This window comes from Lygodium microphyllum, chromosome 4, assembly GCF_053477565.2.
Source record: "Lygodium microphyllum isolate KBCC chromosome 4, Lygodium_microphyllum_v1.1.10, whole genome shotgun sequence".
NCBI lineage: Eukaryota > Viridiplantae > Streptophyta > Polypodiopsida > Schizaeales > Lygodiaceae > Lygodium > Lygodium microphyllum.
Window position 1 is genome coordinate 21,619,016 of NC_141138.1, and position 144,179 is coordinate 21,763,194.

Here is a 144,179-nt window from a genome sequence, read left to right on the forward strand (position 1 = left end):
GATCAGGCAGTCCGTGTTCAAGCACTTGGACTATGTCATCCGCCCAATATGGCGTTAGATCAACCTTGAATAAATCTCTCTCGCTGGACAGGTAAAATAGATGGGAGTCGGGTAATTCGTCAACAATGCCTTGTTTAGCGGCTTCTCCCATGGGAATGCGTGACATATGGTCAGCCATGTAGTGCTGTTTTCCTTTTCGTACAACCATGGAGAAGTCGAATTCTAAGAGCAGAAGGAGCCACCGAGCTATGTGTCCTGTAGCGCAAGGTTTGTTTACTAGATAGAGCAAAGCTTGATGGTCCACAAAAAAGGTAAAAGGTGTGGCCAATAGATAGTGCCGGAATTTCTTCACAGCAAACACCATGGCTAATCCTTCTCTTTTGGTCGTCGAGTAGTTCATTTCCATCTCAGTGAGTTGTTTGCTAGCAAAGCTCACTGGATAGTCTAAGTTGTGTACCCCACGGTAAACTTAGAAGCATCGATATGCATGTGGAAAGTAATGGTCCAATCTGGGGCTCATGGAATTGATGCTATGGTTAGAGCCTTTTTCAACTCTTCCTATGCTCATTGGCATGCCTCAGTCCATTCGAAGACGATCAACAGCTTGTAAAAGGTCTGGCGATCAATACATAGTTCAGTACAAACCACCGATAGTACCCCGTATGGCTTAGGAAGCATTGAACTCCCTTGTAGTTGACTAGGGGTGGAAGGTCAACAATAACGTGACTTTCGAGAAGTTAGTGGCAATGCCATTCTTTGACACCACGTGCCCTAAGATGCATCCATGCTTTACCCAAAACTAGTACTTTAAGGGATTCAAGGAGAGACGATATAAGTGACACCGCTCAAAGATTGCGCGGAGTTTATCTAAGTGTTCGATCCAGGTCGAGTGGACACAGAGGTCGTTGACAAAGACTTCCAACTCCTTGCAAAGCATGTCTTTAAAGATGGTGCACATGAGGCGTTGGAAGGTGGCAGGGGCATTAGTCAACCCGAAGGGCATGACTATGTAAGCAAAGATGCCCCACTCAGTGGTGAAGGCAGTCTTGTGCTTGTCCGTAGGATGCACTTGCACCTGGTTGTACCTTGAGAAGCCGTCCAGAAAACTGTAGGCTTCCTTGCCTGCCACTCTCTCAAGCATGTGCTTGGTGTACGGCAATGGATAGTTGTCCCTCTTGGTAGCAGCGTTCACCTTCTTGTAATTGACGCACACTCGGATTTTTCCATTCTTCTTCATCACGATGACTATGGGCAATACCCAGTCTGTGTGTTCAATTTCGTAAATGAATCCTGCTCTCATCAGCTTATCAATCTCCTCTTTGACAGTATGAGCGTGTTTTGGATTCATAGGGTACGGTCGCTGCTTGATCGGCGTTGCATCTAGCGTCATGGGTATGTTGTGAGTCACGACACTCAGATCTACCCCCTTAAGCTCTTCTAAGGACCACGCGAGCACGTCTATGTACTCTCGCAAGAGAGCGACAAGACTCGTTTCTTATTCCTCAGTGAAGTCATCGGCAATGAAGACTGGTCGGGATGTTTCCCCTTCTTGGGCTAGGTTCACCTCCTTGACCTTGTCTAGTCCCTCGATCGGTTCGCTCGTTTGCCCTTGACGCTTGCCACCTAATAGAACTACTACCCTATCCCCTTTTTCGAATTTCATAAATCGTTTAGGGAGGTCATGCAGTTTTCATTGTTCTTTCATTCGTGTATCCCTGGGTTGTTTTGCCTTTTTTTGCCTTAATCGTCTGGGCCGTAGGTGGACGGGTAGGTCCCCCTTGGTGCGTCTGGCCGTGGGCGGCCTACGAATTTCTGGATCACTATCCGAACTAACCTCCGACTCAGAGTCGAACTCCCCATCCTCGCTAGAAGAGGTGGTCTTCCCTGGTGGGCGCAATTCGGGACGGCGACTCTGTCCTAAGCACTGATGTCGTTCCTGGCTGGGCTAGGCCTGCTTGCTCAAGGTCTATGGTTCCTACGTGTTCCAACTAGGCACGATCACATTCCATGCGCATGACTCCTCGCTCTATCCTAAAGATACTCTTTTTCCGCGGCTTGGAGTCTGCTCGTATTTGCTCTATTTCTTGTCCTTCAGTGTCGTATTCCACGGTATCTACCTCACCCTCACTTTCGTCACTGAAGGATTGGCAATCTTTGTATTCGTCGTTAGAATCCCCTTCATCAGACTGCTCGTCGTCTCCTAGGTCTTGGTATATCTCTTGTCCTTGGTCAGAAACTAGGGCCCAGTTATACATGAGGTTTAAGTCATGCACTCTGGTCCATTGCCACTTGGATTCATCTAAGAGATTCTGGAGTGATTTGAAGTTTGCAACTGGATTGCCAGCTAGCTTGTCCGTTAAGTATTCCAGTATCTCCTGGAGTTCCCTTTTGTTGGTTGGGACTCGGAAGTTGACAGGCTTAGGTTTCCCATAAAGGGTTCCTGCCATTATGTAGACTGGTATGGAGGGTGTGTCGTTAGACTTGCCAATTGTTTTGATGGCTTGCTCATATGCCTCATGATCTGAGAACGGCAAGTCGATTGTAGCAAGGACGTGCATCCAATCCCGCTCGTCCTTTGGGCATGGGATATACTTGGTCAAGGGCCCATAGGACTTCTTGACCTGGGTGTTACCCTTGAGCATAGCAGAGATGGCATCTAAGTCAACTGGTGAGGTCTTCCAAGTGTCCATCTCTATTCTCACGACATCCGTTCTATTGCCAAGGAAGATCAAGCCGTTACCCCAATCTTCGATGACTCTAGCGTTGCGCATCCAGGGTCGGCCTAATAGGATATCGTAGTCCACTCCCTTCATGATTATAAAGTCCACAGAGAATTGGACACCTGCGAACTTCACTGGCCAATTCTTAAGCACCCCGAATGGCTTGACTCTCATATCGTTTGCTAATGTGACATTAAACCTAGCAGTTTCGACAGGCGGGTTTTCCCAAGTCTGAAGCACCATGTGGCTAAGCACACTAACCCCAGCTCCCATGTCCACGATTCCCTTTCTCATTGTATCGCCTAGGGCTAGAACCAGTAAGACCGCATGCATCTCGAAACCTTTCCAGAAGGCATTGACGTGTAAGGATTTAGGCATAGAGTGCAACGTCAAACTCAGTATTTGCGTCTCTGCATCATGGTCATGAGGATCTACTGTGACCTGCTCTCGTGACCCTTCAATCCACTGCTTAAGATCTTGCCATAGGGTGGGATGCTGCCTAAGCAGATCTCCCAGGCTAAGTGTTACAGGGGTAGTCACCAACATGGTCAGGAGATCATTGGGTGCTCATCTTTCTCCTGACCATGATTGTCCTGGCCAATGGCTGTGACTGATCTGCGGCCTTGTAGAATCAAGGCTTGGCCTTAGCGGCACTGCTTGTGGTGCAGTTGCTTCTCCCAACCTTGGTTGAGGAGGTAAGATTGGCGTGCTTATGCTGGAAAGATCATTGATCCCGTCCTCTATGATGGGCTTAGCGTCTTTTAGATGCTCTTGAGCCTCCTTCACCCATTCCTTCACTTTTTCTATGGCCTCTAACTGTCACTTCGGATGCGGGTATTCCCCTACTTAGCACTTCCCTTTTCGACCGTCTTAGGGACTGAAGTCTCTGCCTCTGCATCAGAGACCTTCTTTCCAGTAGGCAGAGTTGTAGCACTCTCCGTTTTTTGTGCGATTTTAGCTTCCGACCTCTTCTTCTTCTACATGCGACTTTTCTTCCCTATCGAAGCTGCATCAAGGTTGCTAAGGTCTTGGCAGTGATATGCCGGCCTGCTTTGTCTGGGCACGGGTCATGACCCGCAATGGGATAGGTGTAGCCTCCCCATCGAGGTTCTCGACACCAAACAGCCCCAATGGGACAGATGGCACATTGGTTGAGCTAGAAAACGGCTTTCGCTTTGGACAATTGACGAAGAGATGAGTGATTCCGCACTCAGCACACCTTTGGTTAGCCTTGTCTCTGTTTTGCTGCTCCCTTTCAGGGCAGCGTGATGAGACATGACCTGGGTGACCACAAGTCCAACAGGTGATTGGATCCTGCGTCTGTCCTCCTAGGCCTCTACCTCATCCTCTTCCTAACACCATCACCGGCACGGGGTGATAATCCATGAGGACAGCGTTGCCCTCATCATCATGCGAGACGTAAGGGCATATGTAAGTTTCTTCCTCATTTGGTTCTTCCACGTAGTGGACTTGAGCATTGCTCGGTGGATGGGTCATGTAAGGACCAGGTGGTCTGGGTATGCCATTAGGGTTTATGTCCATCCTAGGAACAGTTGGCTTAATGTCGTTAGGCGCAGGAAGGGCCGATGGGGCTCCCCTTCCAAAGAATGGCTGCGGCCTGTTCTCTAGGTAAGGCTGGCCGTAGGGTTGCGAGTACGGAAGTCTTCTTGGTAATCTACAATGCGTGACGTCATGACTGAACCTACCGCAATTAGCACAAGGTCTTGACCTAGGGTCTTGACACTCGACTAACAAGTGGTTTCCGCCATAGTACATGCATTGGACGTGTAGGTGTGTTGGTCGTCTCAACATGTCTTGCAACTTGGCTAACTCCATCTTTACATCAGCGAAGTCTTGGTTCCGTCTCGATGGCCTTCCCCTTATCTTGGGATGATGGGACTGATCGCTCATTAGAGGCCGACGCTCTCTCTAAGCTTCGCGAGTTGGTCTCTTCTAGGTTCGAGCTCCTGGAGCTCCGCTCTTTCAGCTAATCATCGACTCTTATGGCTTCCTTGAAGAGACTCCTCACGTGGGTTACGTAGTCGCAAATGTCCTCCTCCTTCTGCTTGACGTTTATCAAGCGTACTAGCAGATTATCGAAGTATCCAGGCTCGGAAAATCTCTTAATGAAGAGATCCTTGAGGCCACTGAAGTTGGCTCGTTCTGTGGCATCTAGGCTTGTATACCAAGTCCTTCCCTTGTCACCTAAGCAGAGCCCGAACGCTTGAGAGCGTTGAGTCAGGTCGTTGAGGCCGTTGGCTTCGCAAACTTGCTCGAACTAGTCTATAAAGCTGTATGGATTGTCGTGGGGTTGGTATTTGTTGAGTTTCTTGGCAACAATAGGGATTTTATACTGGCTCTTTGAGCCTTAGTTCGCTCCTAATCCTGCGAGCAGCAATGTCGCTAGTGCCGCAGCACTTTGCTCTGTTGCCGTGTTATCTAGTAGTCACTTCATGAGAAGCTCGCTCAACGTCAAGTCTCCTTCTAGGGCTCTCTCATGATCTGTTCAGTTTCTACCTGCTAAGTTCAGCACTCACGATACCTCACGCAACTCCGTGCTTTGCCTTTGGTTCTTAGCCTGTTCGTCCCTATTGTATTCGACTATGCTTTGCAAAGCCTTGTGGGCTAGTTTTCTCTCTTCCTCTAGGTATGCGATGATAGCGTCTGCCACCGTGCTCGTACCGGGCGTGTGCATTGTAGCTGTTGACCAGCTCTGAATAGCCTCCAGGAAGATGTTCAAGTCGAGTTCCTCATTAGACCTATGGTCTGAGCCTCCTTCTGCCATAGTCGTGTTGTCATGCTCCACCAAGATGTCGATCAGGTTGAGTAGATTTGTCAAATCCACGTCGTTGACGCCACCTGCTTGGTCCTACTTCGCGCATTGATGGTTTGTCTACGTCTTGGGTCCTCTCCTACTGGTGGGTTCCTTGAGTGGTTTATCTGAGTGAGTTCCTTCAGTTATTGAATACAATCCTCAATTTATGGTCACTCTGTGTCTGTGTCGCTTCTCGTGCACTTGTGCTCAATCAGGCTTTCAATTCCCTTAAGTGCATTCAAGTGTAAAAATTCAAGGTGAGTGCAACAAACAATCTCGAAGCGTCTTATGCACTCTCGCTTTGTTTCGGGCCTGATAGGCTTGTTGGTCAATTTTCTGGCCGCCTTGACAGGGTTCAGGATTTTTCTAATATGTTGCCTCATTTGTTTTTGGCCAATCAAGTTTTAACTGCTCAACGCTTTGCATCTAGGTCTCTGGGTCTCGCTGCTGCCTACTTCAAGCTGCTAAGCGGTTGCTCCCTACGATTTCGTCTATTCCGTGCGCCAAAATCAAGTTCTGAGCGTCAGAAGGACTTTCGATAGTTTGCGCTATTGAGCTCTAGCCGGGTTAGGTCGAATTTTTGAGAATTTGATAAAAATGTACACTCGGCCCAGCTGGTCCGAATTGCAGGGTCTGAGTGGGTCACTCATACGGGTCGAGGGCCGAATTCGTGACTCGGACGGGCCGAGGCGCAGACTCGGACAAAGTCGCTCGGACAGGTTGGCTCAGACAGTTTGGCTCGAATGGGCCGAGGGGGCCGAGGGCCGAATTAGTCGATAGTCTGAATGGTCAACTCGGACGGGCCGAGTAGGTCGGTCGAGGGCCGATTAGGGTTTCGGGCCGACTAGGCCGAATGAAAGAGGGCCGAGGGCCGATTCTAGGACTCGGCCCAGAAGCGACCGCTCGGACGGGCCGAACGCGGCACGACGACGACAGAGAGAGGTCGATTTTGCTCGATTCTTGCGATTTAATCAATCATAGCAAGCATAAACCTCCAGATCCTATCTAGGGGGATAGGGGAAGGGATTCATATACCTGAATAGAGCAGGAGGCTCGTCTATGGTGCGATCGGATCGAATCGTGTGATGGCTCTCTCTCTCTCTCTCTCTCTCTCTCTCTCTCTCTCTCTCTCTCTCACTGAAATGGTCACAAATGAGCTCTCCCTTGGCCTCTTGGCTCTTATACCCCTTCCCAGGTATGGTGTTGATGCCCCCAATCACTCCCTCGCCGATCTTAGGCATCACAAGTGAGCTTTTTACCATTTTTTGCACGATTTTTGCCCTGTTTCGCCCTATTTTGCAACAGTAAATCCTACCCTTCTCCAATGCGATTTCCTAATCCTAACCTACGCTAAATGCAACAAGAATTGAAAGCAAAAAACTGAAATAATTTCTCCATATTTTCCAATCATCAAACAAACAAAATATCCCAAAATACTTACTTGTTTTGAAAATAAAAAACACCCAAACTTCCTACCTATCTCAAGCTCCATTTCAGGGATGAATCCCTTACTTCGATGCTCGATATGAGGCGTGCAAGTGCTCAAGCTTGAATCCGTTGGTCCCGGCAAACGGAACCAAAATGTTGTGGGAGCTCACGCTCAACCGCTAAGACCCACGGACCGCTTATCGCTTCAAGCATTTCAAGCGAGCTCTAATGGCTATCTCTCACCTAGCCGACGCGCCGTCAATCCTACGAGTGTAGTGAGCTTACCTTGATGCCGATGTGGGTAACCTCCTCCCTTGCACACCTCGGTAGCTCTACGATTATTGATGCTAGCTCAAGCATCCTCAAGCCTCCTCCATCTCCAAGCTCCATCCTCCATAGCCCCGCGCGCGAGAAAAGAGAAGAGAAGAGAAGAAGAGAAGAGGAGATGGTGAAGAGCTTCACCCTCTTGATCCCTCACACTCTCACACTCCCTCTCTCAAGAGCACACACAAGGAAGAAGATGAGGAGAAGAGGAAAAAGAGAGCTATTGTTAGCCACACACCAAAGAATGAGCTTCCATTCATTTTTTAAACTTTATATACAAGCCCTAAAATCCCATGGGCACCCATCGCTTTTTTACATGACCGGCCATTGTGACAAGGTCCTTTTTCAATTTCCCTCTTCTAGCCTTATGCCTCTACCCTACACCCGTCTAATATTTTACAATTGGCACAGGAGGGAGCCTGGCGCTCTTTTACAAGAGTTTTCCAAGTTTTTTGAGGTGCCTTTTATTTAAAATTGCGCTTTTTGCCCCGGCTTAGCTTTGGAGGTCGCCTGCGTGTCTTTGCTCTTTTTCCATGTTTTTGTCTGCTTTTTCCTTCCTTTTTTCGCCATCTTGACTTGGGATTAACACCTAGCAACTTGTTGCTAGTTGGTAAGGGAATCACCCCAAATGCTAGAAGCTTGACCAAGATACCTATAGTTGTAAAATAACTTGACAAGTATTAGACATGCAATAATCCTTATAGCTTTGTTGAGTAGTTTGAGTAGATGTGGGAGGTAAATATCCTTATGGACCATGCTTAGCATGCACAAGCTTTTGGACTTTGCCTAGGAAACAAGGGACGAACTTGGTTTACTAGCCTAGACAATGCAAAATACAACAACTTCAATATCTTGAAGGATCATTTTATTAAAGGATTTTCAAAATCACGGTACTCAAACAACCTTATCGTCAGGTTTATGAATGTCAGCCAAAAAGACAAGGAGAAAATTTGAGACAATGTCACTCACATGAGAAGTCTCGATAAGAGGATTCCAACAAAATGGAGCGACCCAATGAGGGAGTAGTCTTTATCGTGCATTGAATGTCAGAAGGTAAAGCATGATATGCAAAAGATGCCAGGTTTATTATAGCCCTTGCATATTTCAAATAGGCCTTGGCAAAGCATTGCAATGGACTTTATTTTTGAGCTTCCTAGGACACCTACAAGGAATGATGGGATATGAACTATCATTTATAGGTTTAGCAAACAAGGCCATTTCATTTTGGTGAGGAAGAAAATAAAGATTGATCATATGGCATGATTGTTTTTGTAGCACATCTTTAAGTATCATGGTATGCCAAAGTTGATTGTTAGTGATCCAGACCCTCGGATGACTAGTTTATTTTCTAAGGGGTGTTTGAGAATATGGGTACCACTTTGAAATTCTCATCATCCTTCCATCACCAAACAAATGGTAAGTCTAAGGAAGCAAATTCCACATTGTTAGATCTTTTGAGGTGTTGTGTTGCAGATCACAAGACACAATGGGAGTAGTATTTGCCCTTGGTTGAGTTTGCTTACAACAACATAGTGCATAATTCCACTGGCAAAGCTCCATTTTGGGTGGTTGAGGGTGGAAAGAAGGTATCATCTATCTTGCAAACTAAGGATAAGATCTTTAAGGCTGACCATTATGTGGAAAACTTGGGTGCAACAGCCTATGCTAAGATAAAGTATGCACTTTAGAGATCACAAGAAAAGTAGAAGAGGGTAGTTGATCATCATAGATGTGCTTTGTAAATTGTAGAGGACAATTATGTATTGCTGCATTTTGAAAAGGCAAGGCTAAAAAAGATGAAAGGAAGAGAAAGGCTGTATCTAAAGTTGAGTATGAGATACTATGGGCCCTTCCAGGTTTTGGAGCATATCAGCTGAAATTACGTCAACATTGGCAGATACACAATGCCTTTCCATGTCAGCTTGTTAAGGCCTTTTAATGGTGATGTGCTAGAGGATATGTCTATTGAAATTTAGCATGAGGTTGAGGAGCATGATGAGATTTTGGTACCCAAGCAAATTTTGGCACATAAGGAAAGAAAGTTCAAAGGTAAAGTTTCTAGGAGATACTTGGTGAAATTTTAGAATTATTGACAAGCTCTCACATGTAGTGGATCTTGAATGCATTTAGCATGCATCCAAGGTATTGTGGTGACAGTATGTTTGCCATGAGATGAGTACTTATTAGTGTACTAGTCACTGTGAGATGTATGTAGATGAGTATGAGTTTCACTTGGGCATTGGAACTATACTTTTGCATCAACTTATGATTAGTTTGGGATGAATTTTAAAAACATTTTTAGGGGCTAGTGGAGTCTATTTGAGTCATTGTGAGAGAGAAAGAGGCTGTTAGAGAGCAAGGAGAGGCTATTGATGTGATTTGTAGCTATTACAGATTAGTTCTATAGCAAGTGACAGCAATTTGGAGCTCTCCAGGAGCAAGTGACAACAACCCAAGGTATTTTCGGTGCAGGTCATAGTATACACGAGGGAAAAATAGTATTTCTGGTGGCCCTAAGCTGAAGGGTGACAACTTCCATGGCTGTTTGAGCATAGCAATAACAACAACAATATTTTAGCATTTCTTGTGATGAAACTTTGAAATTTCTCTCTCTATAGTATTCTCTCTTATTCCCCAGTCATCTCTCAAGTTATCTCAGTATTTTCTAGTAGTGTGAGCCATCAAAGGAATAGATTTTAGTCAATCTCTATTGTAAATCCTAATTTACAATAGAAATTAGGGTTTTGACAATCGCCTTGGGATGTGTGCTTTGAGAGCCTAGAACTTGAATTCTAGTAGGCGAAATTAGGGAATTTCAAGAGGGCAGTCAACCAATATTAGATTTGGGGCTAAATTTGTCTTTCAACGAGCAGGGTGAAGGCCAATCCCCAAGCAAACCAATGGGCAAATTGGTTTGGAGGCTTGTTGGTCAATTTTGATAGCAAGAGGCACTTGGATTAGTGGAGGAGATAAAAGGATCTCAGTTGTACTCCTTCCATTTGCAATATAAGATAAAGAAATACTGCAAGGAGTGCTAGTATTGGAACCAATCGGGTGTCCAATATCTAAGATTAAACTGCTTAAGTGTGTATTTTTAGTTTATGTGAATTTTATGCTCACTATAATTAGTGCTTAATCATGTTATTTACCACCCTATTTGAGGAGGAAGGCTGTTTACATGCACTGCTTTAAAACTTTCCCAAAATGTGCTCCATTTTAGGGTTTTGATTAATTAAGCATTTTTTGGGATGTTTAAGTGGCTAATTCAGCATGTAATGCTTATGTTAGCTCAGTAGAGGATAGTTGATCATGAAGGATCAATGATGGATAAATGAAAGTGGAAGGGCAAGCCATCTATATATAGGCAAAAAGTGGCAAAACCCTAAAAATGGCCAAAAGTGCCAAAAGAAATGCACTAATATGTCCTCTATCTAAAGTTTCTTAAACACATAAAACGACAAACAAATACAATGTCAGAGCTCTTAATGTCCTCGTCTGATTCAAATTGAGGCTACGAGCAGGACAAGGCCACACAAGACACATGACTACTAATAGAAGATACCTAGCTCAACTTGCTATTTGGCAAAGTGGTAATGTATGCCAATATGCCTCATCCATTGACTAATGATGGGATTACTAGTTAGTGTGATAACACTTTTTGGTTGTTGTAGAAGATGATGGTTGGTGTCGCACATGGGAAATGAATTGCTGCTAGTAAGCTCCTCAAGTCCATCAGCCCCCTCTTCCGTCCAACTCCCAACGAAATTGTTGCTACGTGGTCTATGCTGTTGCCTAGCCTCCCATTGTTCCTGGTGATTAGTTGCTATCATCTTTAACAGATCGTTTTTGTATTTTCATCACTTTTCTTCATCAACTTGTGTTATGATTGGTGCTTACTACACTCGCAATCCATCTCCGATGGACGAAACATATTGACACCTCCCTTAGCCGCTCTCAGGAGAGCCACTAGCTGTTGGACAGCTCTGCTCTTGAGCATCTTGTGCATTCTTTCCTTCATTTACAACATTCATTCATTCACTTCAAAGTTCTCTTTCTTCTTCGTTTGCGTATGTATTTTTGTGTTTTGAGTTTTGCATTTTGCATTTAGGGTTTGAGTTTTGCACGTCACCATTCAAGTCTTTGTGTTCTAGTTGTGGTTGTACTTTCTATGTTTCCTTAGTGCAAACCCAATTATATCTTCGCATGGGATTAGAGTTGGTGCTCTTGTAAAGAGTCCCTTGTAGATATTGTGGAGACTTGGTTTTGTGTGAGTTACACAAACAGCATGTAAATAATTCATAATGTCTTAAACGCCTTCTAGGGTTCATAGGATGTCTTATTAGGCTTCTTCATCATTGGAGGCCTTGAGAAGGCATTATGGACTTGGCGAGGAAGATGACACCTGATTTATTCCTACAAAGACAATTGTGAAAAGCCATGAGTTGGCTGGTCTCTTTGTTGAACATCCTTATAGAATTTATGGTCTGTGTGATGAAATAGTTAGTGATCGGGATCCTAAGTTCACTTGTCATTTTTGGCAAATAGTCTTCCAAAAACTGGAAACTCAATTGTCCATGGCATCCTTAGAAGATCCTGAGATGGACAGAGCGAATAGACAAATCAAACCATAGAGTTTGCGGTGGATAATCTAATTGGGAGCATTATCATTAAGTTTGCTTATAATAGTGCCACGCTTTCGGCAAATGGTTATAACTGGTTTATGCTCATGTATGGTTACCAACCAAAACCACTAATTGCCATAGAGCTCAAGGGAGTGAAAATGCCATTTGTAAGTAATAGTCAACTTTTTACATGATATGTAGAAGATATTGATGATTACTAGGGGAAGCATTAAAATGGCCCAAGATCATGCCATACTTTATGCTAACTAATATCATACTCCTAGAGAGCTCTTGGAGGAAGGCATGTGGATTTACCTTAAAAGTCCAAAAGGACTCCACTTCAATGACTACTGGCAAGTGCTATAAATTGTCTTTGAGGTATTGCGGTTATTTTCGGATTACCAAGAAGATAAGTAACTGTCCTATGAGTTGGACTTACCTTTGAAAATTTGAATTCATCTTGTATTCCATGTGAGTCGTTTGAAAGAACAATTGGGATAAGGTGAGTAGATTGTCATACTTGAGGAAGTCTAGTGGCTTAAGGATATTGCTCATTATGTTCCACTCGAACTCGAATTGGTTCTTGACCTTCGGACTAAATGATATTGTTAGACCATTTATCTCGAGTACTTGGTGGTGGGAAAACCGTCCGGAGGTAAAGGCTACTTCGAAGTCAATACGTTCATTGAAGAGTCATTTTTCTTACTTCGTCCTTAAGGATATTGCTGAGGACAACAATCGTTCGTAAGGGCGGAAGTGTTATGTCCTTGGACATTCGGATGGACGCTAGTAGCATTGGTCATGGTGGTCATGAAGTGACTTAGTGCGAATGCACTAAGGACACTTCGAGGTTAGGGCAGTTGAGTCCTATTTCAAGGTCCTATTTTGCACATTCATTGTGCGATCACTGCTCTTGGACTCTTGGCTCATTAGCCAATGCGTTTGTACACTGAGATGGTGTGGACTGGTGATATGGAATGCTAACCCTTGGAATGTGATCGTGACTCAGAGTGCTGTTAGCTCCTAGGCTCGGGGTGAGTCCGTGTGGCTCTATGGTTGGGAGGTGAGTCTGATGTCTAGCTCCTTTTACAGTGAGTTTGACTTGCATTGTGTGTCATGTGTAGGTTGGATCCTAGGGAGATGCTTCATTAGTATTAGAGCTTCCACTTGCAATTGAATGCAAGATCTGATGATGTGTGCAAAACCACTTTTGCTTACAAAAGTGTGATGATTCATGCTTGACAAGTACGACTTCATCTTGTTAAGGGTGGTATGGGACACTGTTGGCAGAACGGCATGCACAGGGGGTATGTGTTGTAGGTGGTGGGTCTGAAAGCAATGTATCTTTTCTGTTTCATATCGATGCTCGGGTTTTGTGTTGAGGCGATGCTTGTGTGCAACAATTTTTAGTGGTTTTGATGATTTGAGTTCAGGGAGCTACCACTCTAGGGCTATGGCAAACCATCGTTGAAGGCTGAAAATGTAATCTAGATAATCATCAAACTGTTAGCAGCACTTTCGGTCAATATAATTTTAATGTCAATGCTAATGTGACATTAAATGTCATCATTATGTTAACAGTGAATGTTAGTATTCTTTTAAATAGTAGCTTATGCTTAAATGTCACATTAGCATTGATTGTGATCGTTGGGCATTAGGGAGAGAGAGAGAGAGACTATGATTGAGGGGAGAGAAAAACTGAGTCGTGGAGAGAGATGATGACTGTGATCAAGGGGAGAGAGAAAGCGACTCTTTGTTGACAGACATGGAGAATAAGGGAGAGACAAATTACTGATCGTCTTCTCTTGCAAAGGGAGAGAATAAGAAGGAGAGTTTCGACGGCCTCTTCTCTTTCCGTGAAGGAGAGAGTGGAAGAAAGGGTGTGTCGGTGATTGAGGGGGTTGAGGAGAGAGCGGTGGTTGCGTTGTCGACAGGACTGGCAGATGGAATGTGAGTGAGGTAAGGCGGTGGTCAATTTATGAGATGCATGGCACAACGTGCATTTAAGACCCACTATTTGTTTGTTGGCGTGGTTAATTTTTAATTGGGCACGTCGAACTTTCTTTTATTCAAAAAAACGGAGGAACAGGAATCCATATCTCGTTTTTAATCTCAAAATGGCCTTCAGAACGAATCTACGTTACCATCTGAACTAAGCTGCCCGTTGTCATAGTTACTTCCCCTTTAAAAAAAAAACGGAAGGCAGACTGCTTTTACTTTCTCTGCTCTCTTTGCTCGTGATCTCCAAACTACCATCTCTCTCTCTCTCTCTCTCTCTCTCTCTCTCTCAAATTTCTTTCTTTTCTTTCCTTTTTATCCATATCATGTCTTCTCATGGAGTATCTCCCTTTGATGTGCCTGTTCTTACTGAACCTCAGTGCATGGAAGATACCCATCTTGCTTCTTCCCAACCCGAACACATGGACAGATAGTATTCCAAAGCCTTGTTTTCCTTCAAATTGGATGGAGATTCCCTCGTGGCAAGTCTCCAAGCTCAAATAAAAGAAATGCAATGGCAATTAGTCTAGCTTTGCATTCCCCATTTTCTATTTGTGGCCATAACCATAAGGATGTTCCCTTTTCAATTCCAACTCGATCCCTTTAATGGGGAGAAGAAGAAATGTGATGATGCCAAATGGATGATATATTTTGATTTATACAAGTTCCATGACACTCTAAGGCATTGGATAGATACAAATCATGTTACATAGACATTGGGTTGATTTTCAATCTATTTTTCAGAAGCGTTTCATGACCAATAATCGGATTGAAAATTTTTGAAAATTATTTGAGCTGGATGTGGGAAAGAAAAGCTTAGATATGTATTCTTAAGAATTTAAAGATTTATTGCATAAAACAAAGGCCTTGGACAATCCTCAAGTGCATTGCTCTATATGTGATATCTTTTTGGATTGCTACTAGGCTATCAAAATGAGGTGCTTTGCAATCCTCTTCACTCATTCAAGGACGCTTACATCTTAAGTCAAAGAAATCATCTACTTGTCAGCAACTCTTCAGTTGACTTCGGAGTCGCATAAAACAAAGGACAAGCGTAATGTCACTTACAGTGAGGATTGCTTGAAGGGCCATTGTTTCTCCTGTCTCATCAGACATGTCATTTTTGTAGTGATCATGAGTATTCCCAGAATAAAAAGGCAAAGTCTATTTCCAAGACTTTAATAAATACTCTTGAGACTTTTAATATTTTTTTTGAAATTTTATTTAAAGAATGCTTCATTAGTGCTAGAAATAGTAATAGTAGTTCCATTAGTAAAATTGTTTTTGGCCCTTATGATCTTTCAAAAGGTTATTAGCGAGATGGATGAAGGTTATGTAAGAGTTTGACTTTGAAATTCGCTACAGGAAGGGTGCTGCAACTAATACGACTGCTAATGCTCTTAGTCGAATTCCTAAAGTCAATGCTTTATCCTTCTTTGAAATTTCACCGGTTTTTATCTTTCTCTTGAAGGGCGTTATCAAAATGGTTTTCATTTAGTAAGATTTAGCAACTAGTTTAAGAGAGATCTAGTAGTTCGGGAAGCTTAGGTGGTTTGGACGCTCGAAGGCTAGCTACTAAGAGAAAGATGACGGAAAAGTATTTCATTCACAATGGATTACTTTTAAACAAGGCAAAGTGTGTGCTCTATGATTAGGATTTCTGCAGAAAAATTTTGTACGAGTATCACGATGTAGCAAGCGTTGAACACTCCATTGGGACTTTAGCTTAGTTGCCCATTATTTTTGTTGGCTGCATATTAAGATTATGGTTGAGTCTTATATATGTGAGTGTTTGTAGTATCAGCTTAACAAAGCTGAATGGCATAGACAGGTGGGAATGTTGCATCCTCTTCAAATCCCTTATAGAAATTGGAGTAGCATGGATTTTGTAGCAGGATTGTCTCGTACAAATCAAGGTCATAATAGAATTTGGTCATGGTCGATGGATTGATGAACATGACTAGATTCATTCCTATAAAAATGATTGTGAAAAGCCATGAGTTGGTTGGTCTCTTTGTTGAACACCTTTATACACTTTATGGTTTGTCCGCTGATAAAATAGTCAGTGTTTGGGATTGTAAGTTCACTAGCTATTTTTGATAAATGGTCTTTTAAAAAATGGAAACTCGATTGTCCATGTTGTTCTCGAAACATCCAAAAACGATGGGCAGACCGAATGGACAAATCAAACCATGGAGGATATGCTTTGTGCATATGTTTTACATCCATTATCATTGGGAGTATTATCTTCCTTAGATTGAGTTTGATTATGATAGTGCTAAGCATTCGGCTACTAGTTATAGTCCATTTATACTTATGTATGGTTATGAGCCAAAACCACGGATTGCCACAAATCTTAGGGGGACTGAAAATGTAGTCCATAGTCGACTTTTTGCACTATATGTAGAAGATGTCGATGATTGCAAAGGAAGCATTAAAATGGACCAAGATGCTACCATGTTTTATGCTAACCAATATCGTATCCCTAGAGAGCTCAAGGAGGCATGTGGGTATATCTTAGTCTAAAAGGACTCCGATTCAATGACTACCAGCAAGTGCTATAAATTGCATTCAAGGTATGGTTGCCTTTTTTAAATTACCAAGAACGACTTGCCTTTGGACATCTTAGTTCACCTTGTGTTTCATGTGAGTTGTTTGAAAGAACAACTGAGATAAGGTGAGCAGATTGTTCTGATTGAGGAAGTCTTGTGGCTTGAGGATATTGCCAGTTATGTTCCACTTGAATCCAAATTGGTTCTTGACCTTAGGACTAAACGGTCTCATTGAACCGTTTATTTATTTGGTCAAGTGGAAAACTGCTCAGAGGTGGAAGCTACTTAGGAGTTTGTATGTTCATTGAAGAGTCATTTTCCTCACCTTGTCCCTAAGGATATTATTGAGGACAACAATCATTCATAAGGGGGAAAGTGTTATGTCCTTGGACATCCGAATGGACGCTAGTACCATTGGTCATGGTGGTTATGAAGCGAGTCAGTGCAAATGCACTAAGGATACTTCGGGGTGAGGGTAGTCGAGTTCTATTTATGGGACTCAAGGCCCTATTGTAAACATTCATTGTGTGATGACCACCCTTGGACTCTTGGCTCTTCGATCAATGTATTTGTACACCGGGATAGTGTGGGCTAGTGGTACGGGACACCAATGCTTGGGATTTGGTTGTGATCTGAAGTGCTGCTAGCTCCGGGCTCTATGAGTGGGAGGCGAGTCTGATGTCTAGTCCCTTTTATGGTGAGCTTGGCTTGCATTGTGTATTGTGTGGAGATTGGATCTTAGGGGAACATTTTTGTAGCAGAGTTCTATTTTAGGACTAAGGCCCTATTATGCATATTCATTGTGTAATCACCACTCTTGGACTCTTGGCCCATTGACCGCATATCTGTACACTAGGATGGTGTGTGTTGGTGGTACAGGATGCCAATTCTTGAGATGTGGTTGTAACCTAGAGTACTACTAGCTCCTAGGCTTAGGGACGAGTTCATTTGGCTCTTTAGTTGGGAGGTGAGTCTGATGTTTAGTCCCTTTTATTGTGAGTTTGGCGAGTCTTGTGTGCATGTTGGATCCTAGGGGGACGTTTCACTACGCCTCCCGCTATTGCCCCATCAGTTTCCATTGGACATGTGGCACATGGATAGCCTCATGAGCCCATATCTTTTGCTACCCTTGAAGGATTATCTGACTAGCTTGCTAGCTCTTCTCCCATAGCACTCTTTGTATCCATTTCTAGGTCTCCCCTTGTACATCCATCTAGAACCACTTCCCCACCTTGTCATGAGTTTCGTTGGTAGAGACTTGTTGAGGGAAGAACACGATGGTGGCCATATCCTTAGGCTAGCATTTCTCTAGGTACCTTAGGATACTCTAGGCTAGTATTCTTTAGACCTCTTAGTTCCTTTGGCTAAAGCGTTGGATCCATAGGTTACCTTCTTAGGTTTTTCTTCTTTTGTCTTTCGCTACATTTACTCCATCGCTCATACATATACACTCATTGCATATCTTTCATTTAGCTTTACTCTTCTGTTTTGTTTTGTTCTGCTTTGAAGCATCTTACTATTAACCTTTGTTTTGCAGATTCTAATATCTTTTGCAGGGCTTTATATTTTAGTGTAGGGCTAACATGCATGTTTGTATCAGTCCTTCTTGGGCTAGAGACATGCGATGTGCACCATTCCTTTATCCTTTATGGTTTTATCTTCCTAGGCGATTTACTATTTTACTAGCATGGATGCTTTCCCTATCAAGGTAGATTGTGCAACATCTCTCTTGATGCTATCATGGCGGCGACTTGCACCTTGCTCTTCCAATCTCGTGTTGAGAAGGGGTTCTTGCCCTTTCTTGTTATTCTACAAGATTTAGCACTTGTCTTCGACATTTTTCTTCCCAACTTGTTGTACCTCCCCTTTGCATTGCATGATCATTATTATCTTTGTACTATTGTGTTGGGGTAAGTAAAAAGTTTCTCCACGAGGGACATTGTCCAAGTGGTACGTGCTGCATATGTAATCTCATCATGTAGCATGCTACTTTGGATCTCATTGTGTAGAGCATCCCTAAGTGGACCGTGAGCTATCTCCACCAGTGGTTCTTTCCACCACACCACCATCCTTCTTCACCACATTCCTACTTTCTCACCCTTTTCCTCATGATCAGCACCCTCGAGTGTTTGGGCTAGCTTGATTGTTTTGTGATGTGTTGGATCTACCATTCCTCTCATTCTCCCTTTAGGGCACAGTTACTTGACAGGTTGCAAACTATATCTTTTCCATTAAGGGGGAAAAAGAAAGTTCAATGTGGTTCCATTTACCTTCTCAAGTCCTAGTAGGCCATTGGGTAGTCGATGAGCACCCTTTGTGTGATGCCTTGGCCTCTTTCGAGTGGTTACTTGGATTCCCTTGGTAAGATAACCATCGCCTTTGTAGTCTTGGTAGGCCATTGGGCAGCTAATGTGCACTCTTCGTCCAATGCCCTAGGGCTTGGCTGCTTTGGGGTGGGATGTCCTGGGGTAAAAATGGGCTTGAGATTTTCTTCTAGTCCCTTATTCATTCCAATCTTGGGCGTGAGGAGGGGTGTTGAGCTAAAAATGCATTACAAACTGATTAGCTTACAGCCCCAAAACATGTAATTTAGCAAAAATTTCATTAAACGATGCATGGTCCTTGAGAGTTTCTGTGTCCCATAAGCAAAATCCTAATTCGGGAGGATCCTTCTGCATCTATATATAGACAGGCTACTCACCATTTAGCTTATCCTTTTGTGCAGGTTTCTCACTCTTCAATGTAGATTCTCCATCAGGTGATTGCTAGAGCCCTTGTGTTTTGCTGTCTAGCAGGCCACTTGCATCAACACACACCTCTTGCTTTTTTCCTACTATCCTCAGCCTTAGGTGATTAGTTCTCAGCTCTCACTGGTGGCTATAGCACTTTGGATTTGTCTTCGGTGGATGTCTACTTTCACCATTTTGCCCTTGAGCATTTTGTACACTACCATTTATTTACAATAGATTCATTCACTTTAGTGTTCTCTTCTATTTGTGCCTGTGTTTATGTTTTTACATTTTGCAGTTTGCATTTTGAATTTTTCGTTTAGGGTTTGTGTTTATTGCATTACTATTTGAGTCATTGTGTTTTAGTTTTGGCCATACATTCTATGTTTTCTTAGTGCAAACCCTAGCATATCTTCACACCCTTTAGAGAAGATATGAATCCAAGTCTAGGGGGTAGCTGTATTTGTTTGTCAATCTAGTGGAACCCCCTTGATCACGGCCCGAGTGATAGCTCTAGCTCTCCTAAGGCCTTGTAGTCTGTGCCTTTGAGTTTCTTGTGGTAGCTCTTGAAATGCAAACCAGTCCCCCACTGACATAGTGACTTGTGTAGAGAATCTCCCCCATGACAAGTATGTCGGCCATTCAATAATGTGGCTGACTTTGATATCGGATAATGATTGAAGAGAAAAGGTTGCGACCTGCCTCCTCTTCTCTTTGATAGTAGTCGGGGGGGGGGGGGGGGGGAGGGGTTGATGAAGCCCTGGACATATAGATGTCCATGCTCTAATAAGGGCAGCCTCAAATGTGACCTCAAAGGTCCTCCCTAAATCTTTGGTGCCAATCCCTTGAAAGATCCAGTGAATGCTGGGCTGCCATGGTCCTCCGTGTGTAGGTGTCATAACTTGTAGCCTCCCCATTAGGAGTTTCTTCCAAGGCTCCTCACCTAGAAGTAGACCCCTAAAGATGAGCTTGACCACTAAGGCTTTGCTCTGGCTATCCAGTTCTATGATCCTTATTCCTCCTCTAGACAAAACCAAGATCTGAGAGGGGGTATCAGTATACATGTTTTCATGTGTCTTTTCTCGTATTCATCTCCTGCTCGTGAGCCTCAGTCAGAGTCAGATATTAGGAGCTTTGACACTATCTTAGTTTGTCAGTCTGTTGTGTGACAATGGCCTTCATTACATGCACATCAGGTGGAGATTAGGGTCTTTGTGCCTTGCTCATGCAAATTTGCCCTGTCCAGCATTCACTGGCAGCTCATGTAGCACAACAGAAGTTGTTCCCCCTCTCCTACTGCTGTTTTTTGACATTCTTGCCTTGGATAGTCACTTTCCTTGCCAGGCAGACAGTTATAGACTGCTGTTATGGGGGGGCAGGACCTTTTCCTAAATGGAGAGAGTTGCAGCCAATTATCCATGTGGCACTTTACAAATTGGCCGCATGTTACACCAGTTGACCAGTTTTCAGGTCTTCTTTTACAGCAGGTTGGCCAATATACAGCACTGTAGGCTACTTAGCTATTTATAGCACCGTAGGCTATTTGGCCAGTATACAGCACTGTAGGCTATTTGGCTATTTAAAGCCTTACGTTCGCACTCTCCTGATTATTGTTTGCAGCTGATTGGTTTCTTTTCTCTACTGCACTTGCAGTCATCCTATCCATGCATCATCATCTTCTCTCATCTTCCTCAGTCAGATCTCATTCTCTCTCCCACCATCAGTCTAGCATCCTCCCTGATGTGGCATCCACATTTGCAGGGGCTGACTGTTCACAGCCTTGTATTGCATTCGAATAAGTAGAGAGTTATTCGTTCAGTTTCATATGCGTTTCATCTTCTCTCATTCTCACAAGAGCTTCTGCTATGGTATGGGACATGGTGGGGTTTCTTAGGGGCTTATATGTCTATCTTATCATTGTATATGTTGCTGTACCGATCACCCATGATCTATGAAAGGATGTTAGCAGTGCACATTTCATGGATATTAGGACACAGTGTTTATGCTTTGCCTTCTCACACTTCTCCTTTTTTTTTGCATTCTCATGATTGTTTGATAGGACTTTTGAGGAAGGCTTGTTTTGACAGGAAAAAAGGCCAGCCTGAAGTTTTGTCCTACACTCCATTATGGTGCTGGGTTTTCCTCTGAGTGAGGTGATCTTTCTCATGGTTACCACTGTTGTTATGCTAGGTCAGTTTTCTGAGCCTGCAAATAAATTTTTATGAGCTACCATTTTATTTTTGAGTTAAGGTTGCTCCTTTTTCTGTGTACAGGTCCTAAGGACCTACCTATTATTGCAAGAACAGTTGGTCGGTTGACAGGCAGGGCTGTTGGCTATATGCAAACTATCAGAGGCCAAATGGACACTTTCATGGACAAATCCCAAGCCAATCAGGTTTTTTCTTCATGTTGTCATTATATTGAGAACATCTGTGATACATTTTTTTGCTTGCTTGCTACCACATTTACATGTTCTGAAATATGATTATATGAGTAACAATTATATAGTTCAGATAATTGCAATTGTGGTTGCAAATACAGCATACAAGATAATGATGTAGAGCTTTTCATATCATAGGTCAAATGTGCACTGTCTAGCACTTAAGGGCATGGATATACCCCACCATGGGTGAAGATGATGGTTGCTTATACCTCTTGTTTGAATTAGATGCAAAAAGAATTGCGAGAGACTATGGCACAATTGGATGCCATTCGATACGAAATTCGTACAGGCATGTCAATCACACATCCACGGCCTTTTGTTAGAGAGAGTATTGGGGATAGCTTTTCACATCTTCAACAAGGTTCCATTCAAACCTCCTTTTTGTTATTTGAATATTTATGCAACATTATAGTGCATTCCAACGTGACTCATTTACACAAATACCAATCACGTTTGCAGGGCTGCCATTGAAGGGGAACTTACAATCAGGCCTACAACAAGGTCAGATTTCACTTCTGCAAGGGTCTCTATAATGAAATCGTGGGCATATTAAGACCTGGGCTTCATACTATGTGTGCAACCAAATCCATACTAGTCCTTTTACCATTATTCACCACATCTGGTTGGCTTCCTAGAAATATCATGACTTTTCTTGCTGGTGCTTTTCAAAGGGATCTAGATGTGAGACTTCTGGTCATTTCAATGAATTTGGAGGTAGTCAAAGGTGTTGAATGTTGTCATTTCATAGGTTCATGAGTGTCAAAGGTCTTCTTGATTATTGATTTGATTATTGGCTGACCTAATTTTTGTAGGTCTTTCCACCTTTGGCTATAAAAAGAGGGTTTTGGGCCACATTTGTACTTGGGTGCTTGCTAAGTCTTGGAGAGGGAGTGTGTGGAGTATGAGCGGGTGATTGATAATTATACTCGTGGTTTTTGTTATGGATTCTTGTTCCTAGTTGCTTTTGTGATTTGTATCTACAATAAGTGCATTCTCTCTTTTAGTATTCTGCTACATATTGCTCTCCTAACATAGTATTAGATTTCTAGGTTATCAACTATGTAAGATGTTAGCGTAAAGTTAATCTCAATTTTCAAATTATTGGATAATTTCTTTGGCTCTCATGCAGCCCCAAACTGAAATCTAGACATGTTACTAACAAGAAGAGAACAAGAATTTTGATAGGACAATTTGCTCAAAAAGTTGTAATAATAGGGGATCATGGCCGATGGTAATGTCATCCTGCAGTATTCCTCTTTCTGTCACCTTCATCACCAGCTTGCCATCTATTGGCTTCTCCATCATGTGTATTTGTCATCAGCCCCCATCAGTGCCTGCCCTGCATTGCCACAACGCCATCTTCCTTACATGCTAGAGTGCAAGTGACTTCTCCTGCTGCTGGTCAACATCCCTTGCTGCAGGCATAATCTCCAGCTGCTGATGTCATCAAGACTTGCGTTTTTTGGTGCTTGCTGCTGCATTTTTACTTCTTCACCGAGAAATCCTCCAGCTATCAAGCACAATCCAGATAGCTGCATTCACAGTTCTCCACTGCCATGTTTCTGGTTTCATCATTGACATCTGCTGTGTTTGTTCTTGGCGTTCCTTTGAGAGTCAATTTACACTGCTGCTCCTCAGCCTCAATGCCATTCACATCTCCAAGCATACTGGCTTTTGCTGCCACTCCGCTGCCTAGACCATGTTCTTCATCATTCTGCATGAGATGAATGGTTTGCTGTGTTTGGGGTCCCTTAGAGTACGACACACTTCTTCAGCATCCCTTGCTCCTGTGGGAGATAGTGGCTATTGGACAACCTTCTGGTCCTGGAGCATTTGTTGTATCACATACCTCACATACTCCAGTTGTTCATCGAGTCTTCATTCTATTCATTCTCTCTTCAGTTTTGAGATCTGTTTTAGTTGTGTGGTGATTTGTACACTAGGCATTTTCTCTCCAAAACTATTGTATCCTGACATGGTATCGGAGTTGCTTGCTCTTGTAAGCAGTTACCAAAGCTATCATAATCATTGGTCCATTATGATTACGGAAGACTAAATTTTAATGTCTCAGCCTACCTCTCTGAAGCAGTCTTCTTTAAAGCTTGAATCCTCTCATCTAGTTTGCAGTGCTCTTGATGTTCATAGGGGATGGCATAGTGAGCCATGGATGCTGTGATCACGTGCGTAGTGGGTGCTAATCACCTGTGCATCACATCCTGAGGAGCAATGCATCCATGCATGAAGTTTTGAATCAAGTGAATTAGTGGGAAGTTTGTAAATTACTTTCTATTAATATTATAGTTGGCACCTGTTGCTGGCTAAAGCCTTAAATGAGCTTGAAGGCTTTGTAGAATAAGGTGGCTGCTGTACAAGATGTATGCTTGCTCAAGATGGCTGATGTGCCAACATATGTTTTTCTTTTGATTCTGCTTTTGCAAGAGGGGAAAATTATCTTACACAAAAAAGGCAGAATAGTACAAGAGCACTATAGCATGGCTGGAGCTAATCAGAATAGAAAAGTCTTATCACTTCTGTTGAGTATACAAAAACAAGATACAAAGCCTTTCTAGGGGGAATGGGGCCAAGGAGCCAAGGCAAGGGGATGTACATCTCAATGATTGTGTTTTAGTGTCCTTTGTAAAGAAAATCCTTTCTAGGGGGGAATGGGTCCAAGGAGCGAAGGCAAGGGGATGTACATCTCAATGATTGTGTTTTAGCAACCTTTATAAAGAAACGGGAAGTGTATGACAAACACAGTGTATGTGGAACTCATGATGCAGAGAACTCAGATGATGAATTAGTGAATCCTGATATGCTGAATACGATATAAGGGGTCTCAAACCTCCATGTCTTAGGGACCAGGGATGAGGTGAGTTGAGAGTGGTTTGGAGACGTCAAGAATGTACTTTGAGAGTATGCCATACTCGTGATGGACCTTGAAATGCAGTAGCAATTGTCACCGGGCTGGAATGATGATGATGATGGACTAGCACATAGTTCTCTACAGTCAGATGGATTCCAGGAGTGTAGATGGCAGCAAAAGGCAAGGTACCAACTGAAAAATGCAGCAGTGATGACCTTGATGATGACACCAGCTGTCCGTACAGCAGCAGATGATGATGTCGACTGCAGGGCGGCATGTAGATCAACAAAACACAGGTGTGCAGCAGCTGGAATAGGTCACAATCAGGTCACTAGGTGCTAAGATAATGAATCGGCTTGGGAGGCCAGTAGGAGGTCTGAAACGTAGCAGGTGGCATCCAGAAATGCAGCAGATGAGGTGATGGCTGTAGGTGACAGGCTGGACAACAAGCCAAAGGTGTTCTCTAGTGATGATGATGTCCTCCACACCAGTAGCAGCAGGTAGGATGATGGCGAGAGCTGAGAGATGACCAGGAGCTGCTTTGAATGGGGTGTGGCAGCAGTGTAAGGGTAGAATGCCATTTATTTCTTGCAAGGAAGTAATGCTTTTTGGGCCTGTTGTAAGGAGAATTAAATAGGGTTTACTGTACTGTAGTGCAAACCCCAAAATAAATGTCTCAACTCCTCTTAGGCCCGAAAAGATGTGCCCAAGATGGTGAATAAGTTATGTCTCCACCCTCTTTTATATTTGAAAGGTCCCACTCCAAAGAAACTAAGGCATCAAATGAAGGGTGCTGCGATGGGCTGCACAAGGGCCTACCATGATCACCGAGGAGATGGATATCGTTTTTTCGAGTAGCCCAATTGAACGAGTCTTACATTTTTTCTTTCTTTTCTTTTCTTTGATGTGCCATAGTTGACTGCCATTATGATATTATGCTGCAAATATGGTGGATCTGAGCAGATGGCTCTTTGATGAAGTAAAAGGAGACATATTAACATAGTCCTAGGAGTTTTCTCCTTGAATGGGTACTTGCTTTAGCAAGTTTTCCCCCATCCAAAGCTCCCCATTTCACATTAACACATTGCCAATGCATGGGTGATGCAAGAAGTAATGCAAAACGTCATTCTCAAGTAGAATGCTATGCAAAGTGCAGTGGTACCACTTGAGCAGTGCTCTCATGGCCAATTGTTTACTTTCTCAAGGGCCCCTTTTACAAGTATCATCATCAAGGCACATAGAGATAATGATGCATATATATGTGAATTAATGAATGGGAATCAATATCCTATAAGTACCAAGAAAACTAGCTGCCCTCTCGCACCATAGGATGAGGGAAGGGAAAACTGTCACAAGACTGTGACAACTATTACCTTTTTGCTGATTTCTTTATTACTACTTTATTTGGTTTTTCTTTTTGGAAGGATCCCTCTTGAAATCTAAACGCCTGAGTTGCATGGCCGGTATGTGAAACGGACAGGAATGTCTAGTGAGTCAAGACTGGACAGTTAAGGTCCAGTACAAGTCTGGAAGAGACTGATGGCACTGTAGATTGACAAGCCTGGAAGAGACTTGTGAAAGTGTATATGGACAAGTGTGCTGAAGAACTAGCTTGGAAGAGACTAGTTCAAAGTGAAGATGGACAAATCTCCAAGAGATTAGGCCATGTGGGGTCATCAGTGGAAATTCACTTTCAGTTGAGCTACATTACAAATTTGGATGTAGCCATAGTCTGCAAAGATGGTCAGAAGACTAGTGGGGATGCAATGGAAGCAACTCCTAAAATTTAGGGAGTTACTATTTTTGGAGCCCAGAATCTGTTCGCGTCATTATCTTCGTTTTTGCACGAAGATTAATCCTCTGGTCTGTGCCGAGGTCAAATTTTGTACCGTTCATGGGGAATTTTAGATTGGAAGGCTAGAACGGGAAACACCTTCCATTGCTGCCATTTGGCACAAATTTGTGCACTTTCCTCTTTAAAGAGGGGTTGGCATGCAGTTTCTTGGGCTTTTGGGGGGGGCTCATTTGAAAAAGATGGACAATTGCTGATGGAGAGTTATTGAGAGCTTACCTACCTTGTCTATGATGCACAGAGGGTTGAGCTTGCTCCCTACTCTCTCTCTCTCTCTCTCTCTCTCTCTCTCCCTGACAATTATGGTTATGCCCTAGTCAAGGGCCTTTCTTCTGATTCATGTACAGTTGTGTGGGAATATACTGTTTTTGCATGAGGCAAGAGCCTCCTTTCTCTAGGAATAGGAGCAGTTGTTTGCTGCCCCCAAGCAGGAACAAGTGAGGGTGGTAACCTCACCAAGCAAGTGTCCGAAACAGCACTAAACCAGTACTGATTTTGGACTGTTCAGAGGTTATTTCAGAGCCCAATTGATGTCAGAATCAAGGGGCACTTGGCACAGATGATGGAGAACAGTATAGGGAACAATATGAGCTGAAAATAGTTTCAAAACAGGTCTGAACCAGTAATTACAGCAGGCTGAAATGGTCAATTTTGCACTCCAACCAGAAGATTAAGACTTGGGCAGAGTTTCCCCTCTTGGTCAACTTGTTTTTGGGTTAGTAATTGTATTGTTATGTTGCCAAATTTCACTTAGAATAGGTGAAAGACAGCCCATTGTACTTTCTCTCTTTTTAAAAATAAAGAAATACCGCAAGGGGCGCCTGACTTAGGGGCCAACAGGGTGTCTGTGTCGCAACAGGAGCATTCTAGCTTCCTGTATGTCTTCTTGATTCTGTGTCTTTAAGTTCAGGTAAAGTGGGCGACTGTAAATTGGGTGAAAGCATTTATATATTTTGGTTGTACACTACCGCCCTTTCCAGTGAACAGGCCGGTTACATGGTTCCATTGCCGGGATCGAATCACTTTTTCCCTAAAGAGTGAGCTAGGGTTTGTTTGGGTGTAGACACAGAATTGTTGTTTACCGCAGCACAGAGAAGCGGGAAATGGAAAAAAGGAAATAGCAAAAGGCGCAGGATAAAAGGAAGAAAAAGGCGCCTTAATCGGTAACCAGACCCTGAAAAAATTAAAAGCACGGGCACGACCTTCAGGAAGTCTCAGAGTCGCCCAAGGAAAGTAAAAGAGTAAAAAGCGCACCATTAAGTGTGAAAGCGCTCCCGAATCCTTGTAAAAGAGCGCTAGGCTTACTCCTGTGCAAATTGTATGCATTAGTTGGGAATAGGATAGATTAGAACGGTGGGAAATGAGAAATGGGCCTAGTCTAATAGCCGGCCATGTAAAAAACGGGATGATCGCCCTTGAAAAGTAGGGCATGTATATAAAGTTCAAAAAGTGAATGAGAAGATCATTCTTGTGTGTGGCCAAAGCTTCTTCTTCTTCTCTTGTTTCTTGCCTTCTTGCTTGTGCTTGAGAGAGGGATTGAGAGAGTGTGAGGGAGTGAGGGAGTGATTGTGTGAGAGTGAGGGATCTTGGAGAAGAAGCTCTCCATCTTTTCTCTTCATCTTTCCCTCCTCTCTTCTCTTCTCTCGTCTCGCGCGTGGCTATGGAGGATGAAGCTCATGGGAGAGGGATTGAGGTTGCTTGAGCTTGCCTCAAGGATCGTGGAGCTACCGGTGTGCAAGAAAGAGGAGGGTACTCGATCGAGCATCAAGGTAAGCTCACTACACCCGTAAGGTAGGCATTGCGCGTCGGCTATGTGAGAGGTAGCCATGGCCGCTTGGTTCGAAATACTTGAGTAATAAGTGGTCCGTAGGTCTTGGGGTAGAGCTTGTAGCTCCCCTTCATTTTGGTTCCGTTGCCGGGATGGACGGAATCGAGCCTTGAGCGCCGTGCGCATCAAATCGAGCATAGAAGTAGGGTTTGCAGCCCGAACCGGTACTCGAGATAGCTAGGAGATTTAGGAGGTTTTAATCCGTGAAACAAGAAAGTGTTTTGGTTTGTTGGAAGCATTAGTGTAGGACTACCATTCTGCATCTCTGTTTTCCATTTTGGTTGCACTAGATTAAGGTTAGATTAGGTTAAGAAAAGAGAAAACAGAAGGTTTTGGCTGCTGCTGGAAACAGGGAAACAGGGGACCAGATTCAAATTTCTGGGTAAAACAGGGAAAAGGGAACTGGCTTTAAGGTTTTGCAGTGCTAGGAAAAGACCTTAAGAGGCTTGGGAGGCCAGGGCAAACCTCATTTCACTCGTTAGCTTTGTGAGAGAGAGAGAGAGAGAGCTTCTAGTTGCTAGAAAGAGGGAGCGCTATCACGATTCTGGGTGCCATCGATTTGTGCTACTCCAGGTGAGTCTGGTGCTTCTTAGTAGTGCCCTAATCATATCTGGAAAGTCTCTTGTGATTGTGTATAGCAGGCATCAAGTGGGATTGAAACGCGTCGAAATCGCGCCTGCCGCCAGACGCAGTCGGACCAGGTCTCAGTGGTCCGATTCCCAGAATCGGACCACCCGAGTCCTGGAGTCGGACCGTCCGATTCCAAGAATCGGACCATCCGATTGAGGGAGTCGGACTAGCCCTGTCTGACTGCAAGAATCGGACCGTCCGACTGAGGGGGTCGGACCAGCCCTGTCCGACTGCAAGAATCGGACCGTTCGACTAAGGGAGTCGGACCAGACCCGTCCGATTCTAGGAATCGGACAGTCTTGCCAGAAGGAAAAATAAGGATCTTTAGTTGACCTTGCCACAGACTTGACCCCTAGGACACAACCCTGAATATCCCCAAGACCCAGTTTGACCATTAGAACCTCAGAGACCAATCGAACTTAGAGCAAAATAGAAAACGCAGCACAGACCTTCAGAAAGACCATAGAATAGCCGGGAACCGAGCTTAGAACTCAAATCAGGCTAAGAATGTGGAGAGAAATAGAGTGGAGTTCGCATTAAACGCTTTCTGCATCAGCACTTCACTCTTGTGTTCCACTAAGTTTGCACTGCAAGAAAAGAGAAAAGCCTGTTTTCACACCAAGCACCACGAAAGCACTAAGCATAACGTGTGAATAAGGATTGCAGCTGCTTTTAAATAACAAGGAACACATCAGGATATCTAATAACATTAAGGAATCCACTAGTAGGAGAAGACCCCAAGACTTTAGACAGGTGCCTGAGTGCCCTATTAGTAGGACCTGGAGAAGATACGAAGATACGGAAAGCAATAATATAGAGGATTGGACGCTGCCGGAGCTGCTTGGATTTATTGACAACCTCGTGGAGCTGGAAGCAGAAACAATGTCGGGATCAAGAGGCGAACTAGGAGAGGACCAATTAGACTTAGGAGAATTTCCAACCTCAGTCCAGGAACTGGTCCACAACTACGATCTACTCACTAGGACCGTGATCCAGGGCAGACCTGTAGACCTGGAAGAAGAGAGAAGAGCAATCAAGAGAGCGCTAGAAGGCATAATTGTCTACAACCATGAGCAAAGGGCTAGAAGGCTACAGCAAAACGTAGATATGTACGAGGCTAGACGAGTGCTAGACCTAGTTGGAGCGGCCAAATTTGGACCGAATGTAGAGAGGGAACGGGCAGCAGAGGGTGACATGACATTGAGTGAATTGGTAGCAAAGCGACTCTTGGACAATACGTCCGTTGAACAGAGCGCTACTGCCGTAGCCACCGCGCTACTATCGGGATTGGGAGTCACGCAAGGGGCTAAAGGGCAGGCTAGAATCCCCATCGTAGCAAAACAACCAGCTAGATACGAACCTAGCAGTGACCTGTACAGTTTCATGGAGCAGTTCGAGCAAGTATGTGAGGCAAACGGTCTTACTGACCCTGCGCAGTGAGCTTAAGCTTTCGGCCTGTGCTTAGGCGATAAGGGGAGGACCTGGTATTCTAGTCTAGATGACGCAAAACGTACGAACTTTGTTCGCCTTAAGGGCCTCTTCATCAAGAGGTTTTCGGAGGCAGGGTATTCGGATAACCTCATCGTTAGGTTGATGAATATCAGTCAAAGGGAGAAGGAAGACGTTAGGGATTACGTCACTCAGGTGCATAGCCTCTACAAGAGAATCCCTGCCAATGAGCGATCTACCGAGAGGGTAGTGTCTACAGTGTTCATGAACGGGATTCAGAGTGAGGAGCTCTACAAGGCTTTGGCCAGTAACTCCACCTTGCAACGAGACATGCTACCTAGAGTTTTCGAGGAGGCAATATGCGTAGATGATCAACTCAGGGAACGCAGCATGAGGACTACCAACCGAGAGAGTGCAAGCCAGAGGGACCCTGAGAGATCAACTAATTCGGGGGAAAAAGTAATTGCTAGTGTGTAGGATAAGGGAAAGAGTGTAGACCACGACCAGGGGATGGCAGAAATGAGAATGGAGATTACACGGTTGCAAGAGCTGGTAAGGAAGCCTGTGAGATCGCATGTACAATGTATATACTGCGGCGGCAATCACTTTCCAGTTGAGTGCCAAGATCCTAGATCTCGGCCGTGCTCAAATTGCGGTAGATTCGGGCATGATGCAGTGCATTGCAGAATGCAGAGGAGATTCCCATACGCGCAGCAGTACAACCCTCCATACTTAGGTAATAGGCCATCCAATTTCTTTGGGAGGGGAGCCCAGTTAGCTCTCCCAGCACCGACTGACTCAAGACCTGCCGTACCTAGACTGGAGATGAATCCAACTGGTATACCCAGACCACCAGGGCCTTTTGTAACCCACCCATCTAGCGATGCTCCTGTTCACTTTGTGGAGGAGCCTAATGAGGAAGAAACATATGTCAACCCGTACATATCCTATGATGAGGAGGGCAACCCAGTCCTGATGGACTATCGGCCGGTGCCGGTGATGGCTTTAGGAAGAGGAAGAGGAAGAGGCTTTGGAGGGCCAAGCCAAGATCCAGTCACATGCTGGACTTGCGGACACCCAGGCCACATTTCATCACGCTGCCCAGAACGAGAACAAGCTAACAAGGACAAAGCGGATCTCCGATGCACAGAGTGTGGAATCACACATCTGTTTCCTGACTGTCCTAGACGGAAGCCATCAACCAGCTCTGCCAACATGCCATCGGTGCCTTTGGGGCTTTTTGGAGTGGAAACCTTTGACAGTGAGGATACACCTATCCCACTACATGTTATGACGCGAGCTCAAACAAAACAGGCAGGCATCTCTTTGCCAGGGCCAAGTAACCTTGACGCAACCTCAATAGGAAAGAAAAGCCGGAGGAGACGGAAAAAGAGAACCGATGCAAAGATAACTCTTAAAACCGAGGAAGCGACTACGTTAGTAACGGGAAAGAGGGTCACTGACGCAGAGGCGGAGACCTCAACTTCTAAGACAGCCGAGCTAGGGAGTGCCAAGGTAGGGGAATATCCCCATCCCAAACGGCAGCTCGAGGCTATAGCTAAGGTCAAGGAGTGGGTCAAGGACGCCCAAAAGCACCTCAAGGATGCTGAACCCATATTAGAAGATCCTATTGACGATTTCTCCAGCGTGAGCACATCAGTCTCACCTTCAAAAAACCACAAGCTGCGAGCATACCTGCACCACTGGGGGCACCTCAGTAGCAAGGCCAAGGGGAAACTTGCCAGGGCAGACAGAACGCATGGCCTAGAAATGCTAGCCTCAGGGGAAGACAAGAGCCCAGTAGCCTCCTCACAACCTTGTTGTCTACTCCAGTAATTCTAAGCTTGGAAGACCTGCTTAGGCAGAATCATTTCTTATGGAAGGAGTTAAAAGACTTGATGGAGGGACACACAGGACTTGCGGGTGCTGATCCACAAGATCATGATGCGGTTACACAGATCCCAAGTCTAACTCTACACTCAACTCCTAAGTCTTTGCACATCAATGCTTTTTGGGAAGGCACTGAAATGCATGCAGTTTTACCCGTCCTAGCCTTAGGAGATATGACGCGAAAAGGAGTTGTAGACACAGGCACAAGTGTTAGTGTACTAAGCCATGCAGTCTTAGAGGCATGGGGAAACCTTCCTGTAGAGATTGCCAGGTTTAACGCCACGTTAGCAAATGGAATGAAGGTAAGACCATTCGGGGTCTTGAAGAATTGGCCAGTAAAGATTGCCGGTGTACAGTTTTCCGTAAACTTCATTGTCATGAAGGAAGTGGATTACGACATACTATTAGGCTGACCTTGGATGAGGAATGCGCGTGTCATTGAGGACTGGGGCAATGGTTTGATTTTCCTAGGGAACAGAACTAGTGCAGTAAGGGTAGAGATGGACACTTGGAAGATGATCCTTGTTGACCTAGATGCCATCTCAGCTATGCTGAAAGGCGATACTTAAACGACCAAACCCTATGGATCACTCACTAAATATATTCCTTGCCCTGAGGATGAGAGGGATTGGATGCACGTTTTGGCAACCATTGACCTACCATTCTCGGATGAGAAAGAACTATATCGGCAGGCTACTAAAGCCGCAACCATGCCAATTGAGGAGCCAATTGTACCACTTTGTATGATGGCAGGAAGCTCACTCAACCCAGGCAAACCAGCCTCGTTCCATATCCCCAATGACAAGCTAGAGCTTCAGGAAATCATAGAGTATCTGACCAATAAACTGGAAGGAAACTTGGCTGCTAACTTAAAACCTCTACGTGATCTATTAGCTAAGCCAGAATGGAAATGGACCAAGGTCCACGATTTGAATTTGTTATATAACTGGGCTTCAATTACTGATGACAAGGAGACTGGAGAGGAAAGCTTAGGTGATGATGAGCAGTCAGAAGGACAGGACTTTGATGACAAGGAGTATGAGGACTGTCGCTCTACGGGAGAGGAGAGTGAAGAAGAGATAGATACAATAGAGTACGACACGGAAGGAAAAGCGATAGAACAAATCAGGGCAGACTCGAGGCCTAGGAGAGGAAGGACCAATCAGAACGAAAAAGGAGTTATGCGAATGGAGTGTGACAGATCCTGGCTAGAACACATAGGAGCCGTGGATTACAAGCAAGCCGGAGTGGCATGACCATGGGTAATCCCAGTGCTCAAGACGGATGCACCTACTGAACTACGACCCCCTGGGGAAACACCTTCCTCAAGTGAGGGATGCGAGTTTAACTCAGAGTCGGAAGTCAGCACTGAGAGTGATCCCGAGATACCACAACCTTCTAAAGTCAAACGCACCAAGGGAGACTTGCCAGTCCACCTAAAGCGCAGGAGGCTAAAGGAGGAGGCCAGGAGGCAAGCAAAGGACTCAGAAGCAGAAATGCAAAAGAAACCGCAGGATCTACCCAAACGTTTTACAAAATTTAAAAAGGGTGACAGAGTGGTGATTTCGCTAGGTGCGAAAAGACAAGGCCAAACTAGTGAACCGATCGAGGGACCCACCAAAGTCAAGGAAGTTAACTTGGCTGGGGAAGGTGAAAAGCCAAGACCTGTATTCATTGCAGATGACTTGACGGAGGATGAGGAGACCAAGCTTGTTGCACTCTTGCAAGAGTACATTGACGTATTTGCCTGGACATTGGATGAACTTAAGGGAGTCGACCCTAGGGTTGTGACTCATAATATCCCAATGGTCCCTGATGCAGTGCGAACGAAACAACGACCTTACCCCATGAATCCCAAACACGCCCATGCAGTAAAAGAGGAGATTGATAAACTCAGGAGGGTAGGATTCATATATGAGATCGAGCACACGGACTGGGTATCACCCATCGTGATTGTCATGAAGAAAAATGGAAAAATCCGAGTGTGCGTGAACTACAAGAAAGTGAATGTCGCTACAAAGAGGGATAACTATCCTTTACCTTGCACCGAGCACATGCTTGAGAGGGTAGCAGGTAAAGAAGCCTACAGTTTTCTGGATGGTTTCTCGGGTTATAATTAAGTGCAAGTGCACCCCGATGTTCCGCGATGTAGCTAAATTCGTAAAGCACTGCGATGAGTGCCAAAGGACTAAAGTGCCTGTGCGGAAAGACAAGATGGAGTTGACCCCTGTCATAGCCCGACAACCCTTTGAAAAATGGGGCATCAATTTTATGGGACCTATCAGTCCTGCGGCACAATATTCCCAAGCTCACTACATCATAGTGGCAACCGATTATCTAACGAAGTGGGCAGAGGCACGAGCCACGAGGAAGAATGATGCTAGAACCACTACAAAGTTCTTGTGGGAGTAGGTCATTTACCGGTTTGGCTGTCCAATCGAACTTGTAAGCGACCAAGGCACGTACTTCATTAATGAGGTGATTTCCCACCAGCTCTCTACCTTCCTAATAATTCATAGGAAGTCCTCTCCCTATTACCCTCAGGCTAATGGCCAAGCCGAATCCACGAATAAAATCTTAGTCAACGTGCTTACAAAGGTAGTGTCTACTTCAAGAAGTGACTGGGACAACAAGCTAATGGCGGCCTTGTGGGCCTATCGCATAGCTTATAAAACGGCTGTAGGACAGACGCCTTTTAGGCTGACGTACGGAACTGAAGCCATTTTATCCTTAGAATTCTTCATCCCTAGCTTAAGGATAGCAGTCCAGGAGCGTTGGGAGGGAAGAGAGGCTTGGACCAATCGCTGAGTGGAGTTAGAGAGCCTAACGGAGACCCGACTCCTTGCCACTCACTCTCTGATTTGCGAGAAGGCTCGACGAAAGATATGGTTTGACAAGCATGTCAAACAGTGAGACTTTGAACAAGGGGACCTTGTTCTGCTATACTCTGTAAAAGGACATAAACAGAAGATGAAGTTTCGGGGGCTAGGGCCTTTCAGAGTACGCATGATTGGTAGAACAGGGAATGTTGAGTTAGAGACACTTGAAGGCGAAGGAATAGGCTTTTTAATGGCAGTCGCATAAAGAAGTACTATCCTCCTTCCCATCCATTACATGAGCCACCCATGCTAGAACCCCCAATGAACGTCTGTATGGCTACTATAACCGACCTTACAGATCAGGACGAAGAAGCAGTGGCATCGGCGTATCTACGAATTACAGTCACAGCAGGAGCGACGTATTCTTTCGATGCCTTGATTGATGAAGGTGCCGACTACAACATCTTGACGCATGACCATTGGACACGCATTGGTCAACCGAAACTCCAGCCCACTAATGCCAAACTCACCCCGTTTGGGGGTAATGCTTATTCACTCCTAGGGAAGTGCAAGGTAGTCGTTTCTATCGAGTCTGAAAGTTTACAAGCTTTCTTCCATGTGTTGCATGACACTAAAGGAGCCGGTAATATGTCACTATTAGGTCATACTTTCAAGAAGCAAACGAATTGTAATGTGGATTACAACCTAAACCGCATTCATCTTGCTATAGGCAATGTGCGTATAGTGACGACTTTCAGCAAGGGCTGTCCTGACTCCTCCACCATTACAAAGCCACCGGTAGAAACCCCTACGACCACGCTTCAGCCCAAGTCTAAACAGAAGAAAACTAAGGCCTCATGCCAGGCTCTCGACCCTAGGCCCAAACCCACCAAGAGTGCTCACAAGGCCAAGGAGTCCAAGCTTATATGGGTGCCAAAACGGCAAAGATCACATCCGGGTAGACCACCCAAGCGTGATTCTAAACGCCAAAATAATCAGCCATCACGGCCTAGGAGGCAGTCTAGACGCTATCGATGTAGACACACAACCACACCGCGATAGATTCCCAAAGATCTCTTGCGAGCACAAGGATACTACGAGGGCAACCCCTGGATTTGGGTGCCTAAAAATGGCAAGTTTAAAAGCTCATCTACAAGCAATCTCACCCCAGTGAGGGAGGCTTGCACACGTGGTGCCCAGGGCATAGTCAGCAAACCATTGCCCGCTGTGGCTAGTAAGCCCCAGCTCATCTATCGACCAAAGCAAACGCCACAAGCCTTAGACTTACCTAATCCAGAGAACTTAAATACCCCCATGACTGCTCACTCAGAACCCAGCACAACTCCCATGCCCCCAGAGCTTCCTATAGCACCTCAAAGTGCTTCGGAGTGCAAAGCCACACTTGTGACATCAATGATGGAGTCACCACTATCCAGTCCATTTGCACCATTCCCACCAGCAGGTCTTAAACCTTCCTACGCGGTACGACCTTTCCTTTGCTTGGCTAAAGACCTTGCCGCGACTTCTGGGGATGACTTAGTAACCTGCATCAAGATGTTGGACAAAACTTTCACTACATTCGCTAGAAGTTATAAGAGGCTAGACCTAGGTCTTCTTGACAAAACACTTGCTTCGGATGTTCGTGCATTACCATGCACTTGGGAAGAATACGAACTTATGACTTGTAAATTCTTAAAAATTGCTGCTGAATTGATTGCAAATGACGAAATCTCAAAGGAGCAAGCTACCCTCAGAAGACTAATCACTTCATATCGTAAGCCTCCTCGTTCTGTTCCTGAGCACAAGTTCCAAGAGCTCACGCAGATGGCAAGCTCGCCTTCCACGTTCTTGCAGCAGTGGTTTGCTCTGAGAATCCAATGGGAGAAAAAAGGTTGCCGGATAATGACCAATGCTGAGCAACGCAGGGCAGTTAAAACCATCGAATATGACCCTACTTATGTGGCACCTATCTCGTTTAGGGTTTTGGCCATCACCCGCAACTAGCATTTAGACGACCATGTGCTCGCTCACCCTTACATTGACCAATTCCTTACGGAAGAGGAATTACATGTTGCAAGCCGCCTTAATACTGGAGATCTCTTTCACGATGTCTTGACCTACATCTCCCAAGTCTCCATCCAACCATCTGCTCTTGATTGTCATGCCCAACTCGAATACAATCCAAGCTTCTATGATTGGTTATTGGCTAAGTAAGTCAATCTACGAAAAACAGCATTTGCCTCGTACTTCCTGTGCTAATCCTAGGAAGGATTCCTTGAAAGATCCAAGACGGGGGGGGGGGGGGGGGGGGGGAGCAATGTGAGCAAGAGTAGAGCAAAATGAGAGTCAGCAAAATGAGAGTCATGCTATCTAGCAGAATGTTATGATTAATTGAGTTTCAATGGAAGATACTGCAAAGGGAAAACAATAGCAATTGCTGCTATGAGCCTGTCTCTAAAATTCAAGCCTTTGAGCAAGTATACCAATTTTTGACACATATATTTTTCTCTCAAAATTGAGTTTTGTTAGAAATAAGCCGATTTTTAAGCATTAATGTTGGCATGGTGTGTTGACAGGTAAACTCCCATTTTCTAAAGAAGAGATGACCAAGTTCGGCATCAGCGTCGAGACACGAGGATTCAGTAAATTCTCCTTCAAGCACACGCTGAACCTGGATGAGGCCACTTTGGAGGAACCTGTAGTCAAAGAATTGGTGGACAGATGCTACCTCCACAAGTATGTGAAAAAGGTGGGGCAGGCCGTGGATTACGGCATGTGTGTTGAATTTCTGAGGAACTTTGACAAGGGCAGGAACTGTGGCACTGTCACAGTGAGGACAGGGGAGCAGAAAAGAAGAGTTGAAGTGCCCCTCAATGCGGCAATCGTAGAGAAGGCCTTGGGGCTCGTACCCAAGAAAGAGAGGCGGCCGAGAAGGGATGTTTACGCCATGCTGGGGGTAAAGAAAGAAGAGGTGCACACAATGGATGGAATCAGCTTGGCTGACATCCCGGATCCAGCAGTGAAGGTGCAAGCGAAGATGATCCACACACTCTTCTCGGGCCAAAGGTACAATGCATTGATGAATAGGATCGGGGTCCCGTTGTTAGAAAGCATCGTAGCAGGAGTCCTTGAGGAGGTAGACTGGAATGGGTTTGTGCAAAAAACCATTCAAAGCTCAGTTGCCCTTCTCACTCCAGCGGAAGCACTAGTAGGAGGAGAATCCCCTGCCTCAACAGCACGCTCCACAAGGAAGAAATCTGTCTCAAAGGCGGCCACAATTAGATATGGTGGTGTTTTGACAGCCATCATAGATGAAGCAATGAAGGATGTTGGAGTCATGGAAGAGCAAGCTGCACCTGCACATCAAAGCCCACCGCATCAAAGCCCACCTCACCACGAAGGAGAAGAATCAAGTGAAAGAACGATAAGTGATGAGGGAGAACAGGAGGTGCCACCTACACAAGCAAGCAAACCAGAAGGACAAAAGAAAGGGGACAGGAGACAGAAGAAAAGGAAAGAGGAATTAAGCAAAGAAGAACGAGCTGAAATCAAGAGGGCTCAAAGAGAATCTAGGAGGGCTGAGGAAGAAAGGAGGAGGAAAGAGGAGGAAGAGCTTGCAAAGATAAGAGAAGAATCAAAGAAGGCAGAAGAGGACAGGAAAAGAAGGGCGGAAGAAGAAGCTGAAGAGCAAAGACTGAAGGAGCTGGCCGAGTTGGCAGAGGCTACACGAAGATCTGTGGAAGAGACCCACGAGGTTGGAGAGCTCGAACCTGTGAGCCCCCGTCATAAAGCCGAAGCTAGTTCAGGTGTGGAAGCAAGGGCAAGTCCCTACTATATCCACTTCCTTCCTCTTTTGTGCCTGCAATGACTGAAACCACGACTACAACCACCACACAACCCACACCTCCCCTTGACACGGCATAGCTAATGAATATGATGCAAATGCTAGTGAGCAAAGTGGCCGAGATCGTGCCAGAAACCGGAGTGAAAAGGCCCGCTGCCGCAGATGCAGAGTCACGGCAAGACCCTAAAAGACAAAGGCTGGAGGCATCAACCACCACACCCCATACTCCCATGCCTGCCGACACTGACTATGACGCATATGTGGCTGAGCTACTGGCACAACTAGACAAGGCGAAGGAAGAGAAGAAAGTGGCCTTGATGGAGCTAGAAAAAGAAAAAGAAACGTTAGCCGCTCTTAGGCTAGAAGTCTCAAGGCAGGGAGCCGACCGACGAAGAGAAATGAAGGCCCTGCAGGAGCAGCTAGTAGCAAAAACAAAGGAAGCCCAGGACAACGAAAGCCGCCTTAGACAAAGGCTGGAAGACAAAGAGCAGAATCTGGTGGCAGAGCAAAGGAGTCTAAAGCTACTAGTGCAGCAATACAATGATCTACAGCAAAAGGTCGCTCAAGTGGAAACGCTAATACAGGAGGTTTAGGAAGGCGAAGCCAGTACACCACAAGAACATACCATGGAGCTCCGTTTGTGACAGGAGCTAGAAGAACAAAACAGATTAATAAGTGAAATCGAGTTTCTGAAGAGTGAAGGGCCAGGAGTCTCAGCAGCAGAAGAAAAACGACTACAAGATGAAGCGCAAAGATTACAAGATGTGTTGGAGACCTCCCAGGAAGATGTAGAGGCCCTCATGGCTATGGCTTTCAATCAAAAAAGGCTATTTCTTGCTGAGATCCAAAGCCAAGAGCAGCTGGTGCAGGAAAAATCAGAAGTACTGGCCGAGGTGCAACAAAGGCTTAGCATTGTAGATCAAGCCAAAGGGATTGCTGAAGAGCAGTTGGCTCAGAAGTCAAGAGAAAGGAACCAGTGGTGGTTTTTAACAAATGAGCAGCAACAGGTAGTGACCACCCTGGCGAGCCAATTGGACGAAGAGAGAAAAAGGATGGAAGAAAGAGCTATGGATTGGGAAAGGAATAATTTTGATAGGGTGAGAGACTTGACCGAACGCTTGGCAGTGGGAGAATGCGAAAGGGTGCTTGCAGAAGCCAGGGTTGAAGCTGCCGAAATAACTACTAAAACACAGCGGCAGGCCTTCCTCAACACGATACTTCATGTCACACAAGCTGAGGGCGATGATCCAGTGGAAAAGGTGAAAAGAAAGTTGGAGCTGACAACCTGAGCTCTAAGATATGGTCTTCAAGAGGGGGAGCTTTCAACGAGTACAGGGATCACTAAGGAGCAACAATTCCACTACTTACGCTGTACGGGCCTTTCCACTGCTGAGCTCAAGGAGCTAGGTTTTGAGGAGCATGAACAGACATCACCACCACCACCAGTCATCCCATCTGTGGTTGAGTGACATGTCGAAGAGGGTCCAGATTTCGAGCAAGGTGATGAAGAAGAGCAACAAAGAATGCCAAGTCCGCCTCAACCCGATCTCCCACAGGAAGAACCTGCAGATGCCCATCTGCCTGAGCGTATAGTTGCAGCAAGGAGAAGAAGACAAGAATTAGCTGAGGAGGCCCAACGCCGAGCACACACAATTCCAAGACAACTTCCTGAAGAGCCTATGCCACTGAGAGGTGATACACATCCTGTAGACTGGCCCCAGGAGTTGGTCATCTGGCGTCAGCAAGAGTTCCATAAAAGGCCGTTTGAGCTCTCATTTGCTTTCCCACACTCTCTGGACCGGGCCCTGCCTCTAGGAGTCTTAGCCAAGATCAAGGATCTAGCTAATGAACTTGCAAATAGGTGGATTGAAGAGAGGAGCCTGATAATAACTAGGTGGCGACAAGAACCATAGGATTACTAGGAAGATAAGGTCAATCTGGTTCCCAAAACCGTCCAAGGCTACGAGACACAGCCGAAATGGCAGAGGAGGATTGGGGACACCAATTTTGATGCATGGACCGTCTTTTGCAGTTCACTCCCCGAAGAGCGCAATGATCCTATCTACATGCCCTACCCCCGTAGGCATGGAGTGGACTATGATAGAGACTTGCATGGGGATTACGACTTCCCAAAAATATATAATGTAAATGCTAGGAGCCCTGAGGAATGCTTAGTGTTTAGGTTAGAAGATATACTTCCTTCTATAAATCATTTCCTTGCAGACTTCTCTTCCTGCCCAGATCCAGCGTTTTTGACTACTTGTAATTACCTCTGACTTATCAAATTCCTGCTACTCCAAAAACCCACAGCAGAGGAAGCCCATCTCCCCCCACTCTTCTTTGATATCAACCTAAGAATAGATAGTAGAGCTATGACTAGGTTAATGATGCGGGCTACTTTCCTTCCTTCCTTCTGTCTAGAGCTCTTAGAAAATATGAGTGACACCCGCTTCACAAGATGTAATCACCCTTTCTTGTCAACCACTCCTCTGAGAGCTAAGGCCGATATTAAAGAATACCTACAAAGTCGCGCATTCTTATCTCAATGCCTGCGACCGCCCCGTGATTAAATGGGTGTGATATGCCTTGACAATTGTACTCCCTCTCTCATTCTCAAAAAAAAAAGAAAAGAAAAGAAAAGAAAAGAAAGCAAAGAGAGAAAAAGCCACAAGGAAACAAAGACAAGGTGACTGGAGAGAAATACAAGAGCAAAAAATAGCAAAGCTGAAAGATGAATCTATTTCTAAGCAAGTTAACAAGGAGAACACTTCACATGTGCTTGTAGTCTCCCTTCATTGTTATTGTGCACCACACTCACTGCATCTAGGGTTCTCCCTAGCCCCTTCCCCACTTCACACTTAGGGCACATCAAGGGCAGGACTTTCAGACCTGTCACCCTAAGTTTTGCACCGCACCTCCAATGATGCACGAACTGGGTCCTCAAGTGTGGGACATTACCAAGGCTTGTCCAAGGTTAGACCCATCTCCTAGTTCCACTGGCACGGGCACCATGTACTACACAGTGAGACAGACACACCCCCTAGAAAGTACATAACTTTTCTTGCAGGTTATGTTCGTGTTTCAAGAACTGGCTGCTTGGCTGAAGAAGATCATCCACTACATCCTCCAATGACAAGGAATTTTTCCATGAGTCGGACATGACTCCATTACTGCAACTTCAGGAGCTTTGCTGCGAAGGTTTAAATGGCTCAACAGATTTCATGTTGCCTATCATCCGCCTACTGATGGCTGCCATGACTGAACCAAATCAAGCAGAAGGAAAACCCAGTGATGGATCTGCCATTGGCTTAGATTTTGGAACCTCATCTTCCAAAGATGCATTCTACTGCCTCAAGATCTACGGATCGCTTATTGATTCCACAAGCTTGAAGATTTTCAATGCAAGCTTCAAGATCTTCAGCTCATCACTGAAGATCTTGAAATCAAACCTGAAGATCTTGAAATCAAAGCTGAAGATCTTCAAATCGAAGATAAGGATCCTCAGGATAACAAGATCTTCAAAACAAAGACAAAGATCTTCCATGCGAAGACAAAGCAAACCTTTGTCAAGTCAGAGTTCAGGGAGGTTTCTCCAGGATAAATCCCTCCAATACCATTCTCCTAAGGGATTGCTTATTGATCAAGCGTTTATGTTGACCAAAGGATAACCGGCTATCTATTTTCCACTAGCCAATTGGAACCTCTATCAGCCGTCGCAGAATGGGAGCCACAACTGTGTGTGAAATCCCGAGCATTTTCATGAAGTCTAAAGCACGCCGGAATCTCTCCTGGTCATCGTCATCAAACTCCATCACCTCTCATTCACAAGTATTAGTATCATCTACCCACCAGTTCCACCTAGCAACAACATCATCTATCCCACTACTTCCCACCACAGTGCCATGGGACTGGCACTTGGCTAGGAGGGGGGGTAATGTTTACCGCAGCACAGAGGAGCGGGAAATGGAAAAAAGGAAATAGCAAAAGGCGCAGGACAAAAGGAAGAAAAAGGCGCCTTAACCGGTAACCAGATCCTGAAAAAATTAAAAGCACGGGCACGACCCTCAGGAAGTCTTAGAGTCGCCCATGGAAAGTAAAAGAGTAAAAAGCGTACCATTAAGTGTGAAAGCGCTCCCGAATCCTTGTAAAAGAGCGCCAGGCTCACTCCTGTGCAAATTTTATGCATTAGTTGGGAATAGGATAGATTAGAACGGTGGGAAATGAGAAATGGACCTAGGCTAATGGCCGGACATGTAAAAAAGGGGATGACCGCCCATGAAAAGTAGGGCATGCATATAAAGTTCAAAAAGTGAATGAGAAGATCATTCTTGTGTGTGGCCAAAGCTTCTTCTTCTTCTTCTCTTGTTTCTTGCCTTCTTGCTTGTGCTTGAGAGAGTGAGGGAGTGAGGGAGTGATTGTGTGAGAGTGAGGGATCTTGGAGAAGAAGCTCTCCATCTTCTCTCTTCATCTTTCCCTCCTCTCTTTTCTTCTCTTGTCTCACGCTTGGCTATGGAGGATGAAGCTCATGGGAGAGGGATTGAGGTTGCTTGAGCTTGCGTTAAGGATCGTGGAGCTACCGGTGTGCAAGAAAGAGGAGGGTACTCGATCGAGCATCAAGGTAAGCTCACTACACCCGTAAGGGAGGCATTGCGCGTCGGCTATGTGAGAGGTAGCCATGGCTGCTCGGTTCGAAATACTTGAGCAATAAGTGGTCCGTAGGTCTCAGGGTAGAGCTCGTAGCTCCCCTTCAATTCTGCATTATGACTGATAGAAAGGAAGACACTAGAGAGGAAGCATCTTCATCACAGGAGATCCCTATTGTTCATGAGGTGGGAGAGTCTTCTAGACCTCCACAGTTTGTTACTCCTATTATGGTTGAGCCACAAGTTCTTACGGCTTCTTCTATGGATGAAGACATTTTCAAGACTCAGTTAGTTGCTGCTGTGAGTGTGTTTACTCAAGTGATGCAGAATCCAAGGTTTTTGGCATTTTTGCAGCCCTCCCTTCCTTTACAGCAAGTTGGGCAATATGCAAAGATTTCGGATTCAGTAGAGGTCCAGGATAAGGGTAAGCATGCTGCAGATTCAGTGGAAACACCAAGGCAGCTTGCGGAGTCAATGGAGACTCCAAGATTGGTTCCGATTGTCCAGGAACAGGTGGAGGAAACGCTAGTTACACAGGCATTGCCAGTTCAGCTCGCCACTTTACAGCAGCCAAATGTTGGCTTAAATGGACAGGGAAACAGTTTTCAAGCTTTACCACAGGTTTTCCCACCGACCTCTGTACATTCTGGGTACTTTGGAGGTGGATCTGTATTTCAGAGTATGGCTGGTTATGCGCTTGGAAACCAAATTTATGTACCAGGAACAGTGTTTGGGGGTACACAGGGTTTTATGCCAAACCCCATGTATGGTAATATAGGCATGCAGCTTGGATTTCAGGGAGTTCAGGGCAGTTTTGGCATGCCATAGGGCACTTTTGGTATGGCTGGTTATCAAAATCAGCAAGCAAGTATTGTGTCTACAAGCCCTGTAGTCAGTGGTCTGGCAACTTCCATGCCACTTGTTAGTGTTCCTATGTTACAGGCATATCCTACGGACCCTTTGATGGCTCATGAGAAGCCAAAGCCATACAAGGAAGGTGGTGCAGCCGTACAGTTTGACATCTTTTGAGGATTTGAAGATAGGACTAAGGCTCTCTCTTTCTTACAGCAGTTTGATGCCACATTTGCAGGAGGGAACTTAACAGAGCCTTCTAAGGTCCGGAAAGCTGCCACCTTTCTTAAGGACAATGCTAGTCAGTGGTGGAGTACACTGTTGATGCAAGGACAGGCTCCTGCCACTTGGACTTACTTTAAGCAAGTATTTGCTTCTACTTGGTTGACCAATGAATTTGAGATCGATGTTATGTCAGCTTGGCACAATTTGGATGCATCTAAATGCAAGGATCTGGAAGACTATAACAAGAAGTTTTGGGAGGCTTTGCTTCCAGTCACTTCTTACAGGGTTGTGCCATTGACCGAGCAGATAGAGGATTATTGCTGCGGGCTGCCCAAGGAACTCCGGAATTATTGTACAAAGACAAAGGTCACCACTTTGACTCAGTTAATTGAGAATGCCAGCACAGGAAATGCATTATTGTTGGGACAGTCAAGTGGTTTTGGGGGCAGCATTAAACAGGACAAACCTGAGAAATTTTCAGCAAAGAAGCCATTTGGTAAACAGGTTTCTCAGATTTCTCAAAGCACAGGTAAACCTTGGTAGTTCAAGAAGAAGCCAGCCAAGTTCTTTGGACAGCAATCAAAGGACCAGAAGAAACCTTTTGTGTGCAAGTCTCTTGAAGAGAGAAAGGCTTTCATGGCTGAGAGGAAGTGCTTTATCTGTGAGCAGACTGGTCATATTGCGTCTGATTGTCCGGACAAGAATAAGAGACCAGCTGATGATGATAAAGAGGATAGGAAAGGAAAGAAGCCCAAACCTTCAGCAGGTTTAGTGCCAGATATGCTGGGAGACAAGCCACACTCGGATGCTAATGAGCTTTGCAGAGCTTGGGGTAAAGTTAGGGATCAACATGTACTCATTTTCTTTGATCCTGGAGCTAAGGCAAACTTTATCTCACCAGAGTTGGCTTTTACTTTGGGCATTAGAGTAGATGAGATGGGCTACACAGCAGAGGCAGGGTTGGCATGTCCTGGCCACTCAGAGTCTGTGACACCCATTCTTGGGAAGCTGCGTCTTCATATAGAGTCTTATGTTGATGCAGAAGAATTTTATATCATGCCACTTGAAGGCTGTGATGTCTTGTTGGGAATGCCATGGATGTTCAGAAAGCATGGTGTGTTGGATGCCTTTAACAAGACACTGACTTTGGAACATAGGGGAAAGACTCATGTGCTTGATGTGAAGCTTAAAGGAGAGTCTGTGCCTGTTGTATTGGCTTCTGCCATTATATCTGTAATAAAGAATCATCTTTCTGCGTACTTGATTTTTGCACGTGATGTCAAGGATAATGATGAGTCAAATTTCTCTATGTTAAATAGAGATAGGTTTGCTTTCTTGTCTCAGTTCAGCGATTGTTTTTCTGACTCATTACCATCACAGTTGCCACCAGAGAGGTCTGAGGATCATGCGATAGATTTGGTGCCAGGCAGTAGCCCACCAAATAGACCTCCGTATAGGGTTAGTGCAGCCCAACAGAAAGAGATATTGAGCGAGGTGAATGAGCTGTTAGAAAAAGGGTTGATTCAGCCAAGTTCATCTCCCTTTTGCTCACCAGTGCTCTTAGTGCAGAAGAAGGATGGCTCTTGGCGCATGTGCATAGATTATTGAGCGTTGAACAAGAGTACCATCAAGAACAGGTTCCTCATTCCAAGAATTGACGACATCCTTGACCGTTTGGAAGGAGTGTCAATTTTCAGCAGGATAGATTTGAAGAGTGGATACCATCAGATCAGGATTAAGCAAGAGGATGTGCATAAGACTGCATTTAGGACCACGTTTGGTCTCTATGAGTTCTTGGTAATGCCATTTGGACTTACTAATGCTCCTGCTACGTTTAATCGAATGATGGACAGGATTTTTTGTCCATATAGGCAGTTTGTTGGTACATTCTTTGATGACATGATTGTCTTTTCAAAGAATGAACAGGAGCATAGAGAACACTTGAAAGCAGTCTTTAATGAGCTTTGCAGTAATAGGTTGCTTATCAATGGCAAGAAGAGTGAGTTCTTCTTGGAGGAAATCCAGTTCCTGGGGCACATAGTGTCAAAGGATGGTGTCCGAATGGATCCTGCTAAGGTTGAAGCAATTAGAACATGTTAGAAGCTTCTTTGGGTTTGTGTTCTTACGTTCATCCGCAACTTTGCATAGATTGCTTCACCTTTACATGCTTTACAGAAGAAAGGAATCTCTTTCCAGTGGACACAGAAAGAGATTTCAGCTTTTAATCTTCTTAAAGAAAAGATGACTTCTAGTCCAGTGATCATTCTGCTAGATCTTAGGAAGTCATTTGTTGTCCAGTGTGATGCCTGTGGCAATAGCATTGGTGCAGTGCTAATGCAAGATGGCCGGGTAGTGGCTTATGAAAGTAGAATCTTGCGAGGGCCAGAGAAGACTATGCAGGCCTATGAGAAAGAATTGCTGGCTGTGATTCATGCGCTTTCTTGTTGGAAACACTACCTACTTGGGGCAGATTTTGTTGTCCAGACAGATCATTAGACATTGAGTTATTTCTTAACTCAGACTAAGCTGTCAGAAAAGCATATGCGTTGGGCAAACTTTTTGTCAATGTTCCATTTTCAGATTGTGCATGTGGAAGGCAAAAAGAATGTTGTGGCTGATGCTTTGTCAAGGAAGCCACAAATTTCAGCTGTGTCAATTCCTTATCATCATGAGCTTGATGATATGAAGGAACAGTATGCTGATGATGAAGATTTTGCAAGCATCTTTGATCAGCTTGTCAATGAACAACATCATGAGCATTATCTTCTCAAGGATGGTTTCATGTTGATGCATGGTAGACTATGTGTGACTATGCCATTGAGACGGAAAGTTATGACAGAGAGTCACTCTCCACCGTATGCAGGGCATCGTGGTATTGATGCAACAGTCAAAGCAGTAGAGACATTCTTTTATTGGCCTACTTTGAGAAGAGACTGGATGCTTTTGTGCGGTAGTGTTTGATTTGCCAGAAGGTCAAGTTTGACAGGCAAAAAGCACCAGGGCTTTTACAGCCATTGTCTATTCCAGATAAACCATGGGAAAGCATAGCTATGGATTTAATCTTTGATCTTCCAAGGACACAGATAGGAAATGACGGGATATGGACTATTATTTGCAGGTTTAGCAAACATGCTCATTTCAATCCTGTCAGGAAGAAGATAAAACCAGATCAGATGGCACGTTTGTTTATGTGCAATGTTTTCAAGTATCATGGTATGCCACAGTCTATTGTTAGTGACTGTGATCCACGGATGACAAGTCTATTTTGGAGAGGCATATTTGAGAACATGGGCACAACGCTTAAGTTCTCATTGTCATTTCATCCACAGACTGATGGACAATCAGAAGAGGCAAATTCTATTGTCTTGGATCTGCTTAAGTGCTATGTGTCAGAACACAAGTCAAAGTAGGAGCAATATTTGTCTTTGGTCGAGTATGCATACAATAATACTGTGCATTTGTCAACAGGCAAAGCCCCTTTTGAAATTGTTGAAGGTGGTAAAAAGGTTCCTCCCATTTTGCATACAAAGGATAAGATCTTTCAGGCAGATCAGTATGTGCAAAGTATGGGTGAAATGTATCAGAAAGTTAAGCATGCCCTTGAAAGGACTCAGGGAAAGCAAAAGAAAGCTGTTGATCATCACCATCGTGAATTGTTGTTTTCACTTGGTGATTGGGTACTGTTGCGGTTTGAAAAGGCACGCTTAAAGAAGCGGAAAGGCAAGGAAAGTCTTTTCACTAAGCTTAGTATGCAATACTATGGGCCTTTTCAAGTAACAGAAAAGATTAGTGATGTTAGCTATAGGCTGAAATTGCCTAACAATTGGAAGATTCATAATGCTTTCCATGTAAGTCTTCTTAGACCCTATGTGGGTGATGTGCCAGAAGATATGCCAGCTGAGGAACAACCCGAAGTTGAGGAACTTGATGAAATTCTTGTTCCAGAACAAGTACTGATACACCAGGAAAGGAAAGTGAAAGGCAAGGTTGCTAGAAGGTATTTGGTTAAGTTCAAGAACTATCCAGCTATAGATGCTAAGTGGATGGACGAAGGTGAACTTGTAGAGTCACTTAATGTGTTGGAACTTTACCTTGAAGCATTTCGCTTGCAACCTACCTTGACCCCTTGTATCTCTAAGCTGAAATAGATTGTCAAAGTGACAATTGCTCAAGAAAGAAATTATGTACAGAAACAGATTTTGTACAAGTTAACACTTATTGTGTCCATATGGTTTTCTCAGTGCTAAAGAAGTAAGTATTGCTTGCAAGAATACAGTTTTTACTTCTATTGAATTGAATATATGTTGTAACAATGGTTACTCGATCGGGCATGTATTCTGTGAATTGACTCAGTGGGGATATCATTTTGATGTACCGGCCACTAGATCTCTAGTTAGGGTGATGTGGAGTCATCAAATGAGAATCTGCCCCACTATGGGGATATCATTGTGGCGTACCGGCCACTATATCTGAAAACAGTGATGTGGAGTCACATGATGATAGTCTGCCATGTTTCACAGTTAGAACATACATGTGTTAACAGTGTGTTCAGTACACAATGTTGAGTGATAGCATGTATGTGTTGTACATGTGCTGCCAAGTGTAAGTTCACTGGGTTAGCTGGAAGCATGTATGACATTCCTCGTTTGCAATTTCGAGAGGGAGGTATGTCACAAGACTGTGACAACTATTACCTTTTTGCTGATTTCTTTATTACTACTTTATTTGGTTTTTCTTTTTGGAAGGATCCCTCTTGAAATCTAAACGCTTGAGTTGCATGGCCGGTATGTGAAATGGACAGGAATGTCTAGTGAGTCAAGACTAGACAGTTAAGGTCCAGTACAAGTCTGGAAGAGACTGATGGCACTGTAGATTAACAAGCCTGGAAGAGACTTGTGAAAGTGTATATGGACAAGTGTGCTGAAGAACTAGCCTGGAAGAGACTAGTTCAAAGTGAAGATGGACAAATCTCCAAGAGATTAGTCCATGTGGGGTCATCAGTGGAAATTCACTTTCAGTTGAGCTACATTACAAATTTGGATGTAGCCATAGTTTGCAAAGACGGTCAGAAGACTAGTGGGGATGCAATGGAAGCAACTCCTAAAATTTAGGGAGTTACTATTTTTGGAGCCCAGAATCTGTTCGCGTCATTATCTTCGTTTTTGCATGAGGATTAATCCTCTGGTCTGTGCCGAGGTTAAATTTTGCACCGTTCATGGGGAATTTTAGACCGGAATGCTAGAGCGGGAAACACCTTCCATTGCTGCCATTTGGCACAAATTTTTGCACTTTCCTCTTTAAAGAGGGGTTGGCGTGCAGTTTCTTGGGCTTTTGGGGGGGCTCATTTGAAAAAGATGGACAGTTGCTGATGGAGAGTTATTGAGAGCTTGCCTACCTTGTCTATGATGCACAGAGGGTTGAGCTTGCTCCCTACTCTCTCTCTCTCTCCCTGACAGTTATGGTTATGCCCCAGTCAAGGGCCTTTCTTCTGATTCATGTACAGTTGTGTGGGAATATGCTGTTTTTGCATGAGGCAAGAGCCTCCTTTCTCCAGGAACAGGAGCAGTTGTTTGCTGCCCCCAAGCAGGAATAGGTGAGGGTGGTAACCTCACCAAGCAAGTGTCCGAAACAGCACTAAACCAGTACTGATTTTGGACTGTTCAGAGGTTATTTCAGAGCCCAATTGACGTCAGAATTAAGGTGCACTTGGCACAGATGATGGAGAATAGTACAGGGAACAATATGAGCTGAAAACAGGTTTCAAAACAGGTCTGAACCAGTAATTACAGCGGGCTGAAATGGTCAATTTTGCACTCCAACCAGAAGATTAAGACTTGGGCAGAGTTTCCCCTCTTGGTCAACTTGTTTTTGGGTCAGTAATTGTACTGTTATGCTGCCAAATTTCACCTAGAATAGGTGAAAGACAGCCCATTGTACGTTCTCTCATTTTAAAAATAAAGAAATACCGCAAGGGGCGCCTGACTTAGGGGCCAACAGGGTGTCTGTGTCACAACAGGAGCATTCTAGCTTCCTGTATGTCTTATTGATTCTGTGTCTTTAAGTTCAGGTAAAGTGGGCGACTGTGAATTGGGTGAAAGCATTTATATATTTTGGTTGTACACTACCGCCCTTTCCAATGAACAGGCTGGTTACAAAAGCTATGGGGACCACCTCTCACCATCATATTGATGTCAAAGGGGAGGGAGGACCAATGCCGATCCCTTGATGAAGGTATTGAATTTTCGGGCAGTTGATTGATTTAGTTAGGATATTGGTGTGGTTGTTTGACAAAGGCACGAAATCTAGGTGAATAGTGCCGAGCTTCACTTGCTCTCTAGTGAAATGGTACCCCAACATGCTTTTTCTTCTAGTTGATGATTGGGTTGCCAGCAAGTGCTGCGGCACATTGGCTATCACAAGTAATCACTCTCGGGATCTCACAAGGGAAATTTAGCTTCACCAGCAAGCTCCTCAAAAAAGTTTGGAATTGAAATACCAAACCCAACATGTAAATAGAACTAATATGCGAACTGTTTCATATTGAAATGCCTCTAGTACTTTGCTAATGTGAAAAATGAATCCAAGTGAGTATGGATGCAAGTGAAGTGAATGAAAAGTAGGAGAAGGAGGTGCAGTAGTGGAAGAGAAACAAAGGATGCTAAAGTACAACTTGGTGTATGGTAGCCTAAAAATCTAGCTAGACAATGTATGTAAAGACTAGCCTAATGTAGCCTAACTAGCCAAGGATCCTACGGGTAACCTAAGAATCTTAAGGATCTAGCCTTATAGTGGATAATGGTCAAACCGATAAGATAGGCCATAAGTCGTTGACTAAGGGGGAGATCCAAAATTCACTGCACCCATGGCCGGCCATTGACAACAAGGATGCCAAGGGGTGGAGAAATTGTGCTACCTCCTTGGGGAAGACCCCCTCTCAACCTTAATGGAGTGGCTCTACCACTGCTAAAAGAGGCTAGCTAGTTTGGGGACGGGTAATGGATTTATTTGTGTGTGGTAGAATGCCCTTAGTAATGGATGGTGTATTTTTAGGTGTGGGTCTAATATCCTTGGCTTTTTAGTGACAATTATCATCTACATGACCAGATTTCTAGCAAGTTTAGAATACCTATTCTTTTAGGCAAGTAGTGCTAGAAGGGTCTTTGTGATGTTTTAAGTTTATCGCTCTTTTTTTCTGTCAATGAAGGAGACTGTGTGGAGATATTCTACTGTTTGCAAAAGAAAACATTGAGTGTATGACCATGACTGAAACACAATGAACTTGGACACTAACGCAAAAAATACAAAAATGCAAAATGAAGATAACTGAATAATGAATGAAAATTTAGAGAATGCTGAAGAGGTGAGCTGAAAGGCAAAAATGACTTGTTGCAGATACAAATGCAAATTAGGCTAATGTTGAAAAGTGCTCTAGACGATGAACAACAGCACAATAGCATGTAGTGATAAAAATGCAGCAGTCTAGGAAGTCCTAATGATCAGGGCAGTATTTGACAACACTCAGACAAGGGCTGCAAACAGTCGAATAGAGGGCTGCAGGGATGGTGACAGTAGCTGGAACCAAACATAAGTGTGGGCAGCCTTTGGAGAATCATGACAACAGCTAGGAATGATGAGGAATGAGTGGGGAGCAATATGAGGAACATGTGATAAGTGACTAAGCATGCAACCGAAGACTCGAAAAATGTTGAAGTATGGCTAAGCCTATGTAGCCCAAAAGAAATGTAGTCTAACTAGTCTAAGGTTCCTAAGGATGACCTAGGACTCCTAAAAAGGAAACTAGACTAGCAAGAGGTAATCATTGAACCAATCAGAGATGCCATAAGACACCTACTAAGATGGAGATCCGGGATCCACTATACTAGTGGCCAGCCACTAATGAGCATGGATACTAGGGGGTGGAGAAACTGTGCTACCTCCTTGGGGAAGATCCCCTCTCAACTGCCTTGGAGTGGCATTGCCATTGGTGAAAGGGGTTGAGGGTGGTTTGGGGATTTGTATTGGATTCAGCTTTGGTGTGGGTATAATGCTCTTAGTTGTGGATGGGGTGATTTTAGGTATGGGTCTAATACCCTTGGCCTTTGGGCGAGCACACTGAATAATGCCACACTTATGTGCTAATGAGGCACAAAGTCTCTATTCATAATAAAAATGAAACCCTAACGGCTTAGCCATCATAGGAAAACCTAAAATAACCCTAACTCTAGTGTCACTTGGTGCCCAACGCATAGTCTACAAGATGGCCTACAAATCCCCCTCCATGAAATGCGCGGACTAATCTAGGAAAAATGACAGAATCCTAGAAAATAAAAAGAATATAAGGTCATGGTTACACTAGTTCATCCAAGTGGATATAGCAACCTTTGCAGTACAGAGTATGACAGACCATGGAACAAATGGAATTAACTTCAAGGCTTGCCAAAAAGCTTAGAACTTTGGTTGAGGAAATGCCTTCGTGAAAAGATCTTCCTAAGTTGTCTTCAATGGGTACACAAGACAACTCTATTTCTCTAGTTGACATCCACTCACAAACATAGTAGTAATGAAATTCAATATGCTTTGTGCGGGCATGGAACACTGGGATCTGCACAATGGTCCAAGCACTCTGGCTGCTAGTGTAGGTAAGTGTCGGGGTTGTTTGATGCGCATGAAGATTTGCAAGTAATTTGTAGAGCCAAACAGACTCTACTATGGTTGTGAATGCTGCTCTATACTCAGCTTCACAAGTGGAAGTAGCAATTATTGTTTGTTTCTTGCTGAACCAAGAAACAAAAGATACACCCAAATAGAAGCAGTTGCTATGAAGAAAACTACTAGGGTTTGCACTGAGGACACACAGAGTGTACGACCACGACAGAAGCACAGAGAGACAACCACAGACATAGAGGGCAAAATTCAAACCCTAAACGCAAAACTCAAAACTCAAACACAAACAGAAGAAGAGAGAGAGAGAATACAACTCTAAAGTAAATGAATGTAAGAGTGTACAATGTGCTCATCAAGGGTAGAGCAATGTCGGAGTGTGACATCCACCGGAGACGGATCCCAAGTTTGTGACCACCAGTTGGAGTGTGAAGAGAGAGGAAACTGCAAAACGTTGACACCAGGGGTTGCCAGAGACAGAGGCAACAGTTGCAAAGTAGCGAGATGACACCATGCGGCTCCAGAAGGATGCAAATGCAGGCTGTAGGATGTCGCTTGATGTTGGAGATGCTAGTAATGGCAGTTGGAGGCCAAACGTAGCTTGGGAGATGGCGCCTGATAGTGGGCGATAGCTGGAAGAAGGCGCCAGGGTACTATGAGGCTGGAGGGAGAGGTGGTAGCAGTCGCGAGGGTTGGACAGCCACGTGGAGGTAGATTGATGGCTGAAATTTGCACTGGAGTGTGTGAAACCTGCATAGACGGAATGAGGCTGAATGGGGGCAGCTTGTCTATTTATAGATGTGGAAGGGCGCCCCTAAAATTAGAGCATTTTTTAGTGTGTTTTGGGGCTGTTTAAGAGGCTAATCAGCAAGTAATGCATGTTTTAGCTTAACACCCCCTCTCAGGCCCAAAGGTTAGGCTAACCACTGTGATGTTTATTGACCCCAAGGCATCCCACCCCAAAGCAGCAAGGGCATCGGACAAAGGGTACACGTGGTTGCCCAGTGGCCTACCAAGACTACAAAGGCGATGGTTATCTTACCAAGGGAATCCAAGTAGTCACCCAGAGAGGACAGGGCATCGAACAAAGGGTGCACATCAGCTGCCTAGTGGCCTACCAAGCCCTACAATGCGGATGGAATGTCACAACTCTATAGGAACAGAATTTGTATCCTTTTTCATTAATTTGTCTATATAATGATTTATTAAATTTATTTCCTTTGCACTAATTAGATATAAAGAAAAGTGCATTGGAGCTGGCCACTGATGAGTGGTCACAGGTTATGGTGGACCCACGCGGTGGGTTAGAGAAAAGATAGTTCACACTTCCACCTATATGGCCCGATTGGGTGCCTGTGACCAGAACTCACGCATATCAGGGTTAGACTCGCACACAGAAAGGATTGATGCCTTGAAGTGTGGGCTAGATCCACTAGAACAGACAGTTACAATCAACAAGATGGCATGATCATTAAATGCTTGTATAATGTGCATGTGTGGGCTGAAAGCTTGAAATGCACATTTCTTTGCATAGGAAAGTCACATGAAGATTCTGATACCGTTTTTGCGATGTACACGGAAAAAGCTTTCATATCACACCCATATTGGGGGGGTCCCTAAATTTTAGGAGCCTCGAATTAGCCTAAAAATGCTAGTCCTAAAAAATAGGGATGTCATTCTAAAAATAGTAAGTTCTGTACTCTGACTGTGCTTACTAAATTTGGTTGTTTCTATTCTTGATAGTATTCAGCCCAAAAAGAAAGGCCATAGAGAAGAGACAAGTGTCAAGACACTTATCACACAAGTTTTCAAGTGTCCCACCACTTGTCACATCTCATGACATGCGGCTGGACACTTGTCTTGTGCTACTCCACTTTCCCCTTTTGTACTAGCTCTTCCCTCTCCTATGAATAAGAGCTCGTTTTTCTTCATTCAACATCATTTTTCTTTGCTGTAAACTCATGTACAGCACCCACAGATAGCCAGAAACTGGCCCCATCCATCCCCATCATCATCCCCCACTTCTCCATTATCAAATTTCTCCATATTCCCTCTTCTATCACTACTGTTTTACAGGATAGCAAGCCTGTAAATTCATTATAGCACCTCCTTCTCAAGCTCTTTCTTCCATTTTAGCAACAAGAAGCAAGCCCTATCCATGTACTACTGTTCAACGATGGAGAAAGGCTGATTTCCCCTCTTTCTTCTCTCATACTGTAAAGAAATCAGTTCTTATCATTGCATAATAGATAATGCATGTGTGTTTGTACATCTTTGCATGATCTTGTGAGAGTGAGAATTACTTCTCCTCACTCTCAGGTTGATTGTAACTGAGCTCTTCCCTAAGGGACTTGGGCTGAGCAGAAATACATTTCTTTGGGGGGGGGGTTTGCCCATCTTTAACCCTCAATCTTGTCTCCATTACTTTTACATTTTCATGGCTGTAATTTTGTGAGTAATTTTCATTTTCAGCTTTAAGTGTTCATTCTCTTTTATATTAAATCTCGAAAACAAGCGAATATCATAATTGTTAAGCATACTACGTTGTTTCGGGGCGTTTACATGGAATTACATGTAACTTTTTTTTTTGTTTTGTGAATAAGGGAGTTAAATTTTATGGGATACGGCCGAGAGTAATAGTGACCCAGAATCTGCATCATAAGAACTATTTGGCAATATACCACACAGCCTGAATCTCGAAGAAACAGGTGAGGGTTTTGATTCATGCAACACAAAAGAATTGTACAAACCTGACATTGGACCTGGTTGAGATGATGAAGATGGATTGCCAGACGTTTCGAATGTCGTATGTCCTCCATGATTGGAGAGGTGGCTAGCCTTACCAACTTGTTCGGATGTGGTATCAAAACTGGTAGAAGGGGTGTAAACATCATCGTACTTGTTGCGATAGTACTCCTCAAAGTCCTCCTCTGTCATGGTAGTGAAATTTGGTGAAGGTAAAGTGTCGTCCTCCTCACCGAGTCCATAATGCCGTCTTAGGGCCTCCAATGATGGAGAAGCCTGATAAGACATCATAGGAACTGGAGAAGAAGGTGTCTGGGACATTGTGATTCGGTTACGAGTCATATTGTGAGCCTCGCACAAAGACTAGTTCTCCACAATATCTGCAGGATACTCTTTACAAGAGCACCGGCTCTGATACCATGTGAAGAAAACTGCTAGGGTTTGCACTGAGGACACACAGAGTGTACGACCACAATAGAAACACAAAGAGACAGACACAAACACAAAGGGCAAAACTCGAACCCTAAACGCAAAACTCAAAACTCAAACACAAATGGAAGAAGAGAGAGAGGGGACACAACTTTGAAGTGAATGAATGTAAGAGTGTACAGTGTGCTCAAGGGCAGAGCAATGTTGGAGTGTGACGTCCACCGGAGACGGATCCCAAGTCTGTGACTACCGATCGGAGTATGAAGAGAGAGGAAACTGCAAAACGCTGACACCAGGGGTTGCCAGAGACAAAGGCGACAGCTGCAGAGTGGCGAGATGACACCAGGCGGCTCCAGAAGGATGCAAACATAGGCTGTAGGATGTTGCCTGATGTTGGAGATGTTGGCGATGGCAACTGGAGGCCAAATGCAGCCTTGGAGATTGCGCGTGACAGTGGGCGACAGCTGGAAGAAGGAGCTAGGGCACTGCGAGGCTGGAGGGAGAGGTGGCAGCAGTCACGAGGGCTGGACAGCCACGTGGAGGTAGACTAATGGCTGAAATCTACACTGGAGAGTGTGAAACCTGCATAGATGGAATGAGGCTGAATGGGGGCAACTCGTCTATTTATAGATGTGGAAGGGCGCCCCAAAAATTAGGGTTTCCACTAAACTCTCTCGAATCGCTCCCCGTTTTAGGGTTTTCATTGAACTCTCTTGAACCGCTCCCCGTTTTAGGGTTTTACTCTAAAAGAGCATTTTTTAGTGTGTTTTGGGGCTATTCAAGAGGCTAATCAGCAAGTAATGCATGTTTTAGCTCAACAATTGCCACTATGACAGACACGAGAATCTGAACATCCAACCTAATCATTGTCAAAATATCCATGCAAAGAGAGTGAAGAATAAGCCATGTAGAAAAGGCCAAGATCTTGGGTGCCTTTAAGATACCAAAAGACATGCTTCACTTCTTGTCAATGAAGTATTGAAGGGCTATGCATAAATTTGCTCAATTGGGAAACAACAAACTGAAGAGTGGGTGTTGTGTGACATAGATAAATCAAGCATCCAACACCTTGCTAATATAAAGTAGTATCAAAGGATCAACTACCATCATCAGAAGTAAGTCTGAAACTAGGCTCAAAGGGAGTAGACACAGGCTTGCAATCCTCAAATTGAAAGTGCTGAAGAAACCATCCAATATACTTGGACTGTGTCATAATGATGCCCCCCTCAATGGTGGCAATTGGATACCCAAATAATAGTGAAGTAGACCAAGATTTGTCATGGCAAAGGTTTGCTGTAAATCAGCCTTAAATGCTGCAATTTGACCAGCATTGGTCCTAGTGACAAGCATGTCATCAACATAAAGCACAAGAATAATAAAATTAGATCCTTGATGTCGAATGTAAAGAGTAGCCTCGGTAGGGCTATTTTGAAACCCAAGATGCAATAGATGAGAATGTATGCCTACGTACCAAGTCTGTGAAGCTTGTTTTAAACCATACAAGGCCTTCTTGGGACAACACGGACTTAGTGCTCAGAGCCTTTGATTGCAAATCTTGGAGGTTGAGAAACATATATCTCTTTAGTGACATATCCATGGAGAAATGCGGTTTTCATGTCCAACTAATGCACCTCCCAAGGAAAGTGGGCAACAAGGGCAATAATACTCTTGATGGTAGCAATGTGAGAGGTAAGGGCAAAAGTCTCCTCGAAGCTGATTCCTTACTGTTGGGCATAGCCCTTGGCAACAAGGTAGGCTTTGTACTTGTCAATAGAACCATTGGACTTTCTTTTAATTTTATAAACCCATCTGGTATCTATTGCACGCTTGCCATGAGGCAAGTCACATAGCTCCCAAGTGTCATTTTGATGGATGGAATCAATCTTTGCCTTCATTGCTTTCACCCAAGGATCATGTGAAAAGGCATCTTTATAACATAGAGGTTCTTCATTGCGTGTTGTAGCCACCAATGCACATGCAAGAAGATTACCTTGATCCTTATGAGCGGAGGCTCGTGTGTGGGCTTCCAACGGAAGAGGCTGCTTACTGTCCTGAAGAGTGTCTATCAGCCAGTGAGGGACTCTTTTAGGCTATTGAATTTCAGCCCTTGTATGCTCCAAGTGATCAAGAATAGGGGGCTACTCTTCGGACAAGGTATCATGATGCTGTTGTGGCTGTAAATCAGGCTGAATATTGCTGCAATGTATTTGTAGTGGTGGAAATGAAGGCTTAGAAGAAGGATCAGCCATGGAACCATCATGAAAAAGCGGTAGTAGGTTGTCAAAGATGTTTGAAACATCAATAGTGGGCTGTTTTTGACAATCCAGCAAGAGGTGAGAAGCATTTTCAGCAAAGATAACATCTTGACTGACAATAACCTTACTTGTAGAGGGTTGATAAAGATGGTATCCTTTAATTTCAGCACTATATCCAATAAATATGTAGTGAACAACTTTATCATCCAATTTATGCCTTTTCTGAGAAGGCACACGAGCATACACCAATCATTGGAAAATCCTCATATGAGAGAGAGAAGGCTTGAAGCTAGTCCATCCTCAATAGGAGGGAGTTGCTAGACTTGAAGAGATAGAAAAGGATCAAAGAAACTCTTTGCACTGTCACAGATGATGCGGGTCAGGTTGTGCTTGCCTTGAGATCGAAGCCCTCACTCCACATTGCATGCTTGGAGGATTGGGAGAGCATATCCATTGCAAATCATATAAACAGGGTTATAGGTGCTCATGAAGGTGTCAGTGCGACAATCGAGTCTATCAAATCAAGGTGATGCATTGACGTGCGGAGCCATGGCATTCCTCTCCCCTATGTCAAGGAGCTTATCAATTTGTGTCTTGCAAGGCTATCATAAAGTCCCATTGATTTGATGGAGTTTCCTTGTATCCATTTCATGCGGCAGAAAGGAAGGCACCTATCTCAAAGCTTGTGCCAAATAGATCACTTGTAGAGCGCAAGTTGCAGGAAATCATGGTTGAGCACAAGGTTAGGTTGCGCAAGCTTTGGTCAACCAAAAAGCATGGTCCTTCCAAGGTGATTGGGGAGTTTGCATGCCATTGTGGTGATAGTGCCACTCGCAAGGGCTCCCAAGTTCGTAGGTAGAGAATATCGAAGAAGTGTGGTTGCCCATTCAAGGTGCAAGTGGAGTATAAAGATGGTGCCCAAGAAGTCACTATAAGGGTTCATGCCTTGCACGAGGGGCATCTTCTTGGTTCTTGTGTAGATTTGTATGACTTACCAATGCATCCTTGCGTCATCGATTGCTGCAAGGAGGACTTGTTTGATGTTGGGATGTGCCGCCATATTGCCAAGATGAGTCTTTCAAAGAAACAATTTCACTTGCAAAACGCCTCTCCACAGGATCGGGCCACCCTTAGGCTCTTCATGATCCCAAAAGAAGTGCGAACTTTGTCATACCAATTGCGCCTTGAAGGTATGTTGCGTTTATTGAAACTTTGGTTCTATGCCAATCAATTACTGTCAGTAGCAATTGGATATGGGGTATTGTAGGCAAACTTTCTAAGGATGATTGGACGGCCATGTACATGGAAGTGGTTCGTCTCTGAGACTTGAAAAAGGTATTGCATGTATCTCTTTTCATGTTCATATATTACAACAATCATTGTGCGTGTGCGACGAAGAAACTCTGGATCGTGTACGTGTTGTATTGTCAGTTTTACAATCCCCATGCGAAAGAGGACAAGGATAAACCATTCATACTAGTTACCTAAGATGAATTGATGCTGGATTGAGCAAGAGGTTCTCAAGGAACAATGCATGGGTGATTGGGGAAGCGCCTTGCCGTTACCCACGGAGGACTGACATGAAGGATCCTAGTTGACCTAACAATCACCTATCAACAGTTCTGCACAAGCGACAACAGTTCCAACTAGGAGATCGTGGCATTGCAAATTACCATGCAGGTAGTTCTCTCCAAGATGGGTGATATTTGCCCAGCTACTCTTGTCATTGACAAGTCCCAACAAGAGCTAGAGGCCCTCTCTAGCATTGTTTCGGATGATCCTTTCTGTTGGCATACGAGCAGCCTTGATGGTGATAGATGTTAGGTTGTGTGCCACATAATACTTTGTTGGTTTCACACAAAGAACGCATAGATTGAGAATCTCCACCCCCAGGTATGCATTAGCTTTGTTTGATGCAGGTTGATTAGCTTGGGGTTTATATTTAAGAGACTATACTTTGAGGTTCGCACTTATGTGGCCATGAATGAAGGTTCCTACGGATAAGCGTGACCATATTTACACATCCCTATGCAATCTAATGAGCTGCCCAATGGAGCTATGATTTGATGAACTGTTTGAGCAGTTGGTGCGGTGTTATTCATCTCTCCCAAACATGGTGCGATATGTGACCAACGGATGGTGTGGACATGCTTGCATTTGGCGAAGAAGATGGTCCAAGTTTGATCGGATGTTTCCCCATGGCAATATAGACACCACTAATCTCATTGAGAGGTTTTGGCAATTCATAAAGTACATGCTTCTTGATGCGCAGATCAATAGGGTTAACTTGGATCTACTACACGCCCTTGCAGGCAGCTCAACTTTGGGTTCTAGGATGGGTGGAACCACGATTGAGCTATTCAGACAAAAGCGGGAGATAGGTAGCGTATTCAACCTATAATAGATTTTGTTTTATGACTATGTGTAATTGAGTGCCCTACATGATTACTTGTGACAACTAACTCCGAGCGCTTCGCCATCTATGGATCGAGCAAGAGTCACACTACTAGGCTGGTTGCAGGGGAGAGAATATTTAAGCAGTATGAGAGGGATCAGTCCTCTCTTCAAGTCATGAACGAGGGAATGATGCTCTTCAAGATGGCCAATACAAACACAACAAGAGAAATGGTACCATGTGAGTATGCAGTCAAATTACTGTGATTGTGTTGATTGGGTCACTGACTGCAAACACTTATACGGCTTGAGACTGATCTTGGAGAGGCACTTTTCACACCTTCACCAAGTTTTGCCCATCATCTATAACTTGTGGGCAATTGGTGACACACAAGTTGGCATACCCACATCGGAAGGCCCTGATTTAGAGGAGCTTTCTTCACAGGAGGGGGTGGATGATGAGGATCTCGTGTCCTCTATAGAGGACCTGAGGAGGCTTCTCAAGAGGATTGAGGATGAGGTTCCTTCATACAGCTCATCACAGAAAGAGGCTTGTTTGTGGCAACTATAGAGTGTGAAGAGCTCTCTTGATCACATGTTTACCCCTACGAAGATTGATATGACGACAAAGAGTGGGGTCCATTAAATCCAAGTGAATGTGACACAGGCACACCTAGGCCATGGTAGGATATCTCACCCTCGCCCGAATGAGGAGTTGGGTTCTTTCATGCAACCCATGCATCCTTTTGTTGCAGGTGTGCTAAAACACAAGCATCAAAGAGCAAGGGGCCGAGTAAGGTTGAGTACCAAACCTCGCATATATTGCACTCACTGCTGCACGAAAACATCCTTAGTCGGTCCTATGGTCATTCTTTCATGCCATACGTGTCATGATTTGCTCCCTCTCACCTTACGGCATGCTCCACGTGATGCGGCATCGATCTTGGTAGTTAGATTGGTGCGAGTCTATGATGAGGTGTATAGTGGCACTCTTACTATTTCAGATTGTATCTACGCGGACCCTTATGAGGAGCGACATTTCTTCCTCATGTCTCACGATGGGCAGGTGATGATCCATGTGCTCGTATCTAGATGCACCATGTTGCTATTGTATATTGAGCATTGCTTGTTTGGGGTTTAGGGTGAATTCATGACTCTTGATCGCATGGGTTGCTTTGTTTGTTGCCAAGATCTATCATTCATTGATTGGTGGCAAGAATTCATGGCACCAGATCCATGAGTTACATGATATACAAGTTAAATGAGTACACATGGTTGCTAGTAATCCTATTTATCATGCAAGATCGAAGCACGTGTAAGTGCATTACCATTTTATTAAGGGAATGGTACTTGGAGGTAAGATAGATTTTATTCATGTATCTTCCAAGTCTATACCTATGTATTTTGAGGCTTCTCGTTGTTTTAGTCATAGTGTTCTTGTAAGCTTGTTATCATGTCTCTTTTGATGACAAGCATAGCCCCATAGGCTCTTTCATATAAGTAGATACATAATCTTCACATAAAATCAGAATCCTCTAAAACTCTCAATTACATGTGCACTTGCAGTCATGTTTAATCAAGAGGTCGACTTGTATAAGCATCCACAGCGTATATCTCCTTAGAATGAGTTAATCGATGACTTTGACTGATCAAGTCATTATTTGTTTGCAAACGACGACTTAGTAACGATATCGATAAATCACTTAATTAGATGGATGTATGCACTAAGCACAAGCTAAGTTATGAACAAGAAGAAACTTCACACAATAGAGCTCAAAGCTAAGGTTTAGCTTTCTTGATGATTATAAATCTTCGTGATATGGATCATTAGGTTTTACTAATAAGAGATTAAGACTAAACAAGCACTTGAAAAGTCAAATACATGAAACTTTTTTGAGCTTTAATGATGAAGCCACTATGCTTGTTATTGGAGCACTAATGTAAACTTCACACAAAAGAGCTCAAAGCTAAGGTTCAGCTTTCTTGATGATTATAACTCTTCGTGATATGAATCATTAGGTTTTACTAATAAGAGATTAAGACTAAATAAGCACTTGAAAAGTCAAATACATGAAACTTTTTTGAGCTTTAATGATGAAGCCACTATGCCTGCTATTGGAGCACTAATGTTAAAGACTAGAGGGAATCTCATGCTATGACCTTTTTAGAAAAACTGTGAGAAAAGTTCAAACGGCAGCTCTTTCTAATAACGATATCGGTAAATCACTTAATTAGATGTATGTATGCACTAAGCACAAGCTAAGTTATGAACCATTGAATGTGGCCACTCTAGTGCCGACACATTCACTAGTATTCTATTGTCATCCTTCCACTCTCTTAGGCTTAGTTCATATACTCAAGCCTCAAAAACACTAGAATCTTAATACCTAAAGCCATTCTCTAATATGTTTATCTTTCAGTTTGCTTTCCAAAATCCTGAATGTGCCCTTAACTCCATCCAACTAGTTTAGAATCCAATCATTGGTGACCACAATCAATAAATCATGGTGACCACAATCAATCAACCAAGTATCCTTCAAACAAGACACTAACAAAAGTCCAATTATCATGATTTTTACCCATCAAGACACTACTTTAAAGTTCAATCAGCCATGTTTTTATCAAACAAGACACTAGTAAAAGTCCAATTATCATGGCTTTACCCATCAACACACTAGATCAAATCCAACCAATCGTGTGTCACGAGGACGTGAAAATTTGATGCTTTGCTTATGTTTAATTGACATTTGATTAAAGGATTAGTCAAATGTGCAATTAAAAGATGCACATGTGAGGTACAAGCTACTTTTTCACTGTTGAAGGCCGAAGGACCTTGTGAAAAAGATGGATGTCAAAGGCAAAAGTTGTAACAAGTTATACTTGTTAGATTCTAGGTGAATTTTGGTGTCAGTTTGCCCCTAGGACCATTAATTGGCCATTTAGTGTCAACGGTGACACTAGGAACTAGGCATTAATTAATGGATTAATGCTTGTCCAAGGGTCAATTAATACATGGGACCACTTTGGGTTGCAAATGGCCTAGCCAATTAATTTTTGGATGGGTGAGGTCAATTTTCTGGGCATGGATTAAGGGCTGAATTAATTAAATGGCTGAAAATCGCTGAAAATGGATTAAGAAAGCTGCCACTTGGCTAAACTTTCCCATGCAAGTGGGGGAAATGCTAAATAGGGCTGAAGGGAGAGGGAAATCTCGTTTTTTCATTTTGGAGCTGTTGGAAAGAGGTGTTGGACTGTTGCTACCAGCTTTTTGGGGCCATTTCCCAGCCATTGGAGACCATTTTGGTGATGGAGATTGCATATTCTTGACCTTGGGAAGCTGGCAATTGCTGCTGATGCACTTTCTCTTGAAGATCATAGTCTCTGATGCTCCTATTGTTGTTGGTGCATCCGTTTGGGGCTGGTACAGCAGGGCAGCAGCTGATTTTGATCAGTCCTTCGCGACAAATCTTAGAATTCTCTCTCTCTACAGCATTCTCTCATCTCCTTCAGCCTATGCTCAGCCATTCTAAGCAATTCTTAGCCATTCGGAGGAGATCTCAGCCATTTTTGGTGGGCTGATCTGTAATTTCTGTAGTAAACCCTAATTTACAGCAGAAATTAGGGTTTAGCAGCCACCTTGGAATCCGTGCCAGAGATTGAAGGCTCAAGGGACTGAAGTCAGCAGCTGATAATTGAAGATTATCAAGGGATTTCAGGAGCCAGCCCATCCCAAATTGATTTGGGGCAGCATTTGGCCAGCCAAGGGTCAAATTGGAGAAGAAGTCCTGGGTGAATCAAGGGGCAAATCACCCAAAAGGCTTGCTGGTCATTTATGACAGCAAGAGCAATTGGTTAGCAGGAGAAGATTAAAGAATCTCAAGTTGTACTCCTTCCAATTGAATGAAAGCTAAAGAAATACCGCTAGGGGTGCCAATTTTGGGGCCAACAGGGTGTCTACTGTCCAAGAATGTTATGGTAAAGTGTGTATTTCATTTTATGTGCGTTTATTTATTGCTGTAATTAACTCTTAAATCAAGTTATCACCACCCATTCCAAGAAGGAAGGCTGGTTTCATCGTGTCTTTATGGATCAATTGTTAAGAGAACTAGACAATTTGATACCTTTCATTTTATACTACAATTTGATACTCATAACTCATAAAAAGCCTTCACATTAATTTAAAGTTTTCATTACTTTAGATTTTCTAAACTAATGTTCTATCACTTCAAGGCACATACCCAAGCAAGCTTGCATAAATAGAATGTGATCACTGAGTTCGTAAAATATGACTACAATTAAAGACTATCTTTTAAACAAAAAATGGACATAAACCAAAGTTACATGTGTCCTCAATGCACATAAAACCAAAGTCCACATTGTGCATAAAATCAAAGCCCTCCATACGCATTGTGGCTAACTACCAAGAGCTTCTACTCAACTACTGGGTACTATGCATATCCTGATGAACCAAGATAATATCCATAGAGAATCTATTACCCACAATGTGTACTATTACTCAAAACACTCCAACATAGTAAGAGCCCACTTGCGAAGGTCTTACTTGGTCGATTGCATGTACTCGGCTTCAAACCATCTTCTCCTCAACTGCAAGAGGCAATCCACAATCCTTAGAAATGCCTAAAAAACCAAAACCCATTTTTACTTAACTTGAAAATTTATTACCCCAGTACTTCGGTGGCTTTCCAATCACCGCACCCTCGATGAGGCTTCTCATATAAGCCATCACATAAAACTCAGTCCATTGCATTTGTTTGTTGAGGATCCTAGTTATAGCAAAACACAACAAGAAGGTTAGATGGGCCTTTAATTCTAATCCCTCAACCATGAGTGACTTTTATGTGACGTTCATAAAGTACAACCTTTATGTGCACAAGCTTCATTTGATCCACTTTTGACAACATGTTGGCACATTCCACATCTATGCAACCCCTAGACAATGCATACACAGCCCTGGAACACATACACACGAGCGATAAAAAAACAATACGTGGAATAACATCACAATCCACACATGCATATGGGGTTGGGCAAGTTCAGTATACCTGTATACGAAGGGCAAGCATTTCATGGGATCAGTGCACTCCAATGAATCAAGATATAAGATGGCGCCTCGATCATCATGCAATTTCTCGACCCTTTTGAGTCTAAGGTTGTAGACAATGAACAGGCTCCAATGTGACCTACAACAAAGCAAGAATGCATGTCACGCCATCAATATCAAGTGGAAGTTCCTTGCAAATAACAATTTGGTCGCATGCCATACAAACCTCAAAACCACTGGGAAGAAAATAAAAGTGGCTCTCATGGGATTGGTGCCGTCAAAGTAATTCTTTAATGCCACGGTGTCATGTTCCTCGATCATGGACAACTACTAATACCACAAACTATCGACAAAGCATACGTCATGTGTGTGCTGTCTCTGAAGCACATGCTCCATCTATCTAGAACCAAAACTATCATTAGTAATGTGGACTATGATATTACTCTAAATCCTCAACACCATATATTGCACAATGTACTACTCATATGGCAAATAGATTCATGGTTCGTGTTGATGCCTCTTGCGGGCTAAACAAGGTATCAATCAAGGCCTTGTCGACATCAGTGTGCAGTCTTACAAGAGCGCTATGACTAAAACAATGAGAAGCCTCAAAATACATAGGTACATGAATAAGATCTATCTTACCTCCAAGTACCATTTCCTTGATGAAACGGTAATGCACTTATACTGCTTCGATCTTGCATGATAAATAGGATTACTAGCAACCATGTGTACTCATTTAACTTGTATATCATGTAACTCATGGATCTGGTGCCATGAATTCTTGCCACCAATCAATGAATGATAGATCTTGGCAACAAACAAAGCAACCCATGCGATCAAGAGTCATGAATTCACCCTAAACCCCAAACAAGCAATGCTCAATATACAATAGCAACATGGTGCATCTAGATACGAGCACATGGATCATCACTTGCCCATCGTGAGACGTGAGGAAGAAATGTCGCTCCTCATAAGGGTTTGCGTAGATACAATCTGAAATAGTAAGAGTGCCAGTATACACCTCATCATAGACTCGCACCAATCTATCTACCAAGATCGATGCCGCATCACGTGGAGCGTGCCGTAAGGTGAGAGGGAGCAAACCATGACACGTATGGCATGAAAGAATGACCATAGGGCCGACTAAGAATGTTTTCGTGCAGCAGTGAGTGTAATATATGCGAGGTTTGGTACTCAACCTCACTCGGCCCCTTGCTCTTGCTTGCGTTTTAGCACACCTGCGACAAAAGGATGTATGGAAGAACCCAACTCCTCATTTGGGCGAGGGTGAGATTTCCTGCCATGGCTTAGGCGTGTCTGTGTCACATTCGCTTGGATTTGATGGACCCCACCCTTTGTCGGCATATCAATCTCCGTAGGGGTAAACATGTGATCAAGAGAGCTCTTCACACTCTGTAGTTGCCGCAAGCAAGCCTCTCTTTGTGATGAGCTGTATGAAGGAACCTCGTCCTCAATCCTCTTGAGAAGCCTCCTCAAGTCCTCTATAGAGGACACTAGACCCTCCTCATCTTGCCCCTCCTATGAAGAAAGCTCCTCTAAATTAGGGCCTTCCGATGTGGATACGTCAGCTGGTGTGTCACCAATTGCCTGCAAGTTATCAATGATGGGCAAAACTTGGTGAAGGTGTGAAAAGTTCCTCTCCAAGATCAGTCTCAAGCCGTATAAGTGTTTGCAGTCAGTGACCCAATGAGCACAATCACAGTAATTTGACTGCATACTCACATGGTACCATTTCTCTTGCTGTGTTGTATTGGCCATCTTGAAGAGCATCGTTACCTTGTTCATGACTTGAAGACAGGGCTGATCCCTCTCATACCGCTGGAGTATTCTCTCCCCTGCAATCAGCCTAGTAGTGTGACTCTTACTCGATCCATAGATGGCGAAGCGCTTGGAGTCAGCTGTCACAAGTAATCATGTAAGGCACTCAATCAGACATAGTCATAAAACAAGCTCTGTTATAGGTTGAATACGCTACCTATCTCCTGCTTTTATTTGAAAAACTTGATCGCGGTTCCACCATCTTAGAATCCAAAGTTGAGCTGCCTGCAAGGGCGTGTAGTAGATCCAAGGCAGACCAATTGATCTACGCATAAAGGAGCATGTACTTTATGAATTGCCATAACCTCTCAATGAGATAAGTGGTGTCTACGTTGCCATGGGGAAACATCCGATCAAACTTGGGCCATCTTCTTCGCCAAATGCAAGCATGCCCACACCATCCGTTGGTCACTTATCGCACCACGTTTGGGAGAGAGGAATAACAACGCACCAATTGCTCAAACAGTTCGTCAAATCGTAGCTCCATTGGGCAGCTCATTAGATTGCATAGGGATGCGTAAACATGGTCACACTTATCTGTAGGAACCTTTATTCATGGCCACATAAGTATCAACCTCGTAGTATAGTCTCTTAAATATAAACCCCAAGCTAATCAACTTGCACCAAACAAAGCTAATGCATACTTGGGGGAGGAGATTCTCAATCCATGCGTTCTTTGTGTGAAACCAACAAAGTATTATGTGGCACACAACCTGACATCTATCACCATCAAGACTGCTCGTACGCCAATAGAAAGTATCATCCGAAACAATGCTAGAGAGGGCCTCTAGCTCTTGTTGGGACTTGTCAATGACAAGAGTAGCTGGGCAAATATCACCCATCTTGGAGAGAACTACATGCATTGTAATTTGCAATGCCACGATCTCTTGGTTGGAACCGTTGTCGCTTGTGCAGAACATGAACCAAATGGGAACACCCATTCCATGTTGGTTCGGTAGAACGGCAGCATAAAGCGGTAGACCAAATACATTGGTCTTAAAGATATTGTCAATCGCCCATGCATTGTTCCTTGAGAACCTCTTGCTCAATCCAACATCCATTCGTCTTGGATAACCAGTATGAATGGTTTATCCTTGTCCTCTTTCGCATGGGGATTGTAAAATTGAGAGTACAACACCTACACGATCCAAAATTGCTTCATCACATAGGCACAATTATTGTTGTAATATATGAACATGAAAAGGGATATGTGCAATACCTTTTTCAAGTCTCGGAGACGAACCGCTTCCATGTACATGCATTGTTCCTTGAGAACCTCTTGCTCAATCCAACATCCATTCATCTTGGATAACTAGTATGAATGATTTATCCTTGTCCTCTTTCGCATGGGGATTGTAAAACTGACAATACAACACCTACACGATCCAAAGTTGCTTCGTCACATAGGCACAATGATTGTTGTAATATATGAACATGAAAAGGGATATATGCAATACCTTTTTCAAGTCTCGGAGACGAACCACTTCCATGTACATGGCCATCCAATCGTCCTTAGAAAGTTTGCCTACAATACTCCATATCCAATTGCTACCGATAGTAATTGATTGGCATAGAACCAAAGTTTCAATAAACACAACATACCTTCGAGGCGCAGTTGGTATGACAAAGTTCGCATTTCTTTTGGGATCATGAAGAACTTGAAGGTGGCCCGATCCTGTGAAGAGGCATTTTGCAAATGAAATTGTTCCTTTGAAAGACTCATCTTGGCAATATGGTGGCACGTCCCAACGTCAAACAAGTCCTTCTTGCAACAATCAATGATGGGAGGATGCACTGGTAAGTGATAAAAATCTACACGAGGACCAGGAAGATGCTCCTCGTGCAAGGCATGAACCCTTATAGTGACTTCTTGGGCACCATCTTTATACTCCACTTGCACCTTGAACAGACAACCACACTTCTTCGATGTTCTCAGCCTACGAACTTGGGAGCCCTTGCGAGTGGCACTATCACCATGATGGCATGTAAACTTCCCAATCACCTTGGATGGACCGTGCTTCTTGGTCGACCAAAGTTTGCGCAACCTAACCTTGTGCTCAGCCATGATTTCTTGCAACTTGCGCTCCACAAGCAATCTATCTGACACAAGCTTTGTGATAGGCACTTTCCTTTCTGCTGCATGAAATGGATACAAGGAAACTCCATCAAATTGATGGGACTTTGTAATAGCCTTGCAAGCACACAAATTGATAAGCTCCTTGACATAGGGGAGAGGAATGCTATGGCTCTGCACGTCAGTGCACCACCTTGAATTGATAGACTCGATTGTCGCACTGACACCTTCATGAGCATTTGTAACCCTGTTTATATGATTTGCAATGGATATGCTCTCCCAATTCTCCAAGCATGCAATGTGGTGTGAGGGCTTCAATCTCAAGGCGAGCACAACCTGACCCGTATCATTTGTGATAGTGCAAAGAGTTTCTTTGATCCTTTTCCATCTCTTCAAGTCTAGCAACTCCCTCCTGTTGAGTTGCTGTAGCACATCCAATGTGATAGCTCTCTCCCCGTTCAAGTCACTCACCATCAACATGTAGCTCTTTCGGTCGAACGAGATGTACTTTGGTGAGGTAAAATTCAATGGATTCGGCTCAAAGCTACCACTATCTTGGTGTTGTATCATTCTCTTCAACATAAGTATCATGCATCTTATCCTCCTCGCTCGATGTTTCATCCGATGTTTCCTCATCGGTATCATCGTCACCAATCTCAACATTGCCCTCTAGAATCCATTTCCATTGACTAAACAAGCACACATCACCAATTTGTTATCACAATATCACAATACATATATTATGAGCATGAGCGGAAGAGGTACAGTGAAATGCACCTTGATGCGGAGGCCATTGTTGGAGAAATGCAGAGATTTCCACTTCTTGGGCAAATATGTTGTTGCAATACGAGTCTTGTATCTTAACATGAGTCGTTCCCTTAGCACGCCTTGCTCGCAGGGTATTTTTACTGGTTATATCGAGAGCAAAAAGAACACCCATAGTCCTCGATCGAATTTGCAATCTTCGCAAGCAAGGTTTTTTTTTTTTTTTGGTTTACTACAAAAGGTGGTTTTACTTTTGGTCAGGGTCAGAATCCACGATTTTGAGAGGGATACCCTAGCTACCAACATCATTCAATGGCAATGTGGCTCCATGAAATTTTAGATATGGCCTGACAGGGTTCGGTGGATTCCATGCAGTTATTTTACGTGGAATAATGGTTGTTCCACAAAGCTCGAGGTCATCGGCTAGTCGGGTTTACTAGCTTGACTGGGTTTACTATCCCCGAAATCACGACGTAACTCGGAAATCCGCTCTTTTTCAATGTGCTGGGTTTATTATTGGGTTGGGATTACTATACTTTATGGGTTTATTTGCTGAAAAAGGAGCGCCCAAGATTCCGTCCTTTTTTCGGGTGCATTGTCTATCGTTGATCCCATCTCTCGGGGGTCATAAAGACCCTGTGGGAGATAGTCCTGAGGGTGGCACTTTGTGATGTGGTAGCGGGCTGACATGTTGAAGTGAAAGGTGTGTGGCTTTGTGACGTGACGGCTAGGGTGACAACTAGGGGACGAATCACGATGCGACGGTTGGCAGGCGACGATGAGGCAATGGGATGTAGATAGTAGGTCGATGTGGTGATGGGCAATAGGAAGCGTTGATAAGTCGTGGCAATGGTCCGCAGGCTTGTGAAGGTCAACGGCTCTGTGGCGGCTTGTCAAATGGTAAACAAATTGGTGGCGTGGCAACAAGGGTGGCGAATAGATCAACGAGAGTGGTGAGATAGTGACACAAAGGTAGTGCACCAAGTGTGAACAAGCAACACTCTAGTAGTTGGCGCTTGTCAAGTAGGACTAAAGATTGCATGGGTGTGACACGGCAAACTTCAGGGCACGAACAGGGGTTGTTGATAATGCTAGAGGTCAGCTTTGGTGTAATGTTTGCATAGGAGATGCACGGCAGAGCCTCGAGCAATGATTGGTGGAGAACACATGAAGATGGAAACATGGAGTGCAGTCGCCAATGAGAGAATTAGAGCTGGTGCAAGGGCGATGGCTCAAGGTGTAGTTGGTCAAGCAAGAGGAGTTCAATGGTGATGGCTAGTGGTGAATGATCGTGAGCAATGGCGAGGGCGATGTAGATAAGTGGCTTTAATACCATTGTTGGCCTAGGTGTGGGGCAATTGTGCGATTAATTTAATGGAAAATGAATGAGAATGAAAGAATTAATTGATGCACAATGATACTCGATCATGAATGAGTAGCAGTGTATTAATGAGTAAGAGAGAGTAGAATGCTCAAGGCGATCACACTGAATAATGCCACGCTTATGTGCTAATGAGGCACTAAGTGTCTATTTATAATAAAAATAAAACCCTAATGGCTTAACCATCATAGGAAACCTTGAAATAAACCCTAACCCTAGTGTCATTTGGTGCCTACAACACTAGGAGCAACAATTGCATTTAATGAAGTTTAATTGCCTAGGGAGTGTGGATCATGGATCAAAGGGCATAAACAAGTAGCACACAAGATGGCCTACAAAGACATAGCATTGGCATTGGAATGTGTTTCGTGTTTAGGATCAATTGTAAAGGGTGGAATTGGGTCTAGGTGTGTAGGTGACTCCTTTTCACTCCTTGTTTCCTTCAAGGAAGGAGGTGACTCATTAGCACAAGAGAAGGGTCTATCCTTTTGAGCAACTGGGGAGGGTGGTATAGTGTGCCAAAGGGGGATTCCCTTGTAGGATTAGAGGACAATGGGAGTCACTTGCGGAGTTTGTGGGATGTGCATATAGTGGGCAAGTGGCATTCTTGGCAACAAAGCAACATGGTACAAAGTGGTAAGTCTTTGAGTGTCTAATGATGTTATGAAGCCTAAATGTGGATCAAAGATAAAATGTGGTAAAACTAGATAACCCATGTTGGGTCTAAAGTAGATCCCTAAAGTCAAGGTAGACAAAGTTAAATGTGTATTCAAAGTAAGGGCGAGAATCGTGAATGTGAAGTACCAAACTCATTCAATGAAACATAAAATAAAGGAGTACCTTTTGGAGCAACTCTAATGATAGAATATTCTTCAAATCCATACTGGTACCGATTGTAAAGAAATGCTCGACTACAGAATATTGATCATAGGAAGCAATGGGTAGTAGCTCGGATTGAGATATTCTCCATGAATGGGGTGTGGACAGCAGAGAGAAGGCACTTGCAAGCTGCAAAAATGAGATTGAGGCTGAGTAGTGGGCAGTCTGTCTATTTATAGATGGTCGGGTTTTCCCAAATTAGAGTTTCACTTATGGGACACATACACTTTCTAGGATCACATTTTTAAAAAGGAAAGTTTTGGTAATTTGATTGATTAAGCTTATTTTGGGGCTTTTTTAAGTGGCTAATTAGCATATAATGCATTTTTAGGTTGAGACCCCCTTTCAGGCCCAAAATTGGGACCAAAAAGGGATTTCACTAGCACAAGTCTATTTTTTTCATTTTCCCCAAGGCATCTTGTTCCAAAACAAGTAAGGCATTGGACAAAGGGTACATGTCAGCTGCCCAGTGGTCCACCAAGACTACAGAGGCAATGATTATCTTACCAAGGGAGCTCGAGTGATCATCCTAGAGAGGCCAAGGTATGTATGGACAAATTGCTCTACATCATGTCTCAAAGTTGGTCAATAGAAGTGCTCTATTGCGTTTACTATAGCATCAATATCTCTATGCCTTGTATAAGGAGGGCATAGACCTTATCATAACACTCATGCTCCTCCTTATATAGAGAGTCATGCTCCAAGTGATAAGTGTTTCCATGTCAAAAGTGCATGAATTATAGCTAGTAGTTTTCTCTCATAGACTTGTAAATTCTTCTATGCAGCATAGAGAATACGGCTCTCATGGGCTACTACATGGCCATTGTGCATCAAAATAGCCCTATGTTGTTTCCATAAGCATGACACTATACTAGGAATGACTTCTTGAGATTTGGCAACACAAGCACTGAATCTAAAGTCATATTTTTCTTTAACTTTTCAAAGACTAGAATTTCCACTATTGCCGATTTACATAAGCCCAAAAAGCTACGAATCTCATATACATTCAACAAGTCATTAGGGGAAATATGGACTCAAAAAGGGCCCTTTAGCTTAGGAGTTAATCGCTTTCTTAAACTAGTGGATTATGACACAGACCAACGTCTTCTAAGTTGTGTGAGGGAACATGGGACAACCGTTGCAAGGAGAATCCTATGGTTAGATTAGATATTGGAGATTCATATGTTGGAATCCTCAATGTCTATGAACCCATGGAGGTTTGGATATGTAGGGGCTTTTGGCTGGAGATTGTGGTTGGATTGCCAAAGAATGACTCAAGAATTTGGTGACTTCAAGAATTTGGACATCAAGGAGGACCAGTAGGGTTACAGATGAGGAGCATGAGATGTAGAAGGCTTTTATCTTTGCAGTTAGAGCATGTGATGCATGGAGGGGCCATACTTTCTATAGGCATAATGACTCTCGAGACTTCTCATGGGGATACTGGTGGTTGGGGCATTCTTCTTGAGTAGATAGATGGACATTCTATGTAGGGCAGTGGAGCAGTACACATTGCAGCTTGTGGGGGCAGGGTAGGTGGGGCAGTTGGTAGGGATCACCCTATCAAATCATGCCTTGGTTCTCCTCACACTAGATGCACTTGCTTCAACCCTTGATCCTCAATCTTGTTGTATCTTGGACTGGACCTACGGGTGTGACTTCAGCATCCATTATTTGCTTCAAATCCTCACATGATAATGTTAGCTCCCCATATTTACACTAAGGATACCCAACTTTTAGATCTTTCTTGGACCACATGTCTACAAGGAGTGTGGCAAATCCATCTGTGGAAGTGGTGTGTTCATGATATGCAATGCAAATTGTGAATGCAAATAGGGCTGCAAGGCTAGAAAATACACAGCAAAGCACTCAAGTTTTTATTGTCATGATTTTTCACAAGGAAGCAAGGAAAATATAGGGAGTTGTGTGGATGCATGTGTAACGCTTCATTTAACCCCATCTATCTTAAACCCTTGTAAGACATCCCTGCAATACTCAAAGTTATGAAATAGTACAAGCTTATGATCCAACCAAAATAATATTTGGTAGTAGCTACCTCTAGAGCACAAAAGGATACGAGGAGACAAATTGTACAACTTTGGAGTAGGGAGTGGACATAGGATGGAGGGATTGGAGAGGAGGTAGTAGCGGCCTTGAGAGAGTTGATCGGGATTTGCTAGGAGGCAACCTCCCAGGCTCAGCAGCAATGTTGAGAGGAGGAGAGGGCCCTTCAGCGGGACATAGCAACCATACAAAAGTTACTACAAGAGTCTCTTGGCGATCTTATCCTCCACACCCAGGACCTGTGGATGTGAACAGCTCTTGCGAGCCTAGAGGACACGAGGACTGAGTTCTCTTTCTCTACCTCGGTTTCTAGGCACAAAAGGGGATATTATATGTAGAGAGTTCTTCTGATTGCACTGGCCCCACACCTTGGGGCATGAGATCCGCAGCCTTTGTGACCAGTATGGGAGGGTTTGATCATGTCTTGACGAGGTGAAGGGACCAACCAACCATCAATTTCTAAAAATAGTTTTTCCAACGAGAGCCAGTTTTAGCTTAGGTTTGATGCAAGCAATATGTGTGGGATTGCATCTAAATCCCTCGTGATTGCCAAGATGGGATGATCCCTCCTTTCCCCATTCACTAAGGAGGAGTTTGTCCAAGTTTTTGAGGCCCCTTTTGTGAGCTTTTCAAGAGAACTTTAGTTCTGGATGGATGTTGGACAGCATGTCAACAAGCCTAGTTAGTCTCCTCCTCCAAGTGGAAACCGCCTGGAACTATCCCAGCTGTAGCTGTGACTGGCCAAAGACCAAGCCACTTTTAACCAGGTCGGCAAGCCAACTCCTAAGAGTTGTTGCACTAAACAGGTGATTGTTACTGCTAACTATACTAACTATACTAATTTGGTTTAGCTTTCCATTATTTTTACGACGTTTGTTTGTAGTAGTCTAACTATAGATATCTAAACTCCAGTAAACATACTTAATCTCACACTTCGTTTCTTTTAAACTTTTACAGCTAGGTCTTTATATTGGGCTCTAAAACACTAAACCTAGGATAACTACAGTTTCCCTCCATCTTTTAGGAGCGGCTCCTCATAAATTTCTCCTGCCATGCTAGTGGCGGTTTTTCCAGGAAGTTTTGATGTTTGACTTTAAGAAATTTGTTTCAAGGTATAGATCCCTTGGATCTATTTGAATATCCCCATTTAAATTCCTTTTTATATTTCTCTTCTCCAACTGATTAAAATTAATTTGTTTTATTTATTTGATTAACAACAAACATTCAAATCAAAACATCTAACGTTCTAAAAACCCATAATTTTAATTTCTTGTAACGTTTCTCCACTCCGTACTGCAATTTCGTCGTTGCTTTTTAGTGTTTAAGTACTTAATTCGTTTTGCGAGTATAACGTCATTTCTTTTTTCTTCTTTACTAAATACAAATCAGGATAAAAACAGGTACTCTCTGCACTCTAACGTAAACACATACATAGTTCATTTTAAATTTCCATATTTCCCTTTAATTTATCAGTTAGTCCTAGTGGGCCTCCACTCTTCCTTGCAATCTTCAGATAATCATTTTTTAATTCGAACAAAATATAGATCCTAAATATGGATGTTGAGGCTTTCCCTCATGCCATCAAAATGATTATCTTATTAAGTTTCTTGATATTTGTAATTTAATTTAAGGTTATAATTTTCTTATCATCAGTAAACATCATAAAATACTATTGTATCTCTCATGTTTTTTTTGCCCATCCCTATGTTATTGAATAGTACATCATGTATCGTTTTATTTCCTCAAAATAAAAACACCATGTTTATATGTAAATGTTTCTTTCAGTAGAATATAATTACACTGTTGTTTCTTTTCGTTTTAAAGCTTACAAAACTTCATTAGCAAAATCAAGAATTATCTTTTCAGCTTTTCATGTGAAAATCCATATTTTTATTGATAAATAACATATTTTACTCAAATGAAAACTATGTTTTTTTCTTTAAAAATAACACTTTTTGAATTTTTAAATATATCAAATAGTCTTTAAATATTATGAGAAAATTTCAGTAAATTCTTAAAGACATAGTCTTTATCAGAAAAATAGCATAAGTCATATTGGATTAACCAGAAATTTTATAAAAATTCTTATGTGTCAATTTTGAACCATTTTAGAGCATTTTTTACTATTTTTGATTTTTAGAAAATAATTTCAGGTGCACATAAATGCAGACAATCATTCAGCTCCGAAAAACAGGTTTCAAGGCATTTTCTAAAAATATTAAACTGAACATTTACTCATGCTATATCATTTATTTTAGATAAACGGTTTAGGCACGTACTTGTAAATCCCGCAGGTCGTTGTCGCGTCTTTGGAGTCCGTGTCCTCCTGCAGTCCAGCCAAGGCAAGTCTGTCATCCGGCCAGTTGTTTTGATTATGAGCTCATCAATTTTTTACTCTCTCACCGACCCTCGCGCGACTATTGCCATATGGCAATAGGAATGACCTTTTTCTCTTAAGTTAAAGATTAAACTCTTAATCAAGAGTTAATTTTAGCTATGGCTTTTCTATTCTTCCATGTCGATGACCTTAGAAGGGGGTGTCTAATTGTATATCTTTGCCATCTGTTCACGGATTCTTGCGCGAGGCCAGGTGATGGAATGAGGAGAAATTCTGCATCACACCCATGACCTCAGATCATATCAGTACGTTGAGGCTCCAGATTGGCTCTTAAGGAGAATACATGGCGATGAAGAAGAAGAAGAGACATTGGCTTGAATTCTTCTCTTTTGCTCTTCTTGGTTGCAATTAAGATCTCCCCCTCTATTATCTGAACGATCTTGGTGCCTCCTATCTTTATCTCTGATCAAATTGATGGCTTCAAAAGAAGGCGCCCCCTTTCATGCCTCTTTTTTCAAATAGGAGCAGGCGCAGAAGAAAGAAGATGATATTTTAGTGATAATTATAATCTTTCTCTAATGCATTCAATGCAATGATCTTCTCCTCTCTCCTTCTCGGCAGATCGTGGCAGTAAGCGGATTGTGTGTGGAGGTCCAATTTTTCCCATAGATCCTGAAAAGCTCGGATGCGGCTAGAATTAGCAGCCTAAAACTTGGTATTTTTGTAATGTCTTATCTTTTGAGCCTGTCGGCCATGGTTTTTCTTTATCTTTTTAAGTTGAGAGAGAGAACAATTTGAGCTCGTCCTTGCCAGAACAGCGCTGAGTCCCTTGATGCTTTTATTCTTCAATATCGAATATGTATGGGGAGGAGGCTATGATGGTATAGCCGACAAGCTTCGATAGCAGGAGGAGCAAGAAATTTGACGGTGGGAATTGGTAATGTCACAGGGAGACATGCATGAGAAATCCATGCTTGCGATAAATCGCAATATGCTCTCTCTCTCTCTCTCTCTCTCTCTCTCTGTTGTGTTTTCGGGGTCTCTCTCTCTCCTTCTGATCACACAGATCAAGAACGGCGTCCTCTCTTGCTTCACGACCCCCCTTTTCCCCCGCATAACTACCACCACAACCCTTTCTTTCTAAACCCCTATGGGTATTTTTAGTTAATAACTTGATCTCAGACCTCCACGGTAGCCTCAAGAAATAACTATCCCTTCAGAAATTTGCATCACCCAATAGCTATGGTAACAACTGATTGTTGAAATGATGCATTTTTCTAAATAATAAGGACTTTGATAGTAGCTAGAGATTGTTGTGACATTGATTTCTTTGGAATCAATACTCATGATTGGAGTACTTGCTTTTGTTAAGAAGTCCAAGTAGCAGGGGATTGCATCAAGGCCTTTGTTGTTGATACTATAGGTCCCTCGAATCATAGGTTTAGTAGGTCCCCTTTGTTATTTTTTAAAAAAGGGTTCTCACCTAAGATTGTGTGGTCTCTTAGGGTGGTTATTGACGCGGTTATTGATGGCATGCAAATGTTTGAGCTGTTGACAAGAATGTCTTGGTAGCTCGAGAAGGAGTAGATAGTCATTGAAGCTTGGGTAGCAAAACCCATCTATTATTGATATAATAACCTTAGGCACACAATAGGGTCTTGAGGAACTATCACAACTTGGTGTTGATTCTCCTCTGGTATCCACACACATTGGTCTCAAATTGTAGGAAATAGATCCAAGTGACTGTTTTGCAAGAGGTGTAGCACCATTGCTATTGTATTTTGCCTTAAGGATCCATTTCTTTTGGTTGTCTCTAGGCTTAGATGGCCAAGTTTGCTCATAGGCACCACATCCTCCAAATTTCTTATGTCTTAAGCTAATCCTGACCCCCTAATGAAAATTATATCTAGCAAATTATATCTAGCTTTGGTTGCGTGTAATCTTGGGGTTTGCACACATGCAAATCAATTACAACACTAACATGGGACCTCTCATATAAGAACTCCTTTGGACCGACATTTCCTGGCCAAACTGCAAGGACACGGCCTCCAAAAACAGCAACAACGAGCACCGCATCTGCATTAAATTAATGTAAAAGGTTGGTAATAAGATGTCACTTGTGTACAATTTTGCCAAAAATGTGTACAAAGTACGGCAAGTTTCTAGGTGTTGTCAAGCTGATCGCCCTTTTTGTCAGTTGCCTATAAGGCGCTAGTGAAGTTGATTGGCAGTTGCCTTCACCTCATTCTCTTAGACCTCAATCATGAATACATAGACATACTTTCTCTAGGATAGGAGCATCCTGAACAATGTATTTACCTTCTTTGAGGCCATAGAGTGGGCTTAACATAGCGGCCAGTGGGTAGCAATGCTCCTTCTGGACTTCAAGAAGGTCTATGACGGGGTTGATTGGGACTTTGTGGAGGGCACTAAGGTAGGGGTAGGCTTCCCTTAGCAATGGATTAGTGGGGTGTCTGCACTATATAGTTCAGCCACCAATAGGGTGATCATTGGGGGGTAAAGAGGGGCAGAGTTTTCATTGGAGTGGTCTATTCGGTAGGGCTGCCTGCTAGCTCCCTACCTCTTCTCACTCTTTGCAGAGGCAATGTCCTACTTACTATGCTTGAGGACGAGTAGTTTGCAAGGCCTCACGTTACCAGCAAGGGTTGAGATGAGCCATTAGACTTGGAGTACGTAGATGACACAGCCCTCTATGTGGAGGATGATGAGGTGATGTTGGAGAGAGTGAGACTAGCACTCAGGTGTTTTGCATGGCAGCAGGTGCAAAAATCAGCTGGCGGAAGTCAGCCAGTTTTCTTATAGACCCGGATTCTAGAACCAAGTGGGGCATCAAAACACAATGATCTCTGATCTTGAAGATCAGTCGACCACCAAATGCAGCAGGAGGAGGGCTGCAAACTGTCAAGCATGCAAAGGATGATGATGCTAGCTGTCACGGGAGTCCATAGGCTACAAATGCATGTGTAGTTATGGTGTAGAAGATCTTGGTCAACTGGAGAGTAGGGGATGATGTTGCCATTGCTGTATGCCCTTGTAGTCAGCAAAATATAAGTGTAACCCAGCTGACACTGGTCAAAATCTGCCTGATGGAGTCACCTGTCCAACAAATGTAAAGTTGTTGTCGTGAGGATATTTTGGACAACAGGAGGGTGGCAAGGGTGTGAATTTTTCAGGAAGGCCTGGAAAACATGCTTTTCTGCAGAAACGCAGCTGTCAACATACACTATGCTGATGTCAGCACAGCAGAGATGCCATCCAGCAGTAAAATGATTTCACTTGGCTGCTACAGCAGACACTCTATTGAAAATACAGCAAACAAAAGGGTGTCTTCCTAAAAACGCATGCTGGTAGAGGAAAAAAGAGACGACTAAAAAAAGCAGAGAGAAAAAGAAGACTGAAAGGAGTATCTGCCACTCGTTGGAGAATTGGGTATAATGATTGGAGCATTCAGTCAACTAGATTGCTTTACGGAACACCTGAATGCTCAGTCTTGAGATGAATTGCTACACAACTGCTATCTACAGATGAGATTGTGCGCATGAATAGGGCAGAACTATCAAGATCTATCAGGTGATGCAAGGATGAGTCAAAACGTTGCAGTTTATGACATAGATCATGTGGTACGCACAAAAGTAGAACAACATGTAGGAGGTTGGGCACACACCTAGGGACTTATGCACACTTTTGGGATTAAGTAATGCAAATGCAATTACATACCAAGTAAATGGCATTTAAGAATTGCTGGTTTCAGACATCCACTCTAATTAGAGTATAATAAGAAAGCTGCAAAACTCCATGTGGGTAACAAGGGATTGATTAACTGCATGGTGGCTCAAGGTGAGCCTTGGGTCACCACAACGAAGTTGTGGTCATCTGCTAAATACTGATTTGAAATGACTCACGCATGCAATTATTAGTGAATGCCTGCAATTGAGGAGGGACAAAAACTATGTATTTTTGGGTGGCTATGTGCTTAGCTCAGTTTTTGAATGACTGACACCAAAAAAATATTTATTTGCTGTAATAAATGCTGAAAAGATCCTTAAATATACAAGTAAGGTTGAAAGGTATTGCATTTAAAACTATGTATTTTTGGGTGGCTCTGTGCTTAGCTCCAGTCTTTGAATGACTGACACCAATAAAATATTTATTTGCTGTATAAAATGCTGAAAAGGTCCTTGAATATACAAGTAAGGTTGAAAGGCATTGCATTTAAAATAAGCTTCTTGACATGTAGCTGTGGTGATTTCTGAACCCAATCATGCTATGTATTATTGGAAGAACTTGTGAAGAGTAAGGTCTAAGTATGTGGGCTCAAACAAAGTTGGACTTTATTTGAAACAGTTTGTCACACCCACAGGCCACAATTTTGAAGACAGCCAAATCCTTAGACACCCTGTACATGAGCTTGATGTTCTCTAGTAGCTTGCATAATTTACACCACATTGCATGCTACATGCAGTATTTGTTTCATGAGTGTACTTAACAAGACAGTGTAGCCTGATCAGGTTGGTGGCAGCCAGGGAAAGCTTCTGAAGTTTGATTGTTAAAGTATCTGGATGCTTTAAGAAGATCTTGAAGTCACATCCTCCATATAGTGTGCTAGAAATTCTTATGGCTCATGCATGCATTGGATGTGTGCTAGATTTTTTGATGCATTTGTATGGGGTACTCTTTGTTAATGCTTAAATTTTCCTCTCTGTTTTTTTTTTGAGAACTTCCAGCTGCATCAGTAATGAAGAAAATTGAAACTGTTGTGGACAGCTTTGAGGATACAACAATGAAAGGGAATGATTGTCAAGCTGAGGTACATCAATGTAGAATTCTCAATGCTATAGACAGATAGTTTTGTTGAATTTGAATTCTTTATTGCTAGTGAAATTTCAATACTTCCTCTTGATAGGTGCCCTATTTTGAGATCAGGCATGATTCTGTATGAATATTGTAGCTTTGTGTACTACATTTTTATGTACGCACATGCATCCACTCACGCGCGCGCGCACACACACACACACACACACACACTCTCTCTCTCTCTCTCTCTCTCTCTCTCTCTCACACACACACACACATACTACGAAATCTGGGGACGCTTCCACTGCCTATTCAGCGAAGGATTCGGACAACTCTCCAAGGTGATGGAATTCAAAGACCAGAGATGCCTGGGGCTCTTTCTACTGGAAATACGACGCCACAAAGACCACCTCCTACGAACCACGGAGCGAAGACAAGGAGCCACCAACCAACGCACACTCAACGACTTCTAGCAAATACCAGCTACCCTCCCCACCACCGAGCCCCCACCAGCCCAACCGGCCTCCCGGCCCCAGGGGACCACCTTAGAAATAGCCACAGCGAGAGGTAAAGCCTGGCGGCGCCCACGCCCCGCCGGCCCTCGTCCCCGCAGAAGACATTGGTCGAAGATACAAGGGATACTACGCCGCCATCGGAGGGCCCTGCCCCGCCGCTTTAGCCTCTCCATGCTAGACCAACCCATGCGGGACATCTTAGGATGAACACCCCAGGAGCAGTTCCACACCGCACTGGGAGTACCTCTAGATTGTATCTAGTCCAGATATCATTTTGTACCTACTCAATTTAGTTCAACATAGCATAAATGTTAGCTTCACTGGGACTTTTGAAATCTCCCAGACATTTGTATGCAACATTTTGGCATAGACCAACTTGGCCTGTTGTAGACGTTAATATAACTTTCTTTCTTTCTTTCTTTCTTTCATGTAATCAAGCAGCTATCCCAGTGGTAAGTGTTGGGTTCAACAGCATGAGAGAGAGAAAGAAGTTGATGGCCTAGAGCCACTCCGAACTTTGTAATCCTGTGATCTTGTACTTTTTTCGTAATTAATATAAACAACCCATTACCAAAAAAATAAAAAAAGAGAGAAGTTGATGGTGACCCCGTTCATGAGCTAGGGTTTCTGTGCCTGCATCCTGTCCTGTTTGTCAGACTGCAACCTGTCTTGTTCGTCTGCTGCATCTTGCCTGTTTGTCTGTGACTTCAGCTGCGTGTTCGTCAGCCTGCCTGACGCTCTGCATCCTGCAGCATGCAGGCTCAAGCTTGCTGTACCCCTGTGCCACCCAGGGACTGCGACCTCTGTCGCCTTGTGCAGCCAGACACAGTGCATAAAGCGGGACAGAAGGGGAGTGATGAGCTCCAGGTCATCTTCAGCATACTCAACCTGCGCCTGCCTTGAATGCCAGCTGCAGGCCAGCGCCACCTCTCCTGCCCAGTGCACAGTTGGAACCAGCAGAGAATGTGCTGTCTGCTTTGTGCCCCTGACCTCCTACGGTCCACCTATCTGCTCTCCCATTTTGCACCTGTGACCAGGGCCTGTTTTTGTAACAGGTTCACTGATGCCTCCTTATGGACTGCACTGACTCCCCCCCCCGTGGCTGGAGATCTGGCCATGGATGTTGAAGATGCTGCAGTGGATGTGGAAGGCGATGCAGTGGGGGAAGATATGGTGCCCTGCACTGATCAGATGGCTTTGTCTTCTTGTGAGGTTCAGCCTTCTATAAAATGCAGCAAGCATGAACGATTTCCTTCAGTTTCTGAGGCCCCTGACTCGGATGATTCTCCACCACGCTTGTACGCCTAGGTGTCCTCTATCTCACAGGATTTGCAAGAGCCCAATCTGGACCAGCTGCTAGAGTTTTCCAACTCTCTTTTGGAGGAGTATGTTGAGTATAACCATTGAGCCATGCCCGTCAGTGTGGGGGAAGAGAACTTGGATACACGGGCGAATACTTAGGAGGTTCTCTGCTCCTTTTTGTCCTTTCATGAGTGAGGTGTCATCCTCTACTTCATTGTGTCTTGCCTAGGATATGACATTGGTTGACATCCCTTCTTCAGAGTGATGGTGTGGAGGAGATTTTGGCTGGTTAACGTGGCTTCTATGTGGTTGTAATGCGTTCTCCCTTAGCGCAATATTTTCTTCTCCATCAGCAGCCCCTCTTCTTTGAGAAATAGTTGGTTCATATTGTTTCGTGGCATCCACTAGCTGATTTCCAAAGCTTGCTCAAGTAGGCGTGTCCAGTATGGGTGGAAGTGGAGCACTGCCCGGTGTTTATTGGGCTCTCCTTAAGGATGCTATTGATGTAGTAGGTCATGTGTTGGTGCTGTGAAGAAATACCCTAACGTAGAAACATAAACTAAAGCATATGACAAAGCATAAACTCAAAAGAACACAGGGTGGTTGAGGGTAACATAGAGACAATGAGCATAGTGAATTGAATGAATGAATGACTACTGAATATACAATGCTCATGCAGCAAACAAATCCTGCAGGAATGAAAACCATACCCTTGAACTCCTCTGTCTCGAGGACCGAGGCAAAGATGCTGAGTGGGAGAGTGTGTCGTACTCTTGATGGATCTAGAAACATAGCCAAGGCAGCAGGTTATTGCTGGTCAAAGGGGAGGAAGGTTGCGTTTGAGGCCTTCCATTGCAGATTTTACTTTTTCATTGCCTCCGGCGGGTGAAGAAGGTTTGGGCAGCGGAGGAACCAGCCCTAGAAGGATGTGTTTACAGAGTCAGAGGGGGCTGATTTTGCACTTGTGCAGGTATTGCAGGTTAACATGTCTACAGAGACTGATTTGGAGTTCTAGGCGATAATGGACAAGAAGGTGCGTGTCCTACCAGCTCTTCCATCGGATCAAAAGCTTGATGGTGACAATTACCGCATCTGGCGGGTGATGATGTTGGCCATTTTGGAGTCTTATGATTTGGCAGAATTGGTGATGGAGGAGATTCACAGGCCCTCCATGAGGGATGAGTCCAAACTCTCTTCTAGTGCTCGTGCAGAGTTGACCAAGGCCGAGTCTCATTGGGACAAATTGAATGCCAGGATTTGATCTTTTCTGTTTTTGTCTTGCACTACAGCCGTGATAGCTCACATCGAACACTTGACAGTGGCTCGAGAGATATGACTGGAGCTCGACCAGATGTACAACCGGATGACCGTGATGAAGAGGATTTCTTTGGAGGTGCAGATGCGGACCTTGTCCGTGAATAAGTCTTTTTCACTTCGGGAACACATTAACAAGCTTCGGCAGTTTGAGATGTAAGTTTAAAATGCGGGGAAGCCTATTTCCTCCGAAGACATGGCGATCACCTTATTGTCCTAGTTGCTGCCATGATTCGATACCTATTATTCCGCTCTTATTGCTTCAGGGCGGGAGTCGACTCTTCGGTGGGAAGAGTTGGTTTCTATGGTCTTGGACCAAGAGGAACAATTGAAGGGGACAGAATGCTTCCAAATCAGAGGCTTTGGTTGGTCAAGGCTCTCAGAAGACCTCTCAGAAGAAGGGGAAGGACCAAAAGAAGGAGGACAACAAATCCAAGAAGGACATGGAGAAGGAATCAACTTGCCATATTTGTGGTAAGACCGGTCATTGGAAGAAGGATTGCCCTGACAAAGACAAGAAGGACACGCAGGATTCTGGAGCAGTGGCTGCACCCTCATCAATTGCTTTTCTACACTTAGCAGTCATTGAGGATTCTATATCGAAGACTTCTGATGCTGCAATGACAGCTCTCAAGGCTCGAGAGTGGATTGTGGACAGTGGTGCCTCAAGGGACATGACTCCTTCTTCTGATGGTGTTGCTCATTTGCGACCTTTGCGTGGGCAGATTCTCATTGTTTGGAGACATCTCTTCTGTGTCTATTGCTGCGCGGGGTGAGATGCAGCTTATTTTAGATAGATGTGGTGGTATCCACACTTCCGAGGTGTTGCATGTGCCAGGCTTGGGGTATCATTTGCTTTTGGTCCATAAGATTTGTGCTCTTGGTCTCTTGGTGGAGTTTGACAATGATATTGTTCGTGTCCTTGATCGTGGATCAAGGAAGGTTCTCTCTGCAAGGTATGAGGAGGATGGCATCTACAAGTTGAAGTCTTTCCCAGCTCTTACCTCTCTTCTTCTTACTTCTCAGACACAATCCGAGCTTTGGCATGCTCGGTTTGGCCACTTGAACTATGAGTACCTTCAGAAGGTGTCGTGAGGATCGTTTGTCAGAGGTTTGCCGGATATAGTGGTGAGCCATCAGCCATGTGTTTCCTGTATTCGTGGGAAATTGGATTGGGATGCAATTCCCTGGCCCGATGGGGACCGAGTCCTTGAAGGGGAGCTTGTACTTCATGTTGATCGTAGATGACTACAGCAGGATGAATTGGGCCTATTTCTTGACTTTGAAGTCAGAGGCTTTCTCTCACCTCAAGAATTGGATTCTCTTTGAGGAGAACCGTTCTGGCCGGCGACTGAAGACCTTGCGTTCAGACAAGGGAGATGAATTTATGTCTAATGAGTTTGCTTGTTTTTGTGTAAATAGGGGCATTCATCAAGAGTTTGCTAACACCAACACTCCCCAAGAGAATGGCATTTTGGAGCGGAAGAACCGAAGTGTGATCGAGATGGCGTGCACCATAATGGAGCATCAACAAACACCTCAGTTTCTGTGGGCCAAGGCAGTGGCTACCGCAGTTCACATCCTCAATCGATCTCCCACTTTGGCCGTTGACAGGATGACACATTTTGAGGCTTACTTCGGGACTAAGCCTGATGTCTCTTATTTCGGGATCTTTGGGTGTGACGCTTATGTGTACATTCCGAAGATGCAGCGTGATAAATTCGAGGTGGCTTCCTGACGTGGGGTTTTTGTTGGCTACAGCTCCTAGTCCCAAGGTTATCGTCTGTTTGATTCCGTCAAGCGGGATGTCTACACAAGCCGAGATGTGTGGTTCATGGAAGTTCTGGCCACAGAGGGGAGTGAGGAGCACCCCGTTCTTGGAGATCTAGGGGAGAGTTGGGCTCTTGAGACAGTTCCTTTGGAGCCAGGTTCTTTTGATGGAGATTCTTCTTCTGATTCCGAGTCTTCACTTCCACCGGCCACCCCCAAGGAGATTCCGCCGATGGATGTTCCTGAGTCTTCAGCAGGTGAAGAGCGACGGGGAGAGGTTCGTCCTCCTCCTCGTTGGGCCTGTGACACACTTCGAGATTCTGGGATCGAGGGAGTCCCTGAGGAGTGGGAACCGCAGGATGAACCGCGGAGGTCACGAAGGAACCAGACACATTCTTCGGAGCTTGTTTGCTCCAACTATTGTTTGCTGACCCATGTTATGCAGGATCGTGAGCCCACTTGAGTGAAGGAGGCTTTGCAGTCTGATCATTGGCGGAAGGCCATGGAAGCCGAGTTGGAGGCTATTGAGAGGAATGGCACTTAGTCTCTTGTGCCTGGTCTCTCTCACAAGAAGGTGATTGGTGTCAAGTGGGTCTTCAAGACCAAGTATCTTAGCGATGGTTCTTTGGACAAGCACAAGGCTCGCCTTGTTGCTAAAGGTGCGCCCAAGCATTGATTTCCATGAAACTTTTGCCCCCACTGCTCATATGGTGACTATTCGAGTTATTCTTGCCTTGGCTGGCCATAGGAGATGGCCTGTCTATCAGTTGGATGTGAAGTTGGCCTTTCTGAATGGTGACTTACAGGAGGAGATCTATGTTGAGCAGCCTCCTGGCTTTGGATCCTCGGCTGGGAAAGTTTACAGGTTGAAGAAGGCCTTGTATGGCCTTTAGCAAGCTCCATGTGCATGGAACGAGAAGATTGACTCGTTTCTTTAGTCGAAGTTGGGATATCGACGCTCCAAGGCTGATCCGCAGCTTTATGTGCACACTTCCGAGGTTGGTTGTGTGTTGTTTGTGTTACATGTTGATGATTTGATTCTGATAGGCGATCATGCACAGCAGGTCCGAGAGACCAAGACAGCTTTATGTCAGGCATTCGAGATGACGGATTTGGGGCTTCTTTATTTCTTCTTGGATCACAAGATTTATCTATCTCAGAGGGGGATTTTCATCTCTTCGCAAAGGTACATTCAGGAGCTCTCGGTGACTTTTAAGATGGAGACTTGTTGGCCCATTACTACTCCTATGGTTCCGAATTGGAAGGCCACTTCACACTCAGATTCTCCTGTGATGGATGCTTCACGCTACCATAAGTTGATTGGATCCTTGATTTGGCTTCTCAACACTCGTGCTGATCTTTGTTTTGCGGTAGGTCTTTTGGCAGGGTTCATGATTGAACCCAAACAGGTGCATTAGCAGGTTGCCCTGAGGATTCTTTGGTATTTGAGGGGGACCTCTGACTTAGGGATTTCTTATCCCGCAGGTACAGATAATTTTGATCTAGTTCTTGTAGGTTGGAGTGACTCGGATTTGACTGGCGATGTGGACCACCGATGGTCTACTACAAGCTAGTGTTTTACCTTGGGTACAGGTGTTATCTCTTGGAGTAGCAAGAAGCAACCCACGATAGCCCTTTCTTCTACTAAGGTGGAGTATTGGGCTGTGTCTTCCACCACATGTGAGGTTGTGTGGCTTTGGAGATTGTTGGAGGAGCTTGGCTTCCCCCAGACTTGTCCTACTCTTCTGCGGTGCGACAATGAGAGTTGCATTGCCTTGGTACGGAATCCTGTATTCCATGCTTGGACGAAGCACATTGAGATCTAGTATCACTTCATTCGGGAGAAGCTTTTGGATGGGACCATTGATGTGGAGTATTGCAAGACGGACGATAATCTTGCAGATTTGTTTACGAAGGCACTTCCCTAGGCTCTTCTTCAGCAGCATTCCAGATCCCTCAGTCTTTTGACCCATCCAGGATCTAAGAGGGGGTGTTAGACAGTCATTTCTTGGACAGTTGGTGGACAGCGGAGTACATCAGTGCCACATCAGCAGCCACGTCAGTAGACTGCGCAGGTGCCACGTGGCAGCCTGTAGTCGGACAGTTTTACTGCAGTCGGCGGCATTTAATGCGGCCAACCTGGTACTGTTATTTCTTATCTTTTGGCTATTTATAGCCAGTTTGTGGCACACTCCAGCATTCATTCATTTTCAAATTCTGATCTTGAGATCTGTTGGCTGAGACAGACTGTGCTCGGGCTGACGGAGATCGAGGCCATCAAGTCGGAGACATACGCAGATATTTCCTCTGCCCCCTTGTACATTTTTGCACTCTTACACAGCATACTTCACTGCCACTCCTTTAGGCAGTAGGTCACTGTGACCGGGCAATCAGGGCAGTGCTTGCGCTGCCACGACTTTGGGCATCAGGCAGCAGATTGTATGAGCTTCGGAGCCAAGGCGGCTCCACTGACAAGCCTGCAGGTGGACGTTGACGCCTTCGCACGGGTCCAAAGAAGATAGAGAGAGAGTCGGCAGGAGGGGCTGTAGCCAACTCCTCAGATGCAGCCTCGACAGCAGGGAGCAAGAGGGTGAGCGACGCCCCCTCGGTAGAGCACTCCACAGCTCTTCCCTACCCGCTCCACCTGGCAGGACCGCAGTTTCCCACATCCACCACTTGCGCCACAGACTACCTCACCTGAGATCCCACAGCTCCCACACCCACACCCACCCTCCCTCCCCCCACCTTCTATGCCTCCCCCATTAACCCTGGCCCACAACCCCCTCCCCTACACCGGCCACGTACCTCCGACCGTTCCACCATCCCTCGATCTTCTTCCCCCCCCATCACCTCCCCTGCCAAGCACCCCCCCAATCTGCCCCCAGTTCAGGTGATCCTCCCCAGACCCAGCTCTCCTCCTCCCAAAAGTAGTGATGAGCCACACATGCCTACATCCTCCTTGCACTAGCAAATTTTCCCCTCCCACACAACCACCAGCTCATCTGCCCCTGCCACTCGTCACACCTTCCCGAGACAGGCATAGCTATTGCCACAGGAGTTCTTCCGCAGTGGCCCATGGTCCTACTTGAGAGTTGCGGAGCATGAAGAATTCCCACTACCTCTAGAGGTGGGGATCTTCATGGTTCGTAAGTCAAGGAGGGGCAAGGTCCATCTACTAGTACCACTGGATGGACCAAACTACGCTTTTTTCCTTCAGTCCTCTCACTCAGGGGATTGGACGACAACATAGATAGAGGAGTTGAAGAGTTAGGTGGAGGACCACATCTCCTAGTGGATGGGAGAAGGACTGGCACTGTTTGCACAGCAGTGGCCTGGTTGCATGATGAACATTAACTGGTGGGCTGGTGCTGAGGTCCCACTCTTGAGCATTATCTTTCGAGCCCCTCCACGGTGGAGAGCTCTGCAGGATGTGATTGAGTGGCCCTTGGCACAGGCGGCCTGTTTCTACCAATGTACAGAGTCACAACTCTTAGCATGGCTGATAGATGCATTGATAGTACCACCTAGAGCATCCATCACCCCTACGGTCCGGCCAAGGTCCACCATGGGGGACTGGAGTTCATTGTCTAGACCTGCGCAAAGCGTACTTGCATGCCCCATAGTTTCTCCTCCTTATCAATAGCCTCCACACCAAACAGATGCTAGTTTGGTCAGTCACAGGTTTTCCCATGAGCTTACACCTTGCATCCCGGAATGTGAACAGTTTCCACTACAGTGGGGCACGTGGTTCCAGGAAGTTGATTGTTTGGCAGGAGTTGCAGCCTGCCCTCGCCGGACTGATCGACATTCTACTTCTACAGGAGCACAAGCTCATGTCTACCTAGGCCCAACAAGTAGAGAAGGTACTCCTAGGCAGCTCGCACACTTACTGGAAGCACGCCATAGGTGCCCATGGCAAGAGTGGAGGCGTATGTACCTCTATTGGCTCGAGTCTCACTGCCCGTGTATGAGACCACGGAACGATAGTGGCAAGGAGGGTTCTATGGATCAGATTGGATATTGGGGACTCGTGCCTTGGAGTCCTTAGTGTCTATGCCCCTATGGAGATTAGGGCACGCAACAGGTTCTAGGTGGAGATTGTAGATGGACTCCTAGAGGTGGACTCTTGGATCGTTGGAGGAGACTTCAACAGCCTGGAGGCTTTGGAGGACCAGCAGGGCAGAGGCAAAAACTTCAAGGGCATGGTTGGGGAGGAGCAGGAGGCATGGGAGGTCTTTCTACTGGGAGTAGGAGCACGCGATGCTTGGAGAGACCCCGCCTTCCACAAGAGGGAGAGGTCACTGGACTTCTCTTAGGGATACAGGCGGCTAGGAGGAGTCCTGCTGAAGCGGTTGGACAGGTTTTATGTGTGAGAGTGGGAAGGCTCTCGTGGAGGCTAGATTGGGCAGTTGGTTGGGTACCACGTTGTCTCGACCATTGCTCGGTTCTACTGACACTTGATCCCCTAGCATCTGCCCTAGACACACGATCCTGTCGGATCCTTGACTCGATTTATAGGAGGGAGGAGGTTACGAGACAGATAGAGCAAATTTGGACTAGGGAGTGGGGCACAAGGGATTGGATCGTAGAGGAGGTTGTAGAGGTCCTAGCCGAGTCGAGTAATATTTGCCAAGAGGTAGCCATACAGGCCAGGCAGTAGAGCTGGGAGAAGAGAGCACTCTGGCGGGACCTTGCAGCCATGCAGAGATTATTAGAGGAAGCACCAGGGGATCCCACCCTCCACACGCAGGAGGTGCGCGCACGAGCAACCATTGCTGGCCTAGAGGACATGCGCTTGGAGTTCTCTTTCCGCACCTTAATAGCTTTTTGGGCACGGAAGGGGGACACGATGCGTAGGGAGTTTTTCCAGATGCACCACCCTCGCACCTCAGGAGAATAGATATGCAGCCTTCGAGATCAGTATGGGAGGACTCGTTCTAGCCTAGATGAGGTAATGAAGATTGCCACTGACTACTACAAACGCCTTTTCTAGTAGGAGACAGCCTCAGCTAGAGGACAGTGATGTAGATAGCAGGTTTGGGATCACATTCTGTCCCTTGTCACAGAGGAGATGGGACGCTCCCTCCTAGCCCCCTTCACAGAGAAGGAACTAGAGGAGGCTTTCCATACACAGGATGGGAAAAAATGCCCAGGAGAGGATGGTCTCTCTAAGGCCTTCTTCACCACCTAATGGGAGGTGGTGAAGGACCCCCTACTGATGGCCTTTCAGGAGATTTTCACTTCAGGACAGATGCCAGAGAGTCTTTCGACAAGCCTTATCAGTTTTCTTAGTTTTTTTTCCCAAAGGGAGAGACCGGTTGGAGCTTTCCGAGTGGAGACCGATCACCTTATTGTCAATGGCCTATAAGGCACTAGCAAAGATGATTGGTAGGTGACTACGCCCCGTGCTTCCAAACATCATCCATGACACATTGATAGGCTTTGTCCAAGATAGGAGTATCCTAGACAATGTATTCATCTTTGAGGCGACAGAGTGGGCTCAGCACAGTGGTCAGAGACTGGGCGTACTACTCTTGGATTGCGAGAAAGCTTATGACATGGTGGACTGGGATTTCCTGGAGGGCACCCTGGTGAGGTTGGGTTTCCCTCAGGCTTGGATTCGTAGGGTCTCCGCGCTTTACAAATTTGGCCACCAGCAGGGTTCTCATAGATGGTAGGCGAGGAGAGGAGTTTCAACTGGAGAGATCGGTTCGACAGGGCTGCGCCGTGGCCTTGTACATGTTCCTACGCTTTGTAGAGGCGATGTCGCATTTACTCAAGTCACGTATGAGCGGATTACGCGGCCTCCGACTTCCCGTAAGAGAGCAGACCGAGTTGTTAGACTTACAAGTATGCAGATGATACACCACTCTACATAGAGGACGATGAGTTGATGCTGGAGAGAGTGAGGTTGGCTCTTGAGGTGTTTTGTAGCAGAAGCGAAAATCAACTGGCGAAAGTCGGTTGGTTTCCTCACAGACCCGGACTTTAGCACAGAGTGGGGCGTCCACTTGGGATTTAGATGGGTGAGTAGAGGGCAAACCGTCCGTTACCTAGGGTTCCAGGTGGACTCGACATCACTTCCATCCAACAGTTTCTTCTAGTCCTCCATTCTATTCAAAGGAAGCTGACCTACTGGAGCACGGCTTGCCTCTCCCCCCCTGGTCGAGCCCTGATGGTTAACCAGGTCCTCCTAGCGACGGCCTGGTACATTGCCTCGTGTTGGTACTTCTCCTCATCCTGTGTAGTGCAGCTTCGCCGCCTAGTGTGGAATTTCCTTTGGTCCGGGTCAGACGGCTCCAGGGATTCCAAGGCCAAGGTGGCGTGGGTGACCATCATATGGTATCGGTCAGAGGGAGGCCTGGGGATCATAGACCCAGAGTATTAGAGTATGGCTCTCTTGGGCAAGCTAGTTGTTTGCAGCCTCACACTAGCAGGGCAGACATGGAAGGTCCTATTGCAGGAGGGTCTTCAGGACTGTAGACCGAGGCTTGGTGGTGAGTGGAGGCCGTCTCTGAGATGGATCTTCATGTCAGCCCAGATCACCCCGCTTAGATCACCTTTCCTACGCAGCTTGCTCCGTGTGTGGCAGAGCCTCCGTAAGGCCCTAATCCAGAGCCCCCCAGGTTGCCAGGAGGAGATAGACCGTTAGCCGGTGATCTGGAATCCCCAGGTCAAAGATCGGGAAGGGCACAGATTGGCAAGCGCCCCCACATCGAGTGGGTTGGGTTGGAAGGTCGGCACGGCTCGTGCCATCAAGACATAGCAGAAGGTGTACAGGATGGTGGACGAGGAGGTGTTGCAGCGAGTATCAGGTTGCCAAAGAGGAGTGGAGCTGAGGAGAAGGGAGATAGACAGGGCAATACCCCAGGAGTGGCTTGCTCCCTCGAGACGAGAGCCGATAGAGCCCGGGGAGGTATGGGCCGCTAGGTTTTCACTAGCAAGTATCCCCCTACAGGTGGCAGGTAGAGTGGGTGGCGCTCTGCCTGGGACCCTCTTCACCATACAGGAGGGGGGCGTCTGGCCCTTGACAAAGGGCAATAGGATGAGGGGATAGCTGTCCTTTCATGGAGGAGGATTTGGGTGATTGGCCTTCAGGGGAAAACATGGCGGTTGGATCCTTTTGTCTTTTGGCAGGAGCTCAGGGAGTGCCGCCTCCGGATCTGGGAGGGCAGGCCACTTGATGAGCTGGAGTGGGATCCAGGAGAGTGGCTATGGCCGGCCACAGTGGTCACCAAGAAGCCATCGAGGTTTTTGGAGTACATTGCCAGGATTGGCAGACATGTACTGATGCAGGAGGATATGGATTGGGCGCCGTTGCGTAGCAGGCACTGGGTGGAGCACGGCATCACGGAGTCTTTTCGATGGATCTTCTGGCGCCGCCTATGGGATAGTTGGAGGCTGAGGATGGTATCATATTTTCTATGGCTGGTGGCACATGGAGGCTTGGCGGTGGGAAGTTGGCTTGCCCAGATGCAGGAGGGAGGTTGTAAGAGCTGTACACAGTAGCCTCTGGAAACACCAAAGCACTGCCTTTGGTCGTGTGAGGCAATGTAGCTCATGTGGAGAGGTGCATGCCACATCCTTCGCCGTATAGTACCGAGCCTTGGGTGTATCTCATGGGGAGCTTTTTGCTGGCAAGCAGTTAGCCAAGGCTGCCACCTTCTGTATGAGATCGAGATGCAAGACCCGATATTCATTATCGAGGCAGGGTCGTGCGCAATGGTCGGCTTGGAGACTCTATCCATCTGCCAGGTACTAGAGCCCACAATAGATCGCTCTAAGGTATGGGAGATCATAGGGAGTCTTATTGGTTGGCATATCTGGAAGGCGCAGTGTTAGCAGGCTTTCGGGGGAGAGATACTTTCAGTACTAGCGACCTTAGCAGAGCTCTGGACCTCCATCATCCACTCCATTTGCGGCCGATGGGATGAGGTGCAGGGCGAATCCAGGGCTCGTCAGGAGTTCCGATGTCATTTCAAGCGCACTTGGGGCAGCCAAGACTTGTTTTTCGTGATGCAGGCAGGCAACACCAAATGGCAATACACTCCCCCTCCATGGCTTCTTGCCCCCATCCCCTCCAAACTGCATTGAGAGGGGTTTGTTTTTGCAACACCTTGATAATGTCCTCATTAGCCAAGAGTTGACGGGCTCTTGGAAAAACATCTCCACAGTAAGGAAGAGACAAAGCTTTTCCCAAGCCTTTGGGTGTCATCATAACAGTGGTGTCTCAAACAGTACCAGCCCACTTGCTACAAGAGAATAAGAACTGTAAACGCCCCGAACAACGTAGTATTCTTAACAATTATGATATTCACTTGTTTTCGAGATTTAATATAAAAGAGAATGAACACTTAAAGCTGAAAATGAAAATTACTCACAAAATTACAGCCATGAAAATGTAAAAGTAATGGAGACAACATTGAGGGTTGAAGATGGGTAACCCTCCCCTCCCCCCCGAAGGAATGTATTTCTGCTCAACCCAAGTCCCTAAGGAAAGAGCTCAGTTACAATCAACCTGAGAGTGAGGAGAAGTAATTCTCACTCTCACAAGATCATGCAAAGATGTACAAACACACATGCATTATCTATTATACAATGATAAGAACTGATTTCTTTACAGTATGAGAGAAGAAAGAGGGGAAATCAGCCTTTCTTTATCGTTGATCAGCAGTACATGGATAGGGCTTGCTTCTTGTTGCTAAAATGGAAGAAAGAGCTCGAGAAGGACGTGCTGTAATGAATTAACAGGCTTGCTATCCTGTAAAATAGTAGTGATAGAAGAGGGAATATGGAGGAATTTGATAATGGAGAAGTGGGGGATGATGATGGGGATGGATGGGGCCAGTTTCTGGCTATCTGTGGGTGCTGTACATGAGTTTACAGCAAAGAAAAATGATGCTCAATGAAGAAAAACGAGCTCTTATTTATAGGAGAGGGAAGAGCTAGTACAAAAGGGGAAAGTGGAGTAGCACAAGACAAGTGTCCAGCCACATGTCATGAGATGTGACAAGCGGTGGGACACTTGGAAACTTGTGTGACAAGTGTCTTGACACTTCTCTTCTCTATGGTCTTCCTTTTTGGACTGAATACTGTTAAGAATAGAAACAACCAAATTTAGTAAGCACAGTCAGAGTACAGAATTTACTATTTTTAGAATGACATTCCTATTTTTTAGGACTAGCATTTTTAGGCTAATTCGAGGCTCCTAAAATTTAGGGACCCCCCAATATAGGTGTCATATGAAAGCTTTTTCCGTGTACATCGCAAAAACGGTATCAGAATCTTCATGTGACTTTTCTATGCAAAGAAATGTGCATTTCAAGCTTTCAGCCCACACATGCACATTGTACAAGCATTTCATGATCATGCCATCTTGTTGATTGTAACTGTCTGTTCTAGTGGATCTAGCCCACACTTTAAGGCACCAATTCTTTCTGTGTGCGAGTCTAACCCTGATATACGTGAGTTCTGGTCACAGACGCCCAATCGGGCCATACAGGTGGAAGTGTGAACTATCTTTTCTCTAACCCACTGCGTGGGTCCACCATAACCTGTGACCACTCATCAGTGGTGGCCAGCTCCAATGCACTTTTCTTTATATCTAATTAGTGCAAAGGAAACAAATTTAATAAATCATTATATAGACAAATTAACGAAAAAGGATACAAATTCTGTTTCTATAGAGTTGTGACAAGAACTCATCACATTGAGCAGGATCATTTGGAATCAGTGGCAAGAAAAGAGCCACAAAATTGGAAAGGACGGGGTCTTACTAATAAGATCTGATTTCAAGAGTGGAGAATAATCTTGACAGACCAAAGGAATATATTGGATGGGTTGAGGTGCTATTTAGATGATAGCAAAACACATACACCACAGAGACACAAAGAAAAAAAGCCTGCAAAACAGTAGAACGAAAATAGATAAGAGATCGACAAAGTATCAGTTCGTACACAAGACTACTGGTGTAAGACACTACAGTTTGTGTTTAGTGCATCTTAGAACTTTAATTTTGATTTGACCAGTATTAGAATATTGAATGAAAACAAATGAAGAATCATTTTTCAGAATAGTTCATTAAGTTTGAAAGCCCATTCATGCTGTATTGCCTCAATTCAGCTTTTAAATCAGAGAACACGTCCCACTGGATGCGAGCTAAATTATTAATTATTCATCTGTACAGGCTCATCATAAAAGCTTAGTTGATTTGCAGTACCGAGCTACTTCTTATGCACGCTTTGCTGGGCACTTAAGTACTGTGGAGAAGTCTCATGAAGCTACAGTGAACAACTCAATGTCAACACCACAAGCAGGTCCATCTTCAGAAAATGACACGAAAATATCTGTTTTACCAATTTCTGCCATCAGTATGGGACTTTTTTCACATGCAGGTAACGTGCTTGATTATTATCTTATTCTTGCAGGGCAGGACTGTAGAACATGACTGTTGTTGGCATTGATACTATTGTTTACCTTAGTGCAGGTCCTATACGAGGTGGTTCAGACCTTGTGCTAGAATCCCTAGCTGAAAGAAAGGTGGCACAACAAGCTATGGAGTTTCTCCAACAACCAGAGAGTGAACAAGATGCTGCTGCTGCGACATTATCGGTAGTCTTATTTTTTAACGCTCTTATGCATCCGCAGATTGCATTTTCTAAATCCTGTTTATTAATGAGGATGTTGAGTGCAAAGATATCTAGTTTGACAACCGAGTTTCTTTAACTGAAGTGAGTGAACCTCATCAACCTGGCTCTGTGAATTGACGTTGGCATAATCGTAATCTTTCAGTTATCTTACTATCGCACGGAAACAAGACCTATCAAACCCAGTTTTCAAACTTTACAGTTATTAATGTAGACTTGCTATCTTTTACAACATTTACTGACTCTCAATGCTGATGAGGCAAAGGTGATCAAGTGATACTACATCTGTTGAGATATCGAGCTCCACTCGTGATATGTCAGGGTGACCGTTGTGCATTTATGTCACCGACTTGTCAGTTGTAGATTCGGTTGGTACACCGCCCATGAATAATAGCTAGATGACAGCTATCCTTATCTACTCTAGTTCGTGGCTCAGTTAGTATGCCACCTTAGTTAGTTGAGTTTGGTTTGAGACCCATATATAGGGTTCTTCTATTTCTATGTACTTGAGTTCTTTTTGGCTTACACAACTAAGAAGAGGAAAACTGTTTTCAGCTTCCACCTTTGTGTGTATTCCCCCATTGTGCAAGCAAGAAAGCTACAAGTGAGACTCCTTCCTTCTCTCCCACAATCTTGACAACATCCTCAACGCGTAATTGCTAATACATCTGGTGATCAAACACATGGATTTAAGGGCATCCCGCACTTGATCAAATACATGGACTTAACGGTTTTTGAGTAGGGGACAAGACCTCAAGGTTGAATCTAAGATCCAGATAGATCTTTTTAATCTTGCTTATAAATTTTGTGAACTTTGCAGATCAGTGCACAGCACATGTGCTGGTAGATTATTTGCATAAAAATAGCATGACAGCAATTCTTGTTTGGGTTCTATATCACTGCTGCCTTGGAACAAGGCAATTACCCTTCTTTACACATATGTTTGAGAACCACACACGTGCAAGAGTGTGCACGCCACAATAATAGGTTATTTGAGAGATGCACTCAATTGTTTGGAGTGAAGATCCTGGTGAATTTCCTTTGTTGCTGATTGAGGAAAAGAACTAATGATAAATTAAAAATGTCTTTTCTAGTGGCATCAAAGTGAGGTGTCTCAATCTGAGTGCCACTTCAGGACTGACTGTTACATGAACCATCTGCGCATCTTTCAATAGTTTTGTCCTGCCATGTTTTCTCTCATTCTGCATTATTTTAAATGTGCAGTTGTCAAAGAAAAAAATTGCAATACGTGTGCTTTTTCACTTTACAACACTTTGTTTTTCTCTGAGCAGCAAGAATCTGTGCAGAACAAGACTTGACAAGTTCGATGGTCTAAGGACACTACAGGAAGTCAACATGAGAAATTAGATGTTCAAGAAGCTTCCTTTATGGTCCTGCCAGAATGGTGGACTCTAGGAAACAAAGTACTTTGTATGGCCTGCAGTCGTTATATCTCAGTTTCTTGTGAGTATTGAGAACTTATCAAGATCATCTGACATTATGTAGAACATCTGGACTGTCATGGTGCTCTGAAGGAAGCCTGGCAATCGTGCAGGATTGGAGCTTGCTTGTGGGTTTGCCATGTTTTCTTGCTACTTGCAGTTGTACTATTGCCCCGATCTTTCAATGCTGTGGTTGTCTCACTGTCCGCTCTCTTCTTCTATATCAAAGCTATTTCATATGCTGCCATGATTATGATGGTTTGAATCAAGAAGATCGGCTGATTCACCAGAGTCTGAAGAGTATGCATGAGTTAGCTGCATCAGGAGCCTTGTCATTACTGTTATATCTTCTAAGTTGCTGTTCTTCCCCGAGCTCCCAATGACTTTCAATAGCAGGTGCTTGGCTTTCTTGTGGCGTTCCATTAAGTTTGCCAGAGACAAGGCAAGCTTTCTGTTGAAAGGGTCTCCAACAACTTTCGAGGCAAACCAACAATTGCTGATCCTTTGGAGAATGACCACTATGAGTTTGTAAATAGCTTCTAACTGTAGCATCCCATCATTTATAGTGGAATGCCATGTGCTCACTCATGCCTCAAGACCTATATTTGAGTAGAATCTGTGCAGGCTGCAGTAGTGGAGCATTTACTGCTTGTTATGTTTGCACTGCAATAGCTTATTTGCATGTAAAGTTTTATAGTTGTAGCTGACCCTTCTGAATTCTAACAGCCAATGAGGATCTTTTATTAACTTGCCATCTCCCTAAATTTAAAGAAATCTATGAATACTTTATGGACTGCTCATCTGTCCAAGTGGAAGTTTCTTTTTGGATTGATCTTTTTCATTGCAGATTAATGGAGTGAGTGTAGGCTGCAATGGGCTTTTGTCCTCTTGTACCATTAAATCAATAGTACGCCCTTAAGTTGTTGAAATTTTGATATATGATTAGTTGATCTGGATTACATTAAGCTATGCAAAAACAAGCTACCTTTTGATTTCTAAACAAGAGGAAGCTTGTCATGTTAGTGGAGGCATAGCCTTTAAAGAAAGTCAATGGACCTTTGTAGCATCAAAAGCTTGCTAATATGGGGTTTTAAAATAAATTGTTTTTATTGTAAACCACCATAGTTGGCCATAAGATCTCTTGTTTGCTGCTAACAAGACAATGGAAATGTATTGTGGTAGAAAGTCCCAATGACAATTCTTTTTTGGTACGATTAGGCTCCATAGTAGGTACAATATTTATCTAATCTGAAAGTTGAAATACATTGAAAATAAAATATATTTGCACCAACTACAAGGGCAAACATTGTATTGCAGTGAAACTAGCGAGAGTGGGAGGACTTGTAATCGTAGAAAAGGAGTTGGCTTGTCTTTAAGATGTCTAAGACAACCTAGTGTATCTTGTTGGTTCACATTTGAAAGTATTCTTCTAGTGATCAGCTCTCCTTTTATCAGTTAAGAATATGGCTAGTAGTGTAGCTTGGACTTTATAGGACTCATAATTCATACTGCTTCTATCCCCAGAAAGAATCAGTCTTGTTTCCAAGTCCTAACATTCTTCCACAATGCCCGACACTCTTTAACCAAACATTTAGATGCTCCTATCTTTGATGGATAGGTTTGAAACGAGGAACTTCCAAAGAACAAGTTGAGTGCTCCATATAGGATAGCTGAAGAATTGCCTAATGTGGTTCATGGTATATCAATTGTTCCTAAGAAAGAGTTTGCTCTTTGAAATGCCTCCTCTTTTGTAATGCAAATGCTCCCAAGAATAACACATGCAATATACATGCTCAAAGTTGGGAAAGAATAAATGTTCTTTAAACATTTTCCTAATGGCTTTGACTTGAAAATGCTAATTTAAGTCGTTTTTTGACTTTCAATTTTTGTAGTACCATGGTTCTTTTAAAGGATAAGAAGGTAGAGGGTCAATTTACTTTTCTCTATCAACTCCCTTCACCACATCAAGGAATACTATCCACCTGTGCAGCCATCACATTAACCACCCAATTGTTGTGTGCAATGAGGATCAAAGAATTGACCTAGGAGATAATGAACCACTATCACCAATATATCTTAAGTTTGCCTTACTAGTAGACTTATCTTACGCTCCACTTAGAGCTAAATGTATCAGCTTGTTGATTGAATTGTTCCTCAACGTATCCTTGCATTTACCAACTTGCTTAAAGGTTTGCCTTACTAGTGGACTTATCCTTTACCTAGTGAGAGGGATCATCTATAAAGGATGAGGATCAACATTCTTTCATCCCTTGTGTCGATTGCTACACAACGATTCCATTTTCTTATACTCAAAAGCATGTCTTGATAAGCTTCTTTGTATTAATAAATTTCACAATGGCAAGATCTTATAGACATTGTTTTACTAATTGATTCGTTGACAATGATCTAGTGTGAGATCTTACCTTCGTTTTAGTTGTTATGAATTAAATCTCAATTGCCATGCTAGTAAGCCAAAGTACTTTGAAAAGTGACGAATCACCCCTTAAGGTTTGCTAGTACACGTTTTGAAGACACATTCCACATGTTGAAGCCAGTCTTGGGCAACACTTAACCCTTAATCCTAGGCTTTTTACTGTTGAAGAAAAAACTATCCTAGCAAATTAAATCCAACCAACAATCTCTTGGCAATGGTAAGGTTGCCATACATGCACTCAGCACGTTGCCCACAATTCGCTCATAAGTAATCCTTTCAAGTAGAGAGAAATAGAGGGCCATTGTTTTTACCTGCAAATTAGGGCATCCAATAATTGAAGATGGTTTTGGAGTCTTCTAAAGTTACTGATTGTTAATAAAAATTCAAGTTAGAAGCACCAAAATGATTGTAATAAAAGGCATATATTCCACTACAATATTAGATCCATCTAGTGCTAGTTGTTTGTAAAGCTCAACCATGTAGCACAAATGGGCAACCAAAAACAAGAACTCTACTTAGCAATACAAATCCTAGTGTGTGAGGTATATCACATGATATTGATAGTAATTGTAGTAAAGACAACACCCATGCTGTTGCTCTAATTCAAAAGTCATGGCTTTGAGTCTCAACATCCATATTATTGCTCAACTCAAAATGCATGGTTTTGGGGGGCTCTTAACTCCAACTCCACATATGATGATGGGTCCTCTTTGCAATGGGTGTGGTCTACATATATCCATCTTGTTCTTTGCCCCCTTTGTAGCTATATGATTGTAATCCCCAAAACATGTTGGCTATCCTACCTACAAAATTGTGACATTGTTCTATTAAAAGAGTCAAAAGATAAACATCACATTGAGATCCTGGCTTTTCCCTATACACTTTAAAACTCTTCTCACCATTCAACTAAGAACACATTTACATGAAATCCAACTTTGTAATTAGCTATCTTTGGCTTTCCCCATGTAGTCATATTCAAGACTTGTCCATGGTATACATTTTGTGCCTATGTTAAACTAAGGCTCATAGCACTTACACATGCTTGAAAAATAATGAGAACACTAGAGGTAAGAAATACATTCATCATCAAGACCTAGGATAAATAAAGGCACACTCTATAGATATATAAGATGATTATGATTTTTTTGTAGAGGGTTGTCCATGTGGCACATCAAGATGTAGCTAAGAATTATATGTAAAAAGACGCATAGAAACAAAGGGATTGTCATATGCTCATTATTTGCGACTCAAAATATCCTAATCATGTGTATGTTTAGAGGCTTAATTGGGCTCATCTTCATCTCTAATAGTGATTGTCAATCTTGTTGCCTTGTTTGTTACATTCCATGTTCATTAGCTTGCATTAGCTCACATGTTGACAAAGAAATTGATTCGTGTTTCTAAAACTATAAAAATATATTGTTAATTGCCATGTAAATAAATTTTCTTATACTATCCCTCAACAAATACATGTTGACCAATCATTTCTACATGTTTAGCACATGTCTTATCTCTTAGTATGTTCTTTGTGAAGTCCATCCACTCTAATTACTTCCTCAAAGTCCTTGTCAAGCTCCTTGGTCTAGGTTAGAGTTCCAAGCTATAGCATTGTACAAATGCTCACCTTAGATACAATTGATCAAGGTCCTTAACACATCTCTTCTAGAAGGTTTCTCTCTTACATGTATTCTCTTTAACTAGCCTCAAATTCTAGAAATATTGTATTGCATTGAATCTTTGTCTCCTTGTTTCACAATTATAAGTCTAAGTATGAGGTTTTCTCTATAGCTCATTATTGTTGGCCGTTGAGAGATGGTTCATGGATAGGCCCTTCAATTACGAGAACCCCCCTTCTTAGCTGCAACGAAACTGGTGAACCAAGTCCTACCTTTTTTGCCCTCACATATGCCAAATTCATGAGTGTGCTTATATTGTACCATGTTGCTTGCCTTATAGAGCTTCTCAAACTTCTCTACGAAGTAAGGGTCATTCTTGATCTATACTTCCTGTTAATTTTTTTTCCTCACTTGAAGTGTGCTCACTCCAAGCCAACAAAACAAGCTTCCAATCATTCTAGCACAAGCTTCCAAGTTCTTATTTAGTATCTATCTTTGCATGAGATTTGTGATGGATTCTTTGAAAGTGCAAGGCCTTATAACATTGGTCATCAACCTTTTAAGTTTTTCATTTCACTTTCATTCTTTTTAATGACTTCCAATTGGTTGCCACCAATCTAGCTGGGTTATGAAAGCTTCACCATTTAAGTGTCTTTGGTGTTCCATTAGCTCTAATTTGGAGCATACAACTAGATTAGTCAAGGTAGCCTTGTGGGGAGCCCATATTGCACCCCTTTTCTCTTGAGAGATTACTCTCCAAATAGGCTTGGTAAAAATGGATTAGGTAGCCTTGTGGTGTGGGGGGAGCCCATATTGCACCCCTTATCTCTTGAGATATTACTCTACAATAGGCTTGGTAAAAATGGATCGATCCTTTGGTTTTCTTGGTTGCTTAACACTTTTGGGCGGTTGGCAGGGAGGAGTCTCTAGATTGGTTTGCAAAACTTATTCTAAAGTCACTTTTAAGAACATGAATCGTCTCTATTTTCTGATGTCAATTGTTCATTGAGAACAAATGTTGCTAATCAATTTTAAGTACATTTAACTAGGAAGAAAAGTTGACTTGAGTCACTTTTGTTACCACATTCTTGGTAATGATGTGTGGACACATTTAGGAATGCCAAGGCACTTTTTTCCCTCTTTAGGTGGCTTTTTTCCCTCGGCCTTGTATATATGCCTATTCACTTTAGGGCATACTTAGTCTTGTAAATCTTTTAATACCTCTCAATATATTTTGAGTTGTGTTCTCTCAAGCTTCTTCTCTTGGTTGTGTACTTGCATTCCTGCAACCCTAGATCCAATACTTGGTATCAAAGTGGGGTTCAACCTCTTGAATAGAGGCTTTAACACCCTCGCTTAATTTCCTCAGATTGGGATAAGATTTAATGAGTGTTTGTAGGCTGACCAATATTGTGGGGAAATTGTAAGGGGTTGCCATTGTCATATTTTCTATTCAAGTTCGTTTTGGCCTTCGTTTGTACTACTTCCAATGCTACACACACTATTTCATCCTTTTGTTATACCAATCAATTCTGCAAGCAAGAGCCCTTACAATGCCCTTTATATTGTGCTACATAGCATAGGTTGGTGTTGTGCAACACACACACACACACACACACATAAGTTTTGTATCAAGTACAATCAAGGGCCATGATTGGCAAGCAATGATGTATTCCATATATTGGCTATTGAGAACAAGTTGGATGGAGCCACTATCCACTTCATGTGTTAGTTGCAAAAAGGGGCTCTTAAACATTGTGCATGGAATTAAAAGTCCTCATGGTGTTATAGAAACTACAAGTGTAGTAGAAACAATAGAAACATGTGCTATTGAGGATGTTGCAAGTTCTAGTTTTGCTCTAGTTAATGGTAGAGTACCACCACGAGCTATTGTTAAGCAAATTCATTGGGATGATAGAGATGCAAAGGCTCATGCTTTGATTGTATTGTTTGTTAAATGTACCATGATCCCACATATTCACTCATTTAAGGCAGGCAAGAATGGTTAGATATAATTGTATGTTTGTATCAAGGAAGAAATGAGACTTGTGTTGCTTATCTATGTGAGTAGTTAGAGAGTCAACATATGTATAAAGGTAATGTCAAGATTGTGGGAGAGAAGGAAGGAGTCTCACTTGTAGCTTTCTTGCTTGCACAATGGGGGAATACACACAAGGGTGGAGGCTGAAAAACAATTTTCCTCTTCTTAGTTGTGTAAGCCAAAAGAACTCAAGTACATAGAAATAGAAGAACCCTATATATGGGTCTCAAACCAAATTCAACTAACTAAGGTGGCATACTAACTGAGCCACGAACTAGAGTAGATAAGGATAGCTGTCATCTAGCTATTATTCATGGGCGATGTACCAACCGCATCTACAACTGACAAGTCGGTGACATAAATGCACAACGGTCACCCTGGCATATCACGAGTGGAGCTCGATATCTCAACACTCCCCCTCGAGCTCAATCCCAATTCCTGCACACCAAGCAGGTCTCTGAACTTGCGCAGCTTCTCTACGCCCAATGCCTTCATAAATATGTCAGCTACCTGATCCTCTGTGCTGACATAAACTAGATCAATAAGACCTAGTAAAACCCTCTCCCGCACATAGTGATAATGCACCTCAATGTGCTTTGTTCTAGCATGATAGACTGGGTTATTTGCCAAGTGTATATTGTTCATGTTGTCACAATAAATGACAACTGGCCCATCTGTAGGCTGATGCATATAATAAAGTAGCTTATGCAACCAAGCTACCTCACATGCAGCCATTGCTGCACCCCTGTACTTAGCCTCTGTGCTCGACAAGGCAACTGTAGGCTATTTCTTGCTGCTCCAAGTGAGTGCAGCACTCCCAAAAGAGAAAACATATCCATTGGTAGATTGTCTATCAGAAATACTACCAGCCCAATCAGCATCAGTGTATCCATGCAACTGTATCTGAACCCCAGTCTCATAAAATAGTCCATACTGCAATGTGGACTTCACATACCTGAGTATGCGTCTAGCCGCATCCAAATGTGGTTTCCTTGGAGCCTGCAAAAATTGACTTACCAATCCAACAACATAGCTCAAATTTGGCCTGGTAATAGTCATATAAATCAAACTTCCTACTATGCGTCTGTACATAGTAGGGTCTTCGAGAAGCTCACCTGCATCTGCGCTCAACTTCACATTCTGCTCCAAAGGAACTGAAATAGGCTTACAGCCTGTCATCCCATATTTGGACAACAGGTCCAATCCATACTGCCTCTGCAAGAGCCGTATCCCACTTGGTGATCTAATCACCTAAATGCCCAAGAAATAACGCAACTCTCCCAAATCCTTCATCTCAAACTTCTGCTTCAATAGCATTTTCACATGAAGGATATCTTCATCACTGTCGCCTGTCATAATCAAATCATCAACATAAATGACAAGTAGCATAATACATTTCTCTGTTTTTCTCACATAAAGTGAGAAATCTGCCTTGAAAATCTGAAAGCCAATAGTGACAAGATACTGTCCTATCTTGTCAGACCATGCTCTAAGTGCTTGCTTCAAGTCATACAATGCTTTCTTCAACTTGCAAACAAACTCAGGATGAACAACATGTACATAACCTGGTGACTGCTCCATATATACCTCTTCTCGCAAATCACCATGCAAGAAGGCATTCTTTACATCCATCTGATGTAAAGACCATTCCTTTGATGCAGCCATAGCAATGACTGCTCTTACGGTTGCCATCCTTGCAACCGGATTGAATGTTTCTTCATAATCAATGCCATATGTTTGTGCATACCCCTTGACTACTAATCTTGCCTTGTATCTGTTCACAGAACCATCTGCATTGTGCTTCACCTTATAAACCCACTTACAGCCAATTGCATTCTTACCTTTAGGCAAAGGTACCAATTCCCATGTAGCATTTGCTTCCAAGGCATCCATTTCTTTATCCATGGATTTCTCCCATTTTTCTTTTCTCATGGCTTGCTCAAAAGAAGCGGGTTCTGGTTCCTGTATCACTTTGACCATATATGCATAGTGAATGGCTGTAAATCCATCATATTTCAGCCTATCCACAGGATACCTAGCTCTGGTAGACATGCGCAAAGTAGGTTCACTCCCAGGTGCTCTCAAAACATCCCTGGTCTTCCTTACTCCAGGTGTAACAATAGAAGGAATACCCAACTCATCAATGCTCTATTCTGAGCCACTGGATTCACCATCCACATAAGAGTGACATGCATTCACATCAAACATGGGCTGATCTACCTTCTCTTTTCCTTTTCGTGATACCTGCATACCACTATTTGCATTGCTTTGAGAAGATTCTCCTGATCTCAATCTGCCTGTCCATGGCGAAGAATGTGAACCATTGCTAGAGGACGCTCTAGGTCCACTAATATCTTGTGACTACTGCTGTGAATTCTGTGCAGCATTACCATCTTGTGCATCTACATTATTAATCACATTTACTGGTTTATACCAGCTACTCATCTCATCAAAAACAACATCTCTGCTCACTGTAAACTTACGAGTAGAAGGGTTATAGCACCTATACCCTTTCTGCTCTGCAGAGAGTAACCAATAAAGATGCACTTCTCAGCTTTTGGATCCAACTTTGGAGCCCCAAGAGGAACACCAAGGAAAAGGGAATTCTCTTGCAAGAAAATCTATCTTGTAACATCAACAAGCTTGTTTATCATGTTTCATATGATCACAATGAAGAAAAGAACACCAGGCACAATAAATCTTCATGCAGCATCATGTAGATCTCCCACGGATTTGATAGAATCAACCATATTCTTCAATATCTTCACAAAATCCATCAAGAGAACAAAGAAAGCAAAGGAATACACCATCTTTGAATGGAAATACATCACATAGTATTAATCTTCAATATCTTCATAGTCTTCTCTCTCAATCTCTCATATACAATCACTCTGTTTCAGTAGAATTGGCTACCTTTGACTCTCTCTCTCTCTCTCCATCAATAATACATCATATCCTCACTACAATCTCTCAAAATCACTCTCAATAATCCCTATTAGGTCGTGGATACCCCTCCCAAGAGGTATGTCTGATATGAAAGGTCACCAGAGTCACTACAGTGTCTTTTCATAGCTCACTACTGTCACTTCACTCTAGTCTTCTCTTGAGTCTTTGGCAGCTACTTCTTCCACTTCTTTCAGCTCTTTTGCACTTGTATTCACCTCTTTCCAAGGCTAGAAAACTTTCCCAAGCTACACTCTCATCCATCAGAACACATACAGAAGCATACAGAACAGTCTACAGAATAGTACCAGAACAGCTACAGTACAGAACAGAACAGAACAGAGACAAGCTCTACAGAAGACCTACAGAAGGTTACAGAAGGTCATCAAAACCACATAACTCATTCTCAAATCATTCCAAACTCTCAGAAACCATTCAATAAACTTTCTCAAGATCTCAATCTTCATTAATCAATACTCTATTCCTCCTTACAGAAGACAATCAGAACAAAACAGAGCAAAACAGAAGGTATACAGAACCAATCAGAACCTATCAGAACATCACAGAACCACCAACAAACATCATGATCTTCCAAAACACCATCATTATCATCCAAAACACTCTCAAACCACTTCTAAATCAATCAATCATCTCATAAAATCAACCATTCAGCTCTCAAAAACAACAAAAATCAGCCAAAAAACAAGTCATTTCAACACTCAACATATCCCCACACTTAATAAGGAAGCGTCCTCGCGACCCAGGAAAAAGGGAATACAAGTTCAGGGAAAAGCGCAACTTTGATCTTCAATATCTCCTAAAAAAGAATCCATCCACCATGACCCCAACTTATAACCTGTTTCTGATATAAAAATACAACGAAAGGAAAACCCTTTATACATTAACACCTTTTAGCAAACTAAAAATCACAACAAATTTGTAAAGGATATAAAAGTTTTCTTCGTCTTCATCAGCATCGGCTTCAATTCTCCATCCACGACCCCATCATCACAATTCTCCAAAATGTAGCTCGTACACGAAAGCCAATAGGAAACCACCACGTTCGTATTACATAAATAAACTCACAACACAAACACTACACACAACACAACCATCTGAATGACTCCTTCAAAAAGAGAGTTTTTCATTAGAAAGCTTCCACCATACATTGTAAAGGTATCAATGAAGATGATCCCTCTTAAAAGATTGATGTTGTCGGAAACGATCCATAGATAAGGATTCATCTACAAAGTTTTTAGGAGGATTTTGAAAAAATTGGAGACAGCACATCCTTTCCAACAGGACCAGGTATCTACTAGGCAAACAGAGGGCATGAAAATACAATATATCCAGCTGCTGGGAATCAATGCTTACATTGACATTCATGCACAACTTTGGAATAGACTTGGAATCATTATGAGAGTGCCTATGCATATACGCCAGGTACCAAGCAAAGTGAGCAGTTAATCTCACTGAGGGATCTGTAGACTGTGAATACTGCTGGGCAAAATGAACATAGTTCTGATAAGCTTGACTGGAAGCTGTCCATTCTCCTGGAATGACTGGCCAATTGATCTACGGTCCTGTAAGGCAATCATCCGAACTCCATCCCCTTCTTCTGGAAATCTGATTATCAAACCTGTCACAGTCACTAACCAACTGAGGTGGTTGAGATATGGAAGTGTTAGGAGAGGGTAGTGGAATAAGGAAGAGTGGATGAAGGGAAGGATAGGAAAAATCATAAAAAGAAGAAAAAGTTAAAGAAGGAGTGGCAGAAATTTGTAAGGAATCACTAAGGAACAGTGTTAACTGATAAATAGGAAATGTGGAGGGTATATTAATGGAGGGAGAAGAACAGGGTGGAGAAGGGGAAAATACTCTATCCTCAATAAAGGAACAGTAAGTGAAAATGGGAATTTGAGGGAAAGATGAAGGTTGGAAAAGAAGGGGTAAAATAATGGTGGAATTAGATTGACAAAGGGAAAGATATATAGCATAGCGGTGAGCCATTTGTTGGTAATAGAGGAGGGTAGGAACAGAAGGTCCTAAGAGAGATCGTCGATGATAGGCATCAAAGAAGGGAGCATCAAATGGATTATGTCTTGAAAGATAGGCTAAGAGATCCATCCTCAGTTGATTAGTACTCTGGGCAAAGGTAGGAGCTGTGTTTTGTCTTTGATTTTGGACCACCGAATCAATCATGGGATGCCACGAATTATCATGACAATCAGCCACTTTGGAGGAATAACTTTGAAACATGTCAGCTATGTGCAACTCCAAATGATTGACATACAAAACAGCCTGTAAGACCACATCCCCCACATACCATGCCATATCCACCTCATCTGGAATTAACAAGTCTCCTCGTAGATACATGTATGACATCAACATGGTATCTGGTGTGACAGAATCCTCAAACACCATTCTGACTACCTCTGTCAACAATGTAGCAGACCAAGCCCCACTCCAGCCATCATCTGGAAAAGGTAAATCCATCGTGGAAAGCTTCATGTAGAAGACCAACTTCTGTAAGTGGTAGTGGACAAAGAAAGAATGGTCTGGTAAGACATATTCCTAAAACTGCTCAAAGGTAGACCATAATAAGTCCATTCTGGACTGCAATCTTTCCACTTTATGTTGGAATAGATGGCACAAAGTAGCCTGTCTCTGAAGGGCAGCCAAGTCCTGCTGTGAAAGAGAAGGAATCAATGGAACATTAGGGCTTGGAGGAACAGAGCGGGACTTTGCAAGTTGATCTTGCAACTGCTGGATTTGGGAGACTTGGTTGGCCACTGTGTCATTAGCAGTCTATAAAGCTGAAAGTTTTTCATCTAAGATAGCTTGGAATTCCTTCGCTTCTCTGGACATTTTCTCCTTCTCCTCTGAAAGGCTAGTAACCTGTGATTGAGCCTCTAGTAACTGGGTCTTCAAAGAAGAAATCTCATCGCTTTGGGTGGCAACCAGTTGGGTTTGTTGTTCCATTTGCTTAAATAAATCTGCTAGGGTATCCTTAGCAGAAGCTAACTCAGATGTTGCCTTATGCAACTGGTCCTTAGACTGCATGAGCTCTTCATAAAAAGACGCGTACAGCTGTTGAACATAGGCTGTCACTGACAACTCAATGGAACTTTGAATATCTTTACAGAGGAAAGGAATCGCATCTCCTGAAACTAGATTGTTCAGGGAGGGAACTGAGATGTCCAATGATCCTTCTCGATGTGCTCTGAACAGGTTAGTACAAGTGAGATACCCAGGGAGTTTATTGCTAGAAGTAGCAGGGATAGGTATTGAAGGAAGTACAGAAGGAGCTTTATCCGCTATCCGCTTCAAGCGTTTGCGCTGTATGACCAGGGGAGGCGGAGAATCATCATCCTCTATGTCAATGGGTTCTGACTCTTCTGAAGGTGGAGGAGGAGGTACTGGATCTGATGGAGGAGGTGGAGGTAGAGTCTTCTGTAAACCTGAATAGGTCAAGAAGGCAGACAGATGTGATCCATAGGTGACATTGGTAACATTACCCCTGGTGACTTTAACAAAATGCTGATCCATTTTAGTGAGGAGGTAAGTGCTCCAATCAATAGCAACTCCTTTCAACACCATCCTGGAAGCTGTAAAAAGCTCTTTGGACAAATAGTGGAATGGCGTTTTGGCAGGCATAAACCTGTCCTGAAGAAACTGACAGATCGTCTTCCATACGGGATCAGTGATCATAGAAAAGGAAACGCCTGAAGAGTTTATCACCTTCTTAACATCGAGGAGTTCCCTTGTCTGCTTTTGCAACAGCTTTAGAATCTCTTCATTAGAGAAAAGCTGACGAGTGGTCACAAAAGGTTCACCTTTGAAGGGTAGAGACAGAGCCTTCCCTAAGCCTCGAGGTGTCAAAGTCATAGAAATTCCTTGGACTAGTCCTGTCTTCTTGCTGTAAGAGGCCAGAAACTCATCACATAACGACGGATCCGCTGGAAGCAGTGGAAAAGAAGTAGCCACAAAAGCAGCAAGGCCCGCCTTCGTGAGAGGCTCAAAAGTAAGTAGGGAAGAGTAATCCCTACTAACTAATGGGACGTATTGGATAGGGGGAGGAGCATGAGAAGGCGCCATTCAGATGGTTACACACACCACAAACACAGACAATCAAGGAGAATGCCTGCAAAGCAACAGACAAAAAACCAAGGATAAGAGAATAACCAAACAAGAAAACGTGACTCGACCAACTAACCCCAAGCAAACCACATCCTAGAAAAAAAAATTGACATGACCTTGAGACAAATGCGACCGAAAGCTTCATGCGATGCATCAGACAAACACCCAGAACCCTGTAACAGGCAAGAAAAGAAAAAACTGCATATCGTACCCTTAACCGTATCAAAGACAGCAAACCAAAACAAGATCACATCCGACACATATCAATACTATATCGGTGATAAACCAAACTGGACCAGGAAAACAACTCTAATGATTGCGCATACCCATCCTTCGAAACGGTTCATTAAAAAGGGAATTAAGTGCAGTGAGGGGGAAGTAATTTAATGAAGGGTTGATTTTAATAAATTATAAAGAATGGGTGAATTTTTATTAGGTGATAAACCTTAGCAAGAAAACGGCGGTTCCTTATGATAAATTAAATTACCCATTATTAGGTTAAACCGGTGCTTTTATTCGAATCCTGGACTTCGATACCCGACTGGGTCTCTAAATGCAAATTCATTGATTACAAATTAAAGTGATGTGGAGAGCTTTTTTGCCAGCGTGTGCTCATGTGACGGCTGGTTCATTTTAAATAAAAATTAAAGTGCCTCTTTAGCGCACGTAGCGCGTGCTAAGTGAACGGCGGGTTTATTTTAATTAAAAAGTATGTGTGTGTATAGCGCGAATGCACGTGAAAACTGTGAGTGAATAAAGAGTTCATTTTAACAATTAATTTGTGATTAAGGGGAAAGGAAAATAAATAAAACACATAAAATAAATACCTGGAAGGGGTGTGTATGTAATGCGGAAATGCGCACAGAAGAGTCTCCCAAAAGAAGTGAATCCAGTAAAGGAAAAGGAAAGACCACTGACGAAACAACAAAGACAACACCTTAGTGGATGTGTTCATTTGGTTGTTGTTGGTTTTTTTAAGTAATGTTTTTTTTTTTCCAAGTTATGATTATTTATGGTTGAATAAATGGAAAATGAGCAAGGGAGGTGAGGGGAAATTTTTATAAATTTTTAGAATTTTTTTAGAATTTTTACTATTTTTAAATGAATTTTCTACATTTATTGGCAATTTAGGGGTAAAATTAGGAAATATTTAATTTTCAGAAATTGTAGGGTGGGTAATTTCCAGCGGACAAACTCCCAAAAATTGGCAAAAAGCAAAGGGAATTTTTAGAATTTTTTTAGAATTATTTTGATGGAAAAATGAATTTAGAAATTAATTAAATCACATAAATCATGGTAATCAGATAAGTCAATTAGAAGTAAATCAGTTAAGTCTGGTTAGTCTAGGTAAGTCATGTTAGTCACAGGAAGTCAAGGCAAGTTAGGTTAGTCAGGTTGGATAAGTCAGATAAGTCCAGTTAGTAGAAACTAACCTAAATGGGGTTAAGTAACCTAAGATGGGTTAGGGTTAGGATTAGTGGGATGGTAACTAGGGTTAGTTACAACTAACTAGGGTTAGTAACAACTAACTAGGGTTAGTGAGTTAGCTAATGTTAGGTTAATTAACAATGGTTAGGTTAGTTAACACTGGTTAGGTTAGTTGACACTAGTTAGGTTAGTTGACACTAACCTGATGGAGGAGGTGGAAGAGGAAGAGGAGGAGGATGGCGGCGACACGGCCGGGGAGCGGCGGCCCACGCGGCAGCGACGCTGCGACGAGGAGGAGGCGGCGGCAAGCTCCGGGCGCGGGGCGACAGGCGTAGAGGGCGGCGGCCTGCTACGATGGGGGCGGCACGAGAGGGCGTCGGCCTGGCGGATGACGGGGAGGGGCGGAGCCTCCTGCGACAACGGGGCGGCACGAGAGGGCGTCGGCCTGGCAGATGACGGGGAGGGGCGGAGCCTCCTGCGACGACGGGGCGGCACGAGAGGGCGTCGGCCTGGCGGATGACGGGGAGGGGCAGGGGAGGGAGGGGAAGAGTAGGGAGGAGGAGAAGATGGAGGGGAGGGAGAAGGCGAGTGGGAGGAAGAAGGGAAAGAAGAAGAGGAAGGAGGAGTAGGAGGAGGAGGGAATGCAGGAGGAGGAGGGGAGAGGGAGGAAGAAGGAGAAAGCAGGGAGGAAGAAGGGGAGGGAGGAGGAGGGAGGGAGAGGATGAAGGTGGGAGGGAGAGTAGGGAGGGACGCAGGGAGAGGGAGGTGGTTGGAGGGAAGGGGTCGGGTGGTTGGGGGGAAGGGGTGGGCAGGGGCAAAGGGCGGGGGGAAAGGGTGGGTGGGCAGGCTCAAGGGGAATAGGGGGTTGGGCAGGGCCAAAAGGGCACGTATCCCCGTCCCGCGCACGTGTGCGGGGCGGGGTAAAAAAAATTTGCCGTGACGGGATTGAAATGGCACCGGGATGATGGTACGGGTCATGCGGACACGACCGGGGCGCGTGGAGACTCGTAAAATCGAAAAAAGGCGCATTCACGCGCAAAACGGGCGCCCATATACACGTAAAAATAAAGAAAAATTAATAACTCCCAATCCGGACGTCAAAACGAAATAGCGTAAAAACAAAAAGTGGGCAGGACGACAGGGGGAAAACAAGGAAAATACGGGACGGAGGTTCCGGGGGGGGGAAAGGGCGGTCACATGCAAAAAATCCAAAAAACGAACAAAAAACGCAATTAAAAATTAATATCGAAAAATTCGTGCAGCGGAATGAGGTGCAGAAAAAAGGAAAATTGTGCAGAAAGATGTGTCCGACAATCCTATCACATCATAACATAATTCCGACGGAGATAAGACGCGTTCACATGGGAAAAACCCAAAAAACAAACCCGAAAATGGGATCGGAAATTAATATCGGACGAACCGTTCACCGAAATGACATGCAGTAAGAAGGAAAAATGTCCGCATGAAGGGGGGACACAGGGTTATCACGTTAAACCGCAGTTCCGGGGGAAATAGGAGGGGTTCACATGCAAAAAACGCCAAAAATACTCCCGAAAACTTATTTAAAAATTAATAAGTAAAAATCCAAAAGTCGAAAGAGGGTGGAGGAAAAAGGAAAAAGGTGAGGGAAGGCACAAGGGACACCGTTGTCATATCAAATGGGAATTTCAATGCAAAGAGGGCAGGTTCACATGGAAAAATGTCAAAAATACGCACAAAAAAGGTCGTAAAAAACCGGAAAATTAATAACGGACAAACCGTGTATCGGAATGATGCGGAGGAAAAAGAAAAAATTGCAGGGGAAAAGTGGTTGTCAGGGCTATGACGTCAGATCATGGTTCCGAAGCAAGCAAAGTGCGTTCACATGGAAAACCGGCTAAATTGTGCAAAATACTTCAAAAATTAATAACTCAAAAACCGTGCATCGGAATAGGGGTAGGTAAAAAGGAAAAATGGTCAGTGCAAAGGAAGAAACATGGCTATAAGGTTGGATTTGGACTTAAGTGAACGTAGGGTGCGTTCACATAGTAGGACCTCAAAATCAAGGAATGAAGGAAAACTGCAAGGAAACAGCCCCAAGGGTGGGTGGAACATAATCGGGTGGATGGGAAGGGACCCCATGAGGGTAAAAGCAAGTCATGGCATACATGCATGAGCAGGTTAAGGCATATGCAGAGGGGTGGCAATGTAGACGCGCAGGGACGCGTCCCCACACTTAAGACCTTAAGGGATAGGGTTAACCGAGCAACAGGGACCTAGGACCACGCCACGGATCATCCACTAACGTCCCCATACTTAAAACATGATCGTCACGAAGAAACAGAAGGTGTAGGGTTAGAAAAACTTGGCCCATTTCGTCAAAAAGCAAGGTTGAGTGTCGATGGCACGTCTAGTGTGGTTGTCGGCGCTGGAGGGACCAAGGCATCTTCTCGGCACACGTTCGTCATGGCAGGGGCCACGCAGCAATACCCAGGGAGGTAGCTGATTGAAGGAATCACAGGAAATTCGTCGATGATGAGGGATATTACACTCAACTCACAGTCACTCAATTGGAATAAAAGAACAGTCACTCGCCCCATGACTAATATCACTCGAGGAAAAAGGATTGAAACCCATATCTCATACCCGGTTGAGGAATCGACAAGGGGGGATGGTGCAGAGGAAGTATGCTAGGGTGCATAGTTGATGGTGCATTAGTGCGTCCAACTCGTCTGGCATAGGTGCAAGGAGGAAGGCAAGGGAGCCTTACACTGTAGTGGACAGAACAGGGTGATGTGTCTTGTGATGACGGCAAAGACCCATCCCGTGGGTGCACAGGGAAACGGAAACATACCTGACTCCAAGTGTCGTAACGTCCCTCAATCTCACCTCTCGGTAATTGATTGAAGAAACTCCAGTCACACTCAACCCACCCTCTGTCTCACTCTCTGTTGATAGATACAGGAGGGCAGCCTTTTCCTGAAACCCATTGATGTAATCCTCACAGTCACTTGTGCAAAGGTTGTATGCCTTGTGCGCATTTGATGGTGCAACAATGCATCCCGCCCTGTGCCGGCATACGGTGCGAGAAGGAAGGCCAGGGAACCTTATGGTGCAGTGCACAGAACAAATTGTGCTGTGTGCATTGAGAGGCCCATCTTGTGCGTGCAACACTTCATTCACACTTCTCACCTCTCATTTGATTTGAAGGAAAAAGACTGGTCTCTCGCCCCACCCTCTGTCTCACGCTCTGTTGATAATTATAGAGGGCAACCATACTCACTTCCCCATCCGGTTAGGATGAAAGCTCTCATCACTCGATTGTTTGTCGATGAGGATCGCGTCATCAGTTGTTGAAGAGGCGTACCCAAGGAGGTAGCCATCAAATCGAACATTTTATGGGACAGGAACATGTCATCTGCTAGAGGACAGTTAGTCACTTTGCAAAGAGACCCAGGACACAGCGTACCAAGGGAGGCAGCTTCGGAATTGGATCCTGGGAATATCAATTAATGAATCCCTTTTTGGACTGCTGGGTGTTTCCACCTTTTCCACAGCCAGCTTCCCGCCCAAGGGTGTTTACCACCTTTTCCTGGAACGAGGCCTGCTATGACAGGGAATTGCTTCCTTTTTTTCTCATAACAGATTTGTTTTTTTCTTTCTTTCTTTTCATTTTCTTTTTTTTTTCTTGTTTTCCCCTAGTCTCGAGGGTGTTTCCACCTTTTCTCGAAGAATAGGTCGGCATGACAGGGACCTAAGTCATTTTCTCCCATGACCGATATGTTTTGTTTTTTTTTCTTTCTTTTTTTTTTCTTCAAATTGAGCAAGGGAATGGTAGAACTACCATTTGTCAGAACCAACCTCGCCACTGATGCTGGTGGAAAATAGAGGATAAGAGATCAAGGCTGGAAGGGGGGTTTGAGGGGACAAAGGGTTGCGTCCATTTCATCAGGACTGACTGAAGAACGGCTATCAGAAGTAGCATTATAAGAAGTACAGTGCCGCGCCAACGAGGGAAAGGATCAAGTGTCCATAATTGTCAAGATCCCCAAGGAGAGAAGTACTTCTTCAGGCGATATCCATTGATCAGAAAGGGATCATCCGAGGCATCAACGGTCTGTACTTGGACAGAGCCATTAGGGTTGACTGCAAGTACCTTATAGGGGCCCATCCACCGCTGTTGGAGCTTGCCAGGAAACTTGCCAAATCATGAATCATAGGCTAGAACCAAATCACCTTCTTTGAACTCCTTGTGCTTGATGAAGCTGTCATGGTAAGCCTTACGTCGAGCTTGCGTGGCTTCCATGCACTGTAGAGCCATCCTACGAATTTCATCCAAATATTCCAAGTGCAGGAGATGGCGTTGCAGTGAATCATCATCCCCCAAACGCTCTTTGATAGCCACTCTCAAAGAGGGTAGTTCCAATTCAACAGGAAAAACAACTTCTGTTCCATACACCAGCTGGAAGGGTGTCTGCCCTGTCGCTGCTTTATGGGAGGTTCTGTACGCCCAGAGGGCCTCTGTAAGTCGATCATCCCAATCACGACGATGTGCGGCAATTGTTCTTGTCAGAATCGAGCAGAGGATGCGATTGGTGACTTCGACTTGACCGTTGGCTCTGGAGTAATAGGGAGTGGACTTGCGATGGCGGATCTTATACAACTCTGTCAACTCTTCCATGACTTTGTTGAGGAAATGAGTGCCTCTATCACTTACCAGCTCTAAGGGACTGCCAAAACGGGTGATGATATTCTCGTACATGAACAGGGCCACGCTGTTACCATCGTCCCGCTTTAGGGCTTTAGCTTCACACCACTTTTTGACATAATCCGTACATACGAGGATGTATCGGTTCTGCTTCCTTCTGGTAGGAGGATCGATCGGACCAACGAAGTCGATGCCCCACTTCTCAAACGGCTTCAACGAAAGGATAGGTTGTAGTGGCATGGCACTTGTCTTGGTGGGTTTCCCCATTCTTTGACAAGCATCACATCTTTTACAGTAATCATAGGCATCCTTGTGAATGGTAGGCCACCAATAACCTGCTAGCAGAGCCTTTCTGGCTGTAGCTTCTCCTGCAAAGTGACCTCCACATGGCTCGTCATGGCAAGCCTTCAGAACAATCCCAATCTCATCTCCTGCAACACATCTTCTGAGCACTTCATCCTTGCCTTTCTTGTACAGTGCACCGCCTAGTAGGGTGTAGGGGGCTGATTCTAGCATAAGCTTCTTCCTTTCCCGACTAGAGATACCAGGAGGATACTGTTGGGTTGCCAGCAGATTGGCAATGTCTGCATACCAGGGAGTTACAGTTTCTACCAAGAATAGGGAAGCATCAGGGAGGTCTGGATCATCTTGCTCCTCGTCTGCAGTTTGTGAGATACGCGACAGATGATCAGCCAAAACATGGGAACGACCTGGCTTAGTAATCACCTCAAAGTCGAACTCTTGGAATAAAAGGAGCCATCTCATCATTCGTCCTTTCACATCTGCTTTGTTCATCAGGAAGGACAGGGCCTCATGATCCACATAAAATTTAAAGTGGGTGGATAGGAGGTAATGGCGAAACTTCTCTAGGGCAAACACCATTGCCAAGCACTCCAGCTCTGTCACTGTATAGTTCCATTCCCTATCAGTGACTTTCCGGCTTGCATAATAGATCGGTTGATCCAACTTCAAGGAGCCCTTTTGGCAGAGGACAGCACCTAAACCTTCAATTGATGCATCAGTGTGTACATGGAACTCTTTCGTCCAATCAGGAGGTTGCAGAATGGGTGCCTCTATCAGACACTGCTTCAGAGTGTGAAAGGCTTTGTCACATTCTTCCGTCCAAGTAAACTCTGCATCTTTCCTCAGAAGCTTGTGCAAGGAAGTTGCCTTTGTCGCAAAATGGGCTATAAACCTTCTGTAGTAACCCACATGGCCTAGGAATCCCCTCAACTGTTTGAGGTTGGTGGGTGCTGCTAGAGCTGCGATCTTTTCGATCTTTGCAGGGTCTGTTGATATCCCTTGTGCAGAGACAATGCGGCCCAACAGGACTCCAGAAGAAACCCCAAAGATGCATTTGTCGGGGTTGAGGGAAATCCCATACTCCCGGCATCGGTCAAAGCATTGTTCCAGGTGTTCCCAGTGTTCACGGATCAAACTATAAACACAGAAGTCATCCAAATATACCTCAATAAAGTCATGCAGATGATTTTGAAATGTAGCCATCATGACTCGTTGGAAAGTAGCAGGGGCATTGCAGAGCCCAAATGGCATCACTCGGTAAGCGTAGGTCCCCCATTCTGTGGTGAAGGTTGTTTTGGACTGGTCTTCTTCTGCGATTTGGACTTGGTTGTATCCGCTGAATCCATCCAGAAGAGAATAAAGCTCATGTCCTGCCACTGTGTCCAACAGTTGGTCTGTGAAAGGGATAGGAAAGTGATCCTTCTTCGTCTTGGAATTGAGCTTTTGGAAATCCATACATATACGAAGCTTGCCATTCTTCTTGGGTACAACCACGATGGGTGAAACCCATTCACTATTTGCCACTGGATAGATGAACTCGGCTTCCAAAAGCTTCAGCAGCTCCGCTTTCACCAATGTGGAATAATTCGGGTTCATTCGCCTCTGTCGTTGCCGTACTGGCTTGGCATCAGGCTCCAAGTCAATATGATGTTGACATATTGTGGGATCAATTCCCTTTAGGTCTTTGTAGGACCATGCAAACACGTCCAAATTCTCTTTCAACAAGTTGTACAAGGTTGACAACTCCTCTTCTGGGAGACTGCTACCCACCTTCAAGTGGCGTTCAATGCCATCTGGATCCACAAAGGTTAACTGCCTTTCACCTTCTACTTCACGGATGAAGGTCCCACGGACTGCTTGTGGATACAGATCCGACTCCTTCAAGGGAGTGGTGTCCTCTTCTGATGTCCCACTAGAACCAACTTCTTCTTTTGGTGGAGACTTAGGTTGCTCCTTAAGATGTTGAAATGGGATTAGAGCTGTTTCGGGTTTGGTTTCAAGATTAATTACTTCTTGGCTTGAAAACTCATCTTCTGATGATACATCCAAGAACGTCACATAACAGGGACCCTCTGATGCCTGTTGGGTTGGTGGGACTGGTGCTTGTTGGCATGGTGCATCATCATCATCTTTCTTTGGCAAGGATGGGTAAGGACGGCATGAGCCACTGCTGAAAGACGGCTTGTTCTTCTTAATCCATTTCTTATAAAGATTTTGCATATGAGAAGATCCATTTACTAGACCAAATGGTACCATCACCATTCTGTCCCATAGCATGAGCTCGTCTGCTTCTGAAGCTTTTGGAACTTCTTCTCCAAATATATCCTCTTCAGGTGGGATAGATTCTTCTAGCTCACTTTCATAACCTTCTTCGTCCATATCATATCCATCCTCTTCTGTCTCTGTAGGAGCTTTGTAACAGAAGAACAAATTCTCTGTTTCCTCTTTTGCCTCTGTCTCTGTCTCTGTTATGGCCATGTAACAGGGAGAGCAGTACATCCATGCTTCTATCTCACTGTCAGAAGTGATTTCAGAAGTCATTTCTGGTTCAGGCAGGAAGTATTCACCCATTGATAATGGCTTGGCATCTTTTGGAAGTCGGCTTACAGTATCCATTGTTAAGGAATGTGCCACTGTTTTCTTGGGAAGGATCTGTTTGACAGCATCTTCGTCTGCTGATGTTCCATCCGTAGCCTCATTAGGGGAGTCAGAAGATAATTCCAAGGAGGTGGATCCATGTCCTTTTTGAGAACCATACAGTTTCAGCACCACTTTGTTGGGTCCTCTACCCAAGGTCAAGGTTCCTTTGAACCAATCCGTCCTTACTCGGGCTTCAAAAAGCCATGGTCTGCCCAGTAACAGAGGATAGGATGTACCATAAGAGTTTGGCTTCACCACCAGATAGGTTAGCCAATAATCTTTTCCAGCCACTATAGTCTTCACATATGGGAGAATGCCCAAAGGCTTGATTCTACTCTGATCCGCCAGTCTGATGAGCCATTGGATTGGTTGCACACCTTGTAGGCCTAGATCCTTCATTGTCACATCCGTCATAATGTTCACTGATGAACCACCATCAATCAGTGCATTTGAAATAAAGCAACCTTCTATCCATATGCCAATCTCTGGAGTACCCGGATCTAGGAAAGCATTAGCCACGTCCACTTCTTTTACAGGCTCTAGAGCCTTGTTGGACTTTGTTGCTGTTGAGGGAGCAATCCTTAAGCCACGTCTTCTTGTCAGTATACTTTTGAACCTTTTCTGGCAACTGGGAGACAACAACAATAATTGTCGGAATATGAGATTTGGTTTAAAAGTATCTAGATCTCTAACCAGATCGTATTCCTTAATAGGATCCACTGGCTTCTCTAACCGATTAGGGAATGGGGCAACACCCATTTTCATTTTTCCTCTTTCTTCCAACAGAGGAATTACAGGGACTTCTTCTGCCACTTGTGGCACTTCCTCCTCTTCTGTCTCCTGGACCTCTGGTCCTGTCTCTATAACTGTCTCTGTAACTCTCTGTGGCACTGTAGTGCTCTGTACGGCACTGTTAGGCTCTGCTTTGTTGTGTTCTTCTGGTGGAAGATTGAACTTCACTGTTCTGGCTGGAGGGTTATTTTCTTTCTGGATAGGTGGTTCCTTCTGCTTTGCACGCGTGATGGCAGCAACTTCCAATTCCACTAAATTGGAGGTAGGCTCTTGAGCCTTGGCCGGGGACTGTCAGTAGCACTGTTTTTCACTGGGGCTGGGCTTGGACAGTCTTTTGTAGTGTGGCCTTCTCCTTTGCATCGACTGCATAAGGGCTTGTAATCCACTGACCTTTGAGGATTTGGACAATTTGGAGAGATGTGTTCCTTTTCTCCGCATCTGTAACATTCCACTTCTGATCTCTGACCACCGCCAGACTGTCTTCCTCTGTAACTTTGGGAAGGAAATCTTCTGGGTCCGAAATTAGAACCAAACTCTCTAGGCTTGGGTCCAATATCTTGTGTTGTCATTTTGGATTCCAACAAGTTGAATCTTGTGTCTTCTTCCTTCCTTCTCCTATCATGCATCTCCTTCAGAGAGCAAATGTCATCTGTATGGTTCTTTCGCAAACAGTAGGAACAGAAGGCCCCAGGAATAGTTGGTTTTCGTGTACATTCAGTGGCTAAATGGCCTGCTTGATGACACTTACCACACCAAGTATTTGACCGCATCACATCTCTTCCTGCTCCTGCAACGTTGGATATGCTAGCGGTATTCACTTTCAACGTCTGTAGTTGTTCTGTAATCACATCCATCAACTCCTTTTTGATGTTGGCAACTGAGTTGGATAAGTAGTCCTTCAAGCTTTCTCCTCCGGACGTACTGGCAGGAGGGTTTTGAGGAGTCTCTGTAATCACTGCATAAACGGGTTGGGCTGGTACAGAGGGGTCTCTGTTCTGGTTCTGATTTAGAGCTCCTGTTTGAACTGTTGGCTGTTGGCTCCAGTTGGTAGGATTCCACTGTTGCTGCTGATTTGGCATTGAGAAAATTGGTTGGGACCATTGTTGTTGTGGTTGAGCCATCATTTGAGGCATGGATTGTGGCCACTGTGGATTTGGTGCACTGTACTGTGATACTAGGGGCATCTGTTGGTAGAGATAGGGAACAGTCCCTGGAACTGCATTGGGTGGATACATCATTCCTGGCATCAGAGGAGGTAGGACTCCTCTTCCTGTATTCATCGCTAATCTAGCTTCCACTTCATCGTACAGTCTTGCACCTTCTGTTGCAGCTTGCAGGGTGGCTGGTCTTTGCACCTCCACAAACTTACGGACTTCTAGTTGTAATCCTCTGAGAAACACCCCCTTTTGAATGCCATCATCTAGATTATGGTTAGTCCATCTCTTCAGGATGGATTCCATTCGTGAGACATAAGCTTCCACTCTTTCTCCAGAGGACTGACTTAGGTTCATAAATTCCTCTCGCATCCGCTCTTCAAAACTTTCACGCCTGAATTTAGTGAGGAAGGCCAACTTCAGGTCATCCCATGTGCCAAAAGTTCCTGCTGCTTGTCTCTCATACCACTGAAACACCGCGCCCTTGAAAGTGGCGGGGAATATTGCTAACCAATGCTCAGGGGTTCTGGCATTGTTAGCCACACATGCTACCATAAACTCTGCTACATGAAGATCGGGGTCTTCATTGTACTCTCCCTTAAAAACTGGCAATGGGACTACATTCGATGGCCTGTCATCAATATTTCCAGGACGGATCTGGCTTGGAAGTGGACCTCCAGCAGGAGGAGGAAGGGCTTGATGTGCCATTGGGACTTCTGTAAAGAGTTCTGCAAGGGTGTCAAAGGCGGCTTCTGCTGCGAGCTCACTCTCGGTTCTCATTTTTGCTTTCTCTCTTCTCACGTACCTCTGGACTCGTTCTAACGCTTGCCTTTTTATTGCGTCATTCATCAGGGGTGTGGCTCCACTATGTTGTTAGTGCTCCACAGAGGGTTAATAGAAGGCTTCAGTCTCTGGAGGACTCTCTTGCCAACATTTCTTCTACTTCTTTCTTTTCAATGTCCCTGAATTCTGCTTTCATGCCACTGCACAGAGGAAGGTATTCGGTTCGGAAGGTGTCAAAATGCATACGTCTGAGCATTGTGGTGGTGCCATCATCATAGTGATGCCAGCTTCTGATGGTCTCAATAGTGTATGTTGTGAAAAACACTCTGTCTACCAACTTCCAGTGGGTTGCTAATTGAACAAACAGAAGATTATCAGTACACCAAGCATCCCATGTATCTTGCTGTTGAGTGTCCACGAACAAATTCCAACTTTTTTCCTTCTTGTCCCTGTGAACCTCTACAGACCAAGACTCCTGAAGCTTCTTCACAATCTCCCACTTGATGTTGTCTGGAAACTTTTCAATGAATGCCAAATCTTCCATGGATGGTCATTCTCTCTATTTCTGCTCTTCAGTTTGTTCCAAACAGTTTGCCACCAAGATGCAAGTTTCTGCTGCTTCAATAGGAAGAGGAAACTGTCCACCACATAGAGCATGCATCATGATGGTGATGTGTTTCCGCCATTGTGGGATGAACTTCTTGTGGAAAGTGGCTTTGATTATGAGAAATTCCAACTCTTCAGTGGAAGAAGGAACTTTACAAACATCCATTGAATTCTTCTCTTCTTGGCAATGCCATTTCCTTCATTTTCAGCCTCTTCTGGTGCTTGTTGATGGCAAGTTTCCCCGGCTGCGCACCAAAAACAAAAATGACAGCAACCCTCCCACGGCATGAAATAAACATGAAACCAAGGTAGAAGCATGCAAAATCTATGCACATGGCTGAGCCATTAATCTCAAAACTGAAAAGAAACCATAAATCTTCCACTTAATAATGAACTGATTCTTTATCTTCATCATCTTCATCCATAGCTTCAACCATTATACAAGAACAAAAGGGAAAAGAAGAATTTCTGCATAAAAGACAGAGGAGAGAGGAGAGAGATTTTTGCACCACCAAAAAGAGAATGTGCAATTGGACAAGAGAGGGAAGGGAAAGAGGCACATAACCACTCGTGCACTCCACCCCACCTCTTCCCCAAAAAGCACACCCCTTCGTATTTTATTATTTCTTTGAAACTTTGATACATTTGATATTATAAGACCTTTGGCCTTTAATTTTGAGTATTTCTACCCTTTCCAAATGCATGCACGTAACACATTTGTGTATACCATTTATTTATTATGAATGTGGATGTGGATGTGGCCCCCTCATATCTCTATCTTTTTTTGGTGATTTTGTAACAATGTAGTATTATTCTCTTGACAAAAAATGAAAATATGATGCATGCTTGGATTCTTTTGTGCCTTGTTTTTATGCTTCTTTTGGGTGTCATCATATTCCTCCCACACTGAAATGTGAAGCGTCCTCACGAACCTTGTCAAAGAAGAACCACTGTCTAACACAAAACAACTTCCAAAATTGTTAGTAAAACAACTTTGATCATAAGGATGAGGCCTAGCCATGGTAGGGTATGGGACTCCAAATCCATGACCACCAGAGTAAGGAAACTCCTGCCTCAAATACTCCCACACTAAAAAACTTTACTAGTCTTCAAAAGATAGGGTTCTATCTTCAATAATGATCACAACAACAACTTCTCCATTCCAATAGAGGAAATAATGATGACTCCCTTCATCATGTAGCTCCAGACACACTCGAGGTTTGGTTAGCATTGTTAGTTTTTAGGATTCAACTTTAATAGAAATTTATATTTATAAAGGGGTGTTCATTTTGAATGTTAATTATAAACATCAAGCTTAGAAAGGCTTTAAGGTATGTGTTTAAGTTTGATATTATATTAGTTAATTTGTTTGGTTTGTTTATGATTCTAAGTTTCATATTGAAATTGGTTTGTATGTCCTCTCAAGGAAAAAGACTATTGGAGCTACATAAGAAAATGGTCACAAGGACTCCCCCTTAATAAGGGATAATGGAGGAAGGAGAGCGACGTAAGAATTTAGAAGGCGAAGGGAATAAAATACCATTGTACTATGAGGAATAGGAGGGTTATGGTGGAGAGGCATAGGGTAGAGCGGAAAGGTGGATTGATTAGGTGCCATCCAATCTAGAAGGGTATGTCTATGAAAATTTTATCTAAATGCTTTTAATTTGTTTTTTATAATTTCTTTCTTGAATAAATTATCCCTTTATTCACATTTAGGGTGTTTTGGAAGAGAAGACGAAGGGATGGGGATGAAGAAGATGAGGGTGGAATGGAGAAGAAGAGAGTCGTTTTTTATGAAGGACGAAGATGGAGGGCTATCGATGAGGAAGAAGAGGCCGCCTTTGTATTTTTTTCTTCTCGTTTTTTTTTCATCATGTATGATGCCTCATGCTAGCCTCTCTCTATATGTGTGTGTGTGTGTGTGTATCTCTGTGATCTCTCTGTGCTCAGGAACATTGTAAAGCTTCAATTTGCCAGTGGTCTCGTCCTTAACAACACGGTACGATGGCGGTATGGGAGGGAAGAAGGTGAATCTGGCAATGACAGAGGAGGTGACTGCCCCCATGGCAGAGAGAGGGGGAAGAGGAGGAGGAGAACCCGCAATGGGTCCTCTGAAGGCACTCTGGGTGTTAGAGAAGCCACATCTTTCTCTCTCTCTCTTTGTTTTCCTTCCTTTTGTGTTTAGAGGTGTTTGTGACGAAAGCAACAGCAGTAGCAAGTGGAGCCCTCCTTCTCTCCCTCCCTCCTCCTACTCCTCCTCCCCCCTCTCTCTTCTGTGTCTCTGTTCTAGTGTCGCAGCGTCTTCCACGTAGCTTTTCCATCCGATTTTTCCTTGTTGGCCACTTTGGCATCTTTGCTCAAATTAGACATTTGTTCCCACCCACATTCGATTTGGCCTCTTTTCTTCATCCTCTACATGCCTTCCCCTGTTTTCCCCCCTCTCTCCTGCCGCCCCCTTTCTTTCATCCCAATCGATGAATCTTAGCACGGCTTGAAAGCATGGACCTGCTTTATCTTCTTATTTGTTGTTTTTCTTGTGAATAGTCATGGACGGAGGAGACCTAGCTCCCTTGATTCCGATGTCAAGCTCGTCAGACCGGCCACAGCTCAACATACCTCTTCTGGACTCCAGCAACCAACAGCTCCAAATCGAGGTGGAAGGACGGCTTGTATGATCACAGTGCCCTTTTCAAGATCACATTCGCTCTCCTTACCTCACTACTTCTCTCTCTAACTCTCTCTCTTGGATAGACGTTGATTGAGCTAGAAATGCTATGACCACCGTGTGGTGGTTTCCTCTCGCATCTCATTGGTGTCCGTTGTCTACGTCAAGTCTGGAACCAAGTTGCCCGTCGCGTGGTACTATGGATGAGTACATTATACATCCCTGTCTCTCTCTCTGGAATCGTTGTCTGTTTGTGCTAATGGTTACTATCCATATTCCATCCCAGCCTCTTTGATCTCTTGCAAAATCTACCTATACTTAAGAAGAAATGTTGTGATTGTAATAGAGAGAGGGGCAAACAAAGGACATGCATGCACAGGGCCAGAATGGGGCGCATTCATTTTCTTCTCCCTTCTTCTTGGGATGGCAATCTAGCAGAATTTTCATGAACCTTCTTTTGAGCGCCTTTGATAAGAGTACTCAGTGACAGGAAGCCATGGCGAACTACCTTATGATATCAACCTTTATTCTTCGTCTTCTTCTTTCCTTAGTAGGGTACAACTCTCTCTCCTCTCAACCAGCAAATTCTCGATGTCAAGAAGCCATCGCTCTGTCTCTCTATCTATATATCTATATATAACCTTCTAATGTTTGTAGCAACATCTCTCCAACTAGCTTTTCGGTTCTCACATTTTTGACTCAACATTGACAATCATCTGCTTTGCAGCTTGACAAGATTGCTTCCTGAGTGTGGTTTTGTTTGAGCCATTCTGGTTGTTGATGTTGTTGTCAGGTGCCTCTTCGTGTGGGGAGCCTATTTTCTTCCTCCCAATGTTGTTAACGAATGATAAAGGCCTTCTTTAGAATCCTTCCTCTATTCAAAAATCCCTTATGTTTCCTCCATCCTCTATCAGAATCCAAATCCAATCCTTTTCCTGTTATAACTTATGAATCCTTGGGGTATACCTCCTTATTCAATTCAGCATCGGCTTCTTTTGCAACTCCTGCATCTGCTTCTTTTTATTCTTCTATTTCTGAAAATTCCTCCCTCATCAAGAGCTATGCCACCACAACTGCTTCCACATTGAAGCACACTATTCTTAACATTTGAAGTTTCTTAACAAGATTTGAGACTAGTTCCCCGGCTGCGCATCAAAATGACAGCAACCCTCCCACGGCATGAAATAAACATGAGACCAAGGTAGAAGCATGCAAAATCTATGCACATGGCTGAGCCATTAATCTCAAAACTGAAAAGAAACCATAAATCTTCCACTTAATAATGAACTGATTCTTTATCTTCAGCATCTTCATCCATAGCTTCAACCATTATACAAGAACAAAAGGGAAAAGAAGAATTTCTGCATAAAAGACAGAGGAGAGAGGAGAGAGAACAACTTTTTGCACCACCAAAAAGAGAATGTGCAATTGGACAAGAGAGGGAAGGGAAAGAGGCACATAACCACTCGTGCACTCCACCCCACCTCTTCCCCAAAAAGCACACCCCTTCGTATTTTATTATTTCTTTGAAACTTTGATACATTTGATATTATAAGACCTTTGGCCTTTAATTTTGAGTATTTCTACCCTTTCCAAATGCATGGACGTAACACTTTTGTGTATACCATTTATTTATTATGAATGTGGATGTGGATGTGGATGTGGCCCCCTCATATCTCTATCTTTTTTTGGTGATTTTGTAACAATTTAGTATTATTCTCTTGACAAAAAATGAAAATATGATGCATGCTTGGATTCTTTTGTGCCTTGTTTTTATGCTTCTTTTGGGTGTCATCAAACTTGGATCTCAACTCATCTGGAACATGAACATAGGCAATGCAACAAAAAATTTTCAAATGAGAAACATCTGGTTTCCTACCAGTATACCTCTCCTCTGGATTCATCCCATATATTGCTTCAGTGGGAGTCCTGTTCATTATGTAGACTGCTGTAGCAACTGCCTCAACCCAATAAAAATCTGGCAAGTCTTTTTCATTGAGCATGGCATGAGATACCTCTCCAATATGCCTGTTTTTCCTTTCTGCAATTCCATTTTGTTGTGGGGTATGACTGCATGAATATTGCTGCTTTATGCCATGCTCCTACAGGAACCTTGCAAACTCATTTGAGAGGTACTCTCCCCCTCCATCTGACCTTAGGCATTTTATTTGCAGGCCTGTTTCTTTTTCAACCATAGCTTTAAGAGTTTGAAATGCCCAAAAACTTCACTTTTCTTTTTCATAAAATACACCCAAACTTTTCTGCTATAGCCATTAATAAAAGTGACAAAATAATGACAGCCTCCAAGAGATGCAGCTTTAGTAGTCCACACATCAGAGTGGATTAATTCCAATGGCTTCTTACTCTCTTGAACATGTCTAGGAAATGGTTTCCTTGCCTGTTTTCCAAATTGACAGGCTTCACATACCTTATGCATTTCTGCAACCTTGAATTTAGGCAATCTTGCAACAATATTTTGGGCATGCATTGATTTAAGTCGCTGTATATTAACATGACCAATGCGTTTATGCCAGATATCAATATCTGCAACCACACCGGTCCCATGTGCAAACATTGCTGTACTCAATTCAGACATGTCTGCATCCAACATAAACATTCTGCCCTTCTTCTTTTCTTTTGCTATCAAGTAACCTTTATTTTTCATATCCTTAATAAAGCATCCATGAGAGTTAAATCTGACCTGCAAGCCCTGCTCAACCATTTGACCAACAGAAATTAGGTTCTTGGTGATATTCAAGACATGAAATACATCCGATAGGTATTTCTTTTTCCCATCCTGCATAGACAAAGGAAATTTTCCAATCTGCACAATAGGATGTGCAGTATCATCACCAATCTCCACAAATCCTGGTTTTTCCATTTTCCTTGCATCCTGTATCCATTGTGCATGACCTATCATGTGGTTTGATGCACCTGAGTTAACATACCACACATCATTTCTTTCTTCTGCACTTGTCACAGAATTGGTCATGTGCTGCACCATAAAAAAATACTCATTTCTGTCATCACCTTGTCTACTAGAAGATGCATAATTCCCTTGTTGCAAATTTCCATTCATGATGTCATTCTGCTTTTTATAGCAGTCCTTAGCCATATGACCCATTTTACCACAGTAGTAGCATTCAACATTGTTGTTTGCATTTTGGCCTCTTTGCTATCCACCACGACCTCTTTGGCTCCCCCTGCCTCTAGAGTTACCACGTCCTCCATAGGACCGATTTTCTTGAGTTTGCTGCATATTCTGATTTCTACCTCTTCCAGCATTTGAGTAGAAGACAGCTTCTTTTGAAGTTCCTCCTGAAGAAGATGCACCATCATTTCTCTGCTCCTCAGAAATTAGAAGAGCAATCAACTCCTCAAAATCAGGAAATCTTTCACGGACGGAAATGGATGTTCGGAACTGTGCATAATCCTTTCCTAGACCATTCAAGGTCACAGAAACTAAATCATCATCTTCCACTGGCGACCCAATGGAAGCAAGTGCATCTGCAATCTTCTTCACCTTCATGTGGTAGTCATTGATGCTCATATTTTCTCTTTGCACATTATGCAACTCTTGCTTAAGCTGCATTTTCCTAGTTTGCATATTTGTGCTATACATTTTTGACAAAGTATCCCATGCCTCCTTTGGCGTACTTGCATATTGAATATGCACAATCATAGAGTATGAAATGCTGATAGATAGCCAGTACATAACTTTCCTGGCTCTCTCATGACATGCTTTAAATGCCTGCATTTGCTGTTGATTGGGAACATCAGGAAGAACTGGTTCTTCTTCATTTCCTGCAACAAATTCCCAATATCCTTTTCCCATAAGGAAATTCGTTATTCCAAACTTCCATGCTTGGAAGTTGTTATTGTCAAGCTTTTCAGTGACAATCTGTGAGAGAGAATCAGACGCCATTACAGAACACTGCAAAAAATTCTGTCACTGCAAAGAACACAGCTTCAGCCTCACAAGGGCTAATCTGCAAAACTGACGAAAGTGGTATTTGACCACACAGTCACTTCCTAGTGACGATTTTGCACCAACAGGCAACAAGGATGACTCTATAACTCCCAATGTCTCTTCACACAAGCATACGATGCAATTTCTACAGCAACTTTTCACCGACCTGTAGAACAGTGGTCGCACAGCATAAAACTGGGCCTTTTCCTGAGTGCGTGCAGAAAACTTTCGCCTCCAAAACAGGCCCCAAAATGGCCTCAAATAAAAAAAATAGGGTCACCAAGTGCTAAAGCCCTTTCCCGCAGCATATATTGCCCTCTTGCTTCACCGCGAAGGGCATCTCAACCTGAGACAATGCACTCTTGCACTTCCCGGCTGTGCTACTTGTAGAGACTTGCTCCCAAAACAGAAAAATGAAAGCAACACTGGTCCTCTTACCAGAACACCGCAAACTTGGCTTGCTTTCTTGAGCTCCTTACCACGAACAAGGCCCTAATACCATGTCAAGATTGTGGGAGAGAAGGAAGGAGTCTCACTTGTAGCTTTCTTGCTTGCGCAATGGGGGAATACACACAAGGGTGGAGGCTGAAAAACAGTTTTCCTCTTCTTAGTTGTGTAAGCCAAAAGAACTCAAGTACATAGAAATAGAAGAACCCTATATATGGGTCTCAAACCAAATTCAACTAACTAAGGTGGCATACTAACTGAGCCACGAACTAGAGTAGATAAGGATAGCTGTCATCTAGCTATTATTCATGGGTGGTGTACCAACCGCATCTGCAACTGACAAGTCGGTGACATAAATGCACAACGGTCACCCTGGCATATCACGAGTGGAGCTCGATATCTCAACAGGTAACTCCATGGATAACTTTTTGGCAAAGATCAAACATCTTAAGGAGCATTTGATTGTTGTGGATGAGATTTTGCTAGACAGTTCACTTGCGCAAGCTATTCTCAATAGTCTTCGTGATTCTTGTTAGAGTTTTGTATCTACTTTTTATCTGATGATGAAAGACAATTTGAATGATTTGACATTTGATTAGTTGATTTATGTTTTCTAGAACAAGAGCAATCTAGGTAAAGCAGGTTCATTGTGCATATTGTAGATTAAGCTTTTGTGGCTAGTTAGAAAGGTAAATGTAAAGCTTCCTTTTCTACCAGTAAGCAAAAATGTCCGCAAACAAAGAAGGCTCATAAGGATGAGAAGAAAAAAGAGAGTTCGATATTTTTCATGTATTGTAAGGCAAAATATAAAGTGATAATGTCAATAAGGAATGCACTAAATTAGTTGCGAAAAAGGCTAAGAAGAAAGAGGCTAGTATGGCTTGCACATGCCTTTTCTTCTAAGTCAGAATCCGCAAATGTTACACAAGATATGGAATGGGCATTTAGTGCGCAATGTAGTTATGACCCTTATTTACATGATTATTGCATGTCTATTATGGATTTTGATGTATGACACATTGATAGTGATGCCACAAAGCATATTACTTCTCTACATAGTTTGTTCACTTCTCTTGAGCTTGCCCTTAAGGGTATCACTATGACATGTGCCAATAACACCTCTTATCCTATTAAAGGACTTGGAAAATTTATCCTTATTGTTATTAATAGCAGTACTTTTACACTTAACAGATGATTTGTATATACCTGAGATCAAGAAGAATTTACTATCAAAATTTTCACTTATCAAGTTTATCTTAATTATGAAATTTGTTGATGTCACATGTATATTCATGATCTCTCTTGTGGTGATACAATTTTTGCATTTGGTTCACTATGTCATGGGTTGTGTAAGCTCAATACTGTGGTAAATGTATAAAAGATATGGCACGTGTAGTAGTTGTAGATTTGCAAGCAAATTTAGATGCAAAACTTTAGCATGCATATTTTGCTACTCTAAATTTGGCTAGTTGGCTATGCATGCAGAAATATAGCATGGTTTCATCTCTACTCTTGGCACCTCAAAAACCCATTTGCAAAGGCTACATATTGGGTAAAGTGCAATGTGCTTCATTTCCAAATGAGAGCTATTCACAAACTGGAGCTTGTACACAACGATGTTTGCAGTCCAATACAAACACCATCTTTTGGCAACTACTTGTACTTTGTGACTTTCATTTTGATAAATTTTCCAAACATGCATGGATATATATTTTGAAATCTAAGTTTGACATTTTTTCATGCTTCAAGTGGTTTGTTGGGATGTAAAGTGGACACTCTTCATTTTGATCGAGGGGGCGAGTATATTTCAAAGGATTTCAATGCATATCTAGCTAAACATGGGATGACACACCAATGTATAACATTGTATACACTATAGAAAATGGTGTGTCTGAGAGAAAGACCATATCTTTGATGGAGATCCACGATGTATGATGATTAAGAGTTAGGATTTTCCACATAGTTTTTGGCTTGAGGTTGTTTTATGGGTAGTCTATGTGCTTAACAGGTGTCTCACTAAGGCATTGAAATCTATCACTTCATCTAAGGCTTGGCATGGTAAAAAGCCATCTATGACTAACTTTCTTGTTTTTTCTTGCTTAGCTTATGCATTAATACCAACGCAATAACAGAAGAAGTTGGATGACAATCATTTAAATAAATTTTTGTGGGATACAATAGTAAAAGAAAAGGTTATAAATTATACCATCTACGAAGTAAGTGTATCTTGGTCAGCTAGGATGTTGACTTTGTGGAGGGTTTTGTTTAACCTTTACTTTCATGTACAAAAGAGACACATATATGATCACACGATACCTATGACACTTTATTGCCTCTTTTTAGTTATGTGTAGGTACATCTAGTACCAACTGATGTAGTTTTTAGACATAAGCAGGTCTTGCATGATAACACAGATCAACCCATTTTTTATGCGGATATGAATGACACACCTCTTGATGAGAGAACAACGATTGAGCAATCCAAAACTATGACAAAGTGGCTGGTGTAAACATTATGTGACAATAATTTGGATATGTCATTGGCTAGTTGTACTCATTTGGGCTCTCATGGTGCCTCTTATATATCAAGCTCTTATGCATTAGTTGTTTTTAGTCTGTGTGATGGGGATGAACTTATGTCTTTTGAAGAGGCACAAAATTGAGACAATTGGATGGCTACTATGGAACTTGAGCATGGTGTTATTTTCAAAAATCGTACTTGGTTCATATGTGATTTTCCTCCTAAAAAAAGAAGGCCATTGATACCAAGTGGGTTTACAAATGAAAGTGCAAACCATATGGTATTGCTGATTGCTATAAATCTAAACTTGTGAAAAAGGGTTATGCCTAGTAAAAGGGCATTGATTTCCATGAAACCTTTGCTCCCACTTGCCATATGCCTTGGCTGAAAATAAGACATGGGATCTTATGCCACTGCCTGAAGGAAAAAAGACCATTGGCTGCAAATGGGTCTACAAAATCAAATGCAAGTCGGATGGCAGTGTGGAAAGGTACAAAGCTAGGCTGGTTGCTAACGGGTATGCCCAATAGTATGGACTTGATTATGAGGAAACATTCATCCCTGTTGCCATACACAATGTGATTGCTTTGGTTGCTGCTAGAGGCTCGAAATTACAGCAGATGGACGTGAAGAATACCTTTCTTAATGGTGACTTAGTAGAGGATGCCTATATGGTTCAGCCAGAAGGGTATGTTCACCCTGATTTTCAGCGTTATGTATGTAGGCTGAAAAAGGTATTGTAGGGCTGAAGCAGGCTCCGAGAGCTTGGCATGCTAGGATCAGTAAAAACTACTTGCAGAGGTTGGGATTTACTATTGGTAGGGATGATCACAGCCTATTTACAAAGAAGATTGACAGTGGCTTCGGCATACAGCATGTAATGAAGATGCTAAAATCTGAATTTGATATGAAAGATCTCGGTGAATTGAAGTACTTTTTGGGTATTGAGGTAATCAAGGCTGAATTTGGTTTATGGTTGATGCAAAAACATTATGCCATGGAAATGTTGAAAAAGTATGGCATGGCTGAATGGAAACCATTGGATACACCCCTTGATCAAAAATTCAAGTTGGACATTAGCACTGGAGCTGAAATTCAGGATGTGACTATGTACAGGCAGATGGTTAGAAGTCTAATCTACTTGACCATCACTAGGCCAGATTTGAGTTATGCAGTTGGGTTCATAAGTTAGTTTATGCAGAAGCCCAAAAAGCCACATTTGGATGCTGTTAGGTGGATTATGAGATATGTTAAGTCCACTGTAGATTATGGGTTGTTCTATATGAGAGATAAGCCCTTGAAACTGCTTGGATACACAAATGCGGATTAGACAGGATGCTCATATGATCACAAATCTATGAGTGGTTATGATTTTGGCTTTGGAAGTGGCATGATCAGCTGGAGCAGCAAGAAGCAACCAATAGTTGCATTGTCTAGTACTAAGGCAGAGTACAGGGGTGCTGCATTGGCAGCATGTGAGATTTCATGGCTGCTCGAGCTTATGGCTGATTTGGATATTCGGGTGGATGTTCCAGTGACCTTATTATGCGACAATCTCAGTAGTGTACTCCTGGCAATGAATCCAATATACCATGCTAGGACAAAGCACATAGAGGTACACTACCATTTTATCAGAGAGATGGTTCTTGCAGGGAGAGTAGATCTTATGCATGTGAAGACTGATGAACAGGTTGCAGATATCTTTACCAAGTCTTTGGGTAAAGATAAGTTTAGTAGTTTCAGATAGCTACTTGGAGTTCATCAGATGATTTGAGCTTGAGGGGGAGTGTTAGAATATCAAGTTCCCATTATTCTCCTGTCAGTATGTATGGCCGACATTAGCTGTGTCCAACTGTATTAGCAAGTGTGGGACATTAAATAAGTCGATGGTCTTAGACCCAGTGTGAATGGTCCTACGGACCTTAGTACTATTGTATACACTTATGTTATGTGTGTGGTCTAATAGATAATGGAAGAAGGAGAGAGCACTTGGCTCTTCACTCTTGTATCTATCTCTAAATCTTAACATCTTGGAGCTTTCTGTTCATATTGTTTGAGGAAGAACCATACAGAGGATATCTGCTCTTTGAAAGAGATGCAAGAATGAGCAAAGAAAGATAAAGACACAAGATTCAACTTGCTGGAATCCAAAATGACAACCTAGGACATTGGATCAAAGCCTAGGGACTTTGGTCCTAATTTCGGTCCAAGGAGATTTCCCTCTCAAAGTTACAGAGGACAATAGTTTGCTGGCTGTGGCCAGAGATCAGAAGTGGAATGTCACAGATGTGGAGAAAATGATCATATCTCACCAATTTGTCCAAACCCTAGAAGATCTGTGGATTACAAGCCTTTATGCAGTCGACGCAAATAAGAAGGCCATACTGCAAAAGATTCCAACCCCTGTGAAATCTACTTTTGATACCCAACAAAAGACCTAAGAACCTGCTTCCAATTTGGTGGAATTGGAAGTGGCTGCAATAATGCGGGAAAGAAAAGGAGAACTCGTAGTTCCAAAAGAGAATGTTCCTTTTGCCAAGACTGTGAAGTTCAACCTCCCTCAAGAAAAATAGAATAATACAATCCAGAATAAGGAAGTACAAAGCACTATAGAGCCACAGAGAGCTATAGAGGCATTTGCAGAGACATGACAAGAGATCCAAGAAATAGAGGATGTGGAAGTACCTCCTCATGAAGAAGAAGCGCATATGTTGCCACTCCTAGAAGAAAAAGGAAAGATAAAAGTGGGCATGGCTCCATTTCCTAGTCGATTGAAAAAGCTTGTGGATCCTATCAAAGAGTATGATTTGGTCAAAGACCTTGACACCTTTAAATCAAACCTAACATTCCGACAGTTGTTGATATTGTCCTCCAGTTGCCGAAAAAGATTCAAAGTAACTTGACAAGAAGACATGGACTAAGGATTGCTCCCCCAACAACAACAAAGTCCAACAGAGCCTCAAAACCTATGAAGGAAGTGGATGTGGCTAAGGCCTTCCTAGATCCTGTAACCCCAGAGATTAGTGTATGGATAGAAGGATGCTTTATTTCAGATGCATTGATTGATGGAGGCTCATCAATAAACATCATGATGGATGTGACAATGAAGGATCTAGGTTTACAAGGAATTCAACCTACACACTGGCTTATCAGATTGGCAAGCAGAATCAAACCGTTGGGCATCCTCCCATACGTAAAAACAACCCTTGTAGGAAAATACTATTGGCTGATATATTTGGTGGTCAAACCAAATTCCTACGGGACCTCATACCCTCTGCTGTTGGGAAGACCTTGGATTTTTGAAGCAAGAGTAAGGAGGGACTGGTTCAATGGAATCCTAACCCTAGGTAAAGGATCCAATAAAGTGGTGTTGAAATTGTATGGATCCCAAAAAGGCAATGGATCCACATCCATCGAAGTTATAACAGACTTCTCCAATGAAGTAACAGATGGTACATCAAGAGACAAAGAGGCTGTCAAACAGATCTTTCCCAAGAAAATAGAGGCACAGTCCCTAACAATGGGCACTGTAAGCCAACTATCGAAGAAATTAACGTCTTTGTCCATGGGAGAATACCTCCTATCTCAACCCAAATTGACTTCTGAAATCACATCTGATAGTGAAATAGAAGCATGGAGGTATTGTTCTCCTTGTCACATGGCAGTCGCAGAGTCAGAGACAGAGTCAGAAGCAAGGACAGAAGTAGAGACAGAAGCAAAGACAAAGCCAGAGACAGAGACAAAAGCAAAAGTAGACACAGAGATGGAGGATTTGTTCTTCTCCTACAGAGTCTCTACAAAAACAGCGACAGAGCCTCTAGAGGAAGAGGATGAAAATGATAAGGAAGAAAAAGGTGCAGGTTATAAAAGTGCAATTGAAGAAGTTCCTCTATTAGTGGAAGATCTTGTTGATGTCGCTACCGAGACCTCAGAGGCCAAGGATTTCAGGATGTTGGATGGAATGACCATGGTTCCATTTGGGTTGACCAATGGATCACAAAGCATACAGAATCTACATAAGTAATAGATCAAAGGTACAAAAATTAAGTTTACCAATGGCTCCTGTTGCCCTGACCATTCATTTTGGAGAAAAGATGATGATGATGCCCCTTGTCAACATAAGCCAAAGCCATCAGAGCCACGGCTTATAGAAGGTCCGTGCTATGTGACATTCTTGGACGCATCCTCTGAATATGAATCCCTAAGTCCAGAAGAAATCACCACTCACACAGAAAAAAACGAAGCTTTGATACCCTTCCAACAATTCCAACAGACAAATGAGTCACTTGTTCAAAAGGAGGACACTGGTTCTAATGGAACATTAGACGATGACACTACTCCCTTGAAGGAGTCATACCTCTATCCAGAAACAATCCGTGGGACTTTTATCCACGAAGTGGAAGATGAAAGGCAATTGATATTCTTGGATGCTAATGGTACTAAACATCACCTAAAAGTGGGTCTAGATCTTTTAGAAGAAGAACTGGTGGTCTTGCGAGACCTACTAAAGGAGAACTTAGACCTGTTTGATTGGTCTTACAAAGACCTGAAGGGAATTGACCCTACAGTATGTCAACATCACATTGACCTTGAACCAGATGCCAAACTTGTGAGGCAAAGACAGAGGCGTATGAATCCAAATTATTCTACTCTGGTGAAGGCTAAATTATTGAAGGTCCTTGAAGCAGAGTTCATTTATCTCGTGGCTAACAGTGAATGGATTTCGCCCATTGTGGTTGTACCCAAGAAGAATGGAAAACTTCGAATATGTATGGACTTTCGAAATCTGAACTCCAAAACAAAGAACGATAATTTTCCTATCCCTTTCATAGACCAATTGTTGGACAAAATGGCAAGCCATGAGCTCTATTTCCTCTTGGATGGATTCAGTGGATACACCCAAGTCCAAATCGGAGAAGAGGACCAATCCAAAACAACCTTCACAACAGAATGGGGAACCTATGCTTACAGAGTGATGCCGTTTGGGCTCTACAACGCCCCAGCTACTTTTCAGAGAGTGATGATGGCTGCCTTCTAGAACCATCTACATGATTTCATTGAGGTGTATATCAATGACTTTTGTGTCTATAGCCTAATCCGTGAGCATTGGGGACACCTAGAGCAATGTTTTGACAGATGCCGAGAGTATGGAATTTCTCTCAACCCCAAAAAATGTGTCTTTGGTGTCTCATCAGGATTTCTTCTGGGCCATATTGTCTCTACACAAGGGATCACAATAGACCCGATGAAGATTGAGAAGATTGCCGCCTTGATAGCACTAACAAACCTCAAGCAATTGAGAGGATTTCTTGGCCATGTGGGCTACTACAGAATATTTATTGCATATTTTGCAACCAAGCCAGCCCCTCTACACAAGCTCCTAAGGAAAGATGTGGATTTCCTTTGGACTGATGACTGGAAAGAAGCTTTCAATACCCTAAAACAATGCCTCATCAGAGCACCCATCCTACAGTTCCCTGAGTAGACAAAGGAGATCCATGTGCACACGGATGCATCATCCAAAGGGCTAGGTGATGACTTGTGCCAGAAGGGTTCTTCCAAGTTGGATCAACCAATATATTATGCAAGAAAAAAGGTCACTGATAGATAATGGAACTACACAGTGATAGAGCTTGAGTGCTTAGCAATGGTGTTTGCATTGGAGAAGTTTCAACACTATCTACTATTGATGCATTTCAAGTTCTACGTGGACCATAAAGCCCTGTTCTTCCTAATGAACAAAGCAGATGTCAAAGGATGAATGATAAGATGGTTGCTCATGTTCTAGGAGTTTAATTTTGAAGTGGTCACTAAGCTTGGCCGTTCCCATGTCCTAGCTGATCATCTGTCACGGATCCCTCAAATTGCAGAAGAGGAACATGATGATCTAGACCTTCATGATGCTTCCTTGTTACTAGTCGAAACAGTTACCCCATGGTACGCAGACATAGTTAACCTCCTGGAAACTCAATAGTATCCCCCTGGTATCTCAAGCCATGAGAAGAAGAAGCTTCTCTTGGAATCAGCACCCTACATCTTGCTAGGTGGTGCACTGTACAAGAGAGGCAAAGATGAAGTGTTGTGAAGATGTATTGCAGGAGACGAAATCGGCATAGTATTGAAAGCATGCCATGACGAACCATGTGGTGGACACTTTGATGAAGAAGTGACAACCGGAAAGGCTTTGCTCACAAGATACTGGTGGTCAACCCTCCACAAGGATGCATATGAATACTCTAAGAGATGTGATGCTTGTCAACGAATGGGGGAACCCACCAAGACCAGTGCCATGCCACTGCAACCTATTCTTCCCCTAAATCCATTCAAGAAGTAGGGGATTGATTTTGTGGGTCCCATTGATCCACCCTCTAGACAGAAGCAGAATAGATACATCCTGATATGTACAGATTATGTCACCAAGTGGTGTGAAGTTAAAGCTTTGAAGCGGGATGATGGTAACAGTGTAGCCATGTTCATGTATGAAAACATCATCACCCATTTTGGCAGTCTCCTTAAGCTAGTAAGTGACAGAGATACTCATTTCCTTAACAAAATCATGGAAGAATTGACAGACCTCTATAAGATCTGCCATCACAAGTCCACCTCCTATTAGTCCCCCAGAGCCAACGGCCAAGTTGAAGTCACCAATCGCATCCTTTGCTCAGTCCTGAAATAGACGATTGCCGCCCATCTTCTCAATTGGGATGATCAACTTACAAAGGCCCTCTGGGCATATAGAACTTCTTATAAGGCAGCTATAGGATAAACCTCTTTCCAGTTGGTATATGGCACATAAGTCGTCTTCCTTGTTGAGTTGAAGTTGCCCTCTTGCGAGTGGCAGTCAAAGAACGCCTCGGAGATGTTGAGTCTCTCCAACGCCGCCTGCTACATTTGAAATGTTTGGATGAGATTCGGAGGATGGCCCTATAGTGCATGGAAACCACTCAAGCGCGACGCAAGGCCTATCATGACAGCTTCATCAAGTACAAGGAGTTCAAAGAAGGTGATCTTGTCCTGGTTTATGATTCCCAATTTGGCAAGTTTCCTGGCAAGCTTCAACAACGTTGGATGGGTCCTTATAAGGTACTTGTCATTAATTCAAATGGATCCCATCCAAGTCCAAACATTTGATGCCTCTGATGATCCCTTTCTGCTCAATGGCTATTGCCTGAAGAAGTACTTTCCTCCCTGGGGATCTTGACAATCACAATCGACCCACCCTTTCCCTTTTGGGCTTCACACTGTCCTTCTCTTCGTGCTTCTGATAGCCCTTATGATCTTCCTCATGAGGCGGTCTTGTTCTACTAGCCCCTCCCACACACCTCCCATCCTTACTCCGTTCTCCTATCGTCTGATCCAGTATTGGTGATGTGGATGGTCCTGACATATGGTATTTCTACCATTCTCTTTATTTATGAAAAAAAAGCAAAAACACTCTCTATATATAGATATATATATATATCGATCGGTCATGGGAGAAAAGGACTTAGGTCCCTGTCATGCCGACCTACTCTTCAAGGCAAGGTGGAAACACCCTTGGGAGTACTACGAAAACAAACAAACAAACAAACAAATTGCTATGGGAGAAAAGGAAGCAATTTCCTGTCATAGCAGGCCTCGTTTTCCAAAAAGGTGGTAAACACTCTTGGACGAGAAGCTGCTTGTGGAAAAGGTGGTAGCACCCTACAGTTTAGGATAGTTGACTCACCAGCAGAACTTCTTCAGATACAATTTCAAGCCACCTCCCTTGGTACACTATCCTTGCAACTTCATCAGTCCCTGTCTGATCCTCTTTAATAGACGATCTTTCATACAACCCAATCGAAGTAGTAGACGTGTTGGCCACCTCCCTGGGTATGCCTCATCTTCAACACCCTGATGACAAAGTGATATTCATCAACAACCCCTTGAGTGCTACAAGCTTTCATCCTAACAAGATGGGGATGTGAGTATAGTCTGCCCTCCATATCTATCAATGAGTGTGAGACAAAGGGTGGGGTGAGTAACCATTTCTTTCCCTTCAATTCAAATGAGAGGTGCGATGTGTGAATGGCGTGTTGCACGCACGGGTTGGGCCTCTCAATGCACAAAGCACGATATGTTCTTATGCACTGCACTATAAGGCTCCATGGCCTTCCTTCTTGCACAGTATGCCGGCACAGGGCAAGATTCATAGTTGCACCATCAAATACGCACAAGGCACACAATCTATGCACAAGTGACTATGAGGCTTACCTCAATGGGTGTAAGGAACGGGCTACCCTCCAGTATTCTCCAACAAAGTGTCAGTCAGAGAGGGGTTGAGCGTGATTGGTGTTCCTAAATCCATTATCGAGAGGTGAGAATTAAGGGACGTTAAAACATTGGAGTTAGGTACATTCTTGTTTCCCTATACACCCACGGGGATGGGTCTTTGCCACCATCATAAGCCATGTCACCTTGTTCTGTATACTACACGATAAGGCTCCTTGGTCTTCCTGCTTGCACCTATACCAGATAGTTGGAACACACGAATGCACCATCACTTGTGCACATTGGTATACTCCCTCCAAATTATTTTTCCCCTTTTCAATTCTAAATTGGGCATAAGTTATAGGATTTCATGCTTATTCATTGAGCGATGTTCGTCATGGGGTGAGCGAGTGTTCTATCCTCCTCTTGAGTGCCCGTGAGCTGAGAGTTCTATTCTTTGTCATCAACACTTGAATCGACGGACTGTACTAACAAAGCTATCTCCCTGGGTGTTATTGCATGGTCTCTGCCCTGCTGGACATGTTCTGTGGCGAGCTGTGGTACCTCTTGTCGTTGGCTTTCATCTTCCTACATCAACAACGACGATTCCTTTCAACCATCCATGAGATGGGCCAAGTGTTCCTAAACCTACCTTTTTGTTTGCAAGTGCATATTATGTCTTAAGAGTGGGAATGTCAGTGTCCAGTCGGTTGATTAGTCTTAGGCCATGTCGATCAATCTACCCTAATCGATATGGCCTTAAGTGTAGGGACATGTTCGTGCATGTCTGTTGTGCATGTCTCATTACCCAATCATGCGTGTCTACCACGTACTAGTCCTACCCTGATGGGGTCCCTTCCCCATGCACCCACCCACCCTCGTACCCGTGTCGTTGAGGGCCTTTCCTTTGTGATTGCTTTTATTGCGCACTTTTTTTCCTTTTCTATGTGAACGCACCCTACATTCACCAAACTCCCGCTCCACCCTTATAGCCCTATTCATCCCTTCGCAAGATAAACACACTTTTCCTTTTTACATCCCCCTGTTCTGGCTTATTATTTTTGCGTTATTAATTTTTGAAGAGATTCTCGCCAATTGGATGTTTTTCCATGTGAACGCTCCTTTATTGTTTCGAAATGCTGATCTGATATGCCAGCCCTGTCCTACGCTTTTCCTTAGACATTTTCTCTTTTACCTATATGTTATTCCGCTTTATAGTTTGTCCGTTATTAATTTTTGCGGGGTTTCGTGTCTTTTTTGTTCGTATTTTTACCCTTTTTCCATGTGAACCTATCATATTCTCCTCGAAATTCAATTCTGACTACATAGCCTTGTCCAGCCACCCTTCCTACACGATTCTTCTTTTTTTCTCTATCCTATTTTTCCCTCTGGATTTTTTGTTATAAATTTTTATTGGAGTTTTCGAGCTCCATTTTTTTGTTTTTTCCCAATGACTGCCCCCTAACCCCCCCCCCCCCGCCCCCCTCCCCCCAAAAAAAAAGCATTCCAATGTGATAGTCTTGTGACACACTATTGTCCGAACATTGTTCCTTTTT

At 43.6% G+C, this 144,179-nt stretch overlaps 1 protein-coding gene across 4 annotated transcripts; it reads left to right on the top strand.

Annotated features, from left to right (window-relative positions):
* Positions 1 to 13,556: 13,556 nt before the first annotated feature.
* Positions 13,557 to 100,035, top strand: LOC148036870 (uncharacterized). Of its 4 annotated transcripts, none has more exons than XM_087675793.1 (9): positions 13,557 to 13,868; positions 21,276 to 21,378; positions 21,462 to 21,583; positions 21,857 to 21,992; positions 22,091 to 22,132; positions 82,161 to 82,243; positions 97,348 to 97,525; positions 97,618 to 97,742; positions 99,070 to 100,035. In XM_087675793.1, the coding sequence occupies exons 2-9, from the start codon at positions 21,315 to 21,317 to the stop codon at positions 99,094 to 99,096; spliced, it is 777 nt and encodes a 258-aa protein (XP_087531919.1). In that variant the 5' UTR covers positions 13,557 to 13,868; positions 21,276 to 21,314; the 3' UTR covers positions 99,097 to 100,035. The 4 variants fall into 4 exon arrangements, with proteins under 4 accessions (XP_087531919.1, XP_087531918.1, XP_087531920.1 ...); XM_087675792.1 differs by having other exon boundaries at positions 97,318 to 97,525; positions 99,085 to 100,034; XM_087675794.1 differs by having other exon boundaries at positions 21,276 to 21,341; positions 97,318 to 97,525; positions 99,070 to 100,034.
* The last annotated feature ends 44,144 nt before the right edge of the window (positions 100,036 to 144,179 follow it).

Excerpts from the sequence above, each read along its gene's own strand:
- LOC148036870 (XM_087675791.1), top strand. The coding sequence starts at position 21,315 with ATGGTGCTGGGTTTTCCTCTGAGTGAGGTGATCTTTCTCATGGTTACC. Across the intron at positions 21,584-21,856 it reads ACAAATCCCAAGCCAATCAG|ATGCAAAAAGAATTGCGAGA; the intron begins GTTTTTTCTTCA and ends TGTTTGAATTAG. Across the intron at positions 97,743-99,069 it reads CTGCTGCTGCGACATTATCG|CAAGAATCTGTGCAGAACAA; the intron begins GTAGTCTTATTT and ends TTCTCTGAGCAG.